Source organism: Cervus canadensis, chromosome 33 (assembly GCF_019320065.1).
Source record: "Cervus canadensis isolate Bull #8, Minnesota chromosome 33, ASM1932006v1, whole genome shotgun sequence".
NCBI lineage: Eukaryota > Metazoa > Chordata > Mammalia > Artiodactyla > Cervidae > Cervus > Cervus canadensis.
Window position 1 is genome coordinate 5,693,492 of NC_057418.1, and position 144,179 is coordinate 5,837,670.

General features: G+C 39.1%; 3 protein-coding genes across 3 annotated transcripts in view; 1 reads left to right on the plus strand and 2 right to left on the minus strand.

Moving 5' to 3' along the window:
- Positions 1-12,701, minus strand: part of MED23 (mediator complex subunit 23) — a 38,954-nt gene extending 26,253 nt beyond the window's left edge. Inside the window, exons 1-11 of the mRNA XM_043456785.1 lie at positions 12,464-12,701; positions 12,071-12,102; positions 11,832-11,919; positions 9,398-9,522; positions 7,444-7,555; positions 5,917-6,015; positions 5,033-5,134; positions 4,527-4,596; positions 3,241-3,353; positions 1,789-1,884; positions 1,227-1,244 (exon numbers count right to left, since the gene is read on the minus strand). Coding sequence (XP_043312720.1) covers positions 1,227-1,244; positions 1,789-1,884; positions 3,241-3,353; positions 4,527-4,596; positions 5,033-5,134; positions 5,917-6,015; positions 7,444-7,555; positions 9,398-9,522; positions 11,832-11,919; positions 12,071-12,102; positions 12,464-12,511 — 903 coding nt within the window. The 5' untranslated portion in view covers positions 12,512-12,701. The remainder of the gene's footprint in view (positions 1-1,226; positions 1,245-1,788; positions 1,885-3,240; positions 3,354-4,526; positions 4,597-5,032; positions 5,135-5,916; positions 6,016-7,443; positions 7,556-9,397; positions 9,523-11,831; positions 11,920-12,070; positions 12,103-12,463) is intronic.
- A 25,911-nt stretch (positions 12,702-38,612) lies between these two features.
- On the plus strand, positions 38,613-118,277 carry ENPP3 (ectonucleotide pyrophosphatase/phosphodiesterase 3). Its single transcript, XM_043457408.1, has 25 exons — positions 38,613-38,767; positions 44,635-44,710; positions 48,621-48,743; positions 50,536-50,661; positions 55,947-56,007; positions 61,507-61,604; positions 71,699-71,778; positions 73,542-73,661; positions 74,211-74,320; positions 75,752-75,817; positions 76,445-76,517; positions 84,290-84,398; positions 85,728-85,856; positions 86,234-86,265; positions 87,339-87,466; positions 93,012-93,078; positions 94,185-94,272; positions 96,249-96,427; positions 97,400-97,451; positions 99,255-99,409; positions 105,975-106,110; positions 108,819-108,896; positions 109,579-109,711; positions 111,343-111,499; positions 117,949-118,277. Exons 1-25 carry the CDS (start codon positions 38,690-38,692, stop codon positions 118,117-118,119), a joined length of 2,625 nt encoding a protein of 874 aa, XP_043313343.1. The 5' UTR covers positions 38,613-38,689; the 3' UTR covers positions 118,120-118,277.
- Positions 67,389-67,759, minus strand: LOC122434193 (NADH dehydrogenase [ubiquinone] 1 alpha subcomplex subunit 1-like). Its single transcript, XM_043457409.1, has one exon. It carries the CDS (start codon positions 67,734-67,736, stop codon positions 67,524-67,526), a length of 213 nt encoding a protein of 70 aa, XP_043313344.1. The 5' UTR covers positions 67,737-67,759; the 3' UTR covers positions 67,389-67,523.
- Positions 118,278-144,179: the final 25,902 nt, after the last annotated feature.

Below are 144,179 nucleotides of genomic sequence, written 5' to 3' on the forward strand. Positions count from 1 at the left end.
AGTTAATGACTTGGTGTTTAAGATGTTACATTGACAGGTTATGTGAGGTAACTGTCAGATACTGTGGTGTGAAGCAGTTTCAGTTTCACATGAACAAAGGCTTGTCCAAACAAGGAGACTTGGTAAATTTTTCAGAAGAAAAAACTTAAAATAATAAAAGAGATACTGCTACTAGGGTGAGGTTTGGCATGCAAAGTTTCAACACTGAGCAAGTTTTATGGCCAAGCTATATGTCCTTAAAAATAGGGCTTTATAAATGGAAGCACTGGCACAACCTTCACTATAGTATTGCAAACAGCAACGCTATTTTATATAACTTGGACAAGAACGTCTTATTAAAATCAAAAAGCTGGTCTATTTTAATATGCTGGGCTCAAAAATTTTTAACAAAAATAATTAGAACCACTATTTTGCTTAAAATCTCAAAGGTGAAAAGTCCTGGAACAGACTTGGGAATGTACAAGAGTCCGTTTTATAGAGTCTGGCCATTTCGTGCTCCTCCTACCACACGTGGCCTTCCACTGAGGCGCTCACGCCAGGAGGGGGTCACTTCCGGCAAAGACTGACAAAGAAGCGTGTTTGTCAAGCAGGTGTGGGGTCACCTAAGAGTGTGACATTTCTCAGTCAACCTCCACGTTTCCAAAAAAACTTCCCCATGTAAAGCTTACCACTCCAACTTGTAAAAGTAACGTATCTCTGTTAAACTGTTTTTTTCTCTTTTTTTGTTTTGTTTTTAATTTGTTTTTGTTTTTAGGCAAAGCAAGGCAGGTATTTTTATTGATGTTGTTGTTTGTTTATGTTTTAATTATCTGGAAAGATAAAGGCCACCACAAATCTTTCCATCTCTGAAAATTCCACCAGGCTAGCTTTAGCCCTAAGGTAGGAAAAACAGTAAAATGGAGTGGGAAGGAAAAACAACTCATCAAAAAGTGACAGGCTTTATCAAGTGCCAGGTGTTGTCTCTTGATTTAAAAAAAAAAAAGAAAAAAGAATATTAAAAAAAAAAAAACAAAAAACAAACAAACACCAAAAACCAAAACCAAAAACAATCCACCAAAAACAACTCTCATAATCCCAAGAAGAAATTCATTTTAGTGGCCTTGGTCTCAGCATGGTCCTGCCAATTTCAAGCCCCGACCATACATGTATTCTCTAAATGGAATCAGTGGCTACAAAGCGGCCAGCGTATCGTTAGTCACAATACAACAGTAAGGTTGTGAACATACCTGAGCAATGTTCAAGGTCTAGAGCATTGGAGGATGGGCAGGACAAGACAGGACAGAACAAAAATAAAGGAAGAAAAAAAGAAAAGACAAAACAGTGACTATGAGGCCAGCCTCAAGGAACCCAGAGTCAGCACAAACCCGCCCACATGTTAAACCACCAAAAACATACACCAAAAAGAAAAAAAAAAAACCAGCAATTGAGGCCACGCTGAAGATACCAAGGGTTATAAAAATAGACACCCAAACCAAAAAAAAAAAAGTCAAAAATTATGGTTAAGTCATGTGTAGGTTTCTCTGGCAAAAGGTATACTTGAAACTGGCCTTATAGAAAAAAAAGCAATGCAAAATAAACCAACTTTTAAAATATCTCCTTTTTAATTTAAACATTCTTAAAGCAATATATAAATGATAGAAATAATACATTACTTAATAAACCATATACTAAAAAAAAATCATCAAATAGTTCTTAACTGTTTTGCTCAGTTAGCTATAGCAAAGAAAAGAGAAAAGAATAGTGCAGATTCTATGCAGAGTTCACTAGGTTTCCAGCACAGTACAGTACCTGCTTATTTAAACCTAGCATATTGCAGACCATATCCCTGGAATAAGGCTGCTCCAAAACATATCTCAACAAAGCAGTCTGGGGTTCAAACAGATCCTTTAAAGAAAATAAAGAAAATCATTGCTTCAAGATTAGAGTTAATGTTCATTCAAAAAATTTGAAATTGGGATAAAAAAATCCTCTAAAGGCTCTTGTTACCTTCACACAGTAGGCAGTATCTAGTGGGAAAAAATCAAAGGATTTTAGTGTTTACAATTAATCTGCTCCCACCCTTCATTTCATAAATGACGTAACCGAGTTGAAGGGACTTGTTCACGGTCATAGAGAAAACCTTAGAATGGCTTCGGCCACAGTCATGTGAAAGTCTTAAGCATCACTGTAAGGAAAGGATTTTCTGCCCAGAAATCTAATCAAAGAGGAAAGGGGGCAGTTTCTAACCATTATTCTGCAAGTGTAAACATAAACATCATTTCCAGATTCGGGAGGACAAGTGCATCGGCAGCACAGGGCTTTATAGCGTAGATTCCGAATCAGATTATCTGAGCTCAAATCCTGACCATACTGTCTGCTAAAGCTAACACCCCACTCTGTGTCTCAGTTTCATCACCTGGATAGTGGAAATATTAAGATGATAGTTAAGAATAAAAGCTGTTACGAAGTAAAGTTCTTAAAACTGTGCCTGGCATATAGGAAGTACACAATAAGTTTACCTGTTTTTATTACTGCTATGATTGTAAATTCCCTGTAGTTTATCACTTTTTCATCTTTCAAAGTTTTGCTGACTAATATCCCAAGAGCTGTGGATTGTCACCTTAGTTGTACTATTTTATCCTCCTTCACTTTGGGATAAGTTTCCCAATCACTCTCTACATCATTTTTGACATGAAATATTTACATGAAAACTATTTGGCCCTCCCTATAACCTGCTCTGTCATCACGCCAAACCCCAAGATAGTAAGATAAATCTGCCATATGTGTTTCATCAAAGCGCTATGTCTATACCTCATATTTCATATTATGGATATATGTGGATTTTTCTCCTTGAGAAATTTCTACTCTACTTTTGTCCTTCCCCACCTCTCCCCTTTTGACAAAAATGCAACAAATAAGGAGGCTCACTCTTCAAGTTTTAGGGACACTGCAAATTCACTTTTGGTCCTTGCTTTGTAAAGGAAAAGTGAAAACAAGGAATCAATTTAAAAATTCAGTTTTCTAACACCAAGTACTTTGCCAGAAGTGGACTGCTGGAATGTAAACACCTGCAATATCACAAACCACAGGCTAAACTTGGATCCTGAAATCATGACATAAACCATGGTTTATGGTTATAAACTATCTTTCATTGAATATTTACTTTTTCAGTCTATGAAGAGACAATTTAGCATTACACAATATATAATCTTGGATGAAGACTCTGAAGGATCAAAAGCTTCCTCATATTGAGCAACATACCTTATCATATGGCAAAAGGCCTTTCAAAGGAAAACGGAGAGTTGCAGGGTCCAATTTCCATGAATTACAAATGGCACCCGAGTTATTTACAACTGGTAGAAGGCTGCAACGGCCTGTAGGTGTTACAAAAAAGGCTTGTAAGTAAATGTGAACATAGCAATGCCTAGTCCTCCATTCACTCTACAAATAGTTAATGAATATTATGCTGAACCAGGCACTGGTTAAAAATATGTTTTAATTAGCTAGAAGCCTGGGAATTTTCTTTGAATATTTTTAGTCCAGGTGGTTAAAGACCAATTTGCACAAGACTTCCAAACTCACAAATGTTGCATTTGTCCAGGGACAGAGTTCAGCAAGCCACAATCCATGAACCAAATCCACCTGCTCCCGTTAAGTTTCACTGGAATTCTATTCCTTCTGCACTCTAAGGGCAGAGTTGAGTAGCTCTAAGAATGCATAGCCCACAATGCCAAAATATCTGTTGTATCACCATTTATAGAAAAAGTTTACAGACCTTTAATCTTGGGTCAAACTAAGTAACTTTAAACAGGATGTTCCTAGAGGCCTTAGATGTAGTACTTGACCATTAATCAGTCCATGTATCCAAATGCCTGATAAATGTTGTCACTGGGATGTCCTACAGGCACCTTAAGTTCAATATAACATAAACTAAATTCATCCTCACTCTTCTCAAATCTGCACCACTTTCCATAATTCATCAAATGATGTCAATATCCACTCAGTTAAGAAAGCTAAAAGCCTAAGAATTATCGGTCTCGTGTCCTTTTCATTTCTTTTCTGTATTTTCAGTGCCCAGAATAGCACCTGACTCACAGAAAGTGCTAAAAACTTGGTCATAGATTAAATAAGGGTCTATAATCACAGGCTGTTCTCAGGCTACCATGATTTCTAGAAGTAATTCAGGAATATACATATGAGAATTGTAAAAACTGCAAATCATGTGCTTATTTTTAAAAGGAAATTCAGAGACTCTAATAAACATGAAACAAGTGGAAAACAAGATAAATTATATACAGAGCAAAGGTGTGAACTGGAATGGGCTGGGAGTCAGACAATGTGGTGCGCTAGAGCCAGAGAGACAGATCTGCTGAGACTTCCAGGTGCCTGGGGAGCAGAGGTATACGCTATAGAGATAAAAGCTCCTAGAGTTACACTAAGATGGCAAGTCACCAAGACATGTGTAAGATTTCATCCGTCAACTTGGTTCAGTAGTCAGCTCGCTAAAAATCAGGTACTATTTAGAATATTTTAAATTATAATCCTACCACAAATGGAGTTTATCCTTGCTGTTGGCCTGAAGGTATCCACAAAGTCTGATACCAGGTTTCCAAGTAACTAAAACAAAATAAAATGAAAACAAGTGGAGAAATAAAATCAAGATTGCTCTGAATATAAGAATCATTTACATAAAACAAGATAATATGTAAAGATTTAGTACAATTCCTGGCACATAAAACTACTCAAAGGTTAGTTCCCTTTCACTTCCTCCTAAACAATTACTTACCAGTTTATTTATCCCTGAATTAAGCCAGGTCATACCACCATCTCCTTAGCTATTTGATGAAGCTGCGTATATTTTACGACATGATATATATAAACTATCTCAACAGAACAGCAGAGAAATGAAAGAAATGCATCATAAAAAAAAAAACCACATATTATCTAAGGATAAAGTGACCATTAAAAAATGAGCACACAAAAAATCAGATTAATATAATAATTTTTAATATAAATTTCTATTAAAATTAAAAAAAAAAACCATCAAATTTACCCAATGTGGAAGTTTTCCCTCAGGATATAGTTTCCTGATCTCTGTGACTGCAAAATATGCTGGTAGTAAACAAGCATTTCTTTCCAAGATATATGCTATAACCTAGGAAAAATAAAAGGGCTATGTTATTATTCTGAATAGTCCCACAGATGTGCCATTTAAATCCAACAACAACAATATTTAAAAAGTAGAGATATTATTTCATGGATTCAGTTGGCTTAAATATAGCATAAAAATTCATTTAAGTGTGAATATCTAAAAATGAAGATTAATACAATGATTGCTGATAGTAAATAACAGACTAGATTCCTGATAGTAAGTAACATTGAACCTGCATTAAATATTGGTAGGCTTCCCTGTTGGATCAGGTGGTAAAGAATCTGCCTGAAATGCAGGAGACCAAAGTTCGATCCCCGGGTCAGGAAGATCCCCTGGAGAAGGGAATGGCAACCCACTCCAGTATTCTTGTCTGGAGAATCCCATGGACAGGTGAGCCTGGCGGGCTATAGTCCATGGGGTCAAAAAGAGTTGGAAACGACTGAGTGACTAAAACCAACAGGAAGGCAACAGACTAAAATAACAGTTCTTGTAACACTAGATACAAAGCACAAAGACCTTTAAAGTGGCTCATAGGCTGACATCTCATAACGGTTGAAGATACAATACCATCAATATTGTTGTTTTCATAATTAAAAACTATGAATTAAAATGGAAAATTTCCTTCTGAAATACAGTGGAAGTGAAATAGTACCTTGAAAATATGATTTTTGTAGAACTAAAGAAATGGAACATTTTACAAACTACCGTAAATTTTAAAAGCACGGAACCATAAAACTAGACATCTTTAGGAGATGATCAGTGAATTGCAGACAAGTTTAAATTACCTCTCTTGCTGCCAAAAGCTGCTGTACAACAGCTGAGCTCACTGTATTGGGAATCGTCAAGATTTTCTCCAAAATCACTTTTAAGAGATCGCGAACACCCTGGTAGAACAAAAAGTCATAGATTAAATTTTTTAAAAGTCCCGGGTGCTGGTTAAAATGCCTAAAGCTTTCAAGATTATATACTTGGAAAAATATGTAACCCTCAAAGTCACATTTTTAATTTTTCTGAACCAAAGCTAACATTCAAACCCCTAACATTAACCCAAGAGAAGCATCATGTTCCAAAGCAGAGTTTTAAAGAATGGCTTGCCATATGAATGAACAAAGGAAATCATTCATAGATTAAAATTAAACTTTTCACATTCCGTTCAGCTTTCCTTACTTTCGTACCATTACAAAAGTTTCTATTATTATGAGGGACCAAAAAGTTTAATTTGAGCTTAACAGACAAAAATATATTTGGAAGAACTTGAAAACACTGAAAAACATGGACAACAAATATTCAACTTTTTGGCAGACAACCTTTTCTGCACCTTCCTTTTGGTATATATTCTAACTTCATTCTCTCTTTCCCATCATTCATCACATACTTTAACCCCTCAAACTTAGCCAATAAGGCTATTCTGCTAACTGGTCATCTATTCAGCTCTATGACCAGTTGCATTATTTCAGAGCAGAATCTAATACACAGAGAAGACATTTCATTCCATAGTATAAACTATGTCATCAGTCTCGTAAAAGACAGACAGAACATATACATGAAAGAAACAATTATGAAGCACCATACAAATAAGGAGGTAAAAACTACATATTAACCTGCTAAGGAAAGTGAAGTACACGTAAATAGAAAACAATCAGAAAAGGCTTCTTAGAACTAATTTTGTATGAAATCATGACTCTGGCCAATAATTATCAGTTAAATCATTTGAGATCAGTGAAAATACAGATATAACGCACAGGGTCAGGTATCCGCCAAGTCTTTCAAGAGACAATAACGAAAGTGGCTTGCATGAAGCAGAAGCTTCTGCAGCGGTGGAGCTCCTGAGCTGTGTTATGAGACATAACTAGAGTGTCTGTTGTTGCTTTGGTCAGGAGCAGAGTGCTGAAGGTACCAGTGAAGGAATGACAGTGTCCGAGGTGGCCAAGGTGAAGCGGGATTGGCTCCCTTTGTCCGCTGATGCCTACATCCCTTCTCAATTCCACACCTCCCTGCTCTATGCTCTTCCATTGGAAAGGGGCCCCAACATCATAAGATCTGTGGCGTGAGAGAGCCGAGTCTGCCTGGTGACTCGCTACTTGTCACAGAAGTTCAGCAGCCGCCCGCACTTCTAAGAACGTTGGGAGAGGAGCAGAGACCTGTGGGAAACACTGGGCGATTTTAAACTCCTTCAGGAAATACAACAAAAAAGAGACAGACTTTACAAAGGCTTCCACTTCATTTCTCCTATGTGAAATTAAAATAATATACATGGAAAAATTAATCATATCTGACAGCGATTATTTTTTATAATCGGAAAAAAAAAGTACCTTGTAATCCACTCCTCCGATTATTTTCCGAACCAGTTTAAATGTTAAGGCCCAGAGCTGCGTTCTTTCCCATTCAAGTGTGTCAGAGTTTATCAGGGATTCACAAACCATCCTAGAAAAAATGAATACCTATTCCAGTTACAAGACAGAATTTCTGTAAGTTCTCTAATAGCCAAGGTCCACAAACTCTGGATATTATATTTGTCATAGTAAGTGTTAATAACTGTCATAAAGGTACATTACTCAAGCACACTTTCAAAAAATTACATAAAGCATTTTATATTTTTTACTTATATGAAAGACTAAACCCAAAGTAGAACTAAACCCAAAGCAGACTCCTTACCATCTTGAGCCACCAGGGAAGTCCTAAAGTAGAACTGCTGCTGCTAAGTTGCTTCAGCCGTGACTCTCTGCAACCCCATAGACGGCAGCCCACCAGGCTCCCCCGTCCCTGGGAATCTCCAGGCAAGAACACTGGAGTGGGTTGCCATTTCCTTCTCCAATGCATGAAAGTGAAAAGTGAAAGGGAAGTCGCTCAGTCGTGTCCCACTCTTAGCTACCCCATGGACTGCAGCCCACCAGGCTCCTCCGTCCATGGGATTTTCCAGGCAAGAGTACTGGAGTGGGGTGCCATTGCTTTCTCCAAAGTAGAACTAAGTAATATTAATTATGTTATATTTTTGCTAGAAAGAAATGTACCAAAAGCTATTGGTTAAATGTACCATTAACCAATTAGTGGCAAACTGTTTTTCCAAGATGGCTGCAATAAGACTTTTGACCCCATGTGCTCTTCTAAAATGTGATATTGATGCTCCTCCCAGTGCTCTTCTAAAATGTGATATTGATGCTCCTCCCAGGAAAAGTATCAGTGTCAAAAGGGTAGAAAAAAAAATCTATCCCTCAGTTTGGCAGGTCCAAGACTGGCAAGTGAAAGGCTTTCAAGGCAAGGTGATACGGCTTCTGCTGAGCCCTCTTACGAATGCTTGCTCCTGGACTCCACGACACTGCGAGGAAGCCAAGGTCACACAGAGAAGGCACATGTAGGTTCCGGCCAACAGTGCCAGCCGAAGTCTCTCAGGTGACAGTCAGGAACACGAATGGGAATATCTTTGTCATGACTCCAGTCAGAGCCACCATCCAATTGTAAACACAAAACCTGAGAAAATCCTACCTACTCCTTGTCCAAGCAAGCACTGTAATCATGAATGTTAATAATAAAAGGATTATTACTGTTTTAAGCCATGAAGTACTGAGGCAATTCACATGCAGCAAAAGGTAACTGGAACTGACCCAGGAATTTCACTCCTGGGTACATAACCAAAAAATACAAAACCAGTAATCTGAAAAGATACACACATCCCAATGGTCATAGCAGCACTATTTATTATTGCCAAGATAAGAAGGCAACTTAAGTGTCCCTCAACAGATGAATGGTTAAAGATGTCTCTCTCACTCACTCACACACTCACACACAGACACACACACACACACACACACACAGTGAACTACTACTCATCCACAAAAAAAGAATGAAGTTTTTCCATTTGCAATAACATGGACAGACCAGAAGAGCATTATGCTAAGTGAAATAAGTCAGACAGAGAAAGACAAATATTGTATGACATAACTTATATGTGGAATCTAAAAAATTCAACAAACAGATCAGTGACTGTAACAAATACAACAAACACTACCTGGAAAAGCTTGTCAAAGTGAGTGACTTTAATCCCTGGGCTAAAAGGCAAAGCCGGCCTGGTTTTAAGCACCTGAAGTATACAATTTCAAGAATACTGCATCCTCGAAATTAAAACTGAGATACTACGAGGCACTTTTTGCTGACTGTAACTGCCTTCTTTATTCTCGTATCCTTTTACAACAATCACCTCAACCAATTTCTAAACATTAATAAAAACAAGAAAACTCTTCGACTGCTCATACTCATCATTAACCATACCTGGGTGGAAGGAGACCAGTCTCAACTGCCATTGCTAAGCAGTCGTAAAGAAAAGAAATTCTTTTCGGACTATGCTGGCCATGAATGAATTTAACAATCCACTGGATGCACTGTTCATGAGATTCCTAGAAAATCAGAAAATGATCACATTTTAGGTCTAGACTTATATTTTATAAATAACAAAGAGCTAATAGTATCTGGGAGTATATATGAAGACTATGAGTGAGATACTTCATTATAAATTAATGGATGAAAACAATTTAAAAATGACTGAAAATATTCAGATGTAGTAGTTGAGTTATATTAAGCTTAAAATCACACAATTATATAGATTAAAACTTGCACAATTTTTACTACATGGGACCTCCAAAAACAGTATGATTTTATGAACATATTCATGACCAACAAAGAAGTCTAGCCAAGGCTGAGGAAGGCGCTGAGGGCAGTGCCCTTAATGGCAGACATAAATACCCGTCACTGGGGGAGAAACCCACTATGAACTACAGCAGCCTCAGGAGAGTTTAGTGACTCTAACCCCTAAGAGCCAAATCAGTCATGAACTAATGACATATCCAACTTCTAGACTTCCAAAACTTCAAATCTGATACCAAAATGTGGTGCCCAAATCAAAGATTACATTCCAGAACATCCTCAAGATGTCCTGCTGTGCTACCACTGTCCCTCACTCACATTTCTATCGCTGAATAAACAGATCACCAGCCCAGGTTGGATGCATGAGACAAGTGCTCGGGCCTGGTGCACTGGGAAGACCCAGAGGGATCGGGTGGAGACAGAGGTGGGAGCGGGGATCGGGATGGGGAATACATGTAAATCCATGGCTGACTCATGTCAATGTATGACAAAAACCACTACAATACTGTAAAGTAATTAGCCTTCAACTAATAAAAATAAATGAAAAACAAAACAAAACAAAACAGTGCTGGTTTAGAAATACTTATTTTCTTCCTGGATCCTCCGTTAGAATCCAAAATTCTTGAAGACAAAGAGTTTTATCTTAACTCATAAATTGTTTAATCAATTATTAAAACATTATAATATGTTAGAAAGATGTAAGATGTTCAATATCACTCACAGAAATGCAACATAAAACTACACTGAGATAAAATTTCTCATGCTTTAGACTGATAAAGATCAAAAAGCTCATTAATATGCTACTGTGAGGCTTGACGGAATAGCAATATATACCCCACTCATATATTGCTAGTGGGAGGATAAACTGGTAAAACCCTTATGGAAGCTATTAGATTATTTTTATAAAAACTACAATAGAAATATCCTCTGACCCAGCAATAATATATTCTGTGTCCCCTGCCTAAAACTATTCATTATAGTATCATTTAAAGAGAAAAAGGTAAGAAGCAACATAGCAGATGGCGGGGGACTGGTTAAACAAAGGACGGTGCAGCCATTTAACAAGATATAATGCGGCTATAAGAAAGAGGGCAGAAGTAACTTGAAATGGATTGATATAAAATTACATCAATTTGAGAATTTAACAGGGAAAAAGCAAGGTGCTAATGAATACTGTACATGGCATACAGACATTCTATAACAATGATTCTATGCATTAAACATTCTAGAAAGAAACAAACTGGAAACGCGGATCAGACAGAAAAAGAAACAAATGACTAAGCTAAGAGAAGCAGAAGGCAGATTACCCATTGGGTGGAACTTTTGGTACCCCTCTGCATTTTGTACCATACCAATATATTAAAAAATAATCAAAAGTAGAAGAAAGATAAGAGAATGAATGTACTGCAACTATGCAATTCATTTCTGAGTAGTGAGTCTTTGTCACTAGCGGCTCAACGGTAAACAGTTCTCATTTTCCTATTTATGAGGCATCATAAGAAGGTAATGCACTACTGGATCATGAGCTCTTTAAGGTTCAAACACTTTATCTTTTACAAGGCTGCAATTTCTAGTGAAGGCTCTTTATTATTAAGTTTCACTGTACTTGCCTCAATTTTGTTTAAGTATCTTTGGATCCTTACTGTGGCATCTTTGTATCTTTACTATAGCACCTTTCTTATAATATCTTTGTATCAATGCTGGACCAGTTCCTTTGCTGATTAAATGAATGAAGTTTTTATCCATTACAACTCCTAACACAGTTGTTCTAAAGTGCACTAAATAAATCAGAATAGGATGAAAATGGTTTTATACAATCTAACTTGGGAGAGATTTATAAAAACAACTCACACTGTGTTATGGTCAACTTGATTTTTCAATACAGATTCTCTACTGGGAGAAAACAAGTTGAAACAAACGGAAGCCAGAATAGACAAATAAAAGATGATGACAATTTTATTTCTCCTTTTCCAGAAAAACCTTAACAGCAACATCAAAGTAAGTGTAAAAAAATAAAGGGCCAAGAATCATCAGCTGAGTGTATTAAAAATGCAGTGCTCACCTGAGAAAGACCAGCCCAAAACTGTCTGAAGGCCCCTAGACAGCTAATAAGTTTTGTTTTTTCATCTTCAGGGGTGTCCATAAACATGCTAAAAAAACAAAAATCGAATTATTTGCCACTAGTTTTAAAAAGGTAATTCAACATAAACAGAATAGTAGATCTTATAAACCTCCAGGACAGATCTAAAGAAAATCTTATAATTAGGTAAAAACACAAAGATCTGGCACGTATACACTCACCCAGGGAAAGCCTCTTCTATAATCTCCGTTTTCTGTTAAAAAACAAAAATAGTAAACAACATGATTTTTTTTTTTTTAATTATTATTTTAAGGGAGGGAGAGGGGCCTTCCCGATCAAAATAATACAGTGCAACTTAGGGCAAATCACCTTAGTCAGCAACGAGCAGAAACAAACAATACCCACCAGCTTGGTCTGTAACAAAGGGTGTTGTGGATTTCAAATGAGCCTGAATTTGACAGTAGTTTGAGAATCGCTCAGCCCTTGCACACATACTTGATGTCACAACAAGGAAGACGTGGGGAGAGGTTGCGCGGGCCAGATTTCTTGAGCCGCTGTCCCCGAGCCACCCCCTCACCCAGCCATCGCCCAGGATCCCTGGCAGTTCCACTCACCACCACCTCCTCAAAAATGCTCTGCAGTTGCGTCTCCATCTGGACCATCACCCTCGCCTTCCGTGGATGCCAGGAGCGCGGCACGGGTCAGGCCCGAACTCCGGCAATGGATGGGCAGAAGGCCGGAGACGCCTGCCGGTAATTTCAAGTCGCCGGACTCAACTTCTTCCTCGGGCGCCGAGCCGGCACCGTCCCCTCCGGGGCCCAGCAATCAGCCGGAAGCCGCACGGAAGCCTGGAGCGCTGGGTGTGCGCGGACTACGGAACTCACAGAAACAAGAGACCCAGCCAGAGGGTTCCGCCTGTGGAGAAGCGCGATCCACGAGCCAGATGCGAGCGCCCCCAAGTGAAACCTCCAGCCCAAGGCACCGCCGCCTGAGAAATCTGTATGCAGGTCAAGAAGCAACAGAACCCGACATGGAACAACGGACTGGTTCCAAATTGGGAAAGGAATACATCAAGCCTGTATATTGTCACTCTGCTTATTTAACTTATATGTAGAGTAATCATGCGAAATGCCAGGCTGGTTGAAGCACAAGCTGGAATCAAGATTGCCGGGAGAAATATCTATAACCTTAGATGACACCACCCTCATGGCAGAAAGTGAAGAACTAAAGAGCCTCTTGATGAAAGTGAAAGATTAGAGTGAAAAAACTGGCTTAAAACTCAGCATTCAGAAAACTAAGATCATGGTATCTGGTCCCATCACCTCATGGCAAATAGATGGGAAAACAATGGAAACAGTGAGAGATTTTATTTTCTTGGGCTCCAAAATGACTGCAGATGGTGGCTGCAGCCATGAAATTAAAAGATGCTTACTCCTTGGAAGGAAAGCTATGACTAACCTAGACAGCATATTAAAAGCAGAGACATTGCTTTACCGACAAAGATCCATCTAGTCAAACCTATAGTTTTCTGGTAATCATATATGGATGTGAGAGTTGGACCATAAGGAAAGTCGAGCACCGAAGAATTGATGCTTTTGAACTGTGGTGTTGGAGAAGGCTCCTGAGAGTCCTCTGGACTGCAAGTAGATTAAATCAGTCAATCCTAAGGAAATCAGTCCTGAATATTCATTGAAAGGAGTGATGCTGAAGCTGACGCTCCAATACTTTGGCCACCTGATTTGGAAGAGCTGACTCATTAGAAAAGACCCTGATGCTGGGACAGATTGAAGGCAGGAGGAGAAGGGGACGACAGAGGATGAGATGGCTGGATGGCATCACCGGCTCAATGGACATGAGTTTGAACAAGCTCCGTGAGTTGGTGATGGACAGGGAGGCCGGCTGTGTTGCAGCCCGTGGGGCCGCAAAGAGTCGGACACGGCTGAGCGACTGAACCGAAGGCAGGAGGAGGAGAGGTTGGCTGCAGGCCACCACTTCCCAGCTGAAGCGGGAATTGCTTCCTGCTTGGCGCTAATGCTTTTGTACCTTGGGAATTAAAAAAATAAACTTGAGGCTTAGGGGCTACAGCCCGAGGGAAATGCCCCTCCTGCAACCTGGGTCGACTTGATGTCTGCGAGCTGCTGACTTTCTGGGGCTCCACCAGCTGCCTGGAGCCAGGCGTTGAAAACTGCACTTTTCTTGACGACAGGGACCATGTCTTCTCTACTATGGAAACCTCACTGCCTTGCACAGTGCCAGAACACGGCAGGCTGTCAGTGAAGGTTTTTAAAATGAATGAATGCATCATAATTGATTTTTAATTGTTTTAATTAAAACAATTGAATAAAATCTACTATTTTCAGTTACCATAATCTAAAAACAATAATATTTGTCAATTACTGAATACCTCGAGCCTTTGGTGAGGGTGGCAAAGAGGAGGATTGGTCCACTGGCCTGGTCGGAGCATGCCAGAGCTTTATTCTCTCAAGCATCAGTTTGACATATTCGTGGGAAACTGGTCTTATTCTTCAAGCTGATTTAGGGGTCTCTTCTTTAGCCTCATATAACACTTTTGTGCAGAAGTACTAGAGAATTTCATTTATGGAGTATTTATCCACTGTTCCTTCCGTACTAGGTATTTAATGAACTGTATTGAAGAGTATATTTTGCAGAATGTCCAAGCTAGAAGGGTGAGAGAGTCAGAATTATTAAAATCCAGGTACCCTAGGGATCTATTTTTTTGTTGTACGCTAAACAGATTGTTTTATTGTGGATTATCTTTCATCAGATTCACTTCTAAGACAGCTTTCACTTACTATCTAGCAGATTTCCACATTTCTGCTCTGTGTTCCACATCACTGTATTCTCAGCAAATGCCAGCTATTCTTGATATTGGCCAGGGCTTGTGTAGTTAAGTAGATAAGATGGTCAGTGGACTTCTCAGGTGGCATAAGTACTAACGAAACTGCCTGCCAATGCAGGAGACCAAGAGATGCGGGTTCCATCCCTGAGTTGGGAAGATCCCCTAGAGGAGAAAATGGCAGCACACTCCAGTATTCTTGCCTGGGAAATCCCATGGACAGAGAAGCCTGGTGGGCTACAGTCCATGGGGTTGCAAAGAGTCAGACGCGAGTGAAGTGACATACATCATCACCAAGATGGTCTGTAAGAATTATCTGTCATAGCCAAATGCAATTAATTTTTATCTTATGCTCACTGATGCTCCGTTCATTAAATAAAAGTTGGCCATCCATTTCTAGACCTTCTTAATGTGTTTTCCCCTGAGTCAATTTTTTAAATTGATGTGCAATTAAATGGCAACACACTTCAGTATTATTGCCTGGAACAAGAAGGTGGGGTCTGGGCTTCAAAGGGAAGTAAGGTATTCACAGCAGGATGAAAAGAATTAATGTTTCGTGAGCAAATGTTTGCCAGGCCATCTAGAGACAATAGAACATAGATAAGACTTTGATCTAACCAGTTTGGAAAGTTCCTCCTTGTCTACCACCCCTAGTTCATATTTCACTATACTATTTATGGTGTGAGCTCCTTCCTCAAACAGGTCTTATGTCTTAAATTCTTTCAGTTAATAAGTGGGGGGGAAGTTCAAAGATTCTTTCTGAGTCTTTTCAGCATTCCAGAGAGGCACATCTTGGGGCAGCCTGCCCTGAATCAGTGCTAAACCAACGTTGCCTCCATGGGATACATGCTACTCAGTTATGATATGTTATCCCTTTTATATATTTTTGAAATCTATCTGTTACTATTTTATTGAGATTGTATTCTTTTCATACGCCACTATCATCACCAACTCCTAATAAACAAGTCTTTTTTTTTTTTTTTTGATGATCAGCTTTAACTAGTGAAAAAACTCCTGAGTGTCATAGGGGTCCAAGTGACCTTTAACTTTTTTTTGAAGTTTGTGGAATACCTCATACAGCTGAACTCATGCTGTTCACTTGCTAATTTTTGATCTAATAATTCTCCTGTTGTGGCTTTGCTATACAAATCTTTGACCTGGAAGATACATAGTTCCCTAACATTTGTGTATGTATATGCCACACTGCATGACATTGTTGGGGTTCCTCGGTGGCTCAGTGGTAAAAAAAAAAACATCCACCTGCCATGCAGGAGACAAGAGTTCAATCCCTGAGTTGGAAAGATCCCCTGGAGTAGGAAATGGCAACCAATTCCAGTATTCTTGCCTGAGAAATCCCATGCACACAGGAGCCTGGCAGGCTGTGGTCCATGGGGTTGCAGTAGAGTTAGAATTTAGTGGCTAAACAAAAGCAATGCCATTTTTATTATGTAAGAATTTCTAACTTCTAACGATTATATAGTGGAAGTGAAAAATAGATTTAAGGGACTAGATCTGATAGACAGAGTGCCTGATGATTTATGGACGGAGGTTCGTGACACTGTACAGGAGACAAGGAGCAAGATCATCCCTAAGAAAAGAAATGAAAGAAAAAACAAAAAACAAAATGGTTGTCTGAGGAGGCCTTACAAATAGCCGTGAAAAGAAGAGAAGCAGAAAGCAAAGGAGAAAAGGAAAGATATACCCATTTGAATGCAGAGTTCCAAAGAATAGCAAAGAGAGATAAGAAACCCTTCCTAAGTAATCAATGCAAAGAAATAGAGGAAAACAATAGATTAGGAAAGACTAGAGCTCTCTTCAAGAAAATTAGAGATAACAAGGGAACATTTCATGCAAAGATGGGTTCAAAAAAAGACAGAAATGGTATGGACCTAACAGAAGCAGAAGGTATTAAGAAGAGGTGGCAAGAATACACAGAAGAACTGTACAGAAAAGATCTTCATGACCCAGATAATCATGATGGTGTGATCACTCACCTAGAGCCAGATATCCTGGAATGTGAAGTCAAGTGGGCCTTCGGAAGCATCATTCTGAACAAAGCTAGTGGAGGAGATGGAATTCCAGTTGAGCTATTTCAAATCCTCAAAGATGATGCTGTGAAAGTGCTGCACTCAATATGCCAGCAAATTTGGAAAACTCAGCAGTGGCTACAGGACTGGAAAAGTTCAGTTTTCATTCCAATCCCAAAAAAGGCAATCAAAGAATGCCCAAATTACCGCACAATTGCACTCATCTCACACGCTAGTAAAGTAATGCTCAAAATTCTCCAAGCCAGGCTTCAACAATATGTGAACTTCCAGATGTTCAAGCTGGTTTTAGAAAAGGCAAAGGAACCAGAGATCAAATTGCCAACCTTCACTGGATCATCGAAAAAGTGAGAGAGTTCCAGAAAAACATCTACTTCTGCTTTTTTGACTATGCCAAAGTCTTTCACTGTGTGGGTCACAAGAAACTGGAAAATTCTTCAAGAGATGGGAATACCAGACCACCTGACCTGCCTCTTGAGAAATCTGAATGCAGGTCAGGAAGCAACAGTTAGAACTGGACATGAAACAACACACTGGTTCCAAATCGGGAAAGGAGTATGTCAAGACTGTATATTGTCACCCTGCTTATTCAACTTATATGCAGAGTACATCATGAGAAATGCTAGGCTGGTTGAAGCACAAGCTGGAATCAAGATTGCCAGGAGAAATATCAATAACCTCAGATATGCAGATGACACCATCCTTATGGCAGAAAGTGAAGAAGAACTAAAGAGCCTCTTGATGAAAGTGAAAGAGGAGACTGAAAAAGTTGGCTTAAAGCTCAATATTCAGAAAGCAAAGATCATGGCATCCAGTCCCATCACTTCATGGCAAATGGATGGGTAAACAATTGAAACAGTGAGAGACTTTATTTTGGGAGGCTCCAAAATCACTGCACATGGTGACTGTACTCATGAAATTAAAAGACGCTTACTCCTTGGAAGGAAAGTGATGACCAACCTAGACAGCATATTAAAAAGCAGAGACGTTACTTTGACAACAAAGGTCCATCTAGTCAAAGCTATGGTTTTTCCAGTAGTCATGTATGGATTTGAGAGTTGGACTATAAAGAAAGCTGAGTGTGGAAGAATTGATGCTTTTGAACTGTGGTGTTGGAGAAGACTCTTGAGAGTCCCTTGGACTGCAAGGAGATCCAACCAGGCCATCCTAAAGGAAATCAGTCATGAATATTCATTGGAAGGACTGATGCTGAAGCTGAAACTCCAACACTTTGGCCACCTGATGCGAAGTGCTGACTCATTTGAAAAGACCCTGATGCTGGGAAAGATTGAAGGCAGGAGGAGAAGGGGATGACAGACGATGAGATGGTTGAATGGCATCACTGACTCAATAGACATGAGTTTGAGTAAACTCCAGGAGTTAGTGATGGACAGGGAGGTCTAGGGTGCTGCAGTCCATGGGGTCACAAAGAGCTGGACATGACTGAGCAACCAAACTGAACTGCACTGAAGAACTTCTAAAAACCTGATATAAAGAATTCGAATTTTCTGCTGGAAACCAACTCCAAGAATTAGCCTGAGTGTATAAGTTTGGTGCCATAGCAATAGAAACTGGGTGCTTAAAAAATAAAAAGGTACCTTCTCACAGTTCTGGAGGTTAGAAGTCTGAGATCAAGTCGGTAAAAATTTGAGATCAAAATTTCCTATTTTGCTCAACAAGTCAAAATCCACTAATTTCATTATTTATATTTATAAACATATAAGAACTATTTACAATTCATAGGCTGGTTTCTTTGGAGGCCTCTCTCCTGGGTTTGTGAGTGGCTGTCTCTTCCCTGTGCCTTCACATGGTCCTCCCCCGTGCATGTCTGTGGCTAACTTCTATTCTTATAAGTACACCTGTCACACTGGGTCAGGGCCCACCATAATGACCTTATTTTAACTTAATTACCTCTTCAAAGACCCCATGTTCAAATAAAATTTTGTTTTCAAGATGTGTATTTGAGGGGCATACAATTCAGCCTCAAAACTCTTTCCTCTGGGCCACCAAATGCTTGTCCTTGTAGCATGCAAAATACATTTCACCTATCACAATAGCTCACAAAACTTCGCCATTCTAGCATCAACTCCAATTCTAAAATTTTGTCTAAATATCTAAATCAGGTGTAGGTCAGACTTGAGGTGTGAGACATCCTGAGGCAATATTTTCTTCCAGCTATGAATCTGTGAAATTAAAAAGCCAAAAATTAAAAGACACTTGCACCTTGGAAGAAAAGCTATGACAAATCTAGACAGTGTATTAAATCAGAGACATCACTTTGCTGACAAAGGTCTGTCTAGTCAAAACTATGGTATTTCCAGTAGTCATGTAGGGATGTGAGAGTTGGACTATAAAGAAAGCTGAGCACTAAAGAATTGATGCTTTTGAACTGTGGTGCTAGAGAAAACTCTTAAGAGACCCTTAGACAGCAAGGAGATCAAACCAGTTAATCCTAAAGGAAATCTAGTCCTTCATTGGAAGGACTGATGCTAAAGATGAAGCTCCAATACTTTGGCCATCAGATGCAAAGAGCCAACTCACTGGAAAAGACCCTGATGCTGAAAAAGTTTGATGCAGGAGGAGAAGAGAGTGACAGAGGTTGAGATTGTTGGATGGCATCATCAACTCAATGGACATGTGTTTGAGCAAACTCCGTGACATAGTGAAGGACAGGGAAGCCTGGCATGCTGCATTCCACGGGGTTGCAAAGTGTTGGACATGAATGAGCAGGTGAACAGCACCAACAGTAAACCTGTGAAACCAGATAACAAGTTATCTGCTTCCAAAGCATAATGGTAGGACAGCCTAGGATATACATCCCCATGTCCAAAGGGGTGAATTGAAAGAAATCAAGGGGTCACAAGTTCCAAGCAACTCTGAAATGTAGCTGGGCAATTTCCTTTTGATTTTGAGACTTTTGGTGAGATGCTTTGTCCTCCAGCTTCGGGATGGGGATCGGCTCAGGAGAGTTTGTAGGCACTTGACTGGAATGACATGGGCATCCAAGCATGGAAGGAGATAGTGGTGAGGTTGAGAGGTTGAGAAGAAAAGAGAGGCTTTCTCCTTTTTCAGCAAAAAGAAAAATTATGTGGAGCCTACCAAAACAGATGGAGCAAAAGGGTGAACATAAAACTGTACCCAAGGAAGCGTGTTAGTAGTCAAACCAATGTGATTAAATTGGTTCAAAGTAGAGGCTTGGCGCTGGGAACAGGAAATGCATCAAAAGTTCAGGAAACGAGCAAAGGCAGAAAAGGAGGTTGTGGTGACCAGTAGGACTTGGACAAAGTGAGATCACCTAGGGTGTGTTTGCAATGAAGGCCAGATCACTGTTAGAGCTGGCCTTCAGGCAAATAGTCGGGTCTGCCTGGAGAATGAATTGGAGAGCTCTGAAAGCCAGGATGGGTAGTTTGAGTCAGCGGCTATTGAGACCATCACTCTGGGTGTATGAATAAAGGAGTGAACTTTGAGGAAGTCAGAAACCTTCCTGTACCCATCCCCCAAAAACCCCAAAATGCAACGATATAAAACAAAGCCATTTGGTTTTGAAGAAATACTGCCTTAGATTTGAAGATTAGGGAGTGTACCTACCTGCCTAAGGAATAGGGTGTAGCAATTCTAATGGAAAGCTGGAAACCCTAGAAGCTGAGGATGGAGATGAAACAACTTAGAATCTTTGGAGGTTGGGAGTAGATGGGTCAGTTTGCTACTGTTGTCTTCTCGCCCTCGCTTGCTGATGCTTGTCTTAGTTGAAGTCAGGTGTAGAAACAGGGGTCAAAGACCATTCAAGTGGAGGAGCCTTTCTAAAGTGAGAGATGTGAATCCATGAATCATCGTCTTTCAGTCTGGCTGTGAATGGATTAGTTCTTAACAATGACACCTGTTAAGGGTCTTCCCATTCTGATTGCAAACAATCTTTTATTTGATGCCCGTTCCAGTCAACCAAATCTCTAGGTTGAAATTCATGATCCTTTACATCTCCTGGGAGCTTTCTGGAAAAGTCATTACCAATTTTTAAAGTGTCTTCATGAGACCCTGTCAAGAATGTAATATACTTCCTTTTGCAGCATTGCTGGTGAAAGTTTCCAAAGTACTGCTTTCCCCCCACAACCACTTTTTCCAGATGCCCTTTGGGTTGAAGGATGTACTGATGTAGTGGCAGTTGGGCTTCAACAGACACTATAAATTTGTTTTGTTCTGTCTAAATCATCCCCTGGAGAAGGAAATGATAACCCACTCCAATATTCTTACCTTGGAAATCCCATGGACAGAGGAGCCTGGTGGGCTACAGTCCATGGGGTCACAAAAGAGTTGGACATGCTTAGTGATTAAAACAAAACCAAAAGTCCTCTAAACCACTTTTAGATTAGTTTAGTTTACTTTAGTCCTGGGGTCAAAATTCCCAGCTTTTGTTGCAATATCTGTTTCCCTTCTATGGTGGCACTTTCTTGAGTCCCTAGGAAAGGAATCTTTTATTGGGTTAGCAGGGCTACTGGAGAGCAGTGGACATTCTCAAGGCTGCACAGGATGCATATTTAAAGCTGCTGTTGGGCTGCAGCATCAGCAAGCTGTTTCTTTTAGTTTCCCCAGTGTCAGGCTTGGAATGCCCCGTTGTTTTAATAATTGCCAAGTGTTTCGGCAATTGTATAACAGTTAATAACTGTGCAACCTATTTTTTAAAGTAGATTGTCCTGAAGAGGTTAAAAACCTCATTGTTTTCTTAGCACTCCAAAGTTGTTATGACACTTCAAAAGTATACTGACCTCATTATAAATTCTTGTTACATGACCTTGCTACCTTACCAGGTATTTCCCTGGTAGCACAGCTGGTAAAGAATCTGCCTGCAATGCTGGAGACCCCAGTTTGATTCCTTGGTCGGGAAGATTCCCCTGGAGAAGGGACAGGCTACCCAATCCAGTATTCATGGGCTTCCCTGGTGGCTCAGCTGGTAAAGAATCTGCCTGCAGTCTGGGAGACCTGGGTTCAATCCCTGGGTTGGGAAGATCCCCTGGATAAGGGAATGGCTACCCACTCCAGTATTCTGGACTGTATAGCCCATGGGATTGCAAAGAGTCAGACATGACTGAGTGACTTTCATTTCCCTTCACTTCACCTGACCTTTAGCTAATCGACACGCTAGTGTAAAGACAATTCATGTGACTTGTTCTGCTGACTTTCTTTCTCGTAAATAAAAGTTTTTAATTGCATGCACTGTGGACATTATTGCATTTGCAGCTCTGTAATGACTCTGCTTATCAATTAATAGGACCCGTCTGTAAATCTGGTTATATCAGCCTTATCAACAGGGTTTCTCGTGAATCATTCCTGGGAACAAGAAGATAATCGATTAACAAAGTGCAGTCACAGTTATTTTCTTGTGATGCTGAGAGCAAAGTTGCAAGAATAATATCATTACATCCACAAGGTGATATTAAGGGCAGAAAGCAACCATAGTTCATGGGAAGTTTGTTGGCTTACAGAATTGTGCTAAATGTGGTAGAGTTTAGAAGATCTCAACTGAGTGTGGGATATAAGCAGTTAAAGGAAACCCTGTTCTTATTTCTTTAGTATTCTTTCTGAAATAACCCTCATACTTACTACCAAGTTGAATTTAGTTTTGGAGCATGAAAGCATGTCATCTACAAGCATTTTCATAAAAGCATCAGTTGAGTTCAATTCAGTCACTTAGTCTTGTCCTACTCTGCAACCCCATGGACGGCAGCACGCCAGGCCTCCCTGTCCATCACTAACTCCTGGAGTTTACTCAAACTCATGTCCACTGAATCTGTGATGCCATCCAAGAATCTCATCCTCTATCGTCGCCTTCTCCTCCCATCTTCAATCTTTCCCAGCATCAGGGACTTTTCAAATGAGTCAGTTCTTCTCATCAGGTGGCCAAAGTATTGGAGTTTCAGCTTCAGCATCAGTCCTTCCAATGAATATTCATGACTGATTTCCTTTAGGATGGCCTGGTTGGATCTCCTTGCAGTCCAAGGGACTCTCAAGAGTCTTCTCCAACACCACAGTTCGAAAGCATCAATTCTCTGGTGCTCAGCTTTCTTTATAGTCCAACTCTCAAATCCATACATGACCACTGGAAAAACCATAACCTTGACTAGACAGACCTTTGTTGGCAAAGTAATGTCTCTGCTTTTTAATATGCTGTCTATAAATTTTCTTCCAAGGAGGAAGCGTCTTTTAATTTCATGGCTGCAATCACCATCTGCAGTCATTTTGGAGCCCCGAAAAATAAAGTTTGTCACTGTTTCCACTATTTCCCATCCATTTGCCATGAAGTGATGGGACCGGATGCCATGATCTTAGTTTTCTGAATGTTGAGTTAAGCCAACTTTTTCACTCTCCTCTTTCACTTTCCTCAAGAGGCTCTTTAGTTCTTCTTCACTTTCTGCCATAAGGATGGTATCATCTGCATATCTTAGGTTATTGATATTTCTCCCAGGAATCTTGATTCCAGCTTGGGCTTCATCCAGCCCAGTGTTTCTCATGATGTACTCTGCATATAAGTTGAATAAGCAGGGTGACAATATACAGCTTTGATGTACTCCTTTCCCGATTTGGAACCAGTCTGTTGTTCCATGTCCAGTTCTAACTGTTGCTTCTTGACCTGCATACAGATTTCTCAGGAGGCAGGTCAGGTGGTCTGGTATTCCCATCTCTTGAAGAATTTTCCACAGTTTGTTGTGATCCACACAGTGAAAGACTTTGGTGTAGTCAATAAAGCAGAAGTAGATGTTTTTCTGGAACTCTTTCACTTTTTTGATGATCCAACAGATGTTGGCAATTTGATCTCTGGTTCTTCTGCCTTTTCTAAAACCAGCTTGAACATCTGGAAGTTCACGGTTCACATATTGCTGAAGCCTGGCTTGGAGAATTTTGAGCATTACTTTACTAGCCTGTGAGATGAGTGCAATTGTGCGGTAGTCTGAACATTCTTTGGCATTGCCTTTCTTAGGGATTGGAATGAAAACTGAACTTTTCCAGTCCTGTAGCCACTGCTGAGTTTTCCAAATTTGCTGGCATATTGAGTGCAGCACTTTCACAGCATCATCTTTCAGGATTTGAAATAGCTCAACTGGAATTCCATCACCTCCACTAGCTTTGTTTGTAGTGATGCCTCCTAAGGCCCACTTCACATTCCAGGATGTCTGGCTCTAGGTGAGTGATCACACCATCGTGATTATCTGGGTCATGAAGGTCTTTTTTGTACAGTTCTTCTATGTATTCTTGCCACCTCTTCTTAATACCTTCTGCTTCTGTTAGGTCCATACCATTTCTGTCCTGTATTGTCCCATCTTTGCGTGAAATATTCCCTTGGTATCTCTGATTTTCTTGAAGATATCTCTAGTCTTTCCCATTGTATTGTTTCCCTCTATTTCTTTGCACTGATCACTGAGGAAAGCTTTCTTATCTCTCCCTGCTAGTTTTCGAACTCTGCATTCAAATCAGACTGAGACAATAACTGTCTATAAACGAAAAAGACTTAAAAAGCTTGGTTAAAGACCTGATTACAATGCAATTATTAAGGAAATTTGGCAATTTCTGTGACATAGAACATTTTAAAATGATAGCTAGAATTAACACTGACAATATAGTGGAACTTTTCAAATTTTAGCAACTTCTTATGATTTCTAAAGCTTCTATATTAATATTTACCTATACAACTTGAGAAATGTATTATTACTCATTTGGCAATGTTCCCCATGTAATTTAATATACCAGATAAGTTTAGTTAGCATAGTATCTTTCTTTGGGGTATTCAAGAGCCCTTTGAAGCATCCTGAATTTAGCGGGAAGTCATATGGACTTCATGAATTTGATTTTAGAAAGACTGTCAAGACAGAAAAAGGTTTTAAACATTTGGCCAAGGAGGATCATGTCAGTGTGAAGCCGTGCTTATTCACACAAGAAAATGACAATAAGATTTGAAAGACAAGCGAGAATAGTTACTGGTAAAGAAGCTTTACAAATATCTGTTATCAAAAACAGAACAATATTTGAAGAAAACTTATTCCTCTCAACAGAGAGGTAAATCAAGTTACATTTTTACCTCTTTTCACCTTTAAAAATAAAACTCATTCATTATTTATGTACTTTACAACATTATACATGTTTCTGTCCTATATCAACATGAATCAACCATAGGTAATCATATGTCCCCTTTCTCTTGAACCTCCCTCCTACCGCGCACCCCATCCCACCTAAATTCAAAGTAACCCTAAACCAAATTTTATGAAAGGACAGTCACCCAGTTCACTCCAAAGATCCCCTTAGGTCCCTGCATAGGAAATATACTGGTAGCCTCTTAAGACTCCAAATCCCAAGACAAACTGTTGGAGTACAATTCAAGACATTTAAAACAATGATGTTCAGACAGAGATCAGAACTCACCGGAGCACTTGAGGAAGACCAGGGGGAGGGTAGGACTCAGATGGCCCCTGCTGGGACCAAGCAATGGTTTAGGGTAGGCTCCTGGTGTCCTCTGTGGGTGTCCTTGATGTTCTGCTGACTATGCCAGGAAAGTGTTGACAGTAATGCAGTTACCTATCAAGTTAAAAAAAAATGGAATTTTATATGAGCCACACTGAGGATTATAAGCTGGGCAGCTCTGAGAACTCTTCTGCCTGAAGAAGTTGAAAGAACAGCCATATACATTTTCAAGACAAAGGATCATAGATCAAAATGTGGTGCTGGAGAAGACACTTGAGAGTTTTTTGGACTGCAGGGTGATCAAACCAGTCACTCCTGATGGAAATCTACCCTGCACAATCACTGGAAGGACTGATGCTAAAGATGAGGCTCCAATACTTTGGCCATCGATGGGAGGAGCCGACTCATTGGAAAAGCCCCTGGTGCTGGGAAAGTTTGAGGCAGGAGGAGAAGAGAGTGACAGAGGTTGAGATGGTTGGATGGCATCATCGACTCAGTGGACATGAGTTTCAGCAGACTCCATGAGATGCTGAGAGGACAGGGAAGCCTGGCATGCTGCATTCCATGGGGTTGCAAAGCATTGGACATGACTGAGCAGATGAGAAGCAACAACAGTGAACCTGTGAAACCAGATAACAAGTTATCTGCTTCCAAAGCATAACGGTAGGACAGCCTAGGATATACATCCCCATGTCCAAAGGGGAAAATTGAAAGAAATCAAGGGGTCACAAGTTCCAAGCAACTCTGAAATGTAGCTGGGCAATTTCCTTTCGATTCTGAGACTTTTGGTGAGATGCTCTGTCCTCCAGGTTCGGGATGGGGGTCGGCTCGGGAGAGTTTGTAGGCACTTGACTGGAATGACATGGGAATCCAAGCATGGAAGGAGATAGTGGTGAGGTTGAGAGGTTGAGTAGAAAAGAGAGGCTTTCTTCTCCTTCAGCAAAAAGAAAAAATTATGTGGAGCTGACCAAAACAGATGGAGCAAAAGGGTGAACATAAAACAGTACCCAAGGAAGCGTGTTAGTAGTCAAACCAATGTGATTAAATTGGTTCAAAGCAGAGGCTTGACATTGGGAACAGGAAATGCATCAAAAGATCAGGAAAGAAGCGAAGGCAGAAAAGGAGGTTGTGGTGACCAGTAGGACTTGGACAAAGTGAGATCACCTAGGGTGTGTTTGCAATGAAGGCCAGATCATTGTTAGAGCTGGCCTTCAGGCAAATAGTCGGGTCTGCCTGGAGAATGAGTCCAGAGTAGTACCTCTCAGAATTGGAGAGCTCTGAAAGCCAGGATGGGTAGTTTGAGTCAGCGGCTATTGAGACCATCACTCTGGGTGTATGAATAAAGGAGTGAACTTTGAGGAAGTCAGAAACCTTCCCGTACCCACCCCCCCAATAAAAAACCCCAAAATGCAATAGTATAAAACAAAGCCATTTGGTTTTGAAGAAATACTGCCTTAGATTTGAAGATTAGGGAGTGTACCTACCTGCCTAAGGAATAGGGTGTAGCAATTCTAATGGAAAGCTGGAAACCCTAGAAGCTGAGGATGGAGATGAAACAACTTAGAATCTTTGGAGGTTGGGAGTAGATGGGTCAGTTTGCTACTGTTGTCTTCTCGCCCTCGCTTGCTGATGCTTGTCTTAGTTGAAGTCAGGTGTAGAAACAGGGGTCAAAGACCATTCAAGTGGAGGAGCCTTTCTAAAGTGAGAGATGTGAATCCATGAATCATCGTCTTTCAGTCTGGCTGTGAATGGATTAGTTCTTAACAATGACACCTGTTAAGGGTCTTCCCATTCTGATTGCAAACAATCTTTTATTTGATGCCCGTTCCAGTCAACCAAATCTCTAGGTTGAAATTCATGATCCTTTACATCTCCTGGGAGCTTTCTGGAAAAGTCATTACCAATTTTTAAAGTGTCTTCATGAGACCCTGTCAAGAATGTAATATACTTCCTTTTGCAGCATTGCCGGTGAAAGTTTCCAAAGTACTGCTTTCCCCCCACAACCACTTTTTCCAGATGCCCTTTGGGTTGAAGGATGTACTGGTGCAGTGGCAGTTGGGCTTCAACAGACACTATAAATTTGTTTTGTTCTGTCTAAATCATCCCCTGGAGAAGGAAATGATAACCCACTCCAATATTTTTACCTTGGAAATCCCATGGACAGAGAAGCCTGGTGGGCTACAGTCTATGGGGTCACAAAAGAGTTGGACATGACTTAGTGATTAAAACAAAACCAAAAATCCTCTAAACCACTTTTAGATTCATTAGTTTAGTCCTGGGGTCAAAATTCCCAGCTTTTGTTGCAATATCTGTTTCCCTTCTATGGTGGCACTTTCTTGAGTCCCTAGGAAAGGAATCTTTTATTGGGTTAGCAGGGCTACTGGAGAGCAGTGGACATTCTCAAGGCTGCACAGGATGCATATTTAAAGCTGCTGTTGGGCTGCAGCATCAGCAAGCTGTTTCTTTTAGTTTCCCCAGTGTCAGGCTTGGAATGCCCCGTTGTTTTAATAATTGCCAAGTGTTTTGGCAATTGTATAACAATAACTGTGCAACTTATTTTTTAAAGTAGATTGTCCTGAAGAGGTTAAAAACTTCATTGTTTTCTAGCACTCCAAAGTTTTTATGTGACTTAGAAAGTATACTGACCTCATTATAAATTCTTGTTACATGACCTTGTTACCTTACCGGGGTAAGAATCTGATAAAGAATCTGCAGCTGCTAAAGAATCCGCCTGCAATGCTGGATGTTATACCCGATGTCTGAATCCCCGAGCAGAAAGAGAGAAGGCTTCCAAGACAATGCAACTCGCAAAAAAGGGAAGTTTATTGCTGACTCGAGTCAGGGCTCACTGCCGCAACCAACGCAGTGGTGCAGGGTCAGAAAGCGCTGAGCCCGAGCTGTTACCCAATTTATAAGGTGTGCATAAGCAGTTGGTAGCTGGCTTAAGCGGATTGGTTACATGTTTGCAAAGTAATCTTATTGGCTCAAACCTTCGCGGCTTTTTTCAAACTTGGGCGTTCGGGGCTTTTCAGCTTTCCCCTGATAGGTTCCCTTTTCCTTACTGGGTGCATGTTGATTGGCTGGCTCCAGGTGGCCTGATAATCATGTTACCCTGGAAAACCAAGCCTACTCCTAATCTAGGCTGCCTGTCATGGCGCAGCCTCACATTGGAGACCCCAGTTTTATTCCTTGATCGGGAAGATTCCCCTGGAGAAGGAAATGGCAACCCACTCCAGTACTCTTGCCTGGAGAATCCCATGGATGGAGGAGCCTGGTAGGCTACACTCATGGGTTGCAGAGCCAGACAGGACTGAGTGACTTCACTTTCACTTTCCCTGGTGGCTGAGCTGGTAAAAAATTTGCCTGTTTTGTGGGAGACCTGGGTTCGATCCCTGGGATAAGAAGATCCCCTGGAGATTCCATGGACTGTATAATCCTTGGGGTCGCAAGGAGTCAGACATGACTGAATAACTTTCACTTCACTTCACTTCACCTGATCTTTACTTGACATGCTAGAGTAAAGACAATTCATGTGACTTGTTCTGCTGACTTTTTTCTGGTAAATAAAAATTTATAATGACATTCATTGTGGTCATTATTGCATTTGCAACTTTGTAATGACCCTGCTTGTCAATTAAGTATGACCCATCTGTAGATCTGGTTAGATCAGTCTTATCAATAGGAGTTTCTTATAAATCATCCCTGGAGCAAGAAGATAATCAGTTAACAAATTGGAGCCACAGTTGTTTTCTTCTTGTGATGCAGGAAGCAAATTTGCAAGATTAATGTTATTACTTCCAACCAAGGTGATATGAAGGGCAGAAAGCAACAGTAGTTCATGAGAAGTTTGTTGGCTTACAGAATTGTGCCGAATGTGGTAGAGCTTAGAAGAGACTCAACTGAGTGTAAGATACAAGCAGTTAAAGGAAACCCTGTTCTTATTTCTTTAGTATTCTTTCTGAAATAACCCTCATACCTGCTACCAAGTCTAATTTAGTTTTGGAGCATGAAAACAAGTCATCCACAAGCATCAGAGTAAGACAGTAACTGTCTATAAATGAAAAAGACTTAAAAAGCATGGTTAAAGACCTGATTACAAGGCAATTATTAAGGAAATTGGCAATTTCTGGAACATACAATACTTATATAATAACTAGTATTAGCACTGACAATATACCAGAACTCTTCAAATTTTAGCAACTTAATATGAGTTCTAGAGCCTTTATAGTAATAATATTTACCTATACAACTTAAAAAATGTATTATTACTCATTTGGCAGTGTTCCCCATGTAATTTTATATACCAGATAAGTTTAATTAGCTTAATGTCTTTCTTTGGGATATACAAGAGTCTTCTGAAGCATCCTGAAGTTAGCTGGAGGTCAAAAGGATTTCATGAATTTTTTTTTTTTTTTGCCATCTTAAAAACATATTTATTAGTTTTGATAAACTATTAAAACAGAATGATTAAAGAATGTTTATATTATACAAAAAATGTATGGAGGAGGAAGAATAAGCCAAACGTTAATGATGGACAATGATAGCTTTTTTCTTTTCTCTGACTCAAATTTTCAGGTCTGTGCCTATGTTAATTTGAGAAGCATAAGAGTCTGCTATGAATATAAACAAATCAACACGAATAGTGAGTGATCAATTGTCACTAGACTCCCTGGAAAAATTAAAATTATCTATGTCAAAGACTGCAAGATCTGAGTAACCTACAATTTCAAAGAGGTGAACTGTAATAAAGACCAGGGAATCCCATAATAAAGACAAAGTGAAGCAAATTCTCATGGTTTAAAAAAAAAAAATCCTTCCTGACACAGTGAGCATAACAAGGTGTTTACTGTGTATGAAAGCAGCATGATGTAGTGCAAAGAGTCCACACTCTGAAAAGCTCAAACACAGGCTCCACTCATTACCACCATGACCTCAGTTTCCTGGTCTGTAAAATGGAAACACAGAAGCTCTATTTTACCAACTTTCATCAATACAAACTAAGTTCCAATCTGAGCAAAATCCCGACAAAACTATGCCTACGCAGGCAGATGGAATTAATGGTAATTAATGCGCAATCATTTGAGTCTCAGTAGTTGGATTACTGTTAGTCACTATCTGTTCCATCTGAAGGGTCTTCCTTTTACAAATGTGTTTATGATTAAAATATGAATGACAAAATGTTAACATCTTTGAAAAATATTTAAGAGAACTAAAAAGAATCTTGGGTTAAAACCAATATCATCAAAATCTACAGTTATTTCTGGAGCACTGGTCACTGGACTTGGGAACAAATGGACTTAAAAAGACTCTTCTGGAAATTAACTGGTACACAGTAAGAAGTTTTTGTATTATTACACAGCTATCATCTAAGGTTGGTCATGCAAATTAAATGAGACAAGGCAGGTAGAATTCCTGGCACATTCTTAAAATATGTTCCTCTCAGATTGATAAGATGATGCAAGGTCCACTAAACCTTTGAGAAATGTGAAAGCAACCTATTTGTATATCCTGTAAGTCAAAATTTAAGTTATAAATCATTCTTTATAATGCTTATTGCTCTCAGATTGCCAAACTGAGAAAGCAGCTGTCAAAAGGCCAGATCTGATCTATAAAACTGGACCCATAAAACCAATCAGGCTTATTCCTCTAGCATATGAGAAAGTTTCTAAGGCAAAAAGCCTACAAGTCAATCAATCCTAAGTTCACACCAGAAAAAGGTAACCGTAAGAAACCTACTTGCACTATCTGGACTGAAACTGTACAGTTAAACCTGGATCTAATTCAGAGTAGCAGCAAATCTTAATATTTATGGAGACTGCTTGGATTTGATACTGAGAAAACTACGTTAAGAAAGGCATTAAATGTTACCCTAAGTATTGGAGTTAGGCTGGGTCAAGACAGACTATACATTTTTAGAAGATTCCAAAAGTTTTCTTGAGCCGGTTCTATGGGACAAGGCATGAAAAGTTCTGAGAAAATGCCGGTTTCTGCCCTCAGTTCCAGAACCAGGAAGCAGAGACGTGACCCAATCACATGGTATCAAACCACAGTCTGTTCAGAGAAAGTTGCATTATGCAATCCACGACCAAGAAAGAACAGCAAAAGGCATGAGGTTTTTTGACATGTGCAGGGGATTCTGCGGTTTGAAAAGACATGTTCTGACATCAAAAGGGCAATCCACTGGATACTGGCATTTTCAAAACCCACTTCATTAGACATGAACATATCTAATACAATATAGCACTACTACAAGAACGGTACTGAGTCCAGGTAATCGTTTCAATTAGGCCTAGGAGCTTTCAAGTGAAGTCCGCAGGAGCAGCCTTCCCCACAAGAAGACTGGCTTCCCTTTTGATTATTTTTAACATATCAGTTCCCCGTTTAATTTCAACATTTACAAAGTAGATCCTGGCGTTCCAGTGGTTAAAACTCCGCACTTCCACTGCAGGGGGCACAGGTTTGATCCCTGGTCAGGGAACTAAGATCCTCGAAAACCAGCTACACAGACGACCGATTCAAACTACTGTCACTCAAGAAATCGAACCTCTCTACCGATGTTCCCTCTGCCTCCGGGACCAGCGTGGCCGCCGCCGCCAGGATGAGGAGGCGCAGCCGGGGACGCGGAGTAGCGGCCGCTGCCTCCATAGTCCCGCTGCCACCGCCTGTGGCCCGGCCCGGCCCGGCCGCCGCCTTGCCTCAACAAGCCTCGCCTCGCCCCACCTCCCCTGCCTCCATGAATTTGTTTTTAGAAAGATTCTCAGGAGAACAAAAGGTTTTAAACATTTGGCCAAGGAGGATCATGTCAGTGGGAATCCGTGCTTATTCATCCAAACAAAATGACAATGAGATTTGAAAGGCAAGTGAGAAAAGCTACTGGTAAAGAGGCTTTATAAATCTTACCAAAAGCAGATGAATATTTCAAGAAAACTTTGTCGTCTCAGCAGAGAAGTAAACCAAGTTACAGCTTTACATCATTTCACCTTTAAAATTAAAATTCATTCATTATTTATGCATTTAAATTTATTTTTAATTGGAGGATAATTACTTTACAATATTATATATGTTTCTGCCCTATATCAACATGAATCAACCATAGGTAATCATATGTCCCCTTTCTCTTGAACCTCACTCCTACCTCCCACCCCATCCCACCTAAATTCAATGTAACCCCTAAACCAAATTTTATGAAAGGACAGTCAGCCAGTTCACTCCAAAGATCCCCCTAGGTCCCCACCTACGAAATATACTGGTAGCCTCTTAAGACTCCAAATCCAAGAAAAACAGCTAGAGTACAATTCAGGACATTTAAAGCAATGATGTTCAGAGATCAGAAGGACTCACCGGAGCACTTGAGGAAGACCAGGGGGAGGGTAGGACTCAGATGGCCCCTGCTGGGACCAAGCAGTGGTTCAGGGTGGACTCCCGGTGTCCTCCGTGGGTGTCTGATGTTCTGCCGACTATGCCAAGAAAGTGTTGACCAAAATGCAATTACCTATCAAGTACAGAAAGTAAAAAAAGGAAATTTTATTTGAGCCAAACTGAGGATTGTAAGCCAGACAGCTCTGAGAACGGTTCTGCCTGTTAGAAACTGAAGACACAGCCATATACATTTTTAAGACAAAGGACCATACATCAGAATAGGGTGCTGGAGAAGACTCTTGAGAATCCCTTGGACTGCAAGGATATCAAACCAGTCAATCCTAAAGGAAATCAACTCTGAATATTCATTGGAAAGATTGATGCTGAAGATGAAGCTCCCATACTTTGGCCATCTGATGGGAAGAGTCGACTCATTGGAAAAGACCCTGATGCTGGGAAAGTATGAGGGCAGGTGGAGAAGGGGATGACAGAAGATGATATGGCTCGATGGTATCACTGACTCAGTGGACATGGTTTTGAACAAACTCTGGGAGATGGCGAAGGACAGGGAAGCCTGGCGTGCTGCAGTCCATGGGGTTGCAATGAGCTGGGTATGACTGAGAGACTAAAACATCAGAATGTTCACCAAGGATACATAGTGAGCAGGAATTCACAGTGACCCCTACAGAGCTGAGAAAGACGGTTATTCTTTAACAAGTTACAGTGCCAGCATCAGAATAAAGAAAAAAAAAACAAAAAACTGACCTTCACGTTTGAGCAGGGGTCCTCCTCTTTGAGGAGCTCTGTTGATATGTATGCAGATAAACACTGCACATTAGGGAAGGAGGAGGTCCAAGAAAACACAGAGAGAGAATTTTAGGTTTACTTTTTTCTTGTGCTGCCTTAAAACATACATTTTATCTCATCAAAGTATAAAAGTATTTTTGCCTATGGTAGGCAGAATGTCAATGTCTAAGCCCCAGCCCTTAAAGATATGTTAAATTACATAGCAAAGAGAAACGAAATTTACAGATGGAATTAAGCTTGCTAATCTGTAAACCCTCAAATAAAGAGACTATCCTGGATTACCTGGGTAGACTAGTGTAATCCAAGGGCCCTTCACAGTGGAAGAGGTAAATTGAAGAGAAGAGTCAATAGGAGATATGACTAAGCAAGAACGGTCAGGAAGATGCAAAGTTTCTGGACTAGAAAGTGGAGGAAAGGGACCCAAGGAGTGTAGGTGGCTCCTGAAAGCTAGAAAAAGCAATAAAACAGATTGTCCCCTGGAGGCTCCAGAAAGGAATCCAGCTCACCTGACATCTTGACCTTAGCCCACTGAGAACTGATTGAACTTTAAACCAAGAGGACTGTAAAATAATAAATCTGTGTTGTTTTAGGCCACTAAATTTATGATACTGTGGCCTAAAATTTGCTAGCAAATTATGTAGCCTAATTTGCTACAAAGCCACAGAAAACTTATATGCATCCTAAGTATTAATATTGGCTCTCTGACAGAGATTGTTTGTGTTATAATGTTTATTATATGGGGCTTCCCAGATGGCTCAGTGGTAAAGAATCTGCCTGCCAATGCAGGAGATGCAGGTTTAATCCCTGGGTTAATGCAGGTGAAGATCCCCTGGAGAAGGAAATGGCAACCCACTCCAGTATTCTTGCTTGGAAAATTCCATGGACAGGAACCCTGTGAGCAGCAATCCTTGGGGTCGAAGAGTTGGACTGAGTGACTGAGAATGCACACACTATTTATTATAAAGTAATATTTAAAAAAAAAACAATAGAGGCATTTTTACCCTTCTTTTTAAAAGATATTTTTCTTTACTTTTGATGCTGAAGATTTCAATATGTGTTCTATAAATAACTTAGTTTGTTAGGTCTAAAACCTAGCTTGTCATTTTTCCAGAGAACTAGCCTCCTGTCCTGATAGCTCTCTCTCTGCTCATGATCCCACTCTTCTTTGGGTGACCTGGGTTTAGAATCAGTCTCCAAGCTCAGCGTTCATATTTCTCAAACCCAACACATATTATTCATTTCCACAGCCTTCCTCTGACTTCATCTCACTGTCTCACTGGGTGACAGGTATACCTACCTGGCCTTGCTGTCTTTATCTCTCCTCACTCTGGTTCATTTCATTCTCTGTGAAGTTGCTCAGTCGGGTCCGACTCTTTGTGACCCCGTGAGCTATAGCCTACCAGGCTCCTCTATCCATGGGATTTTCTAGGCAAGAATACTGGAGTGGGTTGCTATTTCCTTCTCCAGGGGATCTTCCTGACCCAGGGATCAAACCCAGGCCTTCCATGTTGTGGGCAGACGCTTTACCCTCTGACCTACCATGGAAGCCCTTTCATTCTCTAGAACCAGGAAAATATTCCCAAAGCAAATCTTTTATCCTATTACTTTCTGCCTCCAAATCCAGCCTTGGAATTTCATTTCCAACAGACTCACATTTCAATTTCTCCAATTCAAATCTTTTCATTTCTTCTTTCTTTTGCCACAAAATAATTTTTGACTCCAAATTTATTATTCTTTTACTCATACCACATAGATTTTACAGACTGAAGAGTTCTGATCCTTATAGCCTATTCTGCCACATAAAAACCTCATGTCCTGGATCATTTTATCCGTTTACCTGCTTTGATTCAAATGGTACTTTAACTCAGATCGAGAGTGTTTACTGTGTTGTCCAGAATTTAAAACTTTAGTTTTTTAGTTATTCACTGTAAAATCAATTGATAAAACTATAATTGTTCAAGTGATGGGTTTCTATGGTTAAGTATATTAGTGCCAGACTTTGAAACTGCAGAGGACCAGTTAGTGAGTATTTTAAGCTTTGTGGTCCAAGATGCATAACCAAAGGTATTATATAGGTATATGTGTGAAATCAAAGATGTGTGCACTTATATAGTAAAAGAGGAAACAAAATTCACAAATTTTTATTGATAAAAATAAAATAGAGCTTTTTTCCCTCTTGGGCTGGGGGATAATATTTTATTTAATTGAGGTTCAAAATCATTCTACCTAGTCACTCAGATGGTAAAGAATCTGCATACAATGCAGGAGACCTGGGTTCAATCCCTGGGTCAGGAAGACTCCCTGGAGAAGAAATTGGCTCCCCACTCCAGTATTCTTGCCTGGAGAATTCCATGAACAGAAGAGCCTAGTGGGCTACAGTCCATGGGTCACAAAGAGTTGGACATGACTGAGAAACCAAACTTTCACTTTCATCTCCAGTATTCATCTGTGTTGGCTCTTCATGGGATTTTATGTGTTTCATCGTGAAAAGTAATTTATCATACACACAGGTATGCAAAATATTATCCATCCATGAGTATGGATTCTGCTTTTTCAGTCATTTTTTGGATGTCTAGTAACCCACTCACTATATTAATATTTCCGTTTCAAGAACTTGGGTCCTATAGTCCATGGTGAGATTTTGCTTTGTCCCTTCCTATATGCTGCTGTCTCTTGGCCCTGGCTTGGCATTGCTAACACCAGTCCCACTTGGACAGCTTGTTCTAGATTCAGCTCCAGTTTTAGAACTCCATTTGCCAAGGGCAAGCTAGCATCTGTGCTTCCTAAACCCATTTGCCTATATGGTTAGCCTTTTCCTGCATTTTTTCATCCATCCCTGCTATTATTTTATTTGAAGTCTCCCTGTCTTGATGGACTTTTTCTGTGGCTGGACCTGAGTCTAATATAAACTTCACCTTCACCACACTCAGTTACCTAGTTTCTCTGATCCTTCCCAGTCCTGCTTGTCCAACTGCCAGTCAAGCTCAGGTGGGCGAACCAGGAAGGGCGGTTGATGTTGGCAGGCCCCTGGGGCTTTCCCAACACATTAACCAGGGGGCTGACTGTGATTTTAGAAAATTCCCAGAATTCTGTGCATGCAGGGACCTTGTAAAATTTTAAAATTATTTATGATTGGTGGGGGATGTAATGGTAGCTGCCTTCTAGAGCATGAGGGTTCTAAGCATTGGAACAAACAGTGAAGTTTTCATAATCCAGAAGGTGCAGATTATTCTAAAATGAAGGGAGAAAGAACTTCCGGTTCCATGGGTAGAGAAGCCTGGCGGACTACAGGCCATGGGGTGCAAAGAGTCAGATAGGACTAAGCAGGCAGGCACGCACGCATGCATACAAGATTCAAGTAAGTTAGTGCAGGTTCAAATGACCCAGGGAGTCTAGTCCAAAGTCTAAACTGCATGGAAGATGTGGATTTGGCTGATGTCCAGTGCTTAGGAGAACAGTTAGGAAGTTTCCAGGACTTGAGAGATTCAAAAGAGGTTGAAGCTTAGGATTCAGTTAGGGGAAATGTTATAACAGAAAATATGACTAGAGGTTAGACAAAGCCAATATCTCTACTGTACCCATCTGTACATGCCCCAGGTAGATTCTCTGAGGCTTACTTCCCTCAGGCTCTGAAGACCTAAGATAGTTCTCCATTGTAACATCCAACAGGTATTAGCATGGAGATAATCTGAGATCAACTTAGAAAATGAAGACTTCAGTGCTGAGTCCTTTAATCTGAAACAGACAGAAGACTTTATCAGAGGTCTCCTGACTTCCTTGTCTGTTTTAGTATACATGCTGCCGAAGTGAGCACCTGACTTCCTTGTCTGGTCTTTTCTTGTGTTCTCAAGCTTGAAGGGGCTTGGGAAACAAGAGAGGAAGAAGGGAGAATGGGTGTTCTGGCAGTGTGGGAGATGAAACAACTGGTTACCACAGCCTAGCCACGTTGACATACAAAGCAAACTATAACAGAGAGGAAGACAAAGGTGGGAGCGCTGAGAACCAGACTCAGAGACTAGATGGTCTTAAGCGCAAATGTGCTTAGACCAGCTCCTTGCAACACCATGGACTGCAGCCTGCCAGGTTCTTCTGTCCATGGCATTTCCCAGGCAAGGATACTTACTATGCCCTCCTCCAGGGAATCTTCCCAACCCAGGGATCGAACTCAGGTCTCCTGCATTGCAGGCAGATTCTTTACCGATTGAGCCACCAGGGAAGCCCCAGAACCCCAGAAAAAAACAAAGGCTTATATTATTAGGTGAGTACATAAGTCCTAGGAATAGGACTTATAGTCCTAGGAATATCCTGCTTTTGAGACAAATTGTGATATAGGCTTAATCTTTCTTTTATATAATCAGTATGCCATAGCATAACAATAACGACAAAATACTTTGCTGTGGGAATCTGAGGACCTGGCAGAATCTTACTTCTGAGAGATCACTCATCAAGGTGATCTGAGCGGATGACCAAGTCCCTCAGGTCTTCTAGCTTTGTCTGTAGGGGCTTCTCAGGTGGCATTAGCTGTAAAGAACCTCTTAAAGACATAAGAGACAGGGGTTCTATACCTGGGTCAGGAAGATCCCCTGGAGAAAGGCATGGCAGCCACTCTGGTATTCTTGCCTGGAGAATCACAGGGACAGAGGAGCCTGGAGAACTATGGTCCATAGGGCTGCACAGAATTGGACCAACTGAAGCAATTTAGGACGCACACATGTACAATTGGCAAGTTTGATTAGAATCCAGAGTGAATGTTTTCAGGAGAGAATTCAAAAATGCATATAGGACTCAAAGCAAAGTGTTTAGACTAATCTTGGCTATATAAAAAAAAATCACTAGGAAGGATATTTAAATATATTGCTTCCTTTGTTAAAACTCCAAGAGATTTTAATTCAATCAATGTGGAGCCTGGGCTTCATAATTAAAAAATTAAAAAGCTACTTTGGGCAATTCTAAGTTTACCCAGTACAGAGAACCATTTGCCAAAGATATTCAAATCTGGTTTTGTGCATTTCTGAATTTCTAAAGACCTAGTGGTTCATTGTGGTCCATGGAAAGAATTCCACAAGACCCTGAATTAGATTTTTTCAAAGGACAGAAAAAACAGTTGTCTACAGTGTACGGGAAATGAACTTTCATCTCATGACACTATTGTTATTACAGCTTTTTTTCCTGTCTTACCTATCCAATCATTAAAGAGCTGTGAGCTTTCCAAACACTTAAAAGCCAGTCACAGTGATGTAATTCATGCAGTTTCTCTTTGCCAGACTAGAAAAAGGAAATCAGTCTACTGTCTTCTGGTAGAACGGGTTTATTTAGCGAACAGAACAATGCAATCTACACTGGATTTAACAACGGAAGAAACTGTTAAGAGAAAGACTGTAAAGAAGTACAAAATAATTTGCATTGTAAGTACATTTTAACATTTTCACCCTTGTAGTTTGTGGCAAAAGGTAGGGGTATGACTCTAGAATTGTAATTGTTTGTGTTGCTATTTAAATATGAAGTTTTAAGTAACTGTGTTCAGTTTTATCCCTGATGACAACTCTAAAGCAAACTTTTAAATCACATTTTGCAAATAAGAAATTTGCATAACAACAAATTAATATTTGGTCAATCTAAAAAACTGGGATCTGTGGCAAAATGCTTAGCAGCACTGATTTTACCATGATTATAACTATAATTATCTCCCAAGTCACCCTTGTGCGTGAGTATGTTAAGACCAGAGGGTGAGGAATTAAAATCAGGGTCTTTAATTCTTTTTTCAATTGTTGATTTTGTGCCATTTAACTTCACTCCTAGGGATAGTCTCTTTTGCCTGCTTTCTCTTTCTTGTTCTTTTGTACTGTAAGATCCTCCCTGTCTTAAAACAAAAACTTGTCTTGGTTTTATTACATTCTTTCTTTCTTTTACCATCGAACTTCCGACTCTCCTCATTGCTTCAGTTTTCTCACCAGCCAACCGTTTTTTATTCTCTAGTTTTGGGGGGTTTTTTTTACTGCACTGAAGTTGCCACCTCAAAAGTCAATCCTTCTCCCTGCTAAGTCTTCATAACAGCAATACTCAGATATCATGGAGCAATTTCTCATTTTGAATTCTCTCCCCCTTGCTTTCATGATGACATTGAAATTCCTGGTTTTACCACTTTTCTCCTTATCTGAATTATTTGTTTATTTATCTTTCTTCTCTTTGGGCATTTCACCAAACACTGTGTGAAGATCTTTTCTTTATGGACTCTAACCTTTCATGGATTTAAGAGTGTATTCTCTATCAAGAATTCCGCATTGGCTGCTAGTTCTCACTCTTGACTGAGTTTCAGTCCTAAGATAGCAAGTGCCTGCTTGCCCTTTCTTCAGCATCTACCTTATAGTCAAAACCATTTGCCTGATTTTCTCACAACTCTCCTGCTGCAGTTTTCTCCTAGATTCCCAACTTAATGCCATCACCATTCACTCTTTCATGCAAGCATTGTTTGGAGGTGTAAGTGAAACGATGTGTGTAAGAATTGAGCTCAATAACTATAACAAAGGGAACTCAAACAAAGTTTGAGTTTATAATATAACAAAGATATTCCATTTATTTTTCTGGGAATTTTGACATTTGTTATTCTGGGAACTTTTAGCTCTTATGCCATTTATCATACTTATCCTATCTTATAAATTCAGGGAATTCCTTGAGAGCAAATCTTGTTCATCATTTATTTCCCTTCTTTGTATCCTTTTAATGGTTTATTAGTACACATAAATGGAAGCTCAATATTGTAAAATCATAGTTTCAACCCTACTATTTCTATATTTTAGTAAAAGTTGTATTACAAAATTTTAAATGTATCTGTTTCTAGCATTCTTTATTCAGTCAAGTTAAAATCAAATGTTGGTTTCTCAGTAATTTTTGGAGTTCAGAGTACTCCCCTCTACAATTTGTAGATAGTATAAGATAGTTTAAGATATATTTGCACCTTAATATCAAGAAACTTATTCAGAGTTACATAGTTAGAGTCATGATTATACAAGGTTGAAGATGAACCTTCTTAGCCTAGGGCTTCCCAGGTGGTTCAGTGGTAAAGAATCCACCTGCTAGTAGAGGAGATACAGGAGACTTGGGTTCAATCCCTGGGTGGAGAAGATCCCCTAGAAGAGGAAATGGCAACCCACTCCAGTACTTTTGCCTGGAGGATCTCATTGACAGAGGAGCCTGGAGAGCTACAGTTCACGGGGTCACAAAGACTCAGACATGACTGCTAGTCTTGACGACAGCTGCAGCATCAACAAAAGACAGCTAGATGTTGCTTATTTTTCCAGCAAGTTTGGATGATAAAAGACCCAAAAATAAAGTGTAAACTGAAATATAGCTGACTCTGACTCGTGAGGTTTATCATAGGAAAGTTTCCCAGTGCATTTTTGCTTTGTAACATTTTTAACCTTAATCTAAATCTGTGGCTTTTGAGAATCAAAATAAAGGTGTTAATGGTGTTGTTTAATAACTGCTTATGTTCACTTTTCCTCTTCATCCTCTCTACTGAACGAACACCTATTGGAGGTCACTGACCTTGGGCTAACTTTGACACTTCATATGAGAATTGTTTTCATAGTATTTAACACGTTTCCCCATCCTTAAATTCACTTCCATTTTAAAAGTTAGATGTGTTAATTTTTAGTTGATTTCCAGAAGGCAAACAAACAAACAAATCTATACCTTAAGTAGGGTCTTTATTATCAAAAGCAAATTTTGATACTGGTTTTTTTCTTTCATTAAACTGATTTTAAAAAAAATAACAAATTTCATTGGCATTATAAAATACTTTCCTAATGTCAACTAAAAAAGTGCACAACTTGAGAGTTGCCAGGTAAGTTTTATTTGGTACAAAATGAAGGCTGCAGCCCAGTAGAAAGCACCTCAAATAGCTCTGAGAGGTAGCTCCAGACAGGCAGCGGGGGAAGGTCAATATATGAGATTTTGGTGAAGGGAGTTGTTATTCAGTCGCTCAGTCAAGTCCAACTTTTTGCTACCTCATGTACTGCAGCACGCCAGGCTTTCCTGTCCTTCTCCAACTCTCTGAGTTTTCTCAAACTCATGTCTGAGTTTAAGTTGGTGATACCATCCATCGTCTCATCATCTGTAGTCCCCTTCTCCTGTCCTCAATCTTTTCCAGCATCAGGGTCTTTTCCAATGAGTCTGCGCTTTGCATCAGATGGCCAAGGTATTGGAGCTTCAGCTTCAGCATCAGTCCTTCCAATGAATATTCAGGGCTGATTTCCTTTAGGATTGACTGGTTTGATTTCCTTGCTGTCCAAGGGATTCTTCAAGAGTATTCTCCAGCATCACTCTTTGAAAGCATCAATTTTTGAGCACTCAGCCTTCTTTATGGTCCAACTCTCACATCCATACATGACTACTGGAAAAACCATAGCTTTGGCTTATGGACCTTAGTCAGCAAAGTGATGTCTCTACTTTTAATATGCTAAGTTTATCACAGCTTTTCTTCCAAGCAGTATGACTACTGGAAAAATCATAGCTTTGACTATGTGGACCTTGAGTATGTGGACACTACACTCAGCAATGTAGTGTCTCTGCTTTTTAATATGCTGTTTAGGTTTGTCATAGCTTTTCTTCCAAGGAGCAAGCATCCTTTCATTTCATGGCTGCAGTCACCATCTGCAATGATTTTGGAGCCCAAGAAAATAAAGTCTGTCACTGTTTCCACTTTTCCCCCATCTATTTTCCATGAAGTGATGGGGCCAGATGTCATGATCCTAGTTTTTTGAATGTTGAGCTTTAAGCCAGCCTTTTCACTCTCCTCTTTCACCTTCATGAATGGAAGCAGAAGTTCAGTGCTATGAAGCACTCATTTTACAAAAGATTTTCTGTTAGTCATAAGGAACTCATCTCATCATGAAGAGATTTCTGTTTTTCTAAATATGAAGAGATGCAGGGATTGGAATCCTGAAATCAGTTTCTGAAAGTATCTAGCTATCTAAAGACCTGTCCCACCAGATTCCCTGGAGCACGGAGTGCCTCACTCCGCCCTGAATTCCCTCAGGGTGTGTTAAAGGTCGACAGCTGCAGCGGCACAGAGTTCGCCCTCCCCGGAGTCAGATGGCACATGCCCTTGTCCAGTCGCTGGCGATGCTCTTGGCAAGCGCCAGTTTGTGAAAGTGCAAGTGTTAGTTGCTCAGTGTTTGTGATCCCTGTGGTCCGTAGCCCATCAGGCTCCTCTGTCCCTGAAATTCTCCAGGCAAGAATGCTGGAGTGGGCTGCTATTTCCTTCTCCAGGGGAATCTTCCCAACCCAGGGGTCAAACCTGGGTCTCCCGCTTTGCAGGCAGATTCTTTATCGTTTGAGCCACTGAGGACGCCATTTTGTAGTTGACATAAGTAATCTGTGTACCTAGTTAATTACCTAATTAATTACCTAATTAAGTACCTAATTACCTAAGTAAACTGTGTGTTCAAGCTCTATCATTCAGGATACTTATCATTGGACTTGATGGGGAAAGAGATCAGTGAAAAGAATTCTCTTTATTACACAGTTTAATTTCAGTCATAGTATGAAGTCCATTACACTGAAGACCTTTGTCAGCATGGTGATAATGATTACATAAACAATCATTAGTCAATGACTTCCAGATTACCCAGAACATTTGTTTGCTATGTAGAGCAGAGCAGGTAATTTGCTAGTTGATTGTTTGGAGATTATATTTTTATATGTTAAATATCTTCAGGGGAGAGTGAAAAAGTTGGCTTAAAGCTCAACCTTCAGAAAACTAAGATCGTGGCATCCGGTCATATCACTTCTTGGAAAATAGATGGGGAAACGGTGGAAACAATGGCTGACCTTATTTTTCTGGGCTCCAAAATCACTGCAGATGGTGACTGCAGCCATGAAACTAAAAGATGCTTACTCCTTGGAAGGAAAGTTATGACCAACCTAGATAGCATATTAAAAAGCAGAGACATTATTTTGTCAACAAAGGTCCATCTAGTCAAGGCTATGGTTTTTCCAGTGGTCATGTATGGATGTGAGAGTGGGACTATAAAGAAAGCTGAGTGCATAAGAATTGATGCTTTTGAACTGTGGGGCTGGAGAAGACTCTTGAGAGTCCCTTGGACTGCAAGGAGATCCAACCAGTCCATCCTAAAGGAGATCAGTCCTGGGTGTTCATTGGAAGGACTGATGCTGAAGCTGAAACTCCAACACTATGGCCATGTCATGCGAAGAGTTGACTCATTGGAAAAGACCCTGATGCTAGGAAAGATTGAGAGCAGGAGGAGAAGGGGACGGCAGGGGATGAGATGGCTGGATGGCATCACTGACTCAATGGACATGGGTTTGGGTGGACTCTGGGTGTTGGTGATGGACAGGGAGGCCTGGCGTGCTGTAGTTGATGGGGTCCCAAAGAGTCGGACATGACTGAGCGACTGATCTGAACTGAACTGAAATATCTTCACTGTTTTCTCATGATCAGAAACCCTGTTTCCTGGAAATGATGTAATTCATGATTTTAGAGTTTGGGGATACTTTTAAATAAATAAGACTTTCTTTGTGGCTCAGAAGGTAAAGAATCTGCCCCAATGCAGGAGACCAGGGTTTGATCCCTGAGTTGGGGAAGATCCTCTGGAGAAGGGAATGGCAACCTACTCCAGTATTCTTGCTTGTAGAATTCCTTGGAAAGAGGAGCCTGGTAGGCTACAATCCATGGGATTGCAAAGAGTTGGACAAGACTGAGTGACTAAAATTAAAAAATCATTTAAATAGATGATCTCCAAACATGTATCTAGTTAAGAAAGAAAAATGTGCAAAGATAATTGGCCCCCTTGGTTTCGTTTTTACTTTAACTCAATTTGGGGTTAAACCAACTGGGACTAATGTATTTGAACTTAAAGTCTGTAATCAATGGTATTTTAAAATTCTGGTATTATGAAATGCTAGCACACTGTGCTCCCATAATAGTCACCCATGGAATGAGTGAGTGAAAGTTGCTCATTGGTGTCTGACTCTTTGCTACCCCATGGACTGTAGCCTTCCAGGCTCATCTTTCCATGGAGTTCTCCAGGCAAGAACACTGGAGTGGGTTGCCATTTCCTTCTCCAGGGGATCTTTCTGACTCAGGGATTGAACCCAGGTCTCCTGCACTCTGGGCAGGTTCTTTACCATCTGGGCTACCAAAGCTAGCACACTGTGCTCCCCTAACAATCACTGGGGGAGACGGGATATCTGGATTTTTGTATATTTTAATGAAATTGTAAAGGTCACATTTTTAAAAATTTTACAACAGGTTCTTCTCATTTTGTTGGCGGCTGTGTCACTTGCATTAGGCCTGGTGGCTGGACTCAGACGACAAGAAGAGCAAGGTACACCCCTCAGGATTTCCTCAGAATATTTTTTTCCTTCTTCTTTCTCCTCACCTTCACTGTTAGCACTTGGACTTGCCTCCTCTCTCCTGCATGTCGCTCTCCCCCTGCTAGGCTCCTCTTTCTCCCACACCCCACTTTTCTGTGGTTAGCACCATCCATTGCCACATCTGGACTTTCTCCTTTGACCTCATCTCCCTTCTTCTTTGAGGTTCATATCATTCCAGTTTTTCCCCACTTACTTTTCATCACCTTCCTAGAGGACTTCGGAAACTGGATCAAAGGTTCCTTCTCTCCCTACTCCTACTCTATCGTTAATACCAGATGATAAACTCGGCCTTGAAAGTCTTAGGTGCTTCACACCCAGGACCTCTAGCCACCACATTTGTACTTGATATCATGTTAATATTACCCTATCCTTGAAATCTCACTCTTTCTTGGCTAGGCAGTGCCACTTTCCTGAAATAGAGTGCACAGTAAGAGCTTCACAATTATGATTGTTATTATTTTTTCCATAAGAAGCAAATAAAAAATAGGAGATTTGTGGCTCAAAATATCAAAACACCTCACATGTCTTTTGCCATATCCTATTAGTATGTAAGAGTAAATAAACCATTTATAAGTGACTCTATAAATGTACTTTATGTGCATTTACTATAATCTTGGTATGTATTGTTTAGACACTTTTACTCAGGGAATGTATGGGGTCAAATGTTAGATAATTTATTCTCCTTTTTAATTTGGTTGATCAACTTCTAATTTGACTCCAATGGGGAAAATCTTATTGCTTCTTCATTGGGAGACCCTTGGTGATGTTAACTGGCAATTTTCCAATATGTTTTCAGTTAATTTACAGACACGCAGTTCCCATAGTATCACATGGGAACACCGTGGGACTGAGAGATGGGCATTGACTGGAAAATGCCTATCTTTTCTGGTCATTTTGCTTCTGGGTTTCTGAGCTGCAGAACCAGGCCTAGATCTAGCAAATGTTGGCTGGCCATTTTGGTGGTTTCTGATGTTAGTGCATAGAGGTGGGTATCAATTCTTGGTTATTTCCTCCCACAAATCACGTAACTTAATTGCAAAAGGCAAAAGTAATCTCTAAACAAAATCTCCAATTAATCCAGCTCTTTCCACCCCTTCCCTATGTTAGTACAGCTATTGACTGGCTCCCCAGAGTCATTGTTCCTCATTCTCTTCCTTTGTCTGTCAGGGCTTATATGCCATCCTTCCCCTTCCCCTCCTGCCCAGGGGACTGGCCTTTAACACTGATCCCTCTTTGCCAGCATCCTTAACATAGTCACCCCCTCATTCTTCCACCACAACTCTTGTTTCGTAAGCCCCAACTCTTGATCATTTTCACCATTCTCTGCTCTAATTAACCTACTTTTCAAAGGCAGTATTTTTTTCAAGTGTGAGTTTTTAAACTAGTTTTTCTAGTTTGAATGACAATTTTATCATTTTTTTGTGCACATCCCTTCTTTTACTTGTTTTCAACAAGTAAGTACTGACTCTGTACTCAGTGCTACTCTAATTACTGGGGATATAGTGATACAAGAAACAGACAAAAATCCTTCAAAGTGTTTACATTCTAGCATGGAATACAGACAAGAAAAAAAATATGCTATATATATACATATATATATATATATAATATATTATGATAGAGAAAGTGCTAAGGAATAAATAAAACTGAAAGGGGGAACATGAAATATAGAGTCAGGGCAGGTAAGAAGTATATAATAACTTTTGAGTAAAGAGCTAGAGGCAGTGGGGAAGAAACAAGGATATTTTGGCAAAGAACATTTCAGGCAAGAGAAAATAGCAAGGGCTATTCTTGCCTGGCAAGTTCTGTTTAAAGAATAATAGGAGATCAGTGAGCTAGAACTAAGAGGACCAGAGGGAGGGTAGTCATAAAATGAGATCAACCAAAGAAGAGTCAGATCATAGAGGGGTTGGTAGGTCAAAATGTGGGCTTCAGCTTTCATTGAGTGTGGTGCGGATTGATTGGAGGTTTTGAGTAAAGGAATGACATGCTGTTGTTTGCTTTTCTGTGTGATCATTCCAGCTGCTGAATAAATGCCTGAGTGATACTAGAAGTAGAGAGACAAGTTAGAAAATTATTGCAATGATATCAAAGATCCATATGTCTTGGACCAGGGTGGTAGCACTGTAACTGGGAAAAAGTATTTGGATTTGGAGACCTTTTGATGTAGTAAATAGACTGTATCAACAGGTTGAATATGGAGTAAGAAATAGAGTAGTCAAGAATGACCTCAGTATTTCAGCATGAACTCCTAAAAATATGGAATTTCCATAATTGAGATTGGATAAGACTGTAGAAGGAGTTGGTTTGGGAGGAATAATCAGGAACTTCATTTTGGATACGTGAAATTTGAAGTATCTACCAGATGTCCAAGTAGAAAAGTCAAAAAGTAGTTAGATATATAAGGCTGGCATTCAGGGAAGTTCTGACTGCACATACAACATGGTGAATATCAGCATCATATGTGGGATTTAAAGCAATGTGACCAGGGTATGCCAGCCTTAAAGAATTGGAAGATGAAGGAAGAAGACTAGGAAAGAGTGGACAGGAATGTGGGAGGGAAGCCAGGTGACTGCTGTGTCCCAAAAGTCAAGTGCAGAATATGTTTCAAAGGAGCAGAATGAATGTAAAAATGTAAAGACATTTTATGTAATTGGTTTATAAACCTTTCCCCATACTTTCTCACTAAACTTTGTTGCTATCTAATTGCTACACGTGTACCTATTCTTATGCACCTATCCACTTATTGCATGTATCCAACATGTCATTTGACCTATGTCCTCTCCCAGTGTTGCTTTTCTGATATCATTCTGACTTAAGATCCTTTATATATTTCTCCTGCTCTTTCCCTGGGAGCTTTCCAGATCTCTCTAACCCTGTTGATCCCTTGCTTTGAGTTTTGCTATGAAAATTTAGTGAGCAACTTTGATGTAATAATGTTTGCTCTTCAATTCTGGGCAATTTTATTATGATTTCTTTAACAATATCATTTTTATTTTCCTTGTTTTCACTTTTCAGTACTACCTCCCTGTTTAAGGGTCAACTATGTAGTAGCCTCAATTACATCTGCAAAGCCCCTTTATCATGCAAGACAATATATTCATAGTCTCTCGGATCAGGGGAGGGAACCTTCCTGAGAACCGTAATTCTGCCTACCACACCCCGCCACTGAATTTTTCATTACTGTTGTCATGTTTTTTTTTATTTCCAAGAGCACCCTGAACATGATTTACCTTTTTAGAATTAGTTTACTTTCTTATTTCTTGAATGTGATATCTTTTCTGAGCATCTCAATCAGTTGCGTGTGTGTGTGTTTAACTCTTCTACTCCTTGCATTATTTACTCTTCAAAAGTTTTCCCTTTTTCTCTTGTTTGTTCTGATCCTTCATGTTGGATGCTATTCAGCCATTCTCAAAGGTCTGGTGACCATTTGTTTCATTGAATAGTAAGACTTGTTCATCCTTTTTGCTCATTACGGCTGTCCTCCATGTCTGCAGCCTCTGTGATGAAAGCAACTCCTCCCACTTTCTTCCAAATTATAAGCCTTCTATTCTGACGTGGGAGATGGGATCCAGACTTTCAACCAATTTCACTACATTTAGCCTCTGTTTGTCCCTCTTACCCTCTCCTAATAGACCCTGGTGTCTTTGAGTCTGGGACCTCTCTGGAGTCCTGGGGAAAAATCAGTTATTATGTATTATTCATTATTTATCACTTTGCACTCATGAGTCAGGCAGTGCAATAAAACTTATCTATTTTTCTGTCCTAATCTGTACTGGGTACTTCTTGGGCTTCCACCATCAAACTTTGAGACATTGGATAACTGCTGAGCATTGACTGCCTTATCCCTTTACCCTACAGGCAGCTGCAGAAAAAAATGCTTTGATGCTTCACATAGAGGACTAGAGGGCTGCCGCTGTGATGCGGGATGTAAAGGCCGAGGCGACTGCTGCTGGGACTTTGAAGACACCTGTGTGCAATCAAGTACAAACAAGTTTATTAACATGTTGGTTGTGTGATCATTAATGAATGTGCAAATGCTCACCAGACACTTGTGTGTTAATAGCTTGCTTGGGCTGACATAACAAAGTCCCACATACTGAGTGGCTTAAGCCACAGAAATTCTGGAAACTAGAAGTCCAAGTTCTAGGTGTTGGCAGGGTTGATTCATTCCAAGACTGTGAGGGAGAATCCATTCCTTGCCTCTTTTCTAGGTTTTGGTAGGTTGCCATGGTTTTGGCCATCCTTGGTGTTCCTTGGCTTGTGGCAGCAAAACTCAAAAGTCTGCCCTTATCTCTAGATGACCTTCTCCCCGTGTCTTCAGTCTTCCCTCTGCATGTGTTCATGTCCAAATTTCTTGTTACAAGATGAATACCAGTCACACTGGGTTGGGACCCACGCTAATGACCTCATTTTAATTTGTCTGCAAAGAACCGTTTCTAAATAAGGTCACATTCATAGTAATGGGGGAAGAGGGTTAAGACATCAGCATTTTTGGGAAGGGACACAATTCAGCCCATAACACCTTGTATTCAGGATCTAGTATTAGCCTGTCCTCTTTTTCAGTATTCTAAAGATAGAATTCACACTTTGTTTAGTTGAGGTTGAGAAATAACAGTCTCCAGCAGATAAAATACTGTCAAATTATACACATTTCGAAGGAGTTTTCCTATGGCTTGTCATCTTATTTAATTTCATTTTTAGTGGTTCTTGGAGAGTATAAGACTCCCATAGAAAGCAGGTGATTCTTGGTGATTCTGATGCCAGTGTTCCATGGAACACAACTTCAGAAACATTGTCCTTGAGGTGGAAGAGACAGCTTAGTTTTCAATATCTAATTTTCTAGGAAGTCAATGAAAATGGTGGTGGTGTGTCTAGTGGTTTAATGATAATGAAGATTAGAACAGTAGAGCTCCTTTCATTATTTTCTCTGAAAAGGGCTCGAGGGAGAGGATAACCCAGTAGGGATAAGATCTGTATTCCCTTTAATTCATTATTAAAAAATATTTTCTTTCTAAGTACATAATATGTAATGGAGAATGAAGAATTCTGCATGACTGAAACATACAGCTGTCACCTAGCCAATGCATTTGTCTGATTGTAGGGCTGACATTAATGCCAATCACCATTTCCTGGCAGGTGGCCCTTTAGGAAACAATCTCCTCTTGTTAGCTTGTAGATTCAGCCTCTTGCTGTTAGCTCTAGATTTACTGAAACTGATCTCACATTAAGTGCCTATCTTGGAAAAATCCCAGAGGCACGTTGGGGAGCTGATCTACCATCCTTTCACTGTCACCTGGAATGTACCCTGGCTGCCTGTGTTCCTAGAGACCTGGCCATGTTCCTGTTACTTCTGCTGTCACTGCCTCTGCCTTGATGTCAGTCCTTAGATCAGGCTGCTCTTGGGTGGCAATGGTCACTCAGGCTGGTAGTTCTTCTGTCCTTGGGTGGGAATAGGACAGGTGTTCAGTTTCTCCAAACTCAGAGGTGTACCTGATAGGTAGACCAGAACCACAGCTTATAAAGCTACATTCCTCTCTGCCACCCATGCCAAAAGAGGAAAAGTGGTGGACTGCCTCTTATTCGTATTATATATTTTCATTTGTGGATGCAGATAAATTAAGAATTTGACCATATGATAATACAAGAAGAAATGCATGGTATTTATAGTGTTGGTATTGGATGGTATTTGGTATTTGGATGGTATTTGATATTTTTGGTATTGGTATTCTTAGAAGAAGTTGTATGCTCAAAACTGAATTGTGTAATTCTTCAGCTCAAATATGGACATGCAATAAATTTCGCTGTGGGGAGACCAGATTGAAATCCAGCCTTTGCTCTTGTTCAGATGACTGTTTACAGAAGAAAGATTGCTGTGCTGACTATAAGATTGTTTGCCAAGGTAAGCAGGTGTTGCCCATTTGCCTTCATGAGTTCAGTGACCCTAGAGCTGGCCTAGGCTGATAATATTAAAACCAGTCAAAGAATTTTTGGCCACTGCGTGTGGAAGAAAAGACTCAATGTGTTTACTGTGGGAAGAAATGTGTTTTGTGTACGAAAGAGAAAGGGAGCTCATAGCTTAGATATTATAGAAGAAAAAACTCAACGTTCCATGTTGTCTGTAGAGCAAGATCTTTTTCAGTCCAATGCCTATGGTAGACATCCTTGTGGTTTGAGACACGGGATGGCAGATCCTGAGGTTAAAACATCACAAATGAGATTCTCTGGCCCAAATAGCAGCTGGTTAAACCAATAGGATTGTTGAAACAACTATGTCCTGAGTGGTTGGTTTAATGGCTGATTTAGGACTGGCAAGAGGTCATGCAGAGCCAAAATGAGAATCCAGGTTTATCAATGCCTGATTTCACTTGCTTTACTGCTTTAGGGGTGCAGATTTCTTTTAAAAAAATCACCAATCTCTCTGAATATCTGATGAAACTTAAGAAAAATGCACACATATATATAGCAAAAAAATTGCTTCAAGTTTTGCTGAAGCAATTGCTGTCAACCCTTTTCTCATAATCAACATGTGTGATATTTTTATACAAAAAAGAGATTAAATTGAATTTCGATTTTTTTAAAATAGGAAGAATGTTATAGTAGAAACATTATTATCCCTTAGTAGAAAATAGGTTTTGCACTAATGGATAGATCAGTTTTTATGCAAAATATAATTGAAAATCAGCTAAGAAGGGCAATCAGAAAGGAAAGTAAAAGTTCCAAATGGTTAAGTCTGTTTTTAAATAATAATTGGTACTTAACAGTGAATATTGTGTCATTAAAAACCTATCTAAATTCACAAAGCAAGTATAGTTTCAGTTGCTTGTTTCTCTAATAAGTTCACTGAACATACTGCCTCTGACCTTTGTAGTCTCCTGCCCTCTACCCTAATTTTATAACTCTTAACTTTTTATCTCAATAGTGATTCTCTGGTCATGTGGTGAATTTTCTCACTGAATTCATTGCACAGTATTTCTTGAATTTAGCAAAAACAAAGGCGATCGTTACAGGCAATGTTGAAGTTTACTATTACCACTAATTAATTACTTTGGTGTTCCCTGAATCATTTCAGTTTATTTTTTAAACAAAGGTAAGTGTTTTCTCACTCTAAGAATTCAACACTTTACAGATGTAAATGATTCTTGCCAAAATTGTGTCTCCAGGCAGGAGTTGGAGGGAATTTGAATAATTTTTGTGCAAGAAACCAGCTAGTTACTTTTATATTTTAAGTTTAGAATTTTGGGGGAAAAAAAGATTAATTTCTAATGTATAGATGGAAGAGAACAGTATGTTTTTAACATAGATCCATCACCTTTCTTCAGCAATGATCAACTCATGACCAATCTTGTCTCATGCTGACACAGTGAAATTTTCAAAAAGATAAAAATATGACTCTAATAAATACAAAGCATATATATCAAAGATCCATTAACTCATTAAGGAGATAGCCAACTGGAGTGTTAAGCTGGTTCAGAGGAACAGAGACTAAGTATACATAGAACTGAAAGAGTATTGGAACAAAATCACTGAAGATATATTTTTTGGTGGGACACAAATGATTTGCTTTGTTATAGGACAATTTACTTGCTATCAGACAAGAATCAGTCACACTGTTATTAGTTTTCTACTGATTAAATGAATCCTTGTGTGTGTACTCAGTCATTCAGTCCTGTCCGACTCTTTGCGACCCCACGAACTTTAGCCCACCAGGCTCCACTAGGCTCCGCTGTCCATAGGATTTTCTCGGCAAGCCCACTGGAGTGGGTTGCCATTTCCTCCTCCAAAATGCTATCCTTATTAAGGTGTAAAATAAATAGTAAAAGATAAGCTAGATAAAGATATATACTTATAGGCAAGTAGACAATCCAGAGAGGGGCTTTTAAGATTATAATAATTACCAGCATGACACTAAAATGAAGTCTAATTATCAGTTCTCCTTTTGCTCATTTTCAAGTTTTGGAGTTTTTTCTTAATAAAATACCCCCAACCTATCTTTGAAAATTTTAGATTACATCAAAGGAAATCCTAATGTTAATATCATTCATCTATAAATATTTTTAGCATGTATCTAAAAAAGATGAACATTTAACAAAATTAGAATACCATCAATATGTCTAAAAATGTCTTCAGTGATTATAATATTTATTATCAACAAATATCTAATCTGTGTTCAGACTTTTCTGTTTCATGATATTAAAAAATATTTGTTTCATCTACCCAAAGCAATCTATAGATTCAATGCAATCCCTATCAAGCTACCAACGGTATTTTTCACAGAACTAGACCAAAGAATTTCACAATTTGGTTGGAAATACAAAAAACCTCAAATAGCCAAGGTAATCATGAGAAAGAAGAATGGAAATGGAGGAATTAACCTGCCTGACTTCAGACTCTACTACAAAGCCACAGTCATCAAGACAGTATGGTACGGGCACAAAGACAGAAATATAGATCAATGGAACAGAATAGAAAGCCCAGAGATAAATCCACGAACCTATGGACACCTTATCTTTGACAAAAGGAGGCAAGGATATACAATGGAAAAAAGACAACCTCTTTAACAAGTGGTGCTGGGAAAACTGGTCAACCACTTGTAAAAGAATGAAACTAGAACACTTTCTAACACCATACACAAAAATAAACTCAAAATGGACTAAAGATCTAAATGTAAGACCAGAAACTATAAAACTCCTAGAGGAGAACATAGGCAAAACACTCTCCGACATAAATCACAGCAAGATCCTCTGTGACCCATCTCCCAGAATATTGGAAATAAAAGCAAAACTAAACAAATGGGACCTAATGAAACTTAAAAGCTTTTGCACTACAAAGGAAACTATAAGTAAGGTGAAAAGACAGCCCTCATATTGGGAGAAAATAATAGCAAATGAAGAAACAGACAAAGGATTAATCTCAAAAATATACAAGCAACTCCTGCAGCTCAATTCCAGAAAAATAAATGACCCAATCAAAAAATGGGCCAAAGAACTAAACAGACATTTCTCCAAAGAAGACATACAGATGGCTAACAAACACATGAAAAGATGCTCAACATCACTCATTATCAGAGAAATGCAAATCAAAACCACAATGAGGTACGATTACACGCCAGTCAGGATGGCTGCTATCCAAAAGTCTACAAGCAATAAATGCTGGAGAGGGTGTGGAGAAAAGGGAACCCTCTTACACTGTTGGTGGGAATGCAAACTAGTACAGCCACTATGGAAAACAGTGTGGAGATTCCTTAAAAAACTGGAAATAGAACTGCCATATGACCCAGCAATCCCACTTCTGGGCATACACACTGAGGAAACCAGATCTGAAAGAGACACGTGCACCCCAATGTTCATCGCAGCACTGTTTATAATAGCCAGGACATGGAAGCAACCTAGATGCCCATCAGCAGATGAATGGATAAGGAAGCTGTGGTACATATACACCATGGAATATTACTCAGCCGTTAAAAAGAATTCATTTGAATCAGTCCTAATGAGATGGATGAAACTGGAGCCCATTATACAGAGTGAAGTAAGCCAGAAAGATAAAGAACATTACAGCATACTAACACATATATATGGAATTTAGAAAGATGGTAACGATAACCCTATATGCAAAACAGAAAAGGAGACACAGAAATACAGAACAGACTTTTGAACTCTGTGGGAGAAGGTGAGGGTGGGATATTTCAAAAGAACAGCATGTATACTATCTATGGTGAAACAGATCACCAGCCCAGGTGGGATGCATGAGACAAGTGCTCGGGCCTGGTGCACTGGGAAGACCCAGAGGAATCGGGTGGAGAGGGAGGTGGGAGGGGGGATTGGGATGGGGAATACGTGTAAATCTATGGCTGATTCATATCAATGTATGACAAAACCCACTGAAATGTTGTGAAGTAATTAGCTTCCAACTAATAATAAAAAAAAAAAGGTAGAAATTTCAGTTGATGGGTTAAAAAAAAAAAAAATATTTGTTTCAAGTAGGATCCAAAGAGATTTCAGACATTTCAATTGGCTGACATATTTCAAATCCTTTAAAAGTAGGTTCTCCCTTTCTTTACTTCCTCTCATGCAATTTACATGTTGGATAAACGGAGTCACTTATTCTGTAGAATTTTCCAGTCTGGGATTTGTAGATTGGCTCTTCTGTGACTTAAGCATTTTGTCTTCTCCCGTATTTCCTGCAAACTGGTAGTTAGAACCAGAGGACTGTTCAGATTCAAGTGTCTACCTATCTATCTATCATGTATCCTTCACACGTAGTGGTGTTACTTCCATCAGGAGGCATATCTGTCTGTCTGGGGTTATTTTGGTCATGTTAGGCATGTATGATGATTGCATGGATCCATTGCAAGTGTGCTGAGTTGCTAAGTTGTCCAACTCTTTGTGACCCCATGGACTATAGTCCATTAGGAGTTGCAAATGATGGCATTCATATTTGATCATTTCTACTTCATTAATGAGCTGAAATATTCTATAAACAGAAACATCCATGGAGTGAGAATTTTTAAGTTATGATCTTAAAAATTTGTTCAATTTTTCCCATTTAACATCAATATCAATTATTCTCCTTGGTTATTTCTCTTTTATTCATGCTTTCTTCTCATTTTTCTTTAGATTGTATACCTATGTCAATTAAAGGGCCCCTGGCAGCTCAGTTGGTGAAGAATCTGCCTGCAGTGCAGGAGACCCAGGTTTGATCCCTGGGTCAGGAAGATCCCCTGGAGAAGGAAGTGGCAACTCATTCCAGTATTCTTTACTAGGAAACTCCATGGACAGAGGAACCTAGTGGTTCCATGGGGTTGCAAAGAGCTAGACACGACTGAGTGATTAACACTTTCATTTATTAAACTCATTTCCTCCTAGTGGTTGGGAAAGCATTGTCCTTGAGGGGAAAAAACTTTATTTAAAAAAAAAAGGAAGAAAGAAGAAATTGTCCCTTTCCAGCTAAAAGAATTCCCTTTGTCTTCTTGGTAAAGATGGGCTTCTTGATATTGTTAGTATAGATTACTGATCTGTGCAAATCGCTACAGGCACTGACCTTGTCAATGTGTGAACTAGCATTTAACATGTTCTGTGTGAATTTTGTCATTGGAGTAGCATGAATTAAGTCGTTTGGAAAGATCATATCCATTGAATGTTGGTTTCTCTTTTCTTGTCTAAAGATGTTGATCTTAATGCTTTTCAGGACAAACCTCATGGGTGGAAGAAGGATGCAGCACGGCCCAGCAGCCTCAATGCCCAGAAGGGTGAGACGGACATGGCCATGTTTATCCTCCTTTAGTAGATGGCACACGGAAATGTAGTGAAGGCAGGATGGAATTTCCCACCACGTTTACATTTGAAAACAAAACAGTTAACAAAAGATTAGATTCCTTGTAGCTTCCAACTCACAACACACTTTGGTTTGCTTTATTGTTTACAAAGCAACTTGTATTAAGTTATTCTAACAGTGGCTTAAAAAATGGTTGAAGTATTTGTAGTAACATCCCAAGATCCTATAAAAATCAGAACTAGAATTTAGATCTAAATGACATTAGCCAAAACTCTTTTTCCATTGTCATCCTGGCCCCTCAGATTTATTCTCACTGAGGGAAAGGGAAGAGAATTGTCCTTGGAAGGCCTCGCTGTGAAAGGTGGACCTTGGAGAAAGGATGAGGTGGGCATGGGTGATGAACATATGAGGCATCACACCTCACCCCACCTTCCCATGAACCCCCTCACATGTTTATGATGGCTGCTCTCGGACTTGGTCCAGCCCTGGAAGTATGCAGTCAAGGTGAATTTCCCGTTTGCCTCTGGTTGTCCTTTCTGCCCTTCATCTGCTTCACTCTTCCGGCCCAAGCAGTGGGGACATGATAGTGAGACAAAAGAAAGACAAAACACTATCAGGCTATAGGAAGAATTGATGGAGATATTTTTAGATAATATTACTTCATTTTAAAAAATGTGTGTGGATAATGTGTCTATTTGTATATCATGTTACTTTGGTTTATACCAGATCCAGCTACCCTCTTCAGAAGTTTCTAGGTAGAAGAGTAAAGAATTTATAATTTTAAAAAAAGACTTGAGTTTGGGTCCTGATTGCCCATAGGACTTTGCCCTAGTAACGTCCCTAAACTTCATCTATAAAATCAGAATAACAGTAATAATAATAATAGCAATAATAATAGTGCCAAGTTCAGAAGATTTCATGTGAGAAGACAATCAACATCCTGATCACATAGATGTATGACCCTGTCTTTAAGCTGCAAGATTATTTTGATGGCATATTTATAAATATAAATTTTAAAATCAGAATTGTGCTAATGACTTTGAGAGTTGGACTATAAAGAAAGCTAAACGCCAAAGAATTGATGCTTTTGAACTGTGGTGTTGGAGAAGACTCTTGAGAGTCCCTTGGACTGCAAGGACATCCAACCAGTCCATCCTAAAGGAAATCAATCCTGAATATTCGCTGGAAGGACTGATGCTGAAGCTGAAACTCCAATACTTTGGCCACCTGATGCAAAGAACTGACTTGTTGGAAAAGACCCTGATGATGGGAAAGATTGAAGGCAGGAGGAGAAGGGGATGACAGAGGTTGAGATGGTTGGATGGTATCACTGACTCAAGGGACATGGGTTTGACTAAACTCCAGGAGTTGGTGATGCACAGGGAGGCCTGGCATGCTGCAGTCCATGGGGTCACAAAGAGTCGGACACAACTGAGCAACTGAACAGAACTGAACACAAATTGCAATATGTCACTTAAATTCCTGGATGATTGTTTTCTACACACTGTAAACAGTCCAAATTTTCTGTTCTTAATTTTTGAGATGTAGTTCTTGTGCATTGAGGTATTCACACTTCAGTATAATTTTTAGAAATTCAGAAACCTATGTAACCCACAGATATAGAATATTTCCAACATATAGAATATTTCCAAGTCCCCAGAAAGATGTCTCTGTTCTGATTTTCATCACCATCAGTTCAGTTCAGTTCAGTTCAGTTCAGTCGCTCAGTCATGTCTGACTTTTTACAACCCCATGGACTGCAGCACTCCAGGCTTCCCTGTTCATCACCAACTCCTGCAGTCTGCTCAAATTCATGACCATCGAGTCAGTGATGCCATCCAACCATCTCACACTCTGTCATCCCCTTCTTCTGCCTTTAGTCTTTCCCAGCATCAGGGGCTTTTCCAGTGAGTCAGCTCTTCACAACAGGTGGCCAAAGTATTGGAGCTTCAGCTTCAGCATCAGTCCTTCCAATGAATATTCAGGACTGATTTCCTTTATGATTGACTGGTTGGATCTCCTTGCAGTCCAAGGGACTCTCAAGAGTCTTCTCCAGCACCACAGTTTTTGCTGATTGTATAGAGCTTCTCCATCTTTGCCTTGCTTCATTTTGTACTCCAAGGTCAAATTTGCCTGTTACTCCAGGTATCTCTTTACTTTCTACTTTTGCCTTCCAGTCCCCAGAAACGAAAAGGATGTCTTTTTTGGGTGTTAGTTCTAGAAAGTCTTTTAAGTCTTCATAGAACCATTCAACTTTAGCTTCTTCAGCATTACTGGTAGGGGCATAGACTTGGATTACTGTGATACTGAATGGTTTCCTTTGGAAACTAGTAGAGGTCATTCTGTCGTTTTTGAGATTGCATCCAAGTACTGCATTTTGGACTCTTTTGTTGACTATAAGGGCTAATCCATTTCTTCTAAGGGATTCTTGCCCACAGTAGTAGATATAATGGTCATCTGAGTTAAATTCACCCATTCCAGTCTATTTTAGTTCACTGATTCCTAAAATGTCAATGTTCACTCTTGCCATCTCCTGTTTGACCATTTTCAGTTTACCTTGATTCATAGACTAGGTTCCTATGCAATATTTTTCTTTACAGCATCAGAAGTCCACAATTGGGTGTTGTTTTGCTTTGGCTCCATCTCTTCATTCTTTCTGGAGTTACTTCTCCACTGTTCTCCAGTTGCAAGTTGGGCACCAACCAACCTGGGGAGTTCATCTTTCAGTGTCATATCTTTTCATATTGTTCATCACCATAGATTCATGTTTTAGAATTTTACGTAAATGCACTCATATCACATATCCTCCTAAGTCTGTCTTTTGTTTTCTCTTGTTTGCTTAGCCCCGTGTTTCTAAGGCTCATAAATGTTGTTGCATGAGTCATTCATCTCACATGGGCTTTTGTGCTGTGTGTTTTCTCTGAGTGAAACATTGGTCCCTTTCTCTTTTCAGATCATTTCTGTTTGTTCTTTAAGGGTCACTTCACATGTCATACCCCCTGCGGAGCCTGCTTTCACATTAGCAATACCGAATCTATGTACTTGAATAGCATCCTGTACCTAAATCTAGTCCTTAATCACTTCTGTTTACTTCTTAATTTCACCCTCTAGATAAGGGCTGTGGGGCTTTCCTGGTGGCTCAGATGAAAAAGAATCTGCCTGTAATGCAGGAGACTGGATTTGATCCCTGGGTTGAGAAGATCCCCTGGAGAAGGGAATGGCAACCTACGCCAGTACTCTTGCCTGGAGAATCCCATAGACAGAGGAGCCTGGTGGGCTACATTCCATGGGGCCTCAAAGAATCAGACACAACTGAGCGGCTAAGTGCGCACACACAGTTAGAGGCTATGATTCCTTAGTGCCTTTGTCTCGGTACCTAGCACAGGTGACAATTTCCCTGGTGGCTCAGATGGTAAAGCGTCTGCTTGTAATGCAGGAGACCCGGGTTCAATCCCTTGGTCGGGAAGATCCCCTGGAGAAGGAAACAGCAACCCACTCCAGGACTCTTGTCTGGAAAATCCCATAGACGGAGGAGTCTGGTGGGCTGCAGTCCATGGGGTTGCAAAGAGTTGAACAGGACTGAGTGACTTAACTTTCGCTTTTTCAGCACAAGTGAAGTGAAAGTCGCTCAGGCGTGTCTGACTCTTTGAGACCCCATGGACTGCAACAGTCCTTGAATTCTCCAGTCTAGAACACTGAAGCGGGTAGCCTTTCCCTTTTCCAAGGGATCTTCTCACCCCAGGGGTTGAACTCAGGTCTCCCACATGGCAGGCGGATACTTTACTAGCTGAGCTATAGGGGAAGCCCATCTAATGCAAAACCCGCCTCAGATATTTGTTAAATGGGTTACTCTTCAGTAAATGTATATTCTGGGAGACCAAATGGACATCGTCAAGACTCTCCTCACAATTTCCTTTAGAATGTGCAAATAGATGGCTATGCTAATATATATATATATATTTTAGCTCTACTCAAACATATTGAGAGAAACTGAAATTATTTTTGTTTTTAGCTGATAACAGCATTCAAAATTTTCTTTATGATAATACTTGGCATTTGTCAGAATTTTTAAAGACATATTCTAACCAAATTCCTTGGAAACACATATTCTTACTCAAAAGTGTAGATAAACTGCTTGAGCACAGAGTTGAAAATGTCTTTGCCATTCTTATTTGCATGCACTATGTTTAGAATTCAAAACAAAGTTACTGTGTTCATAGTTGTTATTCATAATAGCCCTAAACTGGAAAGTATTCAAATGCCCATCAACAGGATGAATCACTGGACTTCTAGACAGCTATGAGAATGAATGATCTATAACCATATGCGAAATTATGGATGGACCTCAAGCATAATGTTAAGTAAAAGCAGCTAGACACAGTGGAATACACACTGTGTGATTCTGTTGTGTATAAATCTAAGTACAAAAATAGACACAGCTAATCTATGCTGTTAGAAGTCAAGATATTGATCATCTTAGTGAGGTGTGGTTTGCAGAAGTTTTTGACTAGATGAGTGCATGAGGGAAAGATTCTAAGTATTACTCTGTTTTGTGATCTGGGTGATGGTTACACAGTGGCGTTTAGTATGGAAAAGGATTATGAAGCTATACATCTTTAATTGTGTGTGTATAAAATACAAATACAATTTTAGAAGTGAAAAAATTATTAGATGGAAAAAACGATAGTCACTGGCTATAACCCAAAGTTCCCTTTCATTATTGTAACTTACATACTCATCTAAAATGAAATTGTAATGCTTTGGAAGTTAATACTAATATCCTGAAAGTTCAAAATGTAGAACTTTAGAATAATAAAACATAAGTTTCAGAGCTCATGAATTCCATATCACAATAACAATTCTGCTATGTATCCAAAAAGTGGTAGAATAATTGTAACATATAATTTTGAGTGTGAGCATTGAACTCAGGAATCATTGCTTTTGGATCTTTAGCCAAAGCTAGAATTGTGAAAGGTCTACAACATAGAATCCCATTTCTGTTGATGTTTTGTTAGTGAAGAGAATAGATTTCAAGTCTTTCTGAGGCCAAAGCCCCTGATTTTTCTACACCGCTCACTCCCTGTTCAATGTAAATGCTCAGGGCTAGGCAAATTTCTTACATGGTATATTTGGGTGTTACAGATAGCCAGTGACAAGGGGCAAATGAAAATAAAGTTAGCCAAAACTGTTTAAACTCTAGAACTCAAAGGATGTCAGATTCCCAAGTTGAAAGACCCAGATAATTTATGTAACACCTTTTGAAAAAATATTGTACGTTTTTATATGGATTAACAATGTACTGGAAACACTGATTGTAAAGGGAAATATTTAAAAAGAAAAAGGAAAACTTAGAACTATTTCTGACTGTACTTTCTCAGCATTCTCAAATTTAGAGAATTATAAGTAGTATAGAAAAGAGTCTTTTTTGAAAAAAATCAAGATACTGGTCTAAATTTTTGTTTTCCATTTTCAGGTTTGACCTGCCACCAGTTATTTTGTTTTCCATGGATGGATTTAGAGCTGAATATTTACAGACATGGAGTACTCTAATACCTAACATCAATAAACTGAGTAAGCCTCCTACAATCAGATGTGTATGGATGACAGATTAACTAGTTAGTTAATCTCTAAATGGTGCAGCTTTCTTTTTGACCTTTAATGTTAGTGGTTTGTCTCAGCCCAGCTCCTCTCAAGAGTTTTGATGACTTTACTATTGATATCTATCTTACACTTACTGGCTCCTCCTCTTTTTGCAGCATGCTCATCTTTTTGTTTATTTTGATTTGTTTTGTAATTGAATATAACTTCTGTTCTATGAAAATCTGTTCCTAGATACTGTCTCAAAAATGGTGCTTGTCGTATCTAGATTCTGGCTTTTAGCAAGGTGGATATGACCAGTAAGAATAGGAGCCTGGAGGAACCTGAGTAGACCAGACAGACCAGCCTATACCGAGGCTCCCAGAGGTGAAGGGGCTTCGCTGGTGGCTCGGGGGTAAAGACTCTGCCCGCCAGTGCAAGAGATGCGAGTCTGAACCCTGGCTTGGGAAGATCCCCTGCAGAAGGCAACGGCATTCCACTCCAGTATTCTTGCTTGGGAAATGCCATGGGCAGAGGAACCTGGTGGGCTGCAGTCATGGGGTCACAAAGAGTCGGACACAACTGAGCAACTAAAGAAGAACAGCCATAGGTGAAAAGCCCAGCATCTCTGTCCAGTTCTGGAGTCAAGATGCCTGGAACCTGGCTCCACCTCTTACTAGCAACTTACTTCCCCTGCTGGTGCCCCAGTCTCTACATCTATAAAATGTTCACTTCCCACCTAATAGAAATACCACTAGACTATGTACATAGTGTACCTTGCATGGATTTAAGTTATTACCATAATTGTCATTTGTATCGTCATCTTTATCATGATGTTGTACTTCTGTGTTAGGGCACAATTTTATAAAGTTAATAATAGAGAGGAATGGAGTAATAACCTATATATGGGGGGAAAATCTGAAAGAGAATAGATACACGTGTGACTGAATCACGTTGCTGTACGTTTGAAACTAACACGAAAGGTGAAGTTGATTGTTTTGGGGTGAAATGTCCTATAGATATCAATTAGGTCTAGCTGGTCCATTGTGTCATTTAAAGTTTGTGTTTCCTTGTTAATTTTCTGTTTAGTTGATCTATCCATAGTTGTGAGTGGGGTATTAAAGTCTCCCACTATTATTGTGTTACTATTAATTTCCTCTTTCATACTCGTTAGCGTTTGCCTTACATATTGTGGTGCTCCTATGTTGGGTGCATATATATTTATAATTGTTATATCTTCTTCTTGGATTGATCCTTTGATCATTATGTAGTGTCCTTCTTTGTCTCTTTTCACAGCCTTTATTTGAAAGTCTATTTTATCTGATATGAGTATTGCGACTCCTGCTTTCTTTTGGTCTCCGTTTGCATGAAATATTTTTTTCCAGCCCTTCACTTTTAGTCTGTATGTGTCTCTTGTTTTGAGGTGGGTCTCTTGTAGACAGCATATATAGGGGTCTTGTTTTTGTATCCATTCAGCCAGTCTTTGTCTTTTGGTTGGGGCATTCAACCCATTTACATTTAAGGTAATTATTGATAGGTGTGGTCCCGTTGCCATTTACTTTGTTGTTTTGGGTTCACGTTTATACAACCTTTCTGCATTTCCTGTCTAGAGAAGATCCTTTAGCATTTGTTGAAGAGCTGGTTTGGTGGTGCTGAATTCTCTCAGCTTTTGCTTGTCTGTAAAGCTTTTGAATTCTCCTTCATATCTGAATGAGATCCTTGCTGGGTACAGTAATCTAGGTTGTAGGTTATTCTCTTTCATTACTTTCAGTATGTCCTGCCATTCCCTTCTGGCCTGGAGGGTTTCTATTGATAGATCAGCTGTTATCCTTATGGGAATCCCTTTGTGTGTTATTTGTTGTTTCTCCCTTGCTGCTTTTAATATTTGTTCTTTGTGTTTGATCTTTGTTAATTTGATTAATATGTGTCTTGGGGTGTTTCGCCTTGGGTTTATCCTGTTTGGGACTCTCTGGGTTTCTTGGACTTGGGTGGCTATTTCCTTCCCCATTTTAGGGAAGTTTCAGCTATTATCTCCTCGAGTATTTTCTCATGGCCTTTCTTTTTGTCTTCTTCTTCTGGGACTCCTATGATTCGAATGTTGGGGTGTTTCACATTGTCCCAGAGGTCCCTGAGGTTGTCCTCATTTTTTTTTTTTATTCTTTTTCTTTTTTCTTCTCTGCTTCATTTATTTCCACCATTTTATCTTCTACCTCACTTATCCTATCTTCTGTCTCTGTTATTCTACTCTTGGTTCCCTCCAGAGTGTTTTTTATCTCATTTATTGCATTATTCATTTTTAATTGACTCTTTTTCATTTCTTCTAGGTCTTTATTAAACATTTCTTGCATCTTCTCAATCTTTGTCTACAGGCTGTTTATCTGTAACTCCATTTTGTTTTCAAGATTTTGGATCATTTTTATTGTCATTATTCTAAATTCTTTTTCAGGTAGATTCCCTATCTCCTCCTCTTTTGTTTCACTTGGTGGGCATTTTTCATGTTCCTTTACCTGTTGGGTATTTCTCTGCCTTTTCATCTTGTTTAGATTGCTGTGTCTGGAGTGGGCTTTCTGTATTCTGGAGGTCTGTGGTTCCTTTTTATTGTGGAGGTTTCACCCAGTGGGTGGGGTTGGACGATTGGCTTGTCAAGGTTTCCTGATTAAGGAAGCTTGTGTCAGTGTTCTGGTGCATGGAACTAGATTTCTTCTCTCTGGAGTGCAATGGAGTTCCCAGTAATGAGTTTTGAGATGGGTCTATGTGTCAGGTGTGATCTTGGGCAGCCTGTATGTTGATGTTCAGGGCTATGTTCCTGCGTTGCTGGAGAATTTGCGTGGTATGTCTTGCTCTGAAACTTACTGGCTCTTGGGTGGTGGTTGGTTTCTGTGTAGGTATGGAGGCTTTTGGATGGTCTCTTATTACTTAATGTTCCATGTAGTCAGGAGTTTTCTGGTGTTCTCAGGTTTTGGGCTTAAGTCTCCTGCCTCTGGATTTCAGTTTTATTCTTCCAGTAGTCTCAGGACTTCTCCAACTATACAGCACTGATAATAAAACTTTTAGGTTAGTGGTGAAAAGATTCTCCCCCGTGAGGGACACCCAGAGAGGTTCACAGAGTTACATGAAGAAGAGGAGAGGGAGGAGGGAGATAGAGATGAGCAGGAGGAGAAAAAGGGGGACTCAAGAGGAGAGAGACAGATCTACGCAGCTGTCTGTTCCCAGAGTGTTCTCCGTAGCCCAGACACCCACAGAGATTCACAGAATTGGATTGGGAAGAGAAGGGGAAGGGAGGAAATAGAAGGTGAGGTAGAAAACGGAGAGTCAAGATTGGGGGAGAGTAATCAACACACTCCTGAATAAAAATGGGAACTGAATATTGGATTCTTAAATGTTCACAATTTATATCATATACTGAAAAACAAAAATTAAAAATCTAGAGTAGAGGTTAGACTCTTAAAAATACTATATTAAAAACAAAAACTAAAACACAAAAAATTTTAGAAATATATATGAAGTTTGGTTTAAAAATAGGGCTTCTCTTTTTTTTTTTTTGCAAGGTTATAGTGAAATGAAAATGAAAATTAAGGAGTAGTAGAGGAGTAATAGAGGACTTTAAAAGAAAATAAGAGAAAAAGAAAAAAGAAACGAAAAAAAAAGAAAAAAATTTTTTTCCTAATTAAAAAAAATCATAAAAATCTATGAAAATGAAAGTTAAGGAGTAATGGGGGAGTAATAGGGAATTTTAAAAGAAAATAAAAGAGAAAAAATAAAAAAAGAAAAGAAAAAAATTTTTTTTAATTAAAAAAAAAAAGGTAAAAATATATCTAGGAATTTCTCTGGAGCTGTTGCGGTCAGTGTGGTTTGGTTCAGTTTCAGATAGCTCCTCGTTCCAGCTTACACTTCTCGGTATCTACAGGCCCCTTCCAGTGTAGTCGGTGTTTCCTACAGGGATTTTAATCTGTTGCACCGGTGTTATCTACAGGGATTTTAATCTGTTGCACCAGCCCCTTCTGTAGCAGTTCCCTTTGTTTATTTGGCTTCTGTTTGCCAGTCCCTTCAGTGCCCAACTTCCGCCCTGACACACGCGGGCGGAGGTGGTCTCTTATTCAGGTTGCTAGTTCCGTCGTGCTGCGGGGAGGGGGGGCGCTGCTTTCCCTGTCTACGCTGCTCAGGCTCCCGGCTGTTCTGTATGGAGCGTGCCCCGCGCTGTGCGCGGTTCCAGCCCTCGGGTGTTCCACAAAGGCGCGGACTTGGTTGGGCCTGCGTTTTGTGCCTTCTCCATCCGAGCGGCTCAGGCAGCCAGGAGCTTGATGGGCGCACTCTCCCGGGGTGCGGTTCGCCTTCTCCCCTCCGCGGTCCCAGCCTCAGTTTCCGCCCACGCCAGTCGGGTGCGCGCGCCTTCTGCCCTCCGCGTCCCCACCCCCAGTCCCCGCCCGTGCCGGTCGGGTGCCTGCGCCCTGTGTCTCGCTGCGACCCTCCCGGCGGATGTTGACCATCCAGAATCATAGGAGGTCTTTGATTAGAAAGTGGAGGCCTGTTTGCAGTGCGGTAGGGGATGCGGTCCTTGGGGCCGAGCCTGCCCCTTTCCCCTCCCCCCTGCCTCCAGCCTCCGGCGGGGCTGGGCCGGTCCGCAGCCTGCGAGCTCTTCTCTGGACTTGCTCAGACCCTTTGTTCTGCGAAAGGCCGGCAGTGTGTTCGGGCGATTAATTTTCTCTCTCTCTCTTTTGCTATCCCACAGTTTAAGTTGGTATCTCACGTTAGCTCCCTCCGATTGCCTTCAGGGCACTCAGGCCCGGTCCTTACCCTGAGCAATGCAGCCCGCTCCTCTCCGTTCCACACCCACTTGCTGGTGGCGAATGCGGGCGTCTGGGGTGCTTTTCTGCTGGAAGTTGCTTTTAGGCATGTAATCTGTGGGTTTTATTTATTTTTCCTCCCAGTTAGGTTGCCCTCTGAGATTCAAAAACTTCCCCCAGACCCGCCAGTGCGAGGGTTTCCTGGTGTTTGAAAACTTCCTCTATTAAGACTCCCTTCCCAGGACGAGTCTCCGTCCCTAGCTCTTTTGTCTCTCTTTTTATCTTTTATATTTTGTCCTACCTCCTTTCGAAGATAATGGGCTGCTTTTCTGGGTGCCTGATGTCCTCAGCTAGCGATCAGAAGTTGTTTTGTGAAGTTTGCTCTGCGTTCAATTGTTCTTTTGATGAATTTGTAGGGGAGAAAGTGGTCTCCCAGTCCTATTCCTCCATCATCTTGGCTCCTCCCCAAATTATCTTTTAAAAAAGCTGTTTGACTCTAAGATGATTACCTTTTCTGGACCTTAGATTCATCATTTGTAAAATGAGAGGATTCAGTTCAGTTGCTCAGTCATGTCCGACTCTTTTTGCCAGGCCTCCATGTCCATCACCAACTCCCGGAGCAGTATGAAAATTTTACAGTATGAAAATGAGAGGATTAGACCTAATTATTTCTACTGCTAATTCCAGCACTAACATTCCTTGACTGTAGAAAGATAAATTACTTCCCCTTTCAACACAAAGGGCTTTGTCTATTCAGCCTCCCCCTCACTCTTTGAGGCAGATCTTAAGCTAACAGATTAAGAGGTTGGGTCTCTGACAGAACTGGCTCCAAATTCAGGATTTGTCCCTTGCTGCTGAGTCACTGTGTCCTGGAAAGTAATAAACAACACTCAGTTTCTATTTCCTTTTCTGCATTTCCTCTAGTAGTCTAGATATCAAAGCCTGGGTCCCAAAGGGAATTTATCTAACCAGGCTGAACCGAGCCCCTTTATTATTTTTTTTTTCTGATTTTTTATTTTTATTATACACTACAAAATACAATGCATGCTACACAATATGCCGTATAATCTACTAGCAGGGATAGAAGAGCATGACTGAGTTGTTCTTCATCAACCAGGAAAACGTTTCCTTAATCAATGTTCTCCAAACCCTTTGACACATAGTAACGGTTTACTCCAGAGACACGCCTATCTCTTTCCATCATATACCACTGATATGAATAGTGGGCAATCCTTTTTTCCTTGCCCCCGTTACTGAACCTGTGGATGTGCGCGGTGGCCATTCCCGGGATGAACAAGCACACGCCCATGACAGCGATCCCGAGGAGAACCTCGAACCACATCGCGACGCCGTTCCTGAGGCCAAACACCCGAGCCCCTTTAGAAGTGGAATTATTTGACTTGTTCATCCCACAGAAAGTTTGAAAGGACACCGGTGAAATATTGGGCCATTGAGAGTCTTCCCTTTTGAAGATTTAAACTATTTTTTAATAGTTTAATAGTCTCTTTAATGTGTGAAGACATCACCAAGGCAAAATGGGCTTTTCATTTCTAGGAGGCCCAATTAAGAGTAGATGTGGTAAAAGGGCTAGGATTAGGACCTCTAGAGAACGGTAGGCTTGAGACGAGGTATGTGACAGAAGGCATCACTTTAAGGAAGTCTAGGACCTCATCTCCAGTGTCCCATCAAACTGCCTGGAGACTGAGCATGTTCTAATACCACAGTGCCCTGAGATATACCTGTGACTACCAAAGGGTCACGGACTCTAGTGAGAACATTTTCTTGTCTCAATGTGGATGAGAACAGACAAAAGAAGGTCCAGGATCAGCAAACTGTCAAGTGAGATAGAAGTAATTTGTCCTGAACTGGAAGTCAGATTTCTTGCAAAGTTAGATTTGAAACTGGGGTTATGAGAAGACTAGTAGTAAGCATCCTTGTATCCCAGGGATAAATCTCACTTGACTTTGGTGTGTGATCCTTACAATGTGCTGTTGAATTTATCATACTAGTATTTTGTTGAATTTTTTTTGTCTAAATTCATGAAGGTATTGGCCTGTAATTTTCTTTTTCTTTAGTATCCTTATCTGGCTTTGGTATCAGGGTAATGTTAATCTCATAAAATGAATCTTGGCATAGTCTCTCCTCTTCATTCACTTGTTTGTTTTTGGCAAAGTTTGAGAACTGGCATTAAGCTTTCTTTAAAGGGCTTCCCTGATAGCTCAATTGGTAAAGAATCTGCCTGTGATGCAGGAGACCCTGGTTCGATTCCTGTGTCAGGAAGATCCCCCAAAGAAAGGATAGGCTACCCACTCTAGTATTGTTGGGCTTCCCTGGTGGCTTAGTTGGTAAAGAATCCACCTGCAACGTGGGAGACCTCAGTTTGATCCCTGGGTTGGGAAGACCCCTTAGAAAGGCTACCCTCTCCAGTATTCTGGCCTGGAGAATTCCATGGATTGTATAGCCCACGGGGTGGCAAAGAGTCGGACACTGAGCAAATTTCACTCTCACTTTTCACTTTCTTTAAATGTTGGCATTAATCCATCTTTAAAGGGCTTTCCTGATAGCTCAGTTGGTAAAGAATTTGCCTGAAATGCAGGAGGCCCCAGTTCGGTTCCTGGGTCAGGAAGATCCTCTGGAGAAAGGATAGGCTTCTTTAAATATTAGGTAAAATTAACCTGTGACGCCATCTTGGGCTTTTCTGTTAGGAAGTTTTCCATTACTTGTTATTGGTCGGTTCAGATTTTCTATTTCTTCATAATTCAGACTAGGGAAGCGTTAGAAGTGTTAGTCACTCTGTCACGTCCAACTCTGTGACCCCGCCAACTGCATAGCCCACCAGGCTCCTCTGTCAGAGAATTTTCCAGGCAAGCATACTGGAGTGGGTTACCGTTTCCTTCTGCAGGGGGTCTTCCCGACCCAGGGATGGAACCCCGGGCTCCCGCGTTGTGGGGAGACTCTTTACATTTGTTCATAATAGTCTCTTATAATCCTTTTACTCCTGTGGTATTGGTTTCTGACTTTACTGATTTGAGTCTTCTCTCTCTCTTTTTTTAATGTAGCTAAAGTTTTGTCAATTTTATCTTTTCAAAAAACCTACTTTAATTTTGTTGATTTTTAAAATTGTTTTTCTCTTCTGTTGCACTTATTTCCGCTGTAATCTTTGTTGTTTTTTTTCTTTTTCGCTGACTGGAGTTTGCGTGTTCTTTTTCTAGCTCCTTAAAGTATAAAATTAGGTGGTTTGTTTGAAATTCCTCCTTTTTTTCATGTGGCTGTTTACTGCTATGAACTCCTTTCCTTGAAGTGCTTTTGCTACATGTACTTTCTTCAGCTATTTTATCTACTCATTCATTCAGTCTTCTATTCCTTCTCATAGTTTATAGTTACTATGGGTATATGTTTATTCCATATATATTTTCAATTTTTTGGTTGTACTTTCTTTTTAAAAAGATTTTTTTAAGGAACAAAATATGCAAATAATAAACTAAAAAATGATATTGAAAGTTACAACAGATTCTTTCCTGATCTTCCTAGTTTTTCTCTACGGAAGCAACTATTCTTATTAATTTATTGTGCATCCTTCCAAAACTATTCTGTTCAGTCATAATTTAGATGATTAAGATCAGGAAGAAATGATGGTAGATCTTGCTTATGATGATCTGTTCTCTAATAGCTCTTGTTCAAAGGCAGGTGATCAAAAATGGTAGCTTGAATCTGTAGCTAGTCCACAGATATGTCCTGTTTAAGACTAGGAAGGTGTCATGTTTTTACATCACTGGTAACTTAGTAACTTACTTTGCTTTTTATTTTATGTTCTGTGCCTTTAGACACATTTAAGAATTTGAACACACTATGCATGCCTCAGGGAAATAAAAACAGAAACCTTATATATCTCTCTATTGTATGATAGTCTTCTCCACTTAAATTCTTCTAATTATGTCAGTAGATTAGATCTCATTTTATTTTTCTTATCATATGATTTTATAACAATATTAAATATATCTGTCTATTTGAGGACAAGGTTTATTTGTTGGTGGTATTGGCTAAAAAAGAAAAAATGTTATTTTAATTTTTGATTATACATTATGACCCAGAGCAAGCTTCGGTTTAAGTACATCAGAACCACTTGGGGCACTTGCTAGAGATGTAGATTTTTTTTTTTTTTTCTCCTTTCCCTCCACTTTTCAGCCCTCACCATCCCCACCAGAGTCCTATTTAGTAGACTTGATATTGGATCCAAGAAGATTCTGAAGGAGGAAATTCCTGGATCATATTGGAAATACTGGTTTCCTGGCTGGGAAGGAGACCAACTCTAAGCCTATTTAAGAAAAACTTCATTTGCAGATGCAAAGTTTGTTGCTTTCTGGACAACAATCATTTGCACCTTTTGCTTTAACCTAAATAGAATCTCTAGTGGTGAAGTTCTCTTTTAGAATTAGAGGTGGTAGGATTTTGGTACAGAAAATGTCTCACACTTCACTCTTGCAGAGCAAATAGCAATGTGCCTTAGTGGTTCTGACCTTCTTGAGCAGGGTTATTGCACAGATGAAAACAACAGAATGACTGAAAGCAAAATTAATGCCATGCTTTGTGGAAAACAGAACACAAGAAACTTCGCTGATCAAATGGAAACTGGACTAAAAATAATAAGGTGGAAAATTAATTTTGTAAACATTACCACGTGGCATGGGCTTGTGCATTCACACAAGTCAAGTCCCTTTTCAGTTATCTAGGTAGTTGTGTTGGCTTTTGTTATATTGGGAAGCAAGTATTATATAGAAAATTTTACTTTAATGAGCCAGGACAAGAGAGGAACAGCAAGAGCAAACACAGCTAGTGCTGTGTTAAAAGTTTAGGGTCTTTTAAGCTCAGGTATCAGCAATCTGTACCTATTTCCATATGGTCTGCTAATGCTAAGGATTGTTTTCATTCTTAAATGGTTGGGGAAAAAAAAGAATACCTTGTGCCCCGCAAAAGAAATTACATGAAATTTCTTTGTCTCGATGTCTACAAACGAAGTTTTGTTATAACAGAGCCATGCCATTTGCTCAAAGCCTATTTATTTATTATCTGGCTCTTCACAGAAAAATGTTCCTGATCCTTGACTTAGCACAACCCTCTCCTGAAAACTGTTATTCCTTGAAGGAGGCATTTTAAGCATCAGAATTTTAACCTCTTTCTATTTGCAATTCACCCCCTAGTTAATTTTCTATTTCTCTGGGACACTTTCATATTCATACTTTTTGTTATTCAAACAACTGCTGAAGAAGAAACAACGTCTTAATTTCTCACTATCCTTTGTTGCAGAAACATGTGGTGTTCATTCACAGTACCTGAGACCTGCCTATCCGACCAAAACCTTCCCAAATCATTATACCATTGTCACGGTGAGTGCCTGGTCCAATGGCAAGACTGACAGACCCTCGATGGGCAACTGACCACACCAGACATGCTGAGGCAGGAGCCGGCCAAGCCACAGATTCAGGATCATGTGCGGTAGCGATCACAGCTTAATACAGGCTGGGAAGGAATGTCTGAGTATGAGGCCAGTCCAGGGCTATGAGATGTTATTTATGAACGAGTGTCCCAGTGTTCAGCTCATTTATCTCTGTGACAGGCCAGGATAGCCTCTGGGACGTGGGAAATACTTTCTGCTCTGATCTTTTGATTAGACCCCATTTATCTGAACGTCTGTGAAAACGGTAGGCTATGTATGAAAACAGCCTCTTTGATGTGGAGAATCTCTTTCTTATCTAGTTTTTAAAATTATATTTAACTTGGTGAAGTCTCCTGTTTCTTAGTTGGATTCAAACTGGCTATATCTCTTTGAATAAAGCAAATAAAGCAATGAATTCTCCTCAGTGTACAAGAAGATGTACGTGAAATGATAAAAATGAACACAAAGGAAGATTAAGTTTTTTAATATTTATAGATTCAGGGCACATCTTAAGGAGTCCTCTGCCTCAACCTTTATTGCCAAAGAATATTATATTTTTACTACTTTGCATTTAGTCTTTTATTACTATTGCTCAATCATGTCCGACTCTTTACAACCCCATGGACTGTAGACCCCCTGGCTCCTCTGCCCACGGGATTTCCCAGGCAGGAATACTGGAGTGGGTTGCCATTCCCTTCTCCAGGGGGTCTTCTTGACCCAGGGATCAAACCCGGGTCTCACGAATGAGCAATAGTATAGGTCTACATGTATAGGTCTACATACATAGTACATAATACATATCTGTGTGCGTGCTCATACATATATATGTATGTTGTTGTTTAGTCGCTAAGTCATGTCTATCTCTGTTGCAAGCCCATGGACGGCAGCCTGCCAGGCTCCTCTGTCCATGGGATTTTCCAGGCAAGAATACTAGAGCAGGCTGCCATTCCCCCTCCAGGGGACCTTCCTCACTCAGGCTGAACCCACATCTCTTATATCTTTGCATTTGCAGGTGGATTTTTTTTTTTTTTTTTACCACTAGCACCACCATATGTCTATATAAATAAGGGATTATGCATAAGTGCTATTAATATTCAATATATGTGCATGTATCCATATTCATATAATAGTAATGTTCTGAAATAATGACCCTAAAATTCTATCTAAATGTAGTTATAACTGCCTATGGTATCATAGACATTCAGTGAGAATGTGTGGAATGATTGAATGAGTCTTTGTGACCGGACTGAACAAATGACTGGATTGATGGATGAGTGACAGGGAGAAGCACAGAGACTTGGAAGGCTTCCTTCTAGAGCGCTGATAACACATTTTAACCCATTGGCCAACATCTGATACTTAATAGATTCTATGTAACAAATATCTTGTTCTTATTGCCAATAAACCAGTGTCTAATCATTATTGTAATATAGAATCTATAATTAGTTATTAATAACATAAGAGTTACATTAAAACCATAAACATGAATCATCTTCCTAACATCACTCGTTTGCAGCTATGGACCATGGTGGAACTGGTATATATGTAACAATAATATATGTATTTGGGCTCAGATCTAGGGGTTTTATATTGAAAGGTATATGACTTCTTTTCAAATAAGAGTTATAGGTCTTATGCTATTTCAATTTAAATACATGTTTTGTTAATGTATTATTTTACCTTAAATCTTTTTTTCTGAAATTATCATTTTAGGGGTTATATCCAGAATCACATGGCATCATTGACAATAATATGTATGATATAAACCTCAACAAGAATTTTTCACTTTCTTCAAAGGAGAAAGATAATCCAGCTTGGTGGCAGGGGCAACCGGTATGTGTCATTGTCCATTTCCCCACATGACAATGGATCACTCTTCTCTCTTCACTCTGAGTTCTATGTTGTCTTTTTAATTTCTCAGGGCTAGGGGTGGGAAGCTGAAAATAGTTTCAGCACAATTTATAATTATGATTTGAATCTTTTCAATGTGTATAATTGTTCACCTAAGTTGCCTTGAGACTTGGATGTTGGTTTATAAATATATCAACCTGGAAGTTACTCAGAAAGATTGTCTGTTAAGTTTTTAACTCATTCTATTTTATAAATCTTTAAAAGGGAGAGAACAACTGTACAATTTTACCAATTTGAAAAATGATCTTTCTTATTGCCTTCCTACGCATTTTGATTTTTGAAGTGGATACCTAATTAGTAACTTTTTAAAACTGCTGCAAGTAGAAATTCAAAATAATTTCAACACCTTTTAAAAATTAAATGCATTTTGCAATGGTTTAATATTGTTCAGTTTCTCATAAATAGCATCATTTCTAATCAAACTGATTATTTTCTTGACCTCCACTTATTTGAAATTTTCTCTTCTTATAGATCTGGCTGACAGCAATGTATCAAGGTTTAAAAGCTGGTACTTACTTTTGGCCAGGATCAGATGTGGCTATAAATGGCACCTATCCTTCCATATATAGGGTTTACAACAGGTAGGAAAACACCTGCAAATGTAATCCCATCTAGGCAGGAATGATTTGAGGTTTTTTTGTTTGTTTTTTTGGTCTTAATCATAATGATAATTTTATTTTTCCAGTTATTTGGGCCAAAAATCTTGAAGTCAGTGTTGATTTCTCCCTCTTACATCCCTTATCCAGTTGTCAGTAAATGCTTGTGCCTCTAATTCAAGATATATGCAGTCTGAGAATTTTTGATTACTTCCAGCACTAACAATGGTTTGAGGTGTCATCCTCTTTTGCCTGTATTACCTCAGTTGCCTTTTGACACATCTCCCTCTTTATATGTTTGTTTCCTATAATCATCAATTCATCAGCCAGAATAATTATTTTAAAAAAGCAAGTCTGAATATGATACTGTTTTGCACCCCTCACTTTCAAGGCTCCCAGTTTTGTACAGAATACAGCCAACAAGCCCTGATTGGAATGAGTCCTGCTATCCCCCTGCCTCTTAGACTCCTTTCCTACTATTTTCCTGGGTTTTCTCACCCCTCTCAAGCCATACTGACCTTTTTGGTGACCCCAGTATACCAGGACACCAAGCTTGCTTCCACTGCAGGGCCTCTGCGAAGGCTGTTCCTCTGCCCCATATAATCTGCCTCCATTTATCTGCATAGCCTGCCCCCTCACCTCCTTCTGGCTGTTGCTCAAAAATTACCTTCTCAACATTGTCTTAGCCTGATCACACTAAGATTTCAAATTCAAATCCTCCCACTTGAGTTTCTCCAGTGCCGCTTATTCTGGTTCTCATCTTTTTTTTTCCCCCATAGCATTTATCACCTTTTAATATACTATGTAATTTATTTTGGGGCATCACTGACTCAATGGACCTGAGTTTGAGCAAACTTAGGGAGATAGTGAAGGACAGGGAAGCCTGGTGTGCTGCAGTTCAAGGGGTCACAAAGAGTCTGACACAACTTAGCAACTGAAAGACAACAAAAGGCCTATTTATTGTTTGTCTTCCTCGACCAGAATGTGACCTCTAGGAAGGAAGCCATCTTTGGTTTTCTCACGGATACATTCCATTTAAAAGGAACAAAATGATGGCTGACAATAGATAGTACACGTAACTGCACAAATGAATGAACAAAAACAAGCAAATTGAATGGATGAATAGTGACTAGTGTAAAACAATTTTATTTTAATTGGAGTAACAGTGAAGGTGAGATGAATGAGAAGGAAAGAAAGCAATACACAATTTATATCAAGGCACAAGTATCTCTGTATAGGTGTTGAAAACAGGAATCTCTTCAAGTAATATTGAATCCCTTTCAGTGTTCTTTTTAGTATATGAATGAACACAAAAGAAACATCTGAAAATATCAATCTGCCTTCTTGAGTAGGAATATAATGAAGTTCTCCTTGATTTGATGAATTTTTTAAAGTTATGTTTACTTTTCATTTCAGAAGTGTCACATATGAAGAGAGGATCTTTACACTGTTAAAGTGGCTGGACCTACCCAAAGCTGAAAGGTAATACCTGGTATCAGGAAAGTGCTGGCTGAGCAGGATATCTGTGGGAATAAAGTGAAAGTACTTCATTACGTTAAATGACTATTCTGAGGGTGGGGGAAGCTTGGCATTTCCTTTCTATGGGCATTTTTAAAGAATTATTCCTAAAACTAGGCACTTAAAGAAAGAACTTGTGTGGCAGAACAAAGGGTCAGTGAAAGTCACAAACCAGGAAACACAAGGGCTGAAGCACACCACAAGAGGCCTTAGCAGCAAGAACAAGACAGATTTTTCAGAACTGAGTCAGACCAGCGCTTGCATCCTGGAAGGTCTTGTTTACTTCCTACTGGCCCACCGTTCCTGCCAAGGCCAAGTGGAACCGCTGGGCCTGGATGAAGAGAAGGAAGTGAAAGAGAAAGTCACTCAGTCATGTCTGACTCTTTGCAACCCCATGGACTATACCGTCCATGGAATTCTCTATGCCAGAATACCGGGGTGGGTAGCCTTTGCCTTCTCCAGGAAGAGAAGAAAAGGCCAGAGAAAAAGAGGAGGAGCTGCCACAAAGTTCCAGATCTACGAATCTCCCAGATCCAACCTGTACCTTTATTCCAAATGGATAACATCTCTCTGTTTCGATTTTACCCCTAGACCCAATTTTTACACCATATACGTGGAGGAACCTGATTCTGCAGGACACAGTTATGGACCAGTCAGTGCCGGAGTAAGTTTTTCTTTTTTAAACAAGGGTAAAATCATCTGACCTTCACCTACAACATGAAATGCTATTCTTTAATTTCCACTGAATACAAGTGTATGTGATATATATATGAAGACATAAAAATAGCTAAAAATATAAAAAATTATCTGCTTTATTAGTTACAAAATAGTTGAAAGTCTGAAAAGAATATCTGTCTTATTAACTGCATCTTGATTAATTTGATAACACTTATTGTATACTTAGATGCAGTTTGTTACTTCATGTAACAAGAACATCAAGGCTAGATCCTATGTGTCAAGATGTTAATGTACCCCATTTCAAGCCATGTCACCTGAAAGTCCATTGTGGACTATCCAGCTGTCCATCAAAGCAGAGCTCCAATAAGAATTCCTTATAATTAGACAATATATTACTGATCAGGCAGAATTATTCCCTGTCTAGACCCCCGTGATAATTGAAGTAGACTCTTCAATACTTGTCTCTTCATTATCTAAACCATTTTGTATTTATTACAGAAATACAGTTCTTAAGTATGATTTTTTTTTAGAAAAGCTGATTCTCTTCTAAAACCCACTCAAGCCTGCATTGTCCCAGACACAGTGTAAGGGAGCAGTGTCCCATTAGTGTGGTGTCTCCCTACCCCATGGAGATCACATCATGGCTGTCCTCTGTTGGAATGCAAGTGTGTTTATTCTGCTAGTGTGACTTAGCTGCTGGTCAGAAATAACCTTCTTCTTCCTTCTCATTAAATCAAAATGATTTCTAATATAGGCTGTGCTCAAGTCTGACCACTTTGAACCCACTGTTTTTTTTTCAGTTGCTCAGTTGTGTCTGACTCTTTTGCAACCCCATGGACTGTAGCTCGTCAGGCTCCTCTGTCCGTGGGATTTCCCAGGCAAGAATATGGAGTGGGTTGCCATTTCCTACTCCTGGGGCTCTTCCTGACCCAGGGATTGAATCCATATTTCTTGTGTCTCCTACCTTGCCTGACAGACTCTACCACTGAGCCTCCAGGAAAGCTTCTTGAACCCATTAGTCTTTTTTTATATTCCTACACCACCCTTGACTCACAGAATTCAAAACTTAATCAGGTTATTCTAAGAGTGAATTCAGTTCAGTTCAGTTCATTCACTCAGTCGTGTCTGACTCTTTATGACCCCATGGGCTGCAGCATGCCAGGCTTCCCTGTCCATCACCAGGAATTTACTCAAGCTCATGTCCGCTGAGTCAGTGATGCCATCCAACCACCTCATGCTCTGTCATCCCCTTCTCTTCCTGCCCTCAATCTTTCTCAGCATCAGACTCTTTTCAAATGAGTCAGTTCTCTGCATCAGGTGGCCAAAGTATCGGAGTTTCAGCTTCAGCATCGTCTTTCCAACGAATATTCAGGACTTATTTGCTTTAGGATGGACTGGTTGGATCTCCTTGCTGTCCAAGGGACTCTCAAGAGTTCTCTCTAACACCACAGCTCAAAAGCATCAATTCTTCAGCACTCAGCTTTCTTGATAGTCCAACTTTCACATCCATACATGACTACTAGAAAAACCATAGTCTTGACTAGATGGGCCTTTGTTGACAAAGTAATGTCTCTGCTTTTTAATATGCTGTCTAGGTTGGTCATACCTTTTCTTCCAAGGAAAAAGTGTCTTTTAATTTCATGGCTACAGTCACCATCTGAAGTGATTTTGGAGCCCCCCCCAAAATAAAGTCTGTCACTACTTCCACTGTTTCCCCATCAATTTGGCATGAAGTGATGGCACCAGATGCCATGATCTTAGTTTTCTGAAGTTGAGCTTTAAGCCAGCGTTTTCACTCTCCTCTTTCACTTTCATCAAGAGGCTCTCTAGTTCTTTCTCGCTTTCTGCCATAAGGGTGGTGTCATCTGCATATCTGAGGTTATTGATATTTCTCACATAATCTTGATTCCAACTTGTGCTTCCTTCAACCCAGCATTTCTTATAATGTACTCTGCACAGAAATTAAATAAGCAGGGTGACATACCCCTTTTCCTATTTGGAACCAGTCTGTTGTTCCATGTCCAGTTCTACCTGTTGCTTCCTGACCTGCATACAGATTTCTCAAGAGGCAGGTCAGATGGTCTGGTATTCCCATCTCTTGAAGATTTTCCACAGTTTGTTGTGATCCACACAGTCAAAGGCTCTGGCATAGTAAAAAAAGCAGAAGTAGATGTTTTTCTAGAACTTTCTTGCTTTTTCGATGATCCAATGGATTTTGGCAATTCGAACACTGGTTCCTCTGCCTTTTCTAAATCCAGCTTGAACATTGGGATGTTCATGGTTCATGTACTGTTGAAGCCTGGCTTGGAGAATTTTGAGCATTACTTTACCAGTGTGTGAGATGAGTGCAATTGTGTGCCAGTTTGATGATTCTTTGGTATTGCCTTTCTTTGGGATTGAAATGAAAAGTGGGCTTTGCCAGTCCTGTGGCCACTGCTGAGTTTTCCACTTTTGCTGGCAAATTGAGTGCAGCACTTTCACAGCATCGTCTTTCAGGATGAAATAGCTCAGCTGGAATTCCATCATCTCCACTAGCTTTGTTCGTAGTGATGCTTCCTAAGACCCACTTGACTTCACATTCCAGGATGTCTGGCTCTAGTTGAGTGATCACACTATTGTGATTATCTCGGTCGTGAAGATCTTTTTTGTACTGTTCTTCTGTGTATTCTTGCCACCTCTTCTTAATATCTTCTGCCTCTGTTAGGTCCATACCATTCTGTCCTTTATTGTGCCCATCTTTACAGGATATGTTCCCTTGGTATCTCTAATTTTCTTGAAGAGATCTCTAGTCTTTCCCATTCTGTTGTTTTCCTCTGTTTCTTTGCATTGATCACTGAGGAAGGCTTTCTCATCTCTCCTGGCTATTCTTTGGAACTCTGCATTCAAATGGGAATATCTTTCCTTTTCTCCTTTGCCTTTCACTTCTCTTCTTTTCACAGCTATTTGTAAGGCCTCCTCAGACAACCATTTTGCCTTTTTGCATTTCTTTTTCTTGGGGATGATCTTGATCCCTGCCTCCTGTACAACGTCAGAAACCTTTGTCCATAGTTCATCAGGCACTCTGTCTATCAGATCTAATCCCTTGAATCTCTTTCTCACGTCCACTGTATAATCATCAGGGATTTGATTTAGGTCATACCTGAATGGTCTAGTGGTCTACTTTCTTCAATTTGATTCTGATTTTGGCTATAAGGAGTTCATGATCTGAGCCACAGTCAGCTCCCTATCTTGTTTTCCTTGACTATATAGAGCTGCTCCATCTTCGGCTGCAAAGAATACAATCAATCTGATTTCAATGTTGACCATCTGGTGATGTCCATGTGTAGAGTCTTCTCTTGTGTTGTTGGAAGAGGGTGTTTGCTATGACCAGTGTGTGCTCTTGGCAAAACTCTAATAGCCTTTGCCCTGCTTCATTTTGTACTCCAAGGCTAAATTTGCCTGTTACTCCAGGTATCTCTTGACTCCCTACCTTTGCATTCAAGTCCCCTATTATGAAAACAATTTCTTTTTGGGGTGTTAGTTCTAGAAGGCCTTGTAGGTCTTCATAGAACCATTCAACTTCAGCTTCTTCAGCATTACCGGTCGGCGCATAGGCTTGGATTACGGTGATATTGAATGGTTTGCCTTGGAAACTAACAGAGATCGTTCTGTCGTTTTTGAGATTGCATCCAAGTACTGCATTTTAGACTCTTTTGTTGACTCTGATGGCTACTCCATTTCTTGTAAAGGATTCATGCCCACAGTAGTAGATATAATGGTCATCTGAGTTAACTTCACCCATTCCAGTCCATTATAGTTCACTTATTCCTAAAATGCTGATGTTACTCTTGCCATCTCCTGTTTGACCACTTCCAATTTGCCTTGATTCATGGACCTAACATTCCAGGGTCATATGCAATATTGCTCTTTACAGCATCGAACTTTACTTCCATCACCAGTCACATCCATAGCTGGGTGCTGTTTTTGCTTTGGCTCCATCTCTTCATTCTCTCTGGAGTTATTTATCCAGTTATGGTCTCCAGTAGCATATTGGGCACCTACCAACCTGGGGAGTTCATCTTTCAGTGTCCTACATTTTTGCCTTTTCATACTGTTTATGGGGTTCAGAAGGCAAGAATACTGAAGTGGTTTGCCATTGCCTTCTTTGGTGGATCACGTTTTGTCAGAACTCTCCACCATGACCCATCCTTCTTGGGTGGCCCTACACAGCATGGCTCATAATTTCATTGTGTTAGACAAGGCTGTGGTCCATGTGATCAGATTGGTTAGTTTTCTGTGATTGTGGTTTTCAGTCTGTCTGCCCTCTGATGGAGAAGGAAAGAGGCTTATGGAAGCTTCCTGATGGGAGAGACTGATTGAAGGGGAAATTTGGTCTTGTTCTGATGGGCAGGGCCATGCTCAGTAAATCTTTAATCAAATTTTCTGTTGATGGGTAGGGCTGTGTTCCGTCCCTCTTATTTACCCGGTGCCAAACTATGGTGGAGGTAATGAAGATAATGGCACCCTCCTCCCAAAGGTCCCATGCATGCACTTCTACACCCAGTGCCCCCAACCCTGCAGCAGGCCACCGCCGACCCACGCCCCCGCCGGAGACTGCCGGACACTCACGGGCAAGTCTGGGTCAGGCTCTTGTGGGGTTACCACTCCTCTCTCCTGAGTCCTGATGCACAAGGATCTGTTTGTGCCTCCAACAGGTGGAGTAACTATCTAAGACATATTCACCATCTCTTCTTTTCCATTTTAATTGTTATGCATGTTTGATTTGATTTGAGAGGGCATACTCTAATCGGAGGCTTCCAAGGTGGCTCAGTGGTAAAAAACCCACCTGATAATGCAGGAGACACAGGTTCTATCCCTGGGTCAGGAAGATCCCCTGGAGCAGGAAATGACAACCCACTCCAGTATTCTTGCCTGGAAAATTCCATGGACGGAGGAGCCTGGTGGGCTACAGTCCATGATGGGGTCACAAAGAGTCAGACACGACTTAGCGACTAAACAACAACAGCTCTAATCTGCCTTTATCTGATCCCTATGGCTGACATTAGGCACCTTATCTTTTTCTTCTATAGAGTGCTCTAGTTCAGTATCCAAATAAATTTTAAGTGTAATTTGGAAAAGAGCTTCAAAGGAACAGATCAGGATTTCCTGAGAGATCTTGAGGGGTTAACGTAGTCTGGGTTAGGGCTGGTTAGAAAGTTCTCTGAATAACAAAAAGGAAAAAAAGTTTGCAAATGGCCTGATTAAGGCAGGAGCTGAACATGTTAGAGGAACACATAAAATGAGCAATGGATGGACAGACAAATGGGTAGGTGGCTAGACACACAGATAATATGATGATGGTAAAAATAATAATAGCAGCTACCTCCTACCGTGTGCTGCTCTATGCCAGGTGCTGTGTGGATTGCCAAAGGAAAACCATCTCCCACTAATGTCTGGAGCACTATGAACTAGAGGAGTGGGCCAAGGGAAAACCTAAAAGAGGAGGCAGGCGCGAAATCTTTCAAGTTCTTCTAGGCCATAAAACGTGCAATGGAAAGTATTCAGGCATTTTGATCAGGGAAGGACCTGATCAGATCTATGTGAACTGAAATACCACTTTTACTGTGTAAGAGGAATGGGTTAGAGGAAGCAAGGGAAAGTAGTAGAGAGAGATGAGTTAGACTTTGCAACATTTCAGGAAAGAGATGGTAGTGACTTGGACTATGATAGTGACAGCATTGTGGATAGAAGAAGATGTGTTTGAGATTAAGAGGTAGACTTGATATGACTTTGTGTGAGACAGGTCATGGGGTACGAGAGTTTCAGATTTCTAGCATAAGCAGGCAGGTTCATTTCAGTAAGGCCACTGAAGGGATCTTATTAGAGGAGATTACTTTGTAATTGGGATGCCTGTGATGTCCAAATGGAGATGTCCAGAAGGCAACTGAACGTGAATTTAGACCTCAAAGGAGATGAATCAGACTGCTTAGCAGCATATAGACAGCATGGAAGTGGAGATGTCCTAAGTAAAGAAAGAGGGAAGCTTGAAAACAGAAGGATTAAAACTAAGCCTCATGTAAAATTTAAGAAGAGACAAAATAGATGGGGAAATATTAACTTGTTCTAGATCTTTAAGTTGAACCTCGAGTTTCCTGGTCTCTATAACTGGAAATTCCAATAGCACCATCCATGAATATTTACTTGGAAGGAAAGTTATGACCAACCTAGACAGCATATTAAAAAGCAGAGACATTAGTCTGCCAACAAAGGTCTGTCTAGTCAAGGCTATGGTTTTTCCAGTGGTCATGCATGGATATGATAGTTGGACTATAAAGAAAGCTGAGCACTGAAGAATTGATGCTTTTGAACTGTGGTGTTGGAGAAGACTTTTGAGAGTCCCTTGGACTGCAAGGAGATCCAACCAGTCCATCCTAAAGGAGATCAGTCCTGGGTGTTCATTGGAAGGATTGATGCTGAAGCTGAAACTCCAATACTTTGGCCACCTGATGCGAAGAGCTGACTCATTGGAAAAGACCCTGATGCTGGGAAAGATTGAGGGCAGGAGGAGAAGGGGATGCCAGAGGATGAGATGGTTGGATGGCATCATTGACTCAATGGACATGGGTTTGGGTGGACTCCAGGAGTTGGTGATGGACAGGGAGGCCTGGTGTGCTGCAGTCCATGGGGTGGCACAGAGTCGGACATGACTGAGTTACTGAACTGATGTACTGATGAATATTTACTGAGAGAATTTCATGAGATAGTGCTCTAATAGTAATTGGCTTGTAAAATTCTTCCTTAAAAAAAAAGGCAGTTTCCCAATCCACTGCTATTATACATTCTATCTACTGAAAAAAATAATGAAGTCATGTTAGTTAAAAATTTATTCACTTAAACCTTAAGTCAATTCAATGTACTATATTGATAAAGTGTAGAAAAATCTAAAAACATGAAAGAATATAAACAAAATAAAAAATGAACTCCAATTCAGTATTCAGAGACAACCACTGTTAATAATACCTTGATATATTTTATCTTGGTTTTCTGTTCGTGGGCTTTTACTATGAAATGCTAAACATGTTTTAAAACAAAATCACATTATGCAATATGTATGAGTGTGTATACAGTTTGATTTTAGCATTTTCTGTGTAACATTGTGTTGTGATTGTTTTCCTGTGGCATTTTAAAATATATATACATATATATATATTTTAATGGCTATTGCGTATGCCCACTGAAGGAAGTGGCATAATTTTTTTCTTGTATTTAAATTGTAAATAAATAATGTGATGACTGTCCTTGCATGTAAATCTCCATTTGCACTCTGTTTACTTCAGATAAACACCCAGAAACAGTATTATTAGGTTACAACTTACGCCCCTTTCTAACTCTCTGAGTACATATTATCACACAGTCTTCTGGAACATGTATAACCATTAGGCTCCTAGGGAAGTGTCTATGGACTCTTCCCAGCATTGGACACTATCAGGAAAGTATTTGCAGTTGAATAATGTTTGTTGATGTCGAACACTTTTTCTCAGATATTTATTGGCCAGTCTTCCATCTTATGGAAAATGCTTTTTTTTTTTTTTTTTGTCTATAAGAATATAAGGAATTGGTCTTTTGTACATGTAGCATGGGTGCTGGGCTCTGATATCCTATTCAAAATTCCAACAATTTCAGAGAAGGAAATATATTTAATTTTTACTCAATTAGATAATTTAATTAATTAAGCCTTAACTCATGAAGACAATCTTAACTCCAATTTTTTGTCCTTAGGTAATTCAAGCCTTACAGTTGGTAGATAACACTTTTGGATTGTTAATGGAAGGCCTAAAGCAGAGAAACTTACTCAATTGTGTCAATATAATCCTTTTGGCTGACCACGGTATGCTTTTTTTAAATCATATTTTATCATTGATTCTATCTTATCACTTCAGGGAGCACACAAATATAATAAAGATTTTTAAAGTCTGTATTTCTAGACCTAGAAGCTCTTGAATGTGCTACGAATGGTAGTCTGTGCTGACTAGAGGACTAAAATTTATACTTTAAGTTTAATTATTCTAATAGTCATTCTGAAAAATTTATCCATACATTCCGTTTTCTGTAAAAATGGAGTTAGAGCTCTACAGGGATACAGCTGGGCTGTTATTCAATCACAAAAAGTGCCTTTTTTTCCAGTAAATGATTCTTTCATATAGATTGGCTTCTATTGACTGTGTTGGCTAGCTTTACGATGTTCTGCATATTTTTTTTGAATCATATGAATAGAGTTCTCTAAAATCCTAGCACTCCACATTTCTCTACTTGAGGTTAGCTCTCCATTTCAGTTAACTTGAATGTTTAAGGAAGTGAGATGCTGTCATGCCCTCAGCAACCTCATTTTTAAAGTGCTCATTCATTCAACAACTATTTTTTAAGGTGCTAACTCAGTGACGAGTAGTTTCCTTGAAATGGTGTGTGAGAAGTGCATAAAGCAGAGGTGGACCTTTTCTAGCTGGGGTGGCCTAGAGGGACAAGAAGATGAGAAGGAGCATGTCTGTAGAACTTCTGTTTATATCTTAGGACATCAAGATGATGTGAAACATAGTAATTAAAGAGTTTCTGATTGTTCTAAAGTTAAGGGAAATGTTTTAGTATATATCTTGTTAAAGGAAATTGTAAAACATAAAAATAATGAAGTAAATAAAAATAATACAAAGAAAAGTTTGGACTGGGTCTGAAAAATCTTCAAATAAAAAAAAGATTTAACTACCAAATCTTTTTAGGAGCATATGCTGCTCATATAAATTTAAATAAGACCCTTATGAAAAATAAATATTCTTTAAACTTTTTTCTCCTATTTTATTGTTTTATAAAAATGCATGCTATCTTTTGGATTTGAAAGTATTTCATCTTGCCTTATATACAAATCAAATTTTATAAATTAGCTCTCAATAGAGAACTTTCTTTTTCAAAATTAACTGATCTACATTGAACAGATGATCTGTTTATAGTTCCTGTCCATTCTTTCTTATAAACCTGATTCTTCTCTTCTACCACCAAGACTTTCAAAGCCTGCCATTTAGAATGAAGCAATTGGGTAGACTGTAAATCTTCTCAAAAACTTGGTTTGATATATGTAGCATAAAATATCTGCTGTTTGACCTGATCAGAGACAACCAATTGTTACCATCTTATACATTCAGTGGACATTTTTTTTTCTTTAATTCAGGAATGGATCAGACCTATTGTGACAAACTAGAATATATGACTGATTATTTTTCCAGTATAAACTTCTACATGTTTGAAGGACCTGCCCCCCGCATCAGGACTCGTAACATACCTTACGATTTTTTTACCTGTGAGTATGAAGATGCCCAAATAGAAAAATAATGGTAAAATTAAAGCAAATAATATAGGTCCCTAATTCTGAGAATTCAGGTATTACCAGACCCCCTCTTCTGACTTCTTGGGAAGACTACACAGAAGTAAATATGAAACTCCCATGTTAAAGTACAGTCTGTTGATAAAGTCTATGGTAATATCTAATATTGTTGGTTAAAATATATTCCACTCCATTCTTAAATATTAAAATAATTCTTTGTTTAAGATACTTTTTATTTAATTGTACCAGATCATATTCATTAATAAACTATGTCAATTCAACTGAATTGTTTAAATTTTATAGTTGTCAAGTTTCAATTTTGATATAACTTATTTGTTTTTCTTTTCAAACAGTTAATTCTGAAGAAATTGTTAGGAACCTCAGTGTAAGTATACTGACTCCTAATACATATATTTAGATTAATGTAATGTCTTTAATCTGGGTTTCAAGAAAGTTGTATTCTACGTTTTCTAGTTCAAACCATTTGTAATTTATTTCTTAAACCTCAGTCAACCTTATTTTATATTCTTGTCAGTTGCTTTTATTTTAGCTGTTTTTATTTTGAAATTGACACCACTATAGGAAATTTGTTTTGGTACCAGTTTCACTGACTTCTGAATTAAGTGGACTGGTGTTTCATTCATCTAGGCCAGTGAGTTTTGGGCAACATCGTTCGTCACATTTTTTGTATGATTCAATATCAGGAAATAGCAAATCATGGATTTTATAGATCTTTTTGTACAGTTAAGAGCAGTCATTTCTTTAATTGAAACTGCTTTTAATTGGCTCTTGCATCTCAGGTTGTAAAAGCAGGGCAAATTCTAGATAGCTCAAAGCAATTGGCATTTTTCAAGGTGAAGTTCACCACTTCTGGAGAGTGTGTAGTGGTTTTAATAATTCTGTGTTTAAAGTATATTTGCAAATATATATCTATTTATATGGATTCATAAGTTTACCATTGCTTGGGGTGGGGCTAGATTTATTTACATATAGGTAATATGCAATTATAGTAAAAACAGAGTAAAATGTGAGAGATTAAAGATAAAGAAACACTAGGGAAAGAATAGTTACTATAACCTGGGACACACTGCAAATTTGAAGCAGGAATGACTGCTTAAGCAGAAATTCCTTCATGTTAATCCCTCCTTTTTTCTCTTACACCTAATATCCTGATCTTGAGTCAGCGTGAGGGGTCATCTTGCCCCCTGCTAGTGAGGGTTTACATGTAGTGTGCCCATGCTGACGGAGGAGCGGTGTAGGGAATTTTTAATATACAGACTCTAAATCCACATTGTTTTCCCTTTAGAAGTCCTGTTGATGAGATGAGGAAGGGCAAATGCCTAATAATCCCAGAGGTGCAAAGGGATTTGATAACACAGGCTTTGGAAATCCATTACATTCATGCATAGTTTGACCATTTTATAGGTGTCACGAAGAAATAATTTACCTCTTTTTCAGTGCCGAAAACCCGATCAGCATTTCACACCCTATTTGAGTCCTGATTTGCCAAAACGCCTACATTTTGCCAAACATGTCAGAATTGACAAAGTCAATCTTTTGGTGGATCGACAGTGGCTGGCTGTGAGGTTTGTGTGTCTAATTTTTCTCATAATACTTTTAACAACCATCTTTCATAATAAATTTTCTTGACCTTATGCTGTTATTATGATCACATGAGTCTTCCTGAGCATGACAATTTCTTGATCTTTTATATGCTATCTAGCACTTGTTTATATGAAATGACTGTTACTAGGTTGCCAGCCTTGGCATCCTAATCTTCACAATGTAGATAAGAATGAGGAAGAAGGCTGACTGCTTATCAATTGTTCCAGAGATTATCGGTACCAGCACATTCTCGATCTCCACTCTGGTCTCCGCTAGGTGGCAGACAGGATATAAAAATGATAGTTGTCTCACAGGCTGGTAATGAGTAACTGATTAGATGGCTCTCTAAGGTCTTTGTCATCTTTGTGGTTTCTCTGAAACAGCATGCTTATGTCTGTAAGGCCAAGCTAACCAATTAGTTACAACTTTTTTTTTTTCTAGTTACAACTGTGATTCACATTGATCATTGAGCATCTGCAAAATATGTCTGTTTTCAGAAAATATAAACCATAATTCCATCTCCAAATAACCAATTAATTAATTGATTCAGCAAAATTTTATTTGTGCTTTCTCTATGTGTACCAAACCTTGTTCTAGGCTTTTGGGATACAGAAATAATTCCTGCCCTCTTCGTCAAGTGGAGAAGTCTGATAATAAGCCAGTACACAAATAAATACACCCTATCTGGTAGTTTACATTCTCTTTTACATTCCCAATCTCACATTCCCTATTTTTTGTATTTTATTACAGTATTTTTTCATATATGTAAGTGGAATCAGGTTCTGGCCCATGTTTTCTGGCCTATCTTATTTGTATGTTACATAATACAGAGGAAAATAAAGGCACAGTAGCTGAAAGATATGATTAATAAAGGAAGAGGAGATGAAGGAAGAGAAGTTGGGCTCTAATAAAATGTGTACAGAATGAGGAACTGAAGATGCTCTAGAGTCTATCCTCTGAGGTAACAGGGAAGCCAAGCAGAGCACCACTCGGCCAGAGAGAGTGCAGGTTAACATAGGGCCACTAGATGGCACTAGCCTTTCTTCTTGCAGTTTGAGCCCCTTCGGCTCAGAGGACTGTCCTGTGGCTTAGGACAGCATTCTCTTAAAAAAGAGATTAAAATACGCGAACATGATTAAGCTTTATTTCTGTTAGATTATAAGTTTTTAGTAGTGTGGGTTTGTAATATATAAATGTGAGTTCTCCAAATATTAAGGATATGAGATCAAATGGTATAAGGCTATGAATTAGAAGACCAATGGTACAACACGAAAAAGTGCCCATGGGTTTGACAGCATGGACTGTGGGCTCTGGAAGGAGAGATATTACTCAGTCGCAAATTGTGAGCTTTGTATATTTACTAGCAAGCAGTGAGATGTGAACAGAGCAGCAGCCCCAGAGTCCAAGTTGTGAGACCTTGGACATGTTGCTATTTCAAGGCTTCATTTTCTCATCTGCAACACATCATGAACCTGGTTTTACTATTCTCTTGCTATGTCAACTCAAAGTAAACTAACTTACATCAGAGGAATTGTTGACCACAGCCCTAACCAGAGCAACAGGGAAGTCTCACCTGATTAGATCTTATTATGCTACCTCCAGCTCTTAACACATGAAGCTCAGGCTGTTTTCTAAGTTAAAATATGTCATCTTTAGTTATAATATTCAATATTTGATAAGTAGATTATATTCCATTTTTGAAAATTACAGCAAATTTGCTTATTTAATGTAATCTATTTTCCTCCGTCTCCTCCTTATTTTGCCCTTTTAAAAAATGTGTTAGATTTTACTAATTTGGGGAAACCCAGTTATTTGAAACTAGTTGATGTAATGTTAAAGTTCCCTTTTAGATAACATGAATAACAGCTTTTTATTTTATGACTGGAAACTGACAAATCATCTGTAAGTCCAGGTACCTTGCTCACAGTGGAGATAGACACAGTCCCCCCTAAGGATAGTCACCCAGGGAGGAAGGGTGGCAACAGTTATAATCAGGTGTAGCAATTGTTGCAAAGGGATCAAGGACAAGGCACAAGGAAACAAAAAGAGTGATTTCACACCGCGGATACAAATGCCGGAGAATGTCAGAGAACGCTTCCTGGAGGGCGTGACTTCTGCTCTGGGTTGTGAAGACTCAGGATGGCTTAGGCTAAATGCTGTGACATAAGCAGGTCTGCCCAGGCAGTTGTCAATCTGAGCATTGTACAGAGACACTCAGCCCAGAGTGAGAGAGGAAATCTAACCCTTGCTCAGCTCAACAAGGCTTGACAGGCTGTGTTTACAGGAGGAGAAGGACCCCGTCTCCTTGCTGGAAGGCACTTGTCTGCTTGCCAAGCCTTGAGCGCTGGCAGCTTGTGACTTCTCAGAGGTGCTTCTTTCTCTGATGGCTCTGCTCAGAGCAGGGGAGTACTTTCTATCTTTTTTTAAGCCAGTAGGAGCTCTGGGGCAAAGGAAGGTAGATAGTGTCAGGTTTCCAGGCAGAAGGACTGACTCCATCAGCTGGAAGTAGATCCATATTGCTAGAGCATCTAGTGAGTGACGCTGACCTCTGCACAAAGGGCCTTATCTGTCAGGACTCAGGAATGTGACTTGTGAAGAAAGTAGGAGACCGCTGGAGATAGAAGGTGCCTCAAGGTGAAAAGACTGGGATTTGCATTTCAGAGAGCTCCCTCCAGCTGCCCTATGGAGGAGGATGGTCTCGTGAGTAGCAGGGAGGCCAGTTAGAAAAGTGAAAGTGTCGGTAGCTCAGTCGTGTCTGACTCTGCGACCCCATGGACAGTAGCCACAGGGCTCCTGGGTCCATGGAATTCTCCAGGCGAGAGCACTGGAGTGGGTAGCTGTTCCCTTCTCCAGGGGATCTTCCTGGCCCAGAGACCCTACCAAAGTCTCTCGCATTGCAGGCAGATGCTGAGCCACCGGAGGTCATAACCCGTTTTTTTAGCGTGATGACAGCCCCAAGGGAAGCTGTGAAGCCATGGCGGATGGTAGAACTAGTCAGTCAGCACACTATTGGGCAAGTATGTGTGGTGAAATTATGACTTAGATTTTCCAGGATGTTACTGGCTCTTTTTATTCTGTCTCACATTTGTACTCATTAAAACACGTGTTTCCATTTCCAGCAGGGATATATAGCATTAAATACATTTGGGGGGGGGTGTGTTTGTGTGTGTTATATGGAAGACTCTGAAGTTCAGAGTCAGGATCACTAGCTTAGGTCAGATCCATCATAGCACAGAACAGTGAGAACAGAAAAGGAAAGTGAGGGGAAAGTGACAGATGTGGCAGAGAAAGATAGGACTTGGTAACTAACTGGGTATCAGGAGAGGTCTTGCTCACCAACCATCTTTGTCATTATCCAGCTGTGGCAGAGAAATGGGGCCTTGATTTTGACTTTATTAATTAGACACAGAGAAGATAAAAGAAAGTTTGCTCCAAGAGATTTTAGATAGTACTTGGAAGTTGAGCTAAATTTTGAAAGATAAAATCATCTCATCTTTTCCAAGTGCCAGCTTCCGTTTTTCCATATGTAACTTCCAGAGTCAAATTAGTGTTTGGAACACTTGAACATGAGTAATTAGGAGAACAAATTTCTAAAGTTTTCATTTGGAAAACCATAGAAAATAGATTTTTTCAAACAATGTTTTTGTCTTTTGCTTCCAAATGCAGTTTTGTAATACTAAAGTTTTCTAATGGTGTTGGGTTAGGAGTTGGAAATATAAAAATGAACAAACAAAACCTAGATTTTTTTTTTTCTGAAAACAGAAAAATGAATAAAGGATCAATTTTAGAAAATTTTATCAATGAACTGGTTCAAAAGACCTTTTCTTTCTTTCTTTAATGAATACTCTAACTTGCCACACAGAATTTAAAACTCAATTCACCTCAATCAAATAGCTCCAATAATCTTAGGAAAACCAAACATCTATTCAATAAGGATAAAAATATTTTTTAGAACAAATTTTACCTTCTACCAACAATTTTTTTGGAATTAAGATGACATGAGCTGGCACCTTACAGTAATGAACTTAAGCCTGATTTTAAATAGGATTTCTCTTGCTCTCTCCATTCTGGGTAGTATTTAGTTTCTCCTTTCTTCTCTCATTTGGGTAGAGTTGAGTGTGACCTGGTCACTGTTGAGATTTATTTTTTATTTTCTGATTTATTTTTATTTTTTATTTAAGATGAGTGAGAATCAGTTATGAATTTTTTAAAAGTTGAGTTTTTTTATGACACTAAATTAAAGCCTGTTCTTAAGGCTACAATGTAAATAACCAAAACACTGCGTGTGTGGGTGTGTGTGTGAGTGTGTGTGTGTACTTGCCCATGGGGTGGGGCGAAGCAAATGAGAAAAGTCTTTTAAGGCCCAGATTTGGATATAGTCGGTCGGCATTTTCCCTTGGGGGCCTACTTTGAGGGCTTCGCAGGTGGCACCAGTGGTAAAGAGCCCACCTGCCAGTGAAGGATACATAATGAAACCGGGGTTCGATCCCTGGGTCAGGAAGACCCCCCGAGGAGGGCACAGCAACCCACTCCAGTATTCTTGCCTGCAGGAAAGAGGAGCCTGGCAGGCTACAGTCCATAGGGTCGCAGAGTCTAAAGCATGACTAAAGCAACTTAGCATGCACACCTAATTCGAACCAGTATAAAATTGTTGTTGTTCGGTCGCTAAGTCGTATCTCTTTGCAACCCCATGGACTGCAGCTGGCCAGGCCTCCCTGTCCCTCGCTATCTCCCAGAGTTTACCCAAGTTCATGTCCGTTAAATCGGTGATGCCATCCATCTCATCCTTTACTGTTTTAAGTAATTTAGGTTCATTTATCACTATTTTATTTTTAAGTATAAAAACTGCATATAAAATTGCTAATATTGCTCAATTCAAAGATTAAAATGTGAAAATGTAGGCAAAATACAAATGAATTGACTTTTAAAAGTCTTTCAAGTAATAGAACAACCACCTATGGAAGAAAATCCCAAAAGTTAAAAATAAACTCTGAATTCAAAGAATATACTGGCTTTTCCTGCCCAAATGTTATAATTAACTTACCCTGAGTTTTCTCTATCCATATTTTCATTTTATTTCCCTAGATATACCTGCCATAAAATAGGAATTGATATTTTTCTCCAGTTCCAAAGGTATATTTTTAAAGTACTGAAATGCTTAAAGAAATATATTAATGAAATTAATCTTAATCACACAGACATGGATGTATAAACATTCAAGTAAGCCCGAAGACAAATTTTTAAAAATATGTGACTTTGTTTATCTTTCTCTTAATGTTTAAGAGTCAAACATTTTTGAATTCTATTTATAGATGCTGGAATTCTCCTTCCTTCTCTCCTACCATTCTCTTTGTTCCTCTGTGGCTGTGAATTTGAGCATGAAAATAAATATATTTATGCTATTGTTGGCAGGAAATTTTACTTATATAAAAGCAGAAACCACACCAAAACCTAGAAAGCTCAGTTTGCAATAAGGTCTCATATCAAATAGACTGATCACAGTGTAATAATATTATTTTTTTATAGGAGTCAAGCATATTCAAACTGTGGAGGAGGCAACCATGGTTATGACAATGAGTTTAAGAGCATGGAGGTAACAACTTATTGCCTTTTTTAAAACAAATATTTATTGAGCACCTACTTTGTGGCAGACAATGTTCAGGACTCTAGAATACATTTGTGAACAACGCAGATAAAGACCTCTGCCCTGAGGAAGTTTTCATTCTAACAGGTGGATGTAGACAATTGGCATAACAAAGCAATATGCTTTGCTGACTTTCTTGGGAAAATATATAAGTGTATATTTGTAATCCTGTCACCTGAAAATAATTGCTTACCCATGTTTGATTCTGTTCTTCTAGTTATTTATATTCTAAAACAATTAGATCTGTTTGACATAATATAATTAAGTTACCTTTAATTAGAGCAGGAAATGGCAACCCACTCTCATATTCTTGCCTAGAGAATCCCATGGACAGAGGAGCCTGGCAGGCTACAGTCCATGGGGTCGCAAAGAGTTGGACAGGACTGAGTGACTAACACACAAAATCAGCTAAACATAAATAAAAATGTTTAGGTCTCTTTATCCTAAAAGTAAATGAGAGATGTATTTGAGAAATCAGTGAGCAAATATAAGTTGTACAAAAATTCAATGCTTATAAATTTCAACATTTTTTTGTCATGTAGTAGTAATATATATGAATGATGATGTGAAAGGAGTTTAAAAAGAATATATGACTTGTGTGATGAATTTCTAATTTCTATTGTCCAGATATTGTAGAACTGTGCTGCATTGATTGTCCACTATTCCTTGTATTCTCCTGGTCTGTTGACATAGGAGATACTATGGAAGTAGGTGGATTTAGAAGTAAACACAGTATAAATTATACTTGATTTCATTAGTACAATATCACAAGTAGAAATGATGCAAAAAACCATTTTCAAACCTGGAAAGCAGCCAATATTTATGATAACTATAAATGGAATATTGAAAAACTGTGATCACTCCATTGTACACCTGTAACTTATATAATATTGTATGCAACTATACTTCAATAATAAAAAAACATACCGCAAAAAAAAATTATGGAAAGCATTCCTTACAGAGGAATAAGATATGAATAGAAGAGTTGTTAAATCATGTTTCTTGTCTGTTTTTGAGTTTACATGGCATTTAATAGTGGGACTTTTAATGCCTAGGCTATCTTTTTGGCACATGGACCCAGTTTTAAACAGAAGATCGAAGTTGAACCATTTGAAAATATTGAAGTCTATAACTTATTATGTGGTAAGCATATCATTATAAATTCAACAATCAAATGTGAATTGAGTTTCTTTTCTTTTTTTTTTTTTAATATTTATTTGTTTAGGCTAGGCCAGGTCTTAGCATGTGGGATCTAGTTCACTGACCAGGAATCGAACCCGGGGCCCCTTGCATTGAGAGCATGGAGTCTTACCCCCTGAACTACCAGGGAAGTCCCATGAATTGAGTTTCAAAAATACGAATTTTGAAGTTGGTGATATGCTGATATCACTTCTAGGTGATATCCTAGAAGTAGATGCTCTGCCTTAAGAAGACAGAAAGTAGAAAAAGACGAGGGAGGAATATTTATTACTCAGAATTATTCAGCTCTAAGTGTGAGGTTTTTTAAGTAATGATAAACACTAGACCTTGGGAGTGGAGAAGGAAGGAATGGCAACCCACTCCGACATTCTTGCCTGGAGAAACCCACGGACAGAGGAGTCTGGTGGGCTGCAGTCCATGAGGTCACAAGAGTCAGACACGAGTTAGCAACTAAACAACAACCACAGACCTTGGGAGACCAACTTTTCTGTTAGTTACTGTGTGAAAATTTAATAGAACTTAGATAAATAAAATTACACTTCCAACTTCTCAAAACAGGAATAACACACCTAAAAACAGAAGTATTTTCTTGTGATTACAGACAGAAAGCTTCTGGAATAAGAGGAGGTAAAAAAAAATCCTGTTTGGATCAACACTTATTGCACTCAATGTTAAAATCCTTAAAGAATTAGAGTTTTGGGGACTCTAACCCACCTTCCTGCTGGTATGCTTACCTCAGGCCACACATCACTTAGCAAGGCAATGAGTCAGCGGCAATTTCACCTTTCACTTTAGGAATTTGTGACATAAATTTGCTCCCAATTGTCACTCTTAATCTTGCCACTGGCTTGTGGTTATTGAATGTGACTTAGATACCAGAGACTATCCATTTAAAAAGAATGTGTTGTAGCCTTAACAACTTAAATTCTTGGTTCCCAAGGCTGAGTTTGTGGTCAGAGCTGCCAGCCCTTTTCAGGGAGGGTTTAAAAGAAACGAGAGGATGGCAGTTCTAGGAGAGACCTCTTTGGGGGCCTCAGCAGGAGCCACGTACAAGGGTATGTTGGTGCAGGATTTGTGTGTTCTGTTTCTATAGGAAAAATTATAAAATTCTCTAACTTTTAAGCAGAGTTCACCAGTTTATCTGGACTTAGTACCTGTACTTAGAGAATTTTCCTATAACTAAGTAAATATACAACAAGTAATATTATAAATTATTTAACTTCTTTAAACTTGTTTTTACTGAAAGGGTGGCTCAGAAGGTAAATAATCCAGCTGCAATGCAGATTCGGTCTGGGTTCGATCCCTGGGTCAGGAAGATTCCCTGGAGAAGGAAATGGCAACTCACTCCAGTATTCTTGCCTGGAGAACCCCATGGACAGAGGAGCCTGGTGGGCTGCAGTCCACGGGGTCGGAAAGAGTTGGACACGACTGAGCGACTAAGCACACAGACTTGTTCTTACTAAAAGGATGGCTTTTCATGCTGCTGCTGCTGCTAAGTCGCTTCAGTCGTGTCCGACTCTGTGGGACCCCATAGACGGCAGCCCACCAGGCTCCCCCGTCCCTGGGATTCTCCAGGCAAGAGTACTGGAGTGGGGTGCCATTGCCTTCTCTGAGCTTTTTATGCTAGAAAACCGTGATATGCTTAAGGCATAAAGTGACCATTTAAGCAAAGATACTTTTCTCTGGAGGAACAGAAACAGTTCATGAATATTCCCTTGGCTCATTTAGAGCAACTGTTCCTATTTTCTAGAAAGACTAGGTAGGTAAACTGGGAAGGAAAGGGAAAGGAGTTAAGCCAAATGGCATATACAGTGGAATTTATTAAAGAAGTAAGCAGCAGGTGTTTGCTTTCTATCATCTTCTGCATAGATGCTGCTGCCTTCTAATTTAACAGTCCTTTGAATTTATTTTTTAAACAGATCTGCTACACATTCAACCAGCACCAAACAATGGTACCCATGGCAGTTTAAACCATCTTCTGAAGGTGCCTTTTTATGAACCATCCCATGCAGAGGAATTGTCAAAGTTTTCTGTTTGCGGCTTTACTTCTCCATTGCCCACAGATACTCTAGCATGTTCATGCCCCAGACTACAAAGTGTAAGTAATAACTTTATGGATCCATAAGAGTGTAAAGGGCAAGCTCCTCTATAACTAGGGTAGCTAACAACCAGGTCAAGGTACACTTGATGCCAAGTTCCAAGGGTGGTTGTAAAGCTAAGTAATCAGTTGCTGCCTCAGGTAAAAATTGCTTCCTACAGTCAGGGGACAGGGGAGACTTTCCCTTCTCTAATCCTCAAAATAACATTATATCACAGAAATAAAGGCATAAATAAATTACCAACCAAAGACAATTTAAAGGGACAAAAATCTAAGCTTCCTGCAAAAAATCTAATCTACACTGAAAATCAGAGTAAGTGTGTGGGTTTCCTACTGCTCCAGATAACCTCAGTAGAACCACTATTTAAAGTAATGATAATAAATGTTATGAAGCAGGTGTTTTATTCCCCTCTTTAGAGATGAAGAGGACTCTGAAAAGTTAGGTGAATTGTCCAATGTCACAGAAGCTTGGTCATTCTGACTGGAAAACACAAGTTCTGTGTAAGAAAGGTCCCTTCCTGTTCAAAGTGTGGTCCCAGGATCAACATCTGCATCAATTGCAAGCTGCCTGGAGATTCAGAATCTCAGGCCCTACTGAGCTCAGGCATACACCAAACCAAAATTTGCGTTGAAGCAAGACCGTCAAGGGAGTTGCAGGCACATATATTAAAACTTAAGAAGCCCTAGGATGTTGTCATCCCAGCTTAGTCGTTGATTCCAGTCCTAGTCAAAATGATCGGCCTCATCAATTTTTTCTTTGCAACCTCCCACACAAAAAATGTATTCCTGCAAGTAGTAATATCTCTGTATCTCTAAGTTAGTGAAAGAGCTGGAATTTAAACTCAAGTTAGTTTGACTTTTTTGTTCAGTAGTAAAATATTTATGCGATTACTACAGAAATAATCTTGATACCTTGTAAAACATGTTGTTTCTTTGATTCACTTCTTCCCCATCTCTGACATTATCTTGCAGAATTCTGATGTTGAACACGTGAATCAAATGCTAAATCTCACCCAAGATGAAAGTAAGTCAATAGAAACTGTATTAAATCTTTGTTGTTTAGCCCTAACAAAACACCATGTTGTCTTTTTGGGCTTCTCTGAAATAAGCTTCCAGTCTGTTTTGACCATGAAGATTTTATTGTCAATACACAGGAGGGAAAAATAACAGAGATCTAATCACAGCATCACAAGCATGCAGTAGTTGCAATGGTTCCAAGGATGGGACAAACTCCTTGAAATGGCTGTGCATCACCTATAGTCCTCTATTCACTTTTTTAGATGTGAAAAGGCAAATTGCCTGGGTTTAAGTCCTGTGTCCACTGCTTGCCAGCTGTGTAACCTGGGCCAAATGACTTAACCTGTCTGTATCTCAGACTTCTCATCTATAAAAATAGTACTCATCTCATGGAACTGTAAAGACTGAAAGAGCTGATGGGTAGAAAGAATTTAGAATAGTGTCTGGTCTGAAGTAATGTAATTATTACCTGTTATCCCTTTTATTTTTTACTTTAAAAAATTTTAATTGCAGTATAATTGATATATAACATCATATTAGTTTCAGGTATACAATATAATGATTTGACATTTGTGTTTATTGTGAAATGACCATCACAATAAGTCTATTTAACATCTGTCCCCGTACATAGTCATCATTTTTTTTCTTGTAATGAGGATTTTAAAGGCTGTTCTCAGTCAGTTTCAAATGTGCAATACTGTATTATTAACTATTGTCAACCTTTTGTCTTTTAAGTATTCTTATACTAAACTCTCTAGGCCTGTTTTGTCATTTGTAAAATGGAAATACCTATTTTTAGGCCTGTTATAAAGATTAAATGAGTTAACATATGTCTGTACTTAGAATAGTGCTTTTCACACAGTAAATGTTCCATAAATATGTTGGCTATTTTGATGATATTCTTATAATCTACTGTTATTCCATAGCATAAGTACTTTGCAGGATTTTTAGCCATCAGTACTTGATGAAATCTAGATTATAATGGCAAACAAAAATGAATAAATACATTAGGACATACTTTTAATAAAATTCCAATTTCTTTCCTAGGACAATATGTAAAGTAGTTAATCTTTGTTATAAGTATGTGCTTTTAATTTTAAGGTTTTATCTCTTCAAATATGTCTTGTGAACTGCTAGCTGTTTAGCTAAGTAATTTATCTAAGCCTTAGTTTCATAAGTTGTAGAATGGAATAGTAGCACCTACCTCATAGGGTTATTGTTAGACTCAAAGAAGTTAAATGTGTAAAAGAGTTACCAGAGTACCTGGAAAATAGTAATCCATCAGAGATGGGTGGTAACTATGCGTAGACCCCATGGACTGTAGCGGAGAAGGCAATGGCAACCCAGTCCAGTACTGTTGCCTGGAAAATCCCATGGACGGAGGAGCCTGGTGGGCTGCAGTCCATGGGGTCGCGAAGAGTCGGACACGACTGAATGACTTCACCTTCACTTTTCACTTTCATGTATTGGAGAAGGAAATGGCAGCCCACTCCAGTGTTCTTGCCTGGAGAATCCCAGGGACGGGGGAGCCTCGTGGGCTGCCGTCTATGGGGTCGCTCAGAGCCGGACACGACTGAAGCAAGGACTGCAGCCTGCCAGGCTCCTCTGTTCATGGAATTCTCCAGGCAACAATACTGCAGTGGGTTGCCATTCCCTTCTCCTGGGCATCTTCCTGACCCAGATATCGAACCTGGGTTTCCTGCATTGCAGGCAGATTCTTTACCGTCTGAGCCAAGAGCTCAGAGCCAGGCTGTGCAATAGAAACATTTGCTAATTTCACATTTTTATTTTATGCTATTTTTTATTTTAGTAACAGCAACAGAGAAACTAAATTTGCCATTTGGGAGGCCCAGGCTGATACAGAAGAACAAGGAGCCCTGTCTCCTTTATCACAGGGAATATGTCAGTGGATTTGACAAAACTCTCAGAATGCCGCTTTGGAGTTCATACACCGTCCCTAAACCCGTAAGTGTCCACTGATCCACAGAGGCTGGAAGGAAATTGTAGCTTGTTTGGTTTTTCTTTCAGAGTGATACTATTTTTTAATTTATTTTTTAAATTGGACTATAACTGCTTTCCAGCGTGGCGCTAGTTTCTGCTGCAGAGAATCCTCTCCTTCTCCTTGCCACCCCCCCAGCCCCCCATCGCACCCTCTCGTTCATCACAGATTCCTGAGCTGACCCCCCATGCTGGACAGCAGCCTCTGCCCAGCTGCCTGCTTCCCGCACGCTGGTGCACACTTGTCCGAGCTGCCGTCTCCGTCCAGGCCGCCCTCCGCTCCCCTGCTGGGTCCACACGTCTGCTCTCTGCATCTCTGTCTCTCTCTGCTCGTGCCCTGCAAATAGCTTCATCAGTTTCATTTTTCTAGATTCCACATATGTGTGAAGATAGGATGTTCGTTTTTCTCTAACTTTACTGTGTTTGACAGACTCTAGTTTCATCCACATCAGAACAAAGATGTTCTGATTTGTAGACCCAATTTGTAGTTCTTTGACATCTTAAATGCTGAATTTTGATTTTCAGTAGAGATACCAAAAGGAGCCCACTGGGCCTGTGGCTTGTAAGACCGTGTCCCAGGTTTTACTTACACGTACTTGCAGGTGCTACATGGTGCAAAAGAGGGATACTTGGTGTTTTGCTTGAAGAAAGTAGAGTGTTTACAGGCCAGTTGGCCAACTGGTATGTCAGGCAGAGAAAAGATTTGGAAGAGAAGCAACAGGAAGTCCAGAGGCACACGTTTCATTTGGTATTTCCCAAGTACTGGTGGGTGCACCTAAGAGGTGATGGTAATTTATTAATAAAAGGTTTTGTTATTTATTTGATTACTTTAAAATGCTATCTGTTGTGTACCATGGTAGGTACAGTAAACATAATGTTAAGAGGTAATTTTCTTCTTAAGGGTTTAGCTCTCTAAGAAGTCAGTCTAGACTTATACGTATATAATAGGTGTTGGGTCTCTCCAGATTGAAGTTGAAAATCCAATTGTTTAAATCCTCTTTTCCTTTTTACTATTTGGCAAACTCCTTTTCAATTAACGTCACTGGGACAATTGGCTTAAAATCTCAGCTCCTTACTTGACACCATATATATACAAAATTAAATTACTGGTGAAATTATAGACCCAGATGTGAACAGCAAACCCATATTTTCTCTTGTGTATATCTCTATGGCCTTAGGATAAGGAAGGATTTCTTAGTTCATAGAATAACAACAAAAACTAAAATAATTCAAAGGAAATTGATTAATTTACATTAATGTGTGGCAAAAAACTAAGTTATGGATGGATTTGCATTGCATATAAGAAACAGTTGATGGGTATACAGGAGAAGGACATGGCAACCCACTCCAGCATTCTTGCCTAGGAAACCCCATGGACAGAGAAGCCTGGCAGGCTACAGTCCATGGAGGTTGCAAACAGCTGGACCTGACTCAGTGACTAAACCACCATGTAAGAAATAAGTGATGAGTATACGGAATAGTAATTAGGATCCAGAACAGGCAGTGAATTTCTGCCAATAAACAAGAGAATTACAAGCATCTTACTTAATAAATGGACAAAAGATATGGACCAAGCAATTGAACCTCATTAACAATTAAGGACAAATAAATAAAAGCAAAAATCAATCTGCCAAAAAATCAACCGAAGCACTCATTCATGGCAGGAATGGTTTTATTTAAGGCATTCCCCAGGATCATACAGCTGCCCTGTAAATGTTTACTGAGTGAATACACTGGATAAATTAATCCCAACCATTATTTTTAAAGAGCTAAAGAGAAAGCAGTACTCCCAACCAGACTCCCAACCAGAAAGGTAAATAATCAGGAAGATATTTTTGTAGAGAAAATTGGTATTTTAGATACAAAGATTCTGATGACAAACCCCTACTTATTACTGTTCTTGCTAAGGGTACAGATATTCCATCTCTTTTTATGGAAAGGAAGTGATCGGTGGTATCCAGTTTATTTACTCTTCTTGTTCCAATTCAAGATTTTTGGAGAAAAATAAGCATATTTTCCCACAACTAATTAAGGCTTTATGTGTTCTCAAGGCCAACTCTCCTGCTGACAATGGTTTAATTGTGGCCAGTGGTAGAAGAGCACTCATGTTGTTTTCCAATGTGGGCAAATATTTTACGAAGTTACCTGAGTTCATATGTATGGTTAACGGTGACATCAATTTCTTAATAGGCACAGTGTTCAGTTATTTGTGATTTTCATAGAGTGAACATACTGTGAGGCACACTATGAAACAAATATGAAGCTATTCATTCCTTAAAATAATTTCTGTTTTGTTTTTAATTTTGAGAGGGGCAGTATGTTCATGGCCAGTTTTATTAGTCAATTCTCTTTTGAAAAATCTAGGTACCAGGGATTATGTGGTGTTAAGGGGAATGTTTATGTTTTTAATACTTTCCTCTGCTGTCTTGCATTCCTGAATTTATATGAGCTTTAGCGGAAACCAGAGGCAGAGAGATTTTAAGTGGGCTCAGACTAGGAGTTTAGTACAATTCTTTTTTTGTTATTGTTTTAAAATGAGCGTCTTTGTTACCCAAAGTTCCTGTCCTTTCACTGGTCCCACAGAACTGCTTGTGTATTTCTCCCTCCATGTGACAGGATGGAATTCTAGCAATTTTCTGCTTTCTAATTCAGAAATTACTCTGTTAGTATGTTGTGGTTCAAGAAAATTACATACAAGGATGTTTTGAGATTCACATAAAAAATGTTGTAAATCAGCTCTGTGTTTGAAAAATCAGACTTTAAATAAGCACTTCTTGGAACGTGGATCCAATTGGCTTGTGTCTTTAAGTTTTATGGAGCTTTTGTTTTTCTGTGGCTTTGGTGGGTTTCTAATTGTTGTTGTTATTATCTCAGAAGAGTTTTGGGGAAGTAGTTGTGATTTGAAATCAAGGTCCTAGAGCAATTGCTTCAAAACTGTTAAAGTTGATCAGACTGTATAAGGATTTTGCTTCTGTGCTTCCTCAGCAGGAAGATGTAAAGTGTTTGGGTTTTTTTGTTGCTAGGTAGAAAATTTAAAATAATAATAGCAAGAATTACAGTTATTACTTAGCATATACAATTCAGAAATTGAATATGAAGTCAAAGGGCTTTTTCAGAGAAGAAAATCTAGCACACTTTGAAAGATATCTCCCTCTGCCTATATGTAGGGAGAGGGATATATATATACACACACACACATATATGTACACAAGTGTATACATATGTATATATTTCCAATGATGGAATTTTTACAAAGTCTGTTTTGTTTCTATCAGTTAACACTGATATTATAAATTATGACCCAAATATATTTTGTGAGTCTTTAAAAACTAGGGACATTGTTATGTATTGCAAAAGATTTTTTTTGAACTGTAATAAATATTTTTCCCTATAGAAAGAAAGACCATGACCAGAAAAATAATTTTAAAACGTGTATAATTGTTATTCTTACCATAAAGCAAGAGAGCAGTTATTCCATCTTCCTATAAATATGTTTTAGCTTTGACGTTCAGCCTACAGATAAGGAGAGTTTATAATTTCAATACAACTAATTTTATCCCTTTTTAAGTTCTGCTTTGTCTTCATGCCCGACTGGAAATGAAAGTATCTCACTTTCCTGTCTGTGTTCATCATCTACTTCCCATGAAGAATTTTGAGACCTAGAGAGTTCAGATTTCATCTGAGTGTCTGAGTTCTATTTATTGTTTTCCTGAGTTTCTATCCTATGACTTAAAAAAACTCTAAGGAACTCAGAAAAGATGGCAGGATGAAACATCAACTCACAGTATTCTGGGTGTCTATATGGTTTACTGGGTTAGCTGTGAGGCTCCCTGGTTCTCTCACTTGGCAACATCTTTTTTTTTTGGCCGCCGCTAGTGGCCTGCAGAACTTCCCTGACCAGAAATTGAACCCCTGCCCCCTGCAATGGAAGCGTTAAGTCCTAACCATTGAACCACCAGGGAAGTCCCTGCAACATCTTTATGTGCCCCTTTCTACCAAGTAAAGAAACCTGGTCATTCAGAATTGTTCATTATATGATTTTGAAAGAATATGAACAAATGCTTTTAGTATTCTACTATCCATCACCAGAAGGTGACGGATTTATTTCATTGTATGAAATAAATGGTGAGAGTGGATATACTGTATCTAATACAAATACCTTCATATTTCTTAATCGACTGCTTGTTTTGGTGGCTATATCACCGAGGAGCTTCCTAAGAAAGGAAGAAGGGAAGACATATATTTGAGACTTCATCTCAAATGTGCATCTAAAGATGTTTTGATTCTAAATATATGCATAATTATGGAATAGCTTTAGAGTTTTAGAAATATGTTTTCTTCAAAATTAATATGATATTAGACTTCTAATGTTTTTATATGCTTCTCCCTTTTTTCTATCTCTTGTTTTTAAATCACTTTTTGAGAAATAGCTGCAATTTCATTTTCTAGAGCTTATCGAAAATTTTATTTCTGCTGCTATATTTTTAAATCCCAAGAGCTCTTCCTGTTATCTCCTTCCTTTTAAAACGTTTTCTGCTCTTTCTTTATAGATACCACGTATACACTCGTCTATCTAAGAGGAGAGCGTTCTTTTACTCTCTGCATTGTCTGTTTTTCTTCTTGGTTTCTCTTCCCAACCCCAACGAATATATCTGATGGTCCTTGGCTGTCAGCTCATGATTTAAGGTTGAGACACTAAGCTACCGGGCTGGGGCTTGCCCGCTGATAGGCTTCGTTACAGATTAATTAGGAGAACCAGACATCTTGTTGGAGACTCTCAATTGTATCTAATTTTCTTTTCAGGCTGGTTTGTTTCCCAAAGAAAGGACACTTCTAATCTGAATCAACATACACAGGGGCGATGAGACGGGAGGGAATCTTACCACTCAGTACATAGATTTTTAAATTTAATTCCATTGCTTTTATCTGCTATGTACATGTCCTTTAGCCTGGTTGTCCTTCTGGTTCATCCTCTCCAGTGAGCAAACATTCTGTCTGGCCTCTTTTATAGACTTTCAGCCTATCCTCTTCTTTCCAACTTTACACACATCCCTTGTCGTTAGAAGACTCCCAAGTTGTACACTTCTGGTGTTCTACACTAAGAATCAGCTTCTTTGGGCTTTCCCCAACCACAGGCTCTTGGTTGTCAATGTTCCCTGGTCTACCAAGTCAAGGTTACAGTAGTAAACAAATATGTTTCTTTAACTTCCTGTTTCTGAAAATTTTTTATCATCTCTTATGTGTCTTCATCATTACTGTTCTTTTAGTAGGATTCCAGAAGGAAGCAAAGATACGTTTGTGTACAATCAAGTTGAGAAATTTATTCAACTTCTGTATAGTTTTTTCCATCTGGAGTACTGCAGTATGTTAGGGGTACTTTCTCCACTTGTCCTTCCCCTCATCACCTCCTATCTGTTCTATGTCTCATCTTGGGGATAGCACACAGTGTAACTTGCCTTTTCCTTTGTTAACCAACCTTGTGCATTTTATTTATTTTTCCCCAACTTTATTGAGATATAATTGACCTATAACATTGTGTAAGTTTATAATGTGTACAATGTGATGATTTGATATATGCCTATATTATAAAATAATCACCACGTATGTTTCAGAGGTAGTTGGGATTTAGTCACTGAGTTGTGTCCAGCTCTTGCAACCCCCTCGTTAGACACCATAGCTAATTTTTGCTTTTAACACAATATAGTGAATAGAGGAAGAACATTCTAATTTAATTTAATCTTCTCTTTTATGAATTGCAAAATAATTTTTTAAGAAACAAGTATGCAGTGGGCAACAGAGTTTATGAATCAAAATCTCTGAAAAAATTAAATGAATAGCAAAATGTTTATATACTCATAATTATATGCTAATCAAAATATGATTATATAATACTATATCACCTTAAGTACTTAGGTGGCACGTTTATAGAATACCTGCTAGTAAATAAATTATTGTGTTATTCTTTAAATAAAGTTGCAAAGAAAATTTTTAAAAATTTTTATATTTCATAAACAATAAAGGATAGCTACAAATTTATTAAAATTCCCAATTAAGTACATTCATACAACTATAGCTTCTTTAAGTTAATCTTAGGTTAACTAGAAGTTCTTGTTCAACTGAAGAATACTATTCTTAATTCTATCTATATTTTAAAAAATAAATTGTTTATATTTATTTTAAATTTTTAATTGCAAGCACAATATAAATTACCACCTAAAAGTTAGATCCCAAAAAGGATTTGGTTTTTAGCAGTTGCTTTCATTACTTCTCTGTACTCAATTCAGGTTTTATTCTGCAAATAATCCTTTCCAAAGTGTATTTGATTTGTCCTCCCTGTGTCCCTAACTAGAAGGGAACCACAGAAGAAAACACTGCTGAAGACATCCATTTCCATTGCTTGCGTAGACCTGATTCACTAAGAAAATAGGAAAAGGTTAAATGAAAAACATTCTAGGGAAGTTACAAACCATATAAGGGGATGGGTGAGCCACACGTGGGCGTCACTTTTTTCTTCTCTTCTCTCTTTCAACAGGGAGACACATCGCCTCTTCCTCCCACTGTCCCAGACTGTCTGCGGGCTGATGTCAGGGTGGCTCCTTCTGAGAGCCAGAATTGTTCCTTCTCTTTAGCAGACAAGAATATCACCCACGGCTTCCTCTATCCTCCTGGTTTGTATAACTCTTTTTTAGAGCAGCAGCTTAGAAAGCCCTCATCAGCTGGATGTGGGCATGTGCCTTAAACATATGCTCCCCACCAAAACTACCTGCTTGGGCTAAACTAGCTGCCCAGGAGGCTTCCAGTGGTTGTGGGCCAGCCTGGAGCAGCGCAGCAGCTATAATAAAAACTAATAAATTTTGCACTGGGAACCACACATCAGCTCTGATCTGGCCCAGATGTTCAGAGAGTTCGGCAGGTTTAAGTTTAATTTTAAAACTGAAGTCTCTTTGGAGAAGGACACAAGCGTCTAAAAAAACAATTTTTTTTCCTGATGACTGGCCAAGCTAAGGCTTGCGTGGAGAATGCAGCTGTGAGTATGAAGACAAATCAGACTAGAATTTGGGCCTTTTGCTCATGCTGTATACCCAACAGCTTTAGACTGCGGATTAAGCAGCTGAATGAACCTGAAATATTTTTTCAGAAAGCTTTTCTCTTGGGAACATGCAAAAAGCCGGTGTGATTTTTCTAAAACTCAAATCTCTGTTCAGCAAGGGTTGTCATTTCCTTAATTTACTCAAGAGGTTTTCAACAATTTTAACTTCTGGGAAAGGGTTTTCTCCAGATATTTGACTTCAGTTTTCTGGAAGCCATAACCAAAGAGGTCACTTTAAAGATTTATAATTCAGAGATTCTGAGGCTTACAGTGGGGGAGAAAAAGCTCAATGAAAGCAAGTATTACATTGATGTAAAATTCCTAACAGAATTAGGATCATAAACTGATGTATCTTACTACAATCTCTAGAGACAATTAGAGCTCCATCAAATGTATGTAAACCCTAGGACAAATCTTAAATAGTTGCAACATTTGATCAACAAAAATTTTTAAGTTGACCCATCAAAATACTGTCCGTTAAGCCTTAAGATACTGGTTGATTTATAAATGTTTGCCTTGATAAGGAAATGAAATTACAAGCTAAACAGCTTGTCTCAAAAAATATTAAGGCTAGAATGAAACTCCCTTCTAATTTTCCATTACAAATTCTGTTAGCAATTCCATTCTGGGCAAATTTTTATTTTTCTCTGAAAAGTAGATAATGTTTATTGACTTTCCAACTTTCAGAATTTAATTTAAAAAGGAGAAAAGTCATAGAGGATCTGAGGACTGTGAACAGCATGTGAAATCTTAAAGAAAAAAGCCAAAAAATCTTGCTTCTCTTTGCCTTTCAGTGCCCATACATTGGCCTTTCAATAGAGTATTAGTTAAGGTAGCCAAGTGCAGTTTAAATATAAATCGTGTTATAAGAAACACTCAGAAGTTTGCAGGAATTTAAATCCTCTCAATATTTCGGTGAGAGATGCTATGAGACAAACGAAGCACAGAGGGACATAGCGTATTGCCCAAGTGGGTCAGCTGGTGGGCAGCAGAGCTGGGGTTCCAACCCCAGGAGTCTGGGTCCAGAGTACACACACCCAGCGCACACTCTGCTAGACGTCATGTCCATGAGTTTTCAAAGCCAATCATTTGTGTTGTCGGCAGTCTTCATTGAGTTAAAAATTTCTTTCTTAAGAAAATTTTATTTTGGAATAATTATCACAGCATTATTATCTTCTGTATATTCAATAACGATGCTTTCCTATCAGTATTATATTTGCTTTAGAAACTGCTGTAACAAATTATCCACAGACTCAATGGCTTAAAGCGACAGAGCTTTATTCTCTCAAAGTTCTAGAGGCCAGAAGTCTGAAATTAGGGTGTCAACAGGGCCACACTCTCTTTACGGGAGAGAATCTAGGGGAGGATCCTTCTTTAGGTCTTCCAGCGTCTGGGGGCTCCAGGTGTTGCTTGGCTTGGAGCTGAATCAGTCAGTCTCTGCCTCCATCCTCACATGGCCTTCTCCTCCAAATCTCTCCTCTTTTCAACCCTCCCTCTCTGGTGCAACCCCATAGACGGCAGCCCATGAGGCTCCCCCATCCCTGGGGTTCTCCAGGCATGAACACTGGAGTAGGTTGCTATTTCCTTCTCCAATGCATGAAAGTGAAAGTGAAGTCGCTCAGTCGTGTCCGACTCCTTAGCGACCCCATGGACTGCAGCCCACCAGGCTCCTCTGTCCATGGGATTCTCCAGGCAAGAGTACTGGAGTGGGGCGCCAGTGCCTTCTCCCCTTTATGAGGATACCAGTCACTAAAGGGATTCTCTGGTGACTCATTTGGTAGAGAATCTGCCTGCAAGGCAGCAGACCGGGGTTCAATCCTTGGGTCGGGAAGATCCCCTGGAGAAGGAAATGCAGCCCACTCCAGTACTCTTGCCTGGGGAACTCCATGGACAGAGGAGCCTGGTGGGCTACAGTCCATGGGTCCCAAAGAGTTGGGCACAACTGAGCAACTAAAAGGTTCACTTTCCTTGTAAATTCAGTATAATCTTATCTTGAAGCCTTAATTTAATTGCATTTGTGAAGACACTATTTTCCTACCTATCACCTTCTGAGGTGATGGGACGATAGGACGTGGACATATCTTCTTGAGGGTCACCAACCATCTGCAAGGTACCAGACGCATAAGCCTGCCTGCATCATGAGTGATGTCTACCAGAGAGTGCCCTGTGACTCTGTGTTTTGTGTGTTATTAAATTTACACTAATATGTAATAGTAATAGGCCTATTATATAGAATGCCATATTTTCTTTAGTAGCTAGAGTTAATAAGATTTATTTGTTTTGCAGCAAACAATAGAACTTCCAATAGTCAATATGATGCTTTAATTACAAGTAATTTGGTCCCTATGTATGAAGCATTCAAAAGTAAGTATACACTTAGATTATTAATTTTGGTGACTCTTTGAACTTATGAACTAGACACATCCTTAACTGAAATTTGTTTCTGTTAATAGTCATTTTGTTCTTATGTTTTAAATATAGAAACAGGAAGGATATCTAACATAAATTTTTTTCACCTTACTTGAACTTTGGGTGACTTGTGGCTAGAAATTTGATAATATTTTAATCCTAATTTTACTGTAAAGAGCTAATCACAAAATAAAACTTTAAAAAATTGTACACATTTGTATTTCTATATATACAATTGTATATAATAATGCAAATGTATTATTTCTATAAAAAATAAAATTTTACTGACACTTACCGTAAATAAATGAAATGTGTCTGCCCTGAGTCGTAATTAAAAAGGCAGTATGTATGTTCTGACTATTGTTTAATACTGTCTCCAAAGCAATTCAGCCCTAGGAAGGCCTTTGGAGACATATTTAACTATAATTTCAAGACTGCAACTACATCAACAACAAAACCTACCATGGTTGTGGCTGTTTAGTTTTGCTGCTTAGAGTGTTTTGCAGAATTCCTCAATGACCACTGACAAGTATTGAAGTAAAATTGGATGCTATTTAAATGTACCTGTTTATAATAGAAAATAGTTCCATGTTCAGTAAAGGTAGATATTTTAAGCACTTTATTCCTTTATTTTTAGCCATGTGGAATTACTTCCATAGTGTTCTCCTTGTAAAATATGCCATGGAAAGAAATGGAGTCAATGTGGTTAGTGGACCAATATTTGATTATGATTATGATGGTCATTTTGATGCTCCAGATGAAATTGCAGAGTAAGTAATTTGAAACCAAATGGACATTTTGATTTAGCAATAGGGTATCATAAGGGGAAACCTAAATATTTTAAATTAAAACAGTATTCTATTACATAACATATTTATGTAGAGATATAATTGTTGACTATTTTCAACTAGTCTGTCAAAAGACTTCACAAAATTTTTATATGGTAAATATTTAAACCAACAGGCAAAGAAAAAAAATGTCTAGGAAAGGTTTAGCAAATTTTTTATTTGGAAAATGTCTAAACTAATGAGAAAGGAAAACATAGTTTTGTCGAGGCTAAGGAAGTAGGGAATGCCCACTGTGCTATCAGAAAGCAGAGAACCAGTTCAGCAATAAATAAAAAAAATCAAGAAGTGACTATTCAAAATATTGCCCAATATTCCGAATAGTGGATGATTCATGAAAGTATCTCCCAGGAGAGATTACAGGCTTCCTGTAGAAAACTAGTCCTGTTTATCTTTATAAACTTTATATTTACAACTGTCTTTGTAAACTAAGCTGTATATTTTTGAACTAAACCTGGTCATACAGATTGCTGGGAGTTACTCCTGAATCTAGGACACAGGAACAGAGAACTGAAGTGTCATCCATGATTTTTCTATTATCCAAATAGACTGTACTAAACTACTGTAATGCCTAACCCTAGACTATGTAAAGCAATGATCTCTACTTATACCTTCTGATAAGATAACATTTATGACCACTAATTTAGCTTGTCACCTTTCAAATTTTGTTTGCCTTGTCCTTATGTCAGTGTTTATTGATCCTGTCTTTCACCATTTAATAATTCTAGCAAATGCTTTGATAGCACTTTACTCCATGCTAGGTACGCTTCTAAGCATTTACAGATACTTCATTTAATCTGAGAAAGATCCTCATGTTAGATTCCATTAGCTCCCATTTAGAAAAAGAAATTGAAGCCCAGAGTGGTTAAGAAACTTGTGTAAGTTCCACAGTTAAGTAGTAAAGCCAGAACCCAGGCGGTCTAACTCTGATTCTAAATCACAGGAACATAGGACTACTAATACCAGTTCATTTTCCTTTTAGTGGACTCACACTAATAGCTTACCTTTATTTTGCACTTGAAACTTTTAAAGGCACTTTTATATTTGTTTTTTGAGACTAAAGGACTGTCAAGTCAGTTGTATGAATTTATCCCTGTCTATGCTGTGAAAATGGTACCACAGGATCAGCTCCATGTTAAAGTTGAGGAAACTTAGAAAGTCATAGAATATTAGAGGATTAGTACACATCCAAGGTCTAGGAGAAGTGTGCAGCTAGTCTTGGAATCCCAGATCCTTCATTCCCAGCCCTTGCTCTATTAGGAAATGTCACTAGGAAGTATAAAGTCAACAAAACTAGGAGGCAGAATATCATGCTCAGCTTTTCTTTGTATTCTAATATTTTCCATGATAGAATGACCAAGCTTGGACCTAAATCTTGATTCTGGCTCAATAAGACTTAAAAATGTGTGATAAGATTTTATATTTTCTATTTATTTACTTTCTTTAGCTATAATTTGACCTTGATGTTTCTTTTAAAAAGATGTATATATATGGACATTTATAATCTTCAGAAGGAAAAGTATAATAACATAAAGTGTTTTCAATTATGTTTTTAGTTATGCAGTCAACACCAGTGTTCCCATCCCAACACACTACTTTGTGGTGTTGACTAGTTGTAAAAATCAGAGCCAAACCCCTGATGCCTGCCCTGGGTGGTTGGACGTCTTACCCTTTGTCATCCCTCACCGACCTACCAACGTGGAAAGTTGTCCCGTGAGTATGCCCCCAGAGAGGCCCTGGCCCCAGAAAAAATGATTTGTCGAGCTCATCTGGGCTTTCATAAAAGTGATTCTTACTACAGTACATATTTTAGGTGTTTCCTAGGTTAGAATTGTACCAAATGTGACCTTATTTTTGAACTTTCCCTTAGACTACTGATCTCTATGTAATTAATATTAATTTAAACATGAATATCTAAATATTAATTTAAACATGCAAATGCTTACATGAACATGTGTTTATATATGCATGTCATATATATTTTATTTAGATCTACTTTACTCACATTCACTAGTAAGGGAAGGGTTGTAGCTTATTAATCTTTTATTCTGAATGCATACCTTAAGATTCTGTCCCAAAGTTGGCACAAAATTAATGTTTCTTAAGTGAATATGTAAATATAAAAATCCCATCAACTTGAAATGTGAGGTCTGAAAATATATATATACATTCAGTTCAGTTCAGTTCAGTCGCTCAGTTGTGTCCGACTCTTTGTGACCCCATGAATTGCAGCACGCCAGGCCTATATGTATATATATATATATATATATACATATATTTTCCTAAATATATATATATATATTTACAAAATAAGTTGGTTCAAATGACATTCCTTGTATAACATCATGTGTTAGGCCACTTAAAAATCTTGTGGATCAAGGCAAATTACATGTAAATATTTACTTTGACTTCATATATGTTCTTCATAGAAAAAATATGCATCCTGGTAATTGGTCTTTACTGAAGTCATTCAACAAATATATTGAATATATTGTAACTGCACAGTATCACAACAGATACCTTTTAGAATGCACCAGGGAGGAATATATTGTCTCTGCCCTCAAGGAGTTCATATATAACTTTGATATGTAAATGATATATGTAGATGAGATTCAGACACATTAATGAGTTAGTTGATCATATAAGAATTATTTTAAAAATTAGAAAGTAAGAGACACTACAAAGTTGGGATTCATTGCTAAATACTGTTATAAGGATTTACTGTTTCAAATTCAAAACACATCTGGCTGGAATAATCAATAATGATTACATAAACTGAGGTGGAAGTAAGGCCCTAAAAGATGGGCATTATTTGAATAGAGTGAAACGATTAGAAAGACTTTTCCATGGAGATAATGAAGGGAGGGACTTGGTAACTGCCTGGATGCAAGAGCCAAAGGAAAATGGAGAGTCAAAGCTGAATCAGAGATTTTAAATGTAGACAATTAGGAAAAAGAAAGGGAAGTTAGGAATGAGAACTATTTTGGCAGGTAGGTAAGATAATCAAGAGTAGGCACATCTGATTTGTAGAAATGGGCGTTCACATGGAAAATCCCATGGCCTATTAGAGATGTATTAAAGCTTAGGTTCTAGGCCAGGTTGAGATTCCTCTCTATTGTTTCAGGTATTGAACATGTAACTGCCTTCACCATGCTATATACTCTGGGCAATACACAAATAAATCAGACATGAATTATAGCAAAAAAAAAAAAAAAAAAAGGCTCATAGTCTAGCACTGAGAAGCCTAGTCAAATAGGGGAAAGAAAAATAAGTGGCACAAGAGGGACAGGTAAAACTGTTGTAAGATTTCAAAGGAGAAATACTTCCTGGTAAGGAAAGCAACATTCTAGCTGAGTCTTGAAGATAGGGTTTGAACTTGAGTGTTTGATGGTTGTTTTCACTGACTAGAAATGGAGGGCAAAGGTCAGAGGCTAAGCAATGGATCACTCAGTCCTAGGACCGTGAAGAGTTTCCAAACAAGAAGCTATCAGGAGATGTATAGTTGAAACTCTTCCTATTTGTCTTGTAAGAAGTTTATTTAGTTTAGACAAGGGGAAGCTATCATTATGTATTTCCTCTTCTAGTGGCAGACTTTGGTGACTGATACTCTTGGTTTGATACTCTTTTCCACTCAATCAGGAATAAATAGTTCTTTACCATAGAGGTTCTAGGTAGCCATTCGTAATGGGTGTGCAAAGAAGAAACTATTTGCTATCCCTGGTTTAGGCCCTTATTACCTTCTATTAGGACTTTTGAAAATGAATTTTAAGTAGTTTCATTGTCTCCTGTCCTTTCCCCCTTTACCTCTGTATACCACAACCAAGTTCCTGATCTTAAAATTTAGCTTTTCATTACGAGTATTTTCTCATCTGCAAACTTTGATTATCTGTCTATCCTGAATAAAAGTCCTGTACAAAAACAACAAAAATCTCCCAGCCTGTACTTAAGGCTTTTCACAATTTACCCTCAGTTGACTTTGCAGACCCAAGTTCCAGGCTAACTGAAGTTCTTGAAATTACTTGACCAGCTCTTAGTTTTCCCTACCTCCATGACCTTGCTCATGAGCTTCTCTCTTCTAGAATGTCTTTCTTTTCTATCTACTAAAAATTCCACCTACACGTCAAGGTAAAGCACAAATGGTGCAAAGCTTTCCCCGTGCATCCACAGTGGAGATGATCTCAAAATTCATAAGGCATCATTTCTATTGACTAAGACATGAAGACCAACAAGCTGGACATATTCCAAGATTTTAAAGAATTGACAGGGTAGTAATCAGGGCATGACATGGGATAAACAGAACGGTGAGACATAATATGATGAATATGAAACAATCTATGATTATAAGAGAGGCTATGACATTGTTCCATGTGACTGTCAATTTGATATGAAGGAGAGAAGACACAGGATGATAAAGTCAGGTAACTGAAAATTTAGGTGTGACTGGCCAAGAAATACAGAAAATGATCTGTTGTTTTGTGAAGGATAAATTTGTTGTTTGTGGTCCTTCAATAGAGAAACCAGTTGAATACCTAAGAGGCTACAGTAGAGAACAGAATGCAAATACACGGGTTTTGGAGTTGAATATCTGAGTTCATTTACTGATTTGTCCTCTTTGGGGAAACAGCTGAGTGTCACTTTCCTCAAATGTATGAAACAATTCACCCCCTAATGATCTTGTTGTGAAAATTAAATATTTCATATAGACTCCTAAGAATTCTCAATAAACAGTAAGCAAATGGCAGTCATTGTAAAGAAATCACATTTCATGAAGGAGTTACAATCTAAAGTCAATATAAAGTGAAATCTCGTATACAGATAAAATCACCTAGAATCAAATCACCAAGAAAATACAGTACCTACACAAGCTATACCTTGAAAAGAAAGTTAAAGTGTTAGTCACTCAGTTATGTCTGACTCCTTGTAACCCCATGGACTGTTGCCCACCAGGCTTATCTGTCCATGGAATTCTCCAGGCAAGAATGCTGGAGTGGGTTGCCATTCTCTTTTCCAGAGGATCTTCCTGACCCAGGGATAGAACCTGGGTTTCCTGCATTGCAGACAGATTCTCTACTGTTTGAATGATGTAGAATCCGCCCACACTTCCACTAGTATTAGAACAAGTAATTGTGCTTTAAGCACCGGTGAAATAGTTAGCTTGCTTTAAGGGTCATATTGTATGAAAATTCTGCATTTTTAAATATTCTAATCACTGAGTCTGTGGAGGTACTCACACTGCAAGAGGTTGGAGGCAACTGACACCAGCTGTAGAAATGGTAGATGCACAATTCCACCTCACACTTGATGTAGAGAACTTGATTCTTATTTTCTTTCTTCCTTTGTTCTCCATCATTTCTTCCCTCTTCCTCCCTTTCCTTTTTTCCCTTAGCTTTGTAGTATTAAATTCCTGTCAGATAAATGAGAGTGTTGCTATAAGTCCACGTGACTATCTGCATTTTAACTTAGTATATGTTGGAAATGAAATTGTGTATGAGCTTAGTCGCTCAGTCGTATCCAGCTCTTTGTGACCCTGTGGACTGTAGCCTGCCAGACTTCTCTGTTCGTGGAATTCTCCAGGCCAAATACTGGAGTGGGTAGCCATTCTCTTCTCTCGGGGATCTTCCTGGCCCAGGGATTGAACCAAGGTCTCCTGCATTGTAGGCAGATTCTTTACCATCTGAGCTACCAGGGAAGCCTCGAAATGTAATTGGGGGTATACAATTGTCTTGTAAATGGAATTGGGGATAAGACAATACAGGTATGGAACTTAGAGGAGATCCGCATTATAGAGATAGATTTTGTATTAAATCACAGGAGTGAAATGAAATTGCCAAATGGAAGAAAGTAGAGAGAAGAGGTCCAAAAATCAGACATCTGTTCTTCTAGGAGGGCAAAAAACTACAGTAAGGTGAGGAAACAGAAGGTGTCATTGAATAAGGGAGCAGAGCTATGGAAGATAAAGAAGGAACTTTCAGAACAGCTAAGGGAAAGGGCTACAAAAATTCCGCTAAGTTAGGTCATCCTCGTCTAGATGGTTTCATTAGGGTGATGCCAGCAATGACCAGACTATAAGTGAATAAGGAAGTATCTGATATCACCTCAAAAAACTTACAAATTTAGTTTTATTTGGGGTATATATAATACTTCTATTTATGTAATAGGTGTAATACATATAGATTAATAAATGGATTATATAAATGATCAAAAGCATATATTTAAATATGGTTCATAGAAAATATACACAAGGCTTGTTTTCTTTGGGGATGCATTGGTACGGCTAGAGCAGTTGTCTATAGCTGAATCTGTTCAGATTGGTTGGTGCTGGTGAACTATCTGATATGAAATAGCTTGAGTATTACCCCTGCCTAGGTATAATTATGTTGTTCTTTAAGATCACTTCTTTGCAGTTTTACAAAAGATTGTCAGGTGTTCACTAAACATTCAGTTAGATGGATACCAAAGAAGCCAGGAGAAAATAGAATAATAAAAGCCAAATGGGAGAAAACTTCATGGAAAAAGTGATCAACACCATTCAATGTTGCTAAAATGTGAAAAAGTGAAATGAAAGTCGCTCAGTCGTGTCCGACTCTTTGCCACCCCATGCACTATACAGTCCACGGAATTCTCCAGTATTCTGGAGTAGCCTTTCCCTTCTCCAGGGGATCTTCCTGATCCAGGAATTGAACCTTGGTCTCCTGCATTGCAAGTGGATTCTTTACCAATTGAACTATGAGGGAAGCCCTAAAGAGTGAAGGCAGGAAGAAAAGACTGAATTTGATTCCCATTAGAAATATGAGTTAAAATTATCACATCACATATTTATTTAAAAAACAATAACTCACCTCATGAATCTTACCTGGAAACATATTTTAGAGGTTTGAAAGAGTGATTTCCTCTTATACTTCCTCTGGCTCAAACAGTAGCTGCCTATTTTAAACTTGCATATTTAAAAAACAAGTGAACAAGTATGCTAAAGTCAATTGAAAGTTATTCATGCAGGCTCATCTAATTAACAAACTTGTACTTTCTTACTTTAAAAAGTAGCTAGAAATTTAGCAACTTCATATGACTGTCAGAAAAGTCAAAAATAAAGAATAAGGAATTTCATAGCAATCCATGGCTCCAAATTATTGAACTAACCCATATATACATACAGTATTTATGGTAGAATTTTTTTACCATGCTATTTATATTTTTTTCAGTATACTGTTTTTTATATTTAGTTAAAAACCTACTGAAAGTCAAATGGCCAAGAAATAGCTGAAAAGACAGTCAATAATACTCAGAGTAATAAACTTTAAACATGGATAAAGCACTATTTCACAACATGGTTTGGCAAGGATGAGGGGAAATGGAGATTATCCTCCACTGTCAGTGGACGTGTAAATTGTTATATACACTTTGAGGAGTGTTAGGTTTACCATTTGGTAAAGTTGCATATACTCTGTGACCCAGCAATTTCATTTATATATCCTAGAAACTCATGTTCTTAAACATAGAAGACAATTTATTCATGACGCTATTATTTATAATGCCAAAAATACTATCAATATGTCAGTGAAAATATAAACTGAGCTGCCACAAACCATAGCTAAAAGTAGATGATTTAACTAGATTTAGATATTTCACTATGAATAGATTACAAACATAAAATTGCATGAAAAAGTATAGAATCTCATTTATATAAATTTGAAAACATAAATCAATGCTATGTATTTTATATTGTTGTTCAGTAAAAGCTAAAAAAACACAGCCTAGATTCACACTGACTCATGACAATGATTAGCTCTGAATAAGACTTGACTTCATCTTTAATGTTTCATTTCTTTAAAAAAGTTATATCTGAAGTAAATATAAAAATGGCTCTCTATTTTATGACAGTCTGTATTTGCTATTGTATAGTTTGTACTTTTGTTTTTCTTTTTATGTTAACGTACAACAAAATGTAGCTCTATCAAATTAAGATTTAAGGCAATAAAAACCATAAGAACAAATATCGAATCAATGAGTTGGACATTTTAAGCTAATATAATGTTGTATGTTGCTCAGAAAAAAACAAGCAAACAAAAAAACCACAGGAAAAAGGACTTCTAAGTAATAAAAGAATTTTCTGTTAATGAAAAACCATGTTATAGGGGAAATAATCTTTTGCTTTTCTGTTTCAGGAATATAAAGCAGAATCTCTTTGGGTTGAAGAAAGATTCAATGCACATACTGCCCGCGTGCGTGATGTGGAACTTCTTACTGGACTTGACTTTTACCAGGATAAAGGACAGCCTGTCTCTGAAATTTTGCAACTAAAGACGTATTTACCCACATTTGAAACTGTTATTTAACTTAATATATGAAACAACTTTGGCAAATTGTGAATTATTTTTTCCTGTTGAAGACCATAAAACAACATTTTCTATTTTCCTTAACTCCTCTAAAAGCTGTATTGTGTAATTTTAATTATTCTTTTCTCTTTTTCATTTCTATAAAAATATGATGCACAGACTGTGCTATGTTATTCCTTCCTTATTATCTAATTTATAATCCTTGGCTATCTTTTTCTTCCCAGCATTATCTAAATGGAAAGCAGAGTATGAAAAGTAGGTCTCACTTTTGAATCGAATCAATTCTACATCATTTTTGTTACAAAACTTTTTACACTGAGCAATCAGGCAATATGTATTAAAATAAAAAAATACACATTGCCTTCATTCAATAATTTCATTTGTAAAAGTGGTGCCAACAGATATACTTTGTACAAATGTGTGAAAGTATCATCTTTTATGAAGACAAGCAGTAGCGGTGGCTAAGTTGTTAAGTCGTGTCCAGCTCTTGTGACCTCATGGAGAGTAGCCCGCCCAGCTCCTATGTCCATGAGATTTCCCAGGCAAAAACACTGGAGTGGCTTGCCATTTCCTTCTGCATACAAAGACCGGAAAATAACCTGAAAGTCTTGTTGAGCAAATTATATGCGTGCATGCTAAGTCGCTTCAATTGTGTCTGACTGTTTGCGATGCTATAGACCAGTCCATCAGGCTCCTCTGTCCATGGGATTCTCCAGCAAGAATACTGGAGTGGGTTGCCATTTGCTACTCCAGGGGATCTTCCCAACCGAGGGACTGAACTCACAACTCATGTTTCCTGCATTTCCAGGTGATTTTTTTTTACCGTTAGCATCACCTGGGAAGCCCAGGTGAGCAAATGATGGAGTTTATTCAAACAAACAATGGAATGTGATTCCACTGCTATAAACAAAGAAGTTGGTCTATATATTGATGGCTATTGTTAAATGAAGCGCAAAGAATGGTAGAATAGCATGTATAGTATGTTATCATTTTTAAGGGACTGGCAAAACTTCTTTTTAAGTGAAAGTGTTAGTCTCTCGGTTGTGTCCGACTCTTTGCGATCCCGTGGACTGTAGCCCACCAGGCTCCTCTGTCCATGGGATTCTTCAGGCAAGAATACTGGAGTGGGTTGCCATTTCCTTCTCCAGGGGATCTCCCCAACCCAGGGGTTGAACTTGTGTCTCCTGCATTGCAGTCATATTCTTCACTATCTAAGCCAATCTCTTTAAGCTGCTGCTGCTGCTGCTAAGTCGCTTCAGTCATGTCCGACTCTGGGAGAGCTGGATAATAAAAGTTTTTAGGCCATACAATATGTTGCAACTACTCAACTCTGTTAACACATCAAGGAAGTAGTCATAGATGATATATAAAAGGAATTGGTTCAACTGTGTTTCACTAAAACTTTATTTACAAAAACAGATGCGGGCTAGAGTTGGTCCATGGACTGCAATTTGTCAACCCTTGATTTATGTCTTAAGCCAGGGTGACACAAATTAATACTGAGAGATGGAGATAAAATTTTCATTTTGTGCCCTTTGACATTGCCAAAAATTAAAAAAAAACACTTACTTCATATATATGTATCTGTTTAGTTTTTCAAAATGTGAATTTTTAAAATTTATTTATTTTTTATTGAAAAATAATTACTTTACAGAATTTTGCTGTTAAATGTGATTATTAAGCAAAGAGATCCCAGTACTCATTTGGTGGGTAATAGTATTGGTCAAATTTTAGAATTTGCAGACTGACAATGTTCCAGACTCATTTCTGATATATATATACCAGTTCATCCAAGGGACACAGGCTTTGTTGGTAACAAAAAGTCTTGTGGCCTGAGTTTCAAAAAGTTATTACTATTACTATTATGACTTCAACTGAATTAATTACAGCTAAGTTAAACGCTAGCTTGGGGTCATTGGATTTTTATTAACTCCACATGAAGAGTTGGATTTAAAATGTACAATACAGAGAGGCTGATGAAAGACAAGAGAAAAGATGGAAACTGTTTCCAGCTATGTGTCAGTCAAAAATGTTGATGCCCTGTATATACACAGAGTTCCTCCCATCAGTGGTCCCTGGCCCCACCGTGACCTGTAAAATCACATATTTTTGCAAAAAGATCGTGTAATATACTTTTTTTGGTATCATTAGCTCATTAAAAAGATATGTATGTGTAAAATCATTCTGAAGGAAAGACAATGAGTTAACAATTAACGGAATTACAGGAGATTTACAATTGCTAATTTATAACTTTCATTATGTAGTCTGGTTTTTATGTTTTTATAATGAACTTGTTTGTAAAAATGTAAAAAATACAGTTAGTTGCATTTAAAGAAATATTTATTTAGAAAGAATTTGAAAGACAGAAAGGTTGTAAGAATAGCATAAAGAACTCTGTATAACCTCCACCCACCTTTACTAATTGTTAATATTCTCACTATGTATATTTATGGATAGCTTTAATTTTTACCCTGAACTTTCTGAGTGTACATTGGAATCATCATTCCCATTTATGCAGCAAAAGTTCAGGGTGTATCTCCTAAGATCAAGGACATTCATACAACCACAGTCAGGAAGTTTAATGATGATACAATATCATTTTTTAATTTCCAGATCAAATCTAGTTTTTTTTTCTCACCTTCAGTTATGTCCTTTAAAATATTTATTTTCTGTGACCCCCCCTCACCACACAGAATCATGCATTGCATTAAGTTTTCTTTCCTCTTTGGTACAACATTTCCTCAGCCCCTACCAGGTAATGTTAACATTTTGAAGAGTCGATTTATTTTGTAGGCTGTTCCTCAGTTTGGGTTTCTCTGATATTTTCTCATAATATTTAGTATTTTTGGCAAATGCAACATCAGTGATGGGCTTCCCTGGTAGCTCAGCTGGTAAAGAATCTGCCTGCAATGTGGGAGACCTGGGTTCAATCCCTGGACTGGGAAGGTCCCCTGGAAAAGGGAACAGCTACCCACTCTAGTATTCTGGCCTGGAGAATTCCATGGACTGTATAGGGTCACAAAGAGTTGGACACAACTGAGTGACTTCCACTTTTTTTACATCAATGATAGAGTGTCCTCAGTGCTTCATTTCTGGGAGCACAAGATGTTCAACTTTGTCGTTACTACTGATGCCAAATTTGGTCCTGTGGTTATGTTGGTGTTCACTAGGTTTTTCTTCTGCAAAGAGAGTGTTTACTCCTTGTAAATTGGGAGAGTTATTTGTGTTGAGATAGCTGAGAACCTAAAAGTATCCTGTTTCTCATTAAATTTTTACCTGTCTTTAGTATCCAATAATAATTCTTCCTTGATTCAATTTTTACTATGACAGTTCCAAAGGGTGATTTTAAAAACTGCCATTATTCCCCCTACATTTATTGGCTTTCTACTGTAAGGAAAGCGTTCCCTTCTTATTTTTTGTTTTTTTTTTTTTTTACTTGTAGAGACTCATGGATTCTTTTTCACTCCAACTGATTAAAATACACTGAATCATTGTTTATTTTGGTACTCAAATCGCCCTCAGACTTGACCTGTGTAAGCTCCTATAAGTAGGCTCTTATGTCCTTTTGACACGTCATTATTTTTTAAGAACTTCCTTACTTTTTGGTAAAAATAACTGTTTTAGGCTCATCTTGTATGATCTGTGCTAACTCTGAAATCAGCCATTTCTCCAAGGAGCTCTGATTCTATTTATTCGGTGCTGGTGTCCTAATTAATTCTGGAGCATCACTGTATCTAGGCTCCTTTAGTCAACAAAAGTACAATCTATAGCCACATCTCTGTCTGTGTCTCTCTATTTATGTTTATAATTCCACATATAAAATGCAATGAGTTCAATGACCATTCAGTACTACATGGTCCTTCCTAACTCCTCATTTCATAATAGTATCTTCCTTCTCCAGTGATGAGAAACTTGTTTCCCAACATTACCAATATTTTTATTCATTGCTCAATCTTACACTACAAGGAATGAAGGAATTGCTAACCAATACCATTCAGAGAAAAAAATCTACTAAGTAGAAGTCAAGAAATGTTTTCGGTTCTTTGTGTCTCTAGACTTAGAATTTATAATCAGATTCTGTGTCTCAAAATGACTAGGATTAATTGTTCCCCCTTCAGTATAGTTACAGCATTCTTCCATGGATCATGCCTTTGGTGTTGTATCTGAACACCATACCCAAGGTCATCTAGGTTTTCTGCTATGCTCCGTGCTAGGAGTTTATAATTTTGTGTTTTACACTTATGTCTATGATCTATTTGGAGCTATTTTGTGAAAGATGTAAGGTCTCTGTCTAGATTAATTTTTTTCTTTGCACTTGGATGTCCACTTGTTCTAGCACCATTTGTTGAAAAGACTAGCTTTGCTCCATTGTATTGCCTTCTCTCCTTTGTCAAAGATCAGTTGACACCATAGTTAATTAAGTCAATCTCCTATGTGAGAGCCTCTAATTGTTTCCAATGTTTTGTAATTACAAATATGCTGCAGTGAATAACTTAATCCACAAGTGTATGTGTTATGTGTTAGTGTGTGACTAACGGTCAGTCACACTGTGTGACTCTTGGCGACCCTCTGGACGGTAGCCCGCCAGGCTCCTCTGTCCATGGGATTCTCCAGGCAAGAATACTGGAGTGGGTTGGCGTTCCATTCTCCAGGGGATCTTATGGACCCAGGGATTGAATCTGGGTCTCCTGCTTGGCAGGCAGGTTCTTAACCTCCCGAGCCTCCAGGGGAGCCGTGAGGGAATCCACATGTAATTTTGTTCAAAGTGTATCCTCTGTAAAAATTTCTAGAAGTTGGCAAGCATATATATGGCAGCTTTATTATTTTTTTTAAATAGAAGTACTATATTGGCCCAACTTTAATTCCTAGTTTGGTACATCAAAATCTGAACTTAGAGATGTAGTTTTCCTCCACCAGAAAAGCAAAGATTTATTTTTTCTAAATCATAAAAAGTACATACTCATTGTGACACTATCCAAACTACATGCACATATATGTACTATTTAACTACATATATAACAATTTTATATATAAACTATATTTACATATAAAATATATTATAAATATATTAAAATCACATATAGTCACATCAACCAATGATTATAACAAACTCTGTTAATTCATGACACCTGGGCATAGCTTTCCTTTGAATGTAATATTTGAACATGGCATTTAGGGAAAGGTCAATCCACATTACTTTGGTTCAGAGTCAGATGTTTTTTTCTCAGGGGAATTTCAAAGTTTTCAGGTAAATACTTACGTTTTAAGGATTTAAAAACCTTCTATAGAAACTTTAACTTATTGGAGTAAGTCAGGAAATGGCTACTTCGTATTTCAATAAATGCCTTGACATTTTACAAATTGATACCCATGATGTGTAGCTGAGAATTAATGGAGCCTTAGGTGGATGTAGTCAGGATCCATATTAGTATTCATGACCAATCATCACCCCAAGTCTTCCAGAGTTATTTTTTGACTTTTGCACAATAGAACTATATCATCTCCCAGGTGATGCGATTGTCTTTCCTTTTTATGCTGCTGACATGGAAACATGTGAACAACTAAATTTTTGACAAGTCCTTTGTATATAATTGATCACTTAATACTACAGAATTGCTTGCTTTTAAATAGAGGAACCTCATATTACTGCTATTTTGATAGACAGGCATATAAGAGGGACCTTTCTGTGAGTTCCAATGTTACTGAATCAAGGAATGCAATTAATTCTTGTTTGCAGAAGAGAACATTCTAACTCAAGTAGGGTCAGCTAAGGTCTTGGGAGCAGACTTGGAAAAAGGGAAATTTTAAAGTTTGGCTTATTTTCCAGATTTAGTTAAGATTCTGGAAATTTATTTTCTCAATGTCTTTCTCTCCTTCTCTTTTTCTTTCTTTCTTTCTCCCTTCCTCTCTCTCTTTCTTTCCTTCTTCTTAACCTTTCCTTCTTTTTAACCTTTTTAATGACACAGCTTGAATTAAGGGAGCTCAGGGTCTATTCTTCCGTAAAGCATTAGAACCCCGTGAGTTTTCTGGGCAAGTAGAATCCGAAGGGTGGAGATAAACAGGATGAGGTGGTGCACCTATGTATGTGCCAAGAATTCATCTTTAGCCATTAATTTAGCTGGAGTTTAGTATAAGAATATCCAGTGTTTGATCATTTAGAATAAATACATGAAGTTTCTTGCAGCCTATATTTACACTTACAGATTTGACTGATCTTGATTTTATAAATCCCATCTGGTTTTGGCACTTGAGGTTATTTCCCAACTACATTTAAACTACATTCCCAACTTCCTTTAAAATCTTCTTGCCCTAGGGAAATCTCTTTCCTTCCGCCACCTCCATCCCCACCCCTGCATCCCCACCAGTGCTTGTCATCTGTTTACTTTGAGAGGGCTGGGCCTGGGAATGGAGACAGGACATAAACTGAAACAGTTTTCAAAAACACAAACAAGGCTGTTAGAAGGAACGACTTCCTTTTTACACAGGACTCTTGGCAGACCACAATCACTCCCTCAACCAGTGGGCTCACGCTCGCACAAACTTCCAGACAGGAACAAACCTCAGCCTTGCAGTGACAGAGGATCCACGTAATTCTGAATTATCCCAAATCCACATTGTAAACGTAGCTGAATAACAACCAGTAAATGACCACACCAGACTTAGACTTAGGCTGGATCTGTTATTCTAACATACTATGTTTCCCAGTGTGTAAATTAAAGATGTACAGGTGGAGAAGAAATCTGAAGAGGCCAGCTAGTCTGTCTTATTGGCTCAGTCCACCAAAGAATGTGTGTGCTTTGTTAGTGGTGTCTGACTCTTTGTGACCCCACGGACTGTAACCCACCAGGCTCCTCTGTCCATGGAGTTCTCCAGGCAAGAATACTGGAGTGGGTAGCCATTCCTTTCTCTAGGGACTGAGCTTGAGTCTCCTGCATTTCAGGCAGATTCCTTATTGTCTGAACCACCAGGTACCCGATAAAAAATAATTTCTATATCTCTAAGAGATAAACAAAGACCTTAAACAACTTTTCCTATTTCTTAAAATTAAGATATTTCCCCTAGGGATTTGCACAGTGTCTTCTCTATTTAATGTGTTATTGCAAAGTTTGTTTATAATAGTCTTCCAAGGAATAATCTCTTCTCCGTGTTATGAGGTGGTATCGGGTTGATAGGACCATGCATTAATTTGCAGATATCAAGGTTTAAATGTTGGTTTCCCAGCTGTGAGACCTGGAGCTGCTTTCTTAAACCTACAGCTTTCTTAAACTTAAAAGCTTTCTCAGTTTTCTCTTCTGTAAAAGGGGAGTTTTTAGTCCCTACCTCATAGAGTCGTTGTGGGGATTTAACATGTTACCAGATCTAGGATACATCCAACAGAGGCTCTCCCATGGCAGCATCACCCTCTCTCAACTGTACAGAAAACACTCTCTTTTAATGAACCAGGCAATTGCTTCTGCTTCACTTAGGTTTAGGCACAATTTCAGCGACTCAGATTTGTGCATTGGTGTCCGGGCTGAACTTTGCCCTGTGATTTGGGGGGCTGACGCCTATACTTCCTGCCAGAATGAGTCAGGCACATTCATAGCATCTCCATCATGGTTTGTGGCTGCCCTGATCTTTAAATTTGGTCTGCCTCTATTACAGTCCTTATTCACTGGTTAGGTCCAAGAATATTTTTATAAGTTATGGCCACATTAGCAATTTAAGGGCAAAAGAAAAGGAAGATGGCACGGTTAATCCTCTTACTCTGGGCTACAGAAAAAAACCGGAAATATTGTCCACAGTGACTCCAGTCAACTGACTTTGGCAATAGATTCATATATTACCTCCAGATCTGTCTGGATCTCATCTCAGAAAATGGGCTTATTCTGATGATATCGTCATCAATTATCCCCTCAGTTTGTGACTTCAGTGTCTCATACCATGTAAGCAGAGTTTTCCACAAATTAAGAACAAAAATTTAGAATCAAATCTTTATTCAATGACTTTGATACTAAATGTCTTCCTCTCTTGTTGCCCCTTGATTCTGGAAACAACTACTTATTCCTAGTCATTCAACAACATGTCTTGCCTATGTCGGGTCTTCTCATCAAACCTATTTATTCAGCTAATGTTTATTGAGCTCCTGCTAGGTTCCAGACAATGTTCTACGGCTTTGGATAATCAGTGAACAAAATCGACAAATTCCTATTCTTGAAAATCTTATAGGGAGGAAGACAAACAATAAAAAATAGATACAACAAATAAGAAAATTAAATTACATGCATTAGATAAATGCTACAGATGAAAAAAATAAAACAATAAAAAAGGAGCAGGACAATGTGTTGTGAAAATGTGGAGGATAGTTTGCTAAAAGTAATAAATAGGGTGGTTAGGTAAGCCTCCTTGAGAAAGTGAGAGCTGATAGGGGCTTGGGGGAGATGAGGTATTAGGCAGGCAGATAAATGGGGGAAGCTGTGAAGTCACGTGCCTGATGTGTTCAAGGAGCAGTAGGTAATACAACATTGTAAAGCAGTATACTCCAATAATGTTTTTTTTTTTTCAATTAACAATGGGAAGCCAGCGTGACTATTAAGAAAAGTTTCTTGTCCCCTCAGGTCTCTCAAACTGTTTTCTGAGTTACACAAAAGAATAAAAAACCAGATAAAGGAAAGTTTTTTAAAGTTGCAGCCAATTCAAAAAAGTGATCAAAATTTTTTTCTTGTGGCTCTTTTTGATAATCGGAGTCATTCTGTCTCAGAACAAAACCTTCTTGTAAGCAGAGACAATCATGCATGGGGTCTATCAAGTTCCAGTTAGCCGTAACAAGTCTGCGAGCCATAACCTCAAGTATAACCTGCATTTTGCCGCCTTTCACATCACAGTACTGTGCTGTGCTATACTGAATTGCTCAGTGGTGTCCGGCTCGCTGCGACCCCATGGACAGCAGCCCGCCAGGCTCCTTTGTCCATGAAATTCTCCCAGGCAAGAATACTGGAGTGGGTTGCCATTTCCTCTTCCAGGGGATCTTCCCGACCCAGGGATCGAACCCAGGTATCTTATGTCTCTTCCATTGGCAGGCAGTTCCTTACCACTAGCGCCCACCTGGGGAGCCCACCTGGGTATTAGGATAAGCCAAAGGGAAATGCCATTCTTCTAACTCAAAAATTGCTAAACATTGACAATTTTATACGGTTTAACCCACACCCCTTTCTGGTAACACTAAAATAACATGAAGTGTTTCATTTTTGGCTAAAAAGCAAAATTAATTAAATGTTAATAACAAAAAACCATGCAGTATATTGATTTTCAGAGATATAATTTGATATTGTCATGTAGTTATCATTTGTCATGGAGTTTTAATTGTTTAATTTATGAAACATTTTAAAATTCATAAGTGTATGTTCCAAACAATGTCACATATCTTCTCATGTAGTTTTAAACAGTTATGATTACTCCCAGTTCACATCTAACAAGCCTGATGGGAGCAGAAGTTGAATTGTTTCTTCAAGACCACAGTTACTAGAATGCTGAGCCAGACTGGACTCTGTGTTTTTTGATACTAAACACAGTGTTCATTCCGTTTACCATAATTACAATCTTTTGCTATCAATTAATCAAGAACTTGAAGGGTATAAAAATTTAAAGACCGCCGTCTTGCCTTTAAGGAGTTGATAATCCAGCCAGGACAATGTTTTCTAAAGGGACTTCTGTGGAATCCTAATCTGCAAGTGTGACAGTTAGTTTTATGCATTAGCTTTCCTGGATCTATTCTGGGTATTTCTGTGAAGGTGTTTTTGACCCATTTAAATGTATGGACTTTGAGAAAAGCAGACTACTTTTCATAATGTGGTGGGCCTCATCCAATCAGTTGATGGACTGATTAGTACAAAAGTCTGATGTCCTCAAGCAAGAGGGAATTGAGAAGACTGCCTTAAGACTTCATCCACAATATCAGCTCTTCAGACTTGAACTGTATATTGGCTCTTCCACAGGTGTTGGCTCATTCTGCAGATTTTGGACTTGCCAGCCTCTATAATTGTGTGACCTGATTCCTTAAAATCAATAAATCTTATTATATATGTTACATATATATTATAGATATTATTTATATCTGATTAGTTCTATTTCTCTAGAGAAAACTAATAGACCTGGGAAGCTCCATTATAACATGGTCTATATGTTTAGAAAGCACTAAACACTGCTATGTCCATTGGAAATATATACAGTTCACGTTAGTACACCAAAGCTCCAAGGATTTGTTTTATTTAAAACAGAAACTTTAACTGTAATTAAAATAAAAAGTACCAGCAGCCTATGCACATAGTTCTAGTGTTCTAAAGAACACACTTTGGTAAATGTGGAACAACGAAGACAGTTTGTATTAACTGGTACTACATGGAAGGACCTGCCAAGTGCTTTAGGAAAAGAACAGGGAAGAAAAAGTGCAGAAGAGTCATTAAAGGTGGACTCTTGTATCGTATTGAGAGAACTCTGTGTGCTTCATTTTTATTGATAACATGGAATAATTTAATGCCTGTGGTAAGGATTAAATGATATAGCACATGAAATATGCTTAGAAAAGTGATACTTTTATAGGTTGATATTTGCTCTGAAAGTTATAGCAAGCCTATGAATCCCAACGTGAAAGAATTTAGTCTTAAAAATGAGACTGTAGGAAAAAATGCATTTTAATGACCATGAAAAACAATGGTGAATTTTAAAATATAATTCTTTTAACCACTATAGATAGTAGTATTAAACACATTATTAAGATTCAGTTACATTGTCAGCTAGAGTCTTGGCGAAAGACTGGCTAAAGGATCTTTGTTTCAGTTCTGATGGATCTTAACTTCAAAACTTCTATTGGCATCGTCTTTAAAGCAATTTTAGTGTATATATTTATCACAATGATTTACTTATATGCTTGTCAGCAATTTAAGAAAATGAATCTTACTCATCTTTGTACCAGTAACAACCAATGTGTTTGATTGATAAGGGCTTAATCAATGCTAAGTTAAACTTCTCTGGCCCTTTTAAGCTTGTGCTAGAAAAATGCTAAGAGCTTTGGCTACACTAAGCTATGCTTAGACTTTAGAAGTAAGGGTGTAATAATATAATTTGTCCTGCCATATATTTGAATCTGAGAGAGAACAGATTCTGCTCACTTTTAGTCTTTCTTCTTTTCTCTAGCTGCCCAGGTACCCTGTAAAGTGTCTGTAGTTTACAAGACACATGGACAGTAGACTAAAAAAATTTAACTCACAACTAACTATATTATATTCAAGTGTGCAGACGAGTCATCATATGCTGGCTGATGGGGGAAAATAATTAACCCAAAGTCTAATCCTGTTTAAACCTGTGTGCTCAGTAGTGTCCAGCTCTTTGCAGTCCCATGGACTGAAACCTGCCAGGCTCCTCTGTGCATGAAATTTTCCAGACAAGAATACTGGAGCAGGTCGCCCTTTCCTCCTGCAGGGGATCTTCCTACCCAGAGATCGAGCCTATGTCCCTTGTGTCTCCTGCATTGGCAGGCGCTTTTACCACTAGGCCCACCTGGGAAGCCCAGTGTTCAGACACTCTAGGATTAAAATATTAAGCTCTCGTATAGCATCTTCCCTCTTTTTCTCTCTTGGGTGATGTACAGGTTTAAAAGAAGAAGGGGAGTTTGTGACCTTATGGGAAGAGATTCCTGACCTCCCATTTCTAAAAGAGTGTGCTGGCTGGCATCTTCTGGCCTTGGCAGTAAATTCCTTTCTGCCTTTCATGGAACTGACCTATTGGTCTCCAAACTTGAAATCTACCAGTGGTGAACTCAAGGTCCATTCATTTGGCTTAGCCACCTCAGCCTCTGAGTCTCTCACCACATCCTCCTGCTATCTGGCTGGCCCTGAAATCTTCTTCCACCACATTGTGGGATTTCCTCTCCCACATGCTTGGCCCCGAGCTCAGAATTCAGGCCACAGGGAAGTTGAGTAGCTCAGAAAAGCTAACTTCAGGGGTTCCATCTGCCTACGCCTCTGCCTAGTGTCTATACTGAGCCCTGCATTGGCTCAGGACAGCTTGCTCCCCAAGTTCAAAATGCAAGACCATGCTCCTTTACCCCATGTTTTTCCTCATCAACCTAATATGTTCTGGGCTGCCAGAGATATAAAAACAGATACATCTGCTCCTTCTACTCTGTCTTTTTCTCTTCCTTTCTGCATTCCACTGAGACCAAGAAGGAGCGTCTTTTCTCCTTCTGGAACTTCCCCACTGAAAACCTCTATGTTTTGGCAGTCAAGCCAATCCCTGAATATGTTAAAGGGGAGATCAAGGAATTTAGATAATTGTTTCCTCAAATAATAACCTGTGGTAAAAGTCTAGTTGTCTTTGTACAAAGCCCTATTTTTGAATATCAAAACACCAGTCTTTCTTTTGGTATTTGATAAAAGAATGCAAAACATTAATTTCTCCACTTCATCTATATCCACATTTGGGCAAGTCAGGATGATGGCTTGTGCTCAGAATAAGCGAAAGAGATAAATCACATTAATGCTTGTTAAAAAAATTTGGGGGGGGAGAATTAAAGATATTTCTTGCTAAATGAATTTTATGGGGGAGGAAGGAAATGGCAACCCACTCCAGTATTCATGCCTGGAAAATCCCATGGATGGAGGAGCCTGGGAGGCTGCAGTCCATGGGGTCACAAACAGTCGGACATGACTGAGCGACTTCACTCACTCAGTTATTACTTTAAAATGATGCACACAGAGATTAGGGCCATGAAAGATACTATAAATGAGACAAGTAAAAGTTAAATATTTCTTGAATTATACTGTACCTTTCTAGGAAGACTTTAAAATCCTTTCTCACTTTTTTCACACACACAAAAACTAATTTTGAGATAATTATAGACTCACAAGAAGTTCAAAAAATAGTACAAGAGTCCAGTATATTCTTTACCCAGCTTCCCCAAGTGGTCATATCTTATATGACTAGGGTGAAATATCAAAACCAGGAAATGCCATTGTGTGATACAGTTAACTAGCCCACTGATCTTACTCAGATTTCATCAGTGCTCACATGCACCCATAAGACATTACTTATTTATATTTACACAATCCCATTCTTCTATTTAACCCTGAGAGAAGGCGCAGATGAAGCAAGTGAGGTTCAGAGCATTTAGAGTGCTGCCCTTAGTCCAGTGTGACGTCCCCTTTGAAGAGCAGATGGTAGCCAACAGGATGACACCAGTTGGTTTTAAGGGCCCTGCCCGGAAATGTTTTCCTTCTGGAATCTGAACTAGTCCAATCAGAGATTTGCTAAACTCACCTGAAATCTTTGTGCCCCTTTTAAATTGTATGTATTCCTAAGAGATTAGCTCACTCAATTCTTTATTTTTTCCTAGGATCTCAAGAAATGATAGGTGATTGAGATGTGGGTAAAGTTTGGAGGATAAAATGTTGATGATAACAGGGATGGGGGGAGCGGAGAACAAGCAAAGCGGGAGTTGGGAGCTATCCAGGGCTAAGATACTCTCCTCCTTCATAGATCTGTTACAGGAAAGTTGTGTTCATTAGGTATGTCTAGAGTAACCATGGACTGTGGCCACCACAGACAGGGTGGGTAACACAGATTTTGAGACTCAGCAGCAAATGATAAAGTCAGCTATTAAAACCTAAAATTGTAATTGTCTTTATTTGAAAATAAGAATAACTTACGTAATAGGTGAGCATAAAACTTGAAACCACCCAGAACAGCAAGGATGAAAGTGGAAGAATTACAAGCTTATGTTTCAAAAAGCAATTAGGGAAAAACAGCACAGCACACCATAAGGCTGGAAACCAGTGGTCTGGAGGTTTTAGTATTGCCAACGAGTAGAAAAAGTTTCCATAGAATTTCATTAACCAAGTAGAGTCAGAGTGACTCAAGACGTGTCTGGAGTTTAGACTTCTTTGATGGAAACTTCGTAGGCTGCGTTTTCCTCTTTCCCCACTCTGACTTTACAAGCCAGAGCCCACATACTTGGAAACAGTAACTGGGCGATTACTAAATGGTTGCTGAGTGATGGTGTAAATAGTTGGAAAAAGTTTGAATTTGGGTTTATGACAGCTATCAAGGTCAGTGGGCCTAACTTCATGTTATATATAGCTTATGCACTAATAGGACACGTGACTGTCGAAGGAAGGTCAAAGTTTGCTGTGTGTTTCAAATTAAAAATACATCTTGATTAGCCAAGTATGTTATACAAGTATAGACAAAAAACTTTTTTAGGTTTCTAAAAAAGTTTTCTTACAAAACACTTCACTCTGGGAGACTCCATGTGTTCTCAGAAACCACTGAAATGTGCTTTGTGAGAGGGTACACAGAAGGCTCCCACCTAGAGGTGAATTAAGTCAAGGGGCCCCAGTCCTGTCACCAAGGGCTCCGGGGTTGGCTGGCTCTTTCTTGTCAGAAGCCAAAGCTTGGGACAAGGACAGGCTAAGAGCAGAATTGACTTTCATATTGTATATTTATTCATAAATGTTTATGAATATATGAAGATTTTGTCTATTTATCCATCTGGTAGAAATAGTCTCTTAGCTACAAAATTTCATTACCTGCATGACCACTACACATACATACCTATTTATTGGGTGAATATTTTGATAAACTGCCTGAGATGGAACATAAAACACTCACAAACCAGACTTAACTGGTGCTAAGTAGTTATTGCTCTGCTTTTTTATTGCAGTGGGAAGGGCTGTTGGTGGAGGGTATAGCTTGGAACAACCCAAAAGCTGGATTTAAGACAGTAGAGTGGATTTTTTTGATTGACAGACAACCGAAGGGAGTGTTGGGGGCAAACAGTGAAGATGAAGTTTTGCCAAGTTTTTCTGGATGATATGTGATGTTATTTCCTTTCTTCATTTCCCCTAGAAATCTTCAGTAAAATTAACATTACTAATAATTGAAATTTCGGAGAAGGCAATGGCAACCCACTCCAGTACTCTTGCCTGGAAAATCCCATGGGTGGAGGAGCCTGGTAGGCTGCAGTCCATGGGGTCTCGAAGAGTTGGACATGACTGAGCGACTTCACTTTCCCTTTTCACTTTCATGAGTTGGAGGAGGAAATGGCAACCCACTCCAGTGTTCTTGCCTGGAGAATCCCAGGGACGGGGGAGTCTGGTGGGCTGCCATCTGTGGGGTCGCACAGAGTCGGACACGACTGAAGTGACTTAGCAGCAGCAACAGCATAATTGAAATTTAGTGTTGAATTTTTGGGGGAATGTGGTAAAGAGTTGAGTTTAGTTTCAGAGTAGGCCCAGGGTAAGGACAGAAGCCACCACAGAATTTGAGGCATATCTGGGTTACTTAGACTTTCAGGCAGTGATTCATCTCCTAATTGAAAATGTCATTATGACTATTAGGTTATCTTCTATTAATACTTTTCCTCCAACTTAGAATGTTGAAGCAAAGAAGGACTACTTTCTTAGGTGAGAAAGTGTTCTCTTTCATGTATACTTTATGAATCTATCTGCATGTCAGTAATAAAAATTTAAACACTGTTAAACTCCAAGTGGAGAAATAGGAGCCATTTTGTTAATGGGTATTTTGGACCATCCAGTTAACAGGGAAACTTCAGGTGTAAAAAGAGCTGAATTAATAAACACTTTCACTGAATTTAAAATATTATCTTAAAAACTAAAAATGACTTTAATTTTACTTGCTATAAATCTATAAATGCTTACTGTAAACATAGAAATATAGACAAGCAAAAGAAATAATGCATGATACACACTGCTATATTTAAAATAGATAACCAACAAGACCTACGAATAGCACAGGGAACTCAGCTCAGTGTTATGTGGCAGCTTGGATGGGAGGAAAGTTTGGGGAGAATGGACCCATGTGTGTGTATGGCTGAGCCCCTTTGCTGCTGACCTGAGACGATCCCAACACTGGTAATCAGCTATGCTGCTGCTGCTAAGCCGCTCAGTCGTGTCTGACTCTGTGCGACCCCATAGATGGCAGCCCACCAGGCTCCTCTGTCCCTGGGATTCTCCAGGCAAGAACACTGGAGTGGGTTGCCATTTCCTTCTCCAAGCTACACTCCAACACAAAATAAATACTGTAAAAGAGATAATACATGCAATTTTACCAAGCAGAGCAAACGGCTGCTAATATCTGGTTGCATGTCCTTCTAGTGGTGCATGTATTAGGCTATATTCTGTGTATTTATTATTATTTGTCTCCTATTGTATGTGAGCTGAGTTCTCTACATACAATGTTTTATTACATTTCTTTCTATACTATGAAATAAATGTGATTTTACACAAGTGGAAACATTTGACTCTTCTAAGGGGCAGAAAGCAACCCCTTTGGGAGTTTTCCAAAGAGCAGTCTAATTATTTATGGCCTATGGCACATTAAATAGGTAAGCTTACTTGTCACTTGTGGGTAGTGCTCACCATAACCCTCGCTCTCCAGAAACTGGCCTAAGTCAACGAATTCCACTAGGAGATTTCAGGAATACAAAGAAATTCAGACAAAACCAAACCTCCTAATTCACTGAGAATTCAGGAGTAGTCAACATACCAAGAGTTTTCTCTTTGTTAATTGGGACTGTAGTATATAATAATATCATCATACTTGATTAATTTTCAAATATGAAAGTGTTAGAATTTGCAAAGTAGGAGCTTAGCCATCCTAAATACTCAAGCCGGTGTGTTTGAACCTTGTATATATTTTGAGATATTTGTTAAAACAGTTTGCCATAATTAATGCAATAGTTATGGCTGAGATAGTTATGGTCGAGAAATGAATATAGAGACAACATGATGATGAATATAGAGACAACATGAACATGGGAAAATATCTCATGCTACAAAAGGTGTAGAACACTTTTTAGCTTTAGCAAGCAATGCATTCTTTTACCATGTTTAAATTTCATAACAGACAGTCTGTACATTGGGGAAACATGAAAACTTTTTTCCAAATGAAACTGTTAAAGCAAACTCATTGAAATATGAGTCACCTGCCAGACTTCCAAGAAACTAACACTCCTGGGTTTCTGTACATGTGGTGATTCACTCTTCCAGGATGTTCAAGCATTTGTCCTAGAAGGTGGGTGGCAAAGAAGAGAAGCTAAGAGCAAGAATAAGAATTAAAGAGTAGAGTTATACATATGGGTTTCTCCTCTAAATGTATATTCTTGGTATTTTCACCTCTAAATGTATTTTCTTGGTATTTTCACCCATTTCTTGAATCTTTCGCTTTTTTTCACTTCTGCGCTATGATCTGTGGTTATTCACTTTGAGATGGAGGTTATCAAAAAGTAATGGGGTCGCTGAGGGGCTGAATCTTTTTATGTAGTTAATTTTTTCAAGTGCCTGGAAGTTTGCCTTTAAGAAGCAATATTTAAAACCACTTAACCATATCTGAAGGGCTTCCCTGGTGGCTCAGACAGTTAAGAGTCTGCCTGCAATGCAGGAGACCTGAATTTGATCCCTGGGTTAAGAAGATCCCCTGGAGAAGAAAGGAATGGCTACTCACTCCAGAATTATGGCCTGGAGAATTCCATGGACAGAGGAGCCTGGCAGACTACAATCCATGGTGTGGCAAAGAGAATTGGACATGACTGAGCAACTAACACACACAACCATACTTGAAACGCTTTTTTATAAAATGTACATGGGACATGGAATTCTATGGATAGGGAAGCCTGGCATGCTGCAGTCCATGGGGTTGCAAAGAGTTGGCCATGACTGACTGAACAAAAACAAAATTGGGTATAAAGATCTGGAACTCAAGAAGAGAATTCTGGGTTCCTGATTTGTGAGTCATCAGCCCATTGTTGTCAGTTTTATCTGTGGAAATGATCACACATTAGAGTCATAAAGGGGTCAGAATGTTTAAGGGGAAGAGGAGCAGCGAGGAAGACATACAATAGAATGTGGAGAATCGAAGAAAAGGGAAGTTGAGAGAGAAAAGATGTGACTTCTCCTTTTAGGCAATAAGAACGACAAGCTAACTAGACATCATCCCTAAGTAACACCTAGATATGTTGAATAAGTTACAACAAACAAGCTTTGCTTTAGTCTGTTTTTTTTTTTTTTTTTTTGGCCATGCCGTGAAGCTTGTGGGTTCTTAGTTCATTGACCAGTGATTGATCCTTGGCTCTCAGCAGTGAAATCGTGGAATCCTAGCCACTGGACTGCCAGGAAATTCCCTAAACATACTTTTTTTTTTTTTTTTTAATATATATTTATTTATTTATGTATTTGACTGCATGAGGTCTTAGTTACAGCACATGGGATCTTGTTCCCTGACCAGGGTTTGAACCCGGGCCCCCTGCATTGGAAGCACAGAGTCTTAGCCTCTGAACCACCAGGGAAGTCCCCCTAAACATACTTTAAATACGTAGCCAAGCTTGCAAAAATTAAGAGATGTATCCCTAGGGCCCAAACATAAGTGCCAATTCAACACCTGAGTGGTGAGGGCGTGAGCTGGCGCTGCAGCAGCCCTGGGGGAGTTTTTTGCCCATCTTGGGGTGAGGGGCTTAGCTTTCCTGAAGGAGCAGGAGATGAGATCTTGTAATTAAAAACTTTTTAAATGACATAGATATTCATAAAAAGACAAGTATAAACAAATAGTAACATGTGTGTACAGTGCAGCAGTATACTACTAAGATAAAGTTACAGTGAGTTATGACTACATGGGTCAGCATAGAAAAATCTCAAAAGCAATGTTGAAAGAATAATACTCCAGAATTCCATTTAAAGGAAATTTTAAGAATACAAAAGATTAAAGAGCATTGATATATGTATAAGTAATAAAAGCAGTAATCCGCATTTAATGTAGTCCTTGTTAGGGGTTGCTTCTAGTGAGGGAGAGAGAAAGGGTCAAGGAGAGATATGTGAGAGCTTCCATGGTATTTTTAGTGTTGTATTTCTTTAATAAAGTGAAAAAAATATGGTAAAGTTGTTAAGACTTGTCAAAGCTAGGTGGTTACAGTATGGGGCCTGGGGTATGCTTGAAAAGTCTTAATGTGTTAGTGAATAAGAGAAAGAATTGAGATATAATCTGTAAGCTGGAGAAGCCAGAGGGAAGGAAAAAGATCTCAGGGTACAGGGGTGTGCGTGCATGCACACGGGCACCTATGTAAATGTGTGTATTTCTGCTGAGAGATGGAGGGTGTTTTGCTAAGTCATGTAGAAGGCATCAAGCGGGTTCGCTTACATAGGTGAATATATGTATAAATGAATGAAAGGTGACCTTAGCTTTTGCTGTCAGCTACAGAGAGAAGACAGAAGATGTGTGATGCGGTGAAATTTAAGAAACAGATCTGAGTAGCAGAGACCAAATAGATGGACAGATAGACACATATGGAGGCAGGTTTTGAGTTTCAAAGGTGAGTTCACCAGACGGTTGAATTCAAAATACATTAAATATTATGGTATGTGCCTGTGTTTGCGTGTGTCTAAATGTTTATCTATCTATGTAACAATCTGTAACTTTTAACGCAGCGGCACACTCCCTTACATCTTCCTTAGATTCAGTGTCTGCTGCCAGTGTCTGGGGGCACATGGCTAGGATGGAGGAGGAAAGTAGAAGCCATGCGCTATGCCCTGTCTCTGCTGTTTATCTAGCTGAGTACCCACAAAAAGCCACTTGGCCTTTCTAGGCCTCAGCAGCTTCCTAAGAGGTTGTCTTGGGACTGTGAAGTGTGAAAGTGTTAGTCACTTAGTCACATCTGACTCTGCGACTCCATGGACTGTAGCTCACCAGGCTCCTCTGTCCATGGGATTCTCCAGGCAAGAATGCTAGAGTATTTCCTCCTCTGGGGATTCTTCCTAACCCAGCGATCAAACCCGTGTCTTCTGAGTCTCTTGCAGGCGGATTCTTTACCCCTGGGCCACCTGGGAAGTCTATTCAACTACATGGAGGACAGTAAAATAAGAGAAATTTTAATTTTTATATGAAATGATCTATTACTAAGTTAAAAGCAAGTTACAAAACCATGTGCAGAATTTGACTCATTTTTCTTAAAAAGTTAATTTATATATGTCTATATTGAATAGAAAAGGCTTAGAAGAATCAGCACAAAATTATTAATGATAATTATCTCTGGATAGTGGTATTTTGAGTGACTTTACTTATCTTCTTTTTGTTGACCTATATATCTAAATTTTCTTCAATGATCATGAATAGAATGCATAAGGGCAAAAAAGGATAAAAAATACTTCAAAGAGGCATTTTATCACTTTGATTCACTTATATCATCAAATTATTTGGGGGGAAAAGTTTCCATGCATTCCATGAGGGCTATAGGGGAAGAAAAGCTTTATTCTATCATCCTAGGGCCTGTGGGCTGAAACTGATAAAAGACAGGAGAAAAGCAGAAAAATTTTATCTAATATTTTCATGTGTATATGAGTGTCTTCAAAAGGAAAATGACAGGGACCTCCCTGGCAGTCCGGCAGTTAAGACTCTGCACTTCTCCCACAGGGGTGCAGGTTCAATCCCTGATCAGGAAAGTAAGATGTCTCATGCTTTGGGGTGTGGCCGAAAAAATAAATAAATAATGACAGATTGTGGGAATGCGATAAGACAAAGGGATTTGGGGGAGGGCATCAAATTGTGAGACTGCTAGAAAATACGAAAGTGAAAGTGTTATTCACACAGATGTGCCTGACTCTTTGTGACCCTATGAGCCCACTAGGCTCTTCTGTCCATGGGATTCTCACAGGCAATAATGCTGGAGTAAACTTGCCATTTCCTTCTCCAGGGGATCTTCCCGACCCAGGGGTCATACCCGGGTCTCCTGCACTGCAGGCAGATTCTTTGCTGTCTCAGCCACCAAGGAAGCCTGTGATAGAAAATAGATGGGGGAAGTAATGGAAGCCAAAGGTTAATTCAGTAGGTTTGGCTGTATACCAGTCTCTGATGATGAGCGTGTTCTCTTCCTGGGGCAGGGTGGGCATCTTCATCACGGGAAATTTTATGCCATGCTTTTAGACAGAAAGAGAAGATCAGAGGGCCTCATCTGTACCTGCTCCTTCTCAAGTACTTTCAACTCAAAATCATCAGTATGTCAAAGAGGCACATCTTGAGGTGGCAAATATTCTGAACCCCTTCAAGGCCGTCATTGGCCTTAGGAAGGCCATGTCTTTCCCCTGATGCGACTGTTGAGGGCCACATGCCTGTGGGTTATGTGAAGGCTGATGGGGAAAACACAAGAGCCAAGAAGTGGTACAATGGACACGTACTTCTCCCCACCTCCCTCTCATTCCTCCCCGCAGTATTCTCAATGGGAAAGATGATCTCTATTGCACAAGGTCAAAAGTGCCTTACCATCCAAGGTCCCAGGGCGGGAAAAGGAGAGAACAATCTTTATCTCAACCTGTAATCAATGGTGAGCTCTCCAAGCCACAATGCCTCCCTTTTGCTAAGCTAATTATCTTGGTGAAAGAGTATCTTTGAGCTACTCCCAATGGACAGGTCTCACTGATGAGGAGCGGATTTGGAAACTTTTGGCTAACAACTCCCTGGGGGACTGCAAACAGGTCTCCTAAGGCTGTTCACAGGCTTTTTCTGGCAGATTCCCAAAGCCTAGAAACCTAAAAAAATAAAAATAAAAATGAGCAGAAGAGGACTCGATCCTTTTTCTCAGGGCTCAGGCAGCCAGCCTGGAACTCTTCTCCCAAGCCAAGGCTGGGGGTGAACCCACTGGAATAACTGATCATACATGTGATGTTCTCTGGTCCTCTTGCCAAGGGGTTCTTTTCGATTCTAATGGCCAGAGACTCCAGGCTCAGAGACTAACTCACTGCCTCGCTGGGATTTACCTTTTCATTAGAACACTGCTGATTAGATTCAGGCATCCAAAGACCCAGCGGACATGGAAGAAACTAGGCAAAAAGAGGCATTTTAGGGTAACAGTCAAGGACTAGGGTTCTGAGCCTGTTACCACTGACCAGCCAGTTGTTTAAGCAGAGTTTCTAAGCCTAATTCTCTGTGAAATGACAGTTAAAACAGAACTTATTTCAAGAGGTCACTATGCTGTGCTTAGTCACTCAGTTGTGTCTGACTCATTTCGACCCCGTGCACTGTCGAACCCTCAGGCTCCTCTGTCCACGGATATTCTCCAGGCAAGGATACTGGAGTGAGTTGCTATGCCCTTCTCCAGGGGATCTTCCCAACTCAGGGATCGAACCCAGGTCTCCCGCACTGCAGGCAGATTCTTTACCATCTGAACCACCAGGGAAGCCCAAGAATACTGGAGTGGGTAGCCTATCCCTTCTTCAGGGGATCTTCCTGATCCAGGAATCCTACCAGGCTCTCCTGCATTGCAGGCAGATTCTTTACCATCTGAGCTACAAGGGATGACCAAGAAGATTAAATTCAATTGTGTCCTTAAATGCCTGGCATATAATGAGGATTTAAGAAAACTCAGCATTAGCAAAGATGTGAGGAAACTCCCTCAGCTGTGAGGGAGTTCAAGATTGGCCTGATTCTGGTTTGAGAGGTGATAGGAGGTCAGACTGGAGTGAGTTTATGACCAGAATCCTTCCCACTGGGGAACGTGACCATCTCACCTCCTTCAGTGGAGCCTCCTAGGCAGTTATTTCTTCAGGTAAAAGTACTTCTTTCTATTCCCAAACCCCAAACCATCCTCTTCCAAACAGCACTACTGTTGATTGGAGGTGATGTTTTGGATGTCTGTTTTCTTGAGTAGTTCTTAAAATTTATGCTTATAAATCTATGTTCTTTAACCACAGAACATCAGAGGTGCAGAAATCTGCTGGGAAAATTACCAGGGGAAAAGAATATTTCTTCTAATGCTGTCAATTTCCTGCTAGAGGGAATACCAGAGAGCTCAGAATATTTAGGTTGTTTGAGATAGTAGGAAAAAGTGAACTATTAAATACTAAAAATAAAGAAAAACCATTGAATCTACTCAAACTGATCGCTGCAGCTGGCAGCAGCTCATTGCAAGTCAGTTTCAAAATGTGATAGCTTTCAAAGAACCTTTTCATATATTTTCCGAGCTGTCCTTGAAAGGATTCCTTTCTCTGTGAACATTGCTATTTAGGAAGGTTTCTATAAACAAAAATGAATTTGAAGGTAAGCAAGGTTTTTAAAGGAATAGAAGCCTGATTCAGAAATAAATGTTGATTGAACTGGAGAAATTCAGCTGACTTTCCCATCCAGGCATACTGATTTTTCTCATTTTCAAAGTAGATTCCATGTTTTAAAGTCCCATTTAGGAAATCTGCCAACAGTTCCTTGGGCACAGGCTCATGGCTACCTGTCTATAGTTTTCTGTGAGATTGCTGCTACCCAATGGACTGTTATGTTTTAGGCTGCACACAAAACCTCTGTCCTTTCAGATTCCAAAGTCACTTCTGATGGCTGGAGTGGTTTCTCTACCTTTGTTGATTTTGTTTAATTCTTTGCTACCCCGTGGACTGTAGCCCACCAAGCTCCTCTGTCCATGGGATTTCCCAGGTGAAAATACTGGAGTGGGTTGCCATTTCCTACTCCAGGGGATATTCCCCACCTGGGGATCACACCTAGGTCTCCTGCATTGGCAAGCAGATTTTTTACCACTGAGCCACCAGGGAAGCTCTTCTTTTCTTGGTTAAGCATTTGCCCTTCAGGCTAAAATGCTTTTTCTTTTCTTTTCTTTTCTTTTTGTTCCCTGTTTATTATCTTCACTGACTCTAGCTGCTGGGAAATTTTACAGACGGTGAGAATCTGTTACTACCAAAGCAGTAACTCAAAGCCCTGGAAGATGAGACTGGATGTACAGAAGTGATGACTTTCAGTATTCCCAACATGCTTGGGAAGAGATGCTAGTTGCATATGTGCCTCAGGGATCAGGCACTTTAATGCTAAATATGAAGATTAAGTGAATAAGGCCCCGGGGAAGTGCCTGGCTCAGAGATGGGCCACAGATGTTCCCTTTTCCCTCCAATTCCGTTCACCCTGCAGCACCCTATCTAAGATAGAAGCAGCTATTATGTGTGCCTGCACACTCTTTTCTCTCAGGGCAAACACCTGGAATTTTCTTTTCAATTGCTCCTATAGATATGAGTCGCTGTGCCCTGGTAGCTCAGCTGGAAAAGAATCCGCCTGCAAAGCAGGAGACCCTGGTTGGATTCCTGGGTCAGGAAGTTCCCCTGGAGAAGGGATAGGCTATGCACTCCAGTATTTTGGGGCTTTCCTGGTGGCTCAGACAGTAAAGAATCCGCCTGAAATGCAGGAAACCTGGGTTAGATCCCTGGCTTTGGAAGATCCCCTGGAGGAGGGCATGGTATAAAGAATACAGTGTTGTTTTTTATGAGGGTGGGGATTTTTCTTTTTTTCATTCAAAAGACATTTATTGAGTGCCCAGACCATGGTAAACACTCAGTAAGTGACTTTAGAATGAATGAATGAATGAATTTGTACTTGGTGAATTATTTTGGCTTCTGTTACTCCTTCAGACTGATTTTTAACATATATGTTTTCAAGTCAAACTTATAGAATTTACTTATGCAATTTACTCCCGGGTGACACAGTGGTAAAGAATTTGCATGCCAGTGCAGGAGACATGGGTTCAATTCCTGGATTGGGAAGATCCCCTGGAGAAGGAAATGGCAACCCACACCAGTATTCTTGCCTGGAGAATCCCATTGACAGAGGAACCTGGCGGGCTATAGTCCAAGGGGTCACAAATTCAGACACAACAGAGCAACTGAGCATGCAGACAACTAAAGCAGCTCTACTGTCCTCTTCTATCTCTCAGAAAATATATTTCAACTTGCTTCTCAAACGTAATTGGAAGTGGCTCAGAAATCTTAAAAGCAGTTTCCCTGGAGAAACTTTACTTTGGGGATAAACTGGCTCAGAGCGCCATTCCTTTTTGTCTCCCAATCTCACATGTCTTAGGTGTCTATGTCTTCTCACTATTCTACAACTTGGTCTGAAGTTCATTCTTTCAAAAAAAAAAGCCAAAAAACAAAATCAAACAAATTTTTGTTCCTGCTTTCTCTCTATAATTCGTTACCATTTCACTATGTGCCATGAGAAATGGGCGTGTTTTCTCTAGTTTTTAACTTTGAATACTATTCATGAGACAATTATATTGTCCTTAGGTGTCTATGGCTTAAGAAACCCTGTGTGTATTTCTGCTGTTGTTACCTAGGTTGGGATGGAAAAAACTTTCCTCTACCCTTCTAGTTTCTTCTGGCTGTTCTAAGAATTAAATTGATATGAGACAGATTAACAGGAGAAAATCAAACAAAAGTTTAATAACATGCATATTGGGAGAGACCCCCCCCCCCAAAAAAAAAACCCCACCAAATTTGTTTGCCAGAATGGTAAAGCCCTATAATAAATGTGTGTGTGTTAGTCACTCAGTTGTGTCCAACTCTTTGTGACCCCATGGACTGCAGCCCATCAGGCCCCTCTGTCCATGGAATTCTCCAGGTAAGAATACTGGAGTGGGTTGCCACTTCCTTCTCCAAGGGATCTTCCCGACCCAGGGATTGAACCCAGGTCTTCTGCATTATAGGTAGTTTCTTTACCATCTGAGCCACCAGGAAAGCCTTCAGCTAAGGACAAAAGAGGATACTGGGATAGTATTTGGGGCCCTTAAAGGGGAAGAAGGAAATTCACTTGGAGATAGAGAAGTAAATGTTTGGTAAACAAATGTTTGCTGGGCCTGCAGAGACAGTGAGCCACAGAGAGAGATTTAACAAACAGGCTTTGCTACATCTGCCCTGTCTACCACACCTGGTTCAGACTACAGTATGTGTGGTGACAGCCCCCTTCCCAGAATAGGTCCTCTAGCTTCATTAGGCAGTTGGGGGAAAGTCGGAGTTTTTTCCTAAGTCTTTTGGGCCTTGATTGTTTTCAGCTAGAAATCATTTGCATTCCAAAGAGACATTTCGCATACCTTCCACTAACTAAGTGAACTGTTGAAATTTTCATAGAGAAACCCAGAAGAATTTACACTATTGATGAGCTTTGCGTTTTGAGTGGTACCTACAGTGCCAAAATAAGCAAGTATTTTTAAGTATTCAAAATATCTTTATGACTTGTAGAACATTGTTTGAAAAACAAATACA

Bases quoted from the DNA above. Each gene is read 5' to 3' on its own strand.
- ENPP3 (XM_043457408.1), top strand. From the start codon at position 38,690: ATGCAATCTACACTGGATTTAACAACGGAAGAAACTGTTAAGAGAAAG. The intron at 44,711-48,620 runs GTACACCCCTCA...TTTACCCTACAG, and splicing joins CAGACGACAAGAAGAGCAAG to GCAGCTGCAGAAAAAAATGC. The intron at 73,662-74,210 runs GTATGTGTCATT...CTCTTCTTATAG, and splicing joins CTTGGTGGCAGGGGCAACCG to ATCTGGCTGACAGCAATGTA.
- LOC122434193 (XM_043457409.1), bottom strand. From the start codon at position 67,736: ATGTGGTTCGAGGTTCTCCTCGGGATCGCTGTCATGGGCGTGTGCTTG.